At 38.0% G+C, this 144,179-nt stretch overlaps 3 protein-coding genes across 3 annotated transcripts; 2 read left to right on the forward strand and 1 right to left on the reverse strand.

The window, feature by feature from the left end:
• Positions 1 to 29,540: 29,540 nt before the first annotated feature.
• Positions 29,541 to 83,307, forward strand: LOC117328452 (protein PIF-like). Its single transcript, XM_033885984.1, has 11 exons — positions 29,541 to 29,700; positions 46,847 to 47,377; positions 47,772 to 47,909; positions 52,657 to 52,851; positions 57,605 to 57,793; positions 73,949 to 74,128; positions 77,657 to 77,849; positions 79,177 to 79,594; positions 80,315 to 80,405; positions 81,007 to 81,086; positions 81,835 to 83,307. Exons 1-11 carry the CDS (start codon positions 29,541 to 29,543, stop codon positions 83,272 to 83,274), a joined length of 3,615 nt encoding a protein of 1,204 aa, XP_033741875.1. The 3' UTR covers positions 83,275 to 83,307.
• Positions 83,308 to 114,292: 30,985 nt separating this feature from the next.
• LOC117328453 lies at positions 114,293 to 115,156 on the reverse strand. Its single transcript, XM_033885985.1, has one exon. It carries the CDS (start codon positions 115,154 to 115,156, stop codon positions 114,293 to 114,295), a length of 864 nt encoding a protein of 287 aa, XP_033741876.1.
• Positions 115,157 to 132,120: 16,964 nt separating this feature from the next.
• LOC117328565 (flocculation protein FLO11-like) lies at positions 132,121 to 135,335 on the forward strand. Its single transcript, XM_033886090.1, has 4 exons — positions 132,121 to 132,526; positions 132,930 to 133,007; positions 133,385 to 133,519; positions 134,108 to 135,335. Exons 1-4 carry the CDS (start codon positions 132,148 to 132,150, stop codon positions 135,088 to 135,090), a joined length of 1,575 nt encoding a protein of 524 aa, XP_033741981.1. The 5' UTR covers positions 132,121 to 132,147; the 3' UTR covers positions 135,091 to 135,335.
• Positions 135,336 to 144,179: the final 8,844 nt, after the last annotated feature.

A 144,179-nucleotide genomic window follows, 5' to 3' on the forward strand; every position in this document is an offset into this window, starting at 1 on the left:
ATGTGCTTGTGGTTTCAAGTAGTGTGAAAAGTTTTATCTGATTCCATCGGAGTTAACACTGGACTTTACTGTTCTGCACTATAAAGCTAAAAATAATCGATTTTCGTTGGTTACTTTTCACACAATAATCACCTTAGTTAAAATCTCATAACAATTTAAACTGGTATGCGTATCAACCAAATATTTCAGTATACAAAAGATCATCTCGAGCATGATTCACATATAATGACCTCGTCTCGAAAGTACTATTACAGTTAATGAGAGTAACTGAGAACCCGGAATGTATAAAACTATTCAGCAATGAATGCATGTGAGAAGACAGAAAGAACAGTCGTCCGCACAGTCATAAAACTAGTGTTGTTGTTTTGTTTCTAATGTAGATAACATAAAAATACTTTAAGTGTTTTGAGTTCGTTCTAGACTGTCAAATTCATCTTCCTGAGCAATAGCAAACATAAAAATTCTCTTTGTATGGTTACAACACTTTTGCTCTTTCTTTTTATCTTTTAACGGGGGAAATAAAACGTTTGACTTTATGTTTCTAGAGAACAAATTCAAACAGTACGACGCGATCGGATAATTTATCTCCCTTTGTGGACTCTCTTTGCCGTTTTTTATGTTTTATAACAGTAATTTCGTGTGGCGCTCTTTAATGGCTTACTCTTCATGTTATACGACTAGGATTGACTTGTATTATACGTGGTCACATATGCAATTGCAATTCTAAAATCGATCACTGACGGGATACAAACTTTACCAACAGAAAAATGATGAAGAACATTTCTGATAAATGATGTTTTTGATACATGATTTCCCTGACATTTCCCGTCCGTTCTTACGTAATTGATGATCCCGTAGATTTTTTTAAAACTCTATTTCTTTGTATTTTACTTGCTGGTGAACTTTGTCATTGTCAGATACCCGATGTAAACAAACCAAACCAGACAGCGTTTTACTAGTTCTCTATATATCTTCTGGAGATTTCCTTTTAACCTATTTCACGAGAGCCCATTTGAATGTCAGAAAGTATATACTGAAAAAGTGTGTACGTTTCCTTGTTGCTTGGTAGCAACTCATGCATGTTATTGCAGATAGTCATCTTATTTTTATCATATCCGAAATGTCTCGACAACTTACAAAATGTTCGAGAAAAACATTGATATACCTTCATGAAATATAGCCTTCTTTTGAAAAATGACATGGTTTATAATATACACATGTACTTGATTTTTTGTCTGAAATCCGATATGAAAATTGTGATTTATTGAATTATGGGGCTATTGCACTTTCGATAAAATTTATTCCCCTAAGTCGCCTCCTCGATATCAACTCTTTGAGTGTTTGGCATCACTGCCGCGTCTAGTGGTCCTGTCTTGTAGGACGCAACAGCTGTGCGATGTCTCTAGAATCACTAGCGAGTCCTAGAAGGACGCAATAGCTGTATGATGTCCCTATCACCACTGATGAGTCCTAGGATGAAACAGCTGTATGATGTCCCTAGAATCACTGGCGTGTCCTAGTAGGACGCAACAGCTATATGATACAGTTTGATTTATTTTTGGCTTTAGTGTAGTTAACTCTATTAAGAGGTTCATGTACTAATGTTTGTCGTACAATCCTTTTTCAAGAACTCGATTTCTGGTGTCGTCTTTTTACATAGTTTTCTAGCAACCCTCTGATAGGTTTGCAACAAGTCAATATGTTTAGTGAAAACGTACGATTTGTTGAATGGTGCCGACAATATATATAGAAGTCTGGCTTTTAGCTACATTATATGAACACGAGAATGATGGCTATTAGACTATGTCTAGTTAGCCCACTGTCTCATCTTTAGGCAGTTTGTGTGTACATGAAAATAATGAACTCTTCAATATATGTTTAATAGCTTCTTACCTTGTCCAACGGTCGTGTAACAGAAGACGGAGAGAATACGGGTATTTAACATTGTCTATGAGTAAGTAAATCGCTAAAGTCAATAGATGCCAGAAGCCTTAAACACAATGGCCCAACAATGATAAAAAATATGTGTGCGATTCTCCATTGAGGTTCATGGCTTCTTTCTGTAACATCGTCGGGTTTGACGTATTCATAACTAATGCCGTTTTCTTTGTCAAAGCTCAGCTGATGGAACTAGCATATGTAATAAAACAACTATTTAAATACTACTGCTGATGATAGGGCCTTCTTCGTGGGGGTATTATGATAAATGTTTTAGAAGAATGTCTTCTAATCGACACGCTTATTATTGGAAAAATGCATAATAGAAGAAGTGTATCACCAGATGAATAGTGGAGACAGTGGATTTATTGAATGTCGGGAGATGTTTGATGAATAAATGATATATTTAGACTAGAATATCCGTGATTCCGGATTTTTTATCACCGGTCGGGTTTAACTGTTATAACAGTAATTAATGTGTTCTCTATTTATATCCCCACGTAACTAACTGTCCACACGCGAGCAATTAATTGTTATACACACGATGTGGGTTAGGTAAACGTATCTACAATGTTTTTTCATATTCAAAAGAGTTAATTTTATCAATACTTTTGTTACATACAATAGAAATTGAGCCACATGCAAGGTATAGGAGAACTCTTACCCGGCCTTTATCTACAGACTTAACGTGAATACTAAGTGGTAAGCACGACGACTACTGTCTCGTTACAATAGAGTTGGGAATCAGTAATATGAATCACATTATCCAACCATTAAATGTTAAATTAGAATACAAACCATTAAAACGTATAATCACTATCCTCAAACAAGGATTTACAAAGGACAATCTGTATTAACAGTTTTCGATACAACGATACAAATTGAGTGTTAGAGGAAAACAATTTCGCCCTTACTCAATTTCCATACGGTCAATATAGTTCGCCCCTCCCCTCAAATCAAATTATCCCATTATCATGAAGATCCATCCCCTTATTAAAAATTTCTGATAATCTAGCAACTTTACAATTCTATCAAATAAATTGTTGACGAAAGTGACTGAATTACGAACGTAGCCCAAATTGCTTTGAAGAAAGTGGAGAAAAAAATTTAATTTAATGTCAGATCACGGCTCTGAATTTAAGAAACCTCGGAAAGTCCTAAGTGAACGTGATATTCTAATACATAATAAATAGAATATTTCCTGGAACTGAAAACACCGCATATCTGTGTTCAGTTTCCTAAGTGAGTGTTAAACCATCGATTTGATTCCATGTAGCGCCATTTGAGAATTAGTATACAACACCGATTACGACGGTGAGGCTATATTGTGTACCAGAGACATAAGGGTTTGTGAGAGGAATTTCGTGGCATGGAATCAATCCAGTGCCTAAAGCTGTGTTACATAGTCTTAATTGAGTTTATTCACACTAGACTATTGTTATCATCTACTTGGGTCCCTACCTTCCACCTATCCCGTTAAGGATGCCAAGTTCCGTTTCGAAAACCTACCATGAGTTAGGGGAGCAGGATAGTACAATAAAGCTAACAATCGAACCATTTCATTTTATCATTGTGTCTATGATAGTTTGGAAATGTGTTACTGTAGTGTTTGTACTCAAACTGAGAATATTTGTTTATGGAATGTACATTATAATCAGAAATTAGGCCAAATTGTTTTTATAGAAAATATTATGATAATGTTTAAGTTGATAGATCTCACGTCATTAGAGAATCGAACAATCATTTAAAATTTGGCTATGTATGTGTATAAATCAAATCATATAAGAACTAAAAAAAAATGTGTAAAACATCTTTCGCTTACTACTTACTGTACATGGAAAAATTGTTTTTTTGTAGATGTAACACTTGTATTTCTACTGAATTATAATATAATAATACAATAATATTATTATATCTAAAAGTACATTCCATGCTCTATGTCTGTATGTGATAGTTTGTAATTTACCTGTGTCTTGATAAAGGGACAGATTGCCTCAAAAATTCAACAATTTACTTGTCTGTACTGTCGTTATTACTACTTGACAAGTTACAAATACATTGTTATATATATATCTATCTAGACAATATTGTAGGACGCCGAATATACGGTTATACGTTTACACGAATTACCATATAGTGTAAAACAATGAGTTGAATTGTAATTAATGATTAAATCTTATTATTTAACATCATGTGAGAGTCGACCTTGACAATGTAGGGATATAAATCTTGTTGAAATCCTTCATCATGAACTGTTTTAAGGATGGGCAGTCTAACAGGAAAGAACCGACGCTGGAGTACATGATAGGTGGTATAATCATTGAACGAATGGCTGTCATAAAAGTTTAACATTCATTATGAATTATTTCATGGCATTGGGTGTACAAAGTAATGGGTGAGACTTGATTGGGAATAGAAGTTCTATTGAATCTCCACATACAGCTATTCTATCAAATCTCCACATACAGCTAAACCAAATTATATGATGTAGAGAATTGTCACAATCTCTGTTTCCGGTGCAGTTTCTCACTTCATTTAATTGAATGGAATGTAGCAATTGCGTCTGTTGTGGTGAATCATTGGTTTACCGTACTGGTATTTGACACTTACGACTTTGTTCCTGAGCAAAGTGGCGTAGCATCCTCCTCTCCAAGAAGACAATCAGTATGTTTTATATGTTAAAATGGTGAATCTTTTATTTTTCCTGTATTTACTCAAGAAGCATAGAAAGGCATCACTTGGATTGTTAATCATATCATGCAAGCGGTCTCCAAGGCGGGAAAAGTTCTCATTCGTTCGAAATCGATTTTAGTATTTAAGTAATAAAATTGTCACTCTCTGCGTTGCGTATGACCTTTCGACCTTTCCAGTCCTCAAATGAATTAGTTTTTAAAATGTAATAATAGCTCAAAATGCATGATGGGTGATACTGGATCATGTTCTCAAACAAAACCTAAATTGTTACCTAATAGATCGCCTCTTCGTAATGACACATACATCCCCTAGTAATTGAGAAATGATAATAATGGGACAGCTCGTCCCGAGGAGGAATTCAGATTAGCGGTTTTAAGTACGGATTTTGGGTTAACACGTACATGTGCACTTTTAAATACAGCGTTTTGTTCCATCTTCTTCACGTGAACTCTCGCGATATCTGTCCTGGTCGATACTGGTTTACGTATCCAGAATGGTGCCTGCTCGTGCACGCTTCTCTTGTCTGATCTGTGAAACTTGTATAAGGTGGAAATCACAAAACAGTTAGGCATATCGTGAGGTCTAGATTGAATATACAATATGTCCGCCTCTCCGTCTGTCTGCTGATATGTATTACGCACTAAGAGTGTAAATCAGTTTTGAAAAGTCTTTACGAATTTGCATATTTTAACACGCCGGTAAATAGAAGACGTTATGTATACACATAGCCGAGCAGTGTCATGATCACGATTCCGTGTACTCCATGGTGTGTTAATATTGGTGCTTTCAACATGCATGTCACAATGCACGAAAAGTACAGATAGAGATTATCCAAGTTATGTCCCTTTAAATCATGTCCAATGTGGCCAATTATCGCCCTCTAATATGAATTTTCATTGCTCAGATTGCCCATGCGGCTAAGTCGTGGAAATGTAACGTCATAGTTATGATATAGGAGAGTCTTACTGTACATTCGTAATGTTATTTCAGCTATACACGAGACAGTTCCACTTTGAATTATTTCAAATAGAGCACCTTTCGTCAGGAAGTTCGTTTCCATTTTAGGGAAAATCTAACTCTGGAAAAAAGATGAATGTAAACGTGCCAGGGTCAGCCATAATGTCTGAAGTAGTGCACTTGTTGGCGCAGGTTTGCATCCGTGTTCGAGGGCCATTCAGTAAATGTTGTCACTACACAGCTCCTGGTGAAACAGGCAATAAAATAGCACAGCGCCTTAGCACGCCGCAGAGGTATTCAAATAGTAATGCACATGCGAACTTTTAACACAACTCGGCAAGTAAGGCATCGCTGAATGGTATACACTCCCGACCACTGACATATTTCAAATGCTAAACCAAAATACATTAAAAGACTACAGACATAGCAACGAAACCATAATTCAAACTCAAAATCAATCAAATGAAGACAAAATATAAACAAAAAATAGATTTGCAGGGAGACAAGAGTACAAGGAGAATAAGACCAGGAGTTCCAGAAGAGTTAGCGTTTTCCGCTTCATAAACGACAACAACCATACGTACATATGTCCGATCCTGTTAACTCACCATCTCAAATGACAGTTAGGGAAGCGACAACGGAACTACTTGGCATACCAACAAGCATTAAAAACGTCTGACTTCATATCGCTGAAGGAAATAGAATATGTCTAAATGATATCATGGTATCATATAAAACTTTCCCATTGTCTTAATCATACCGCATCTCTTAAAACCTTGTGTTGTTACTTTGTCCGTAAGTATTCGACATCTGACACGGAAATTATAAACATAGTAGGTGAACCTAGCTGTGAGTTCATGAATGGTTAAATTGAAAAGAAAAGAAAAGAAAAACAAAAAAATGATTCGGGTAAAAACTTCCCTTTAAAATTGCAAATAGCTCGATTGTGCACATTTATGGTCATATAATAAAATATCCATTGCAGTTAACAAACGCATTTTCGCAAAATATGTTATAGATTTAAGGTGTGTGTTTAAACGGTGGTCGTAAGGTCAAAATAGGTCAATATGCGCCATAACAATAGCTTGGACTGCAGCAGGGATAATATTTGTAGCGGCATGATTGGATTTACAACAAATGTCATAACAATTGGCATCACACTCATCCACCGTCCGCGTTAGAATATAGTGCATGATATGTGTTATATTGTTGTCAATTGATTGTCTTTATCTACAAAGAAATGATTAATGTCTTGAAATCACTGATTATTTTTATGGCTTTCGTAAATCGTGTTAGTTACTATTTGATGGCGTTTTTAGACCCCAAAATCTAGCTTCCATTGACTTGTTATCGACTCTTAAACTCTCGATAGAGGGAAGGAAACGCAGTCCAAAACGATAAAAATACAGATAGTTTCTTTGTCGAAGATACAGTACATAAAAACTAAACCCATATCAATATCGATAATACTATCATTGAGCTATGGACGCATCTAGGAACAGCCTTGATTGTGTTGCTTTGTATTTTGTTAAAGTGTACCCTGAACGAAAAACGATAATCAAATATGTTATTCTTTGTAACCACCAAAGAAGAATGTCGCAAACCGCATCAAAATCGGTTGGCCGAGTGCCGAGATATCGCACATCGAAGTACGCGATTTGCACCTGTCGGTCGACTGCTAATCAGCGTATCGGTCAGTCACGCTGATTTGGAACTCTTCAGTCTATGACGTCACAGGTTGAATTGTAAGTGAATACAGGTCGGACTGGTTAGAGTGTAGACTCTCATAAATAACCAATTTAACAGAACTTGAAACATTGCCTTGTTAGTCAAGTGGTTTTAGTTTACGAAATGGTTCTCAGTTGTGTTTAGATCCTGAGGATGGGATACAATCTTTTCCATGTAATTTTGGAGGAGACCACGGTGTGGATATCATGCTCAGATTTAGGGCTAGTTTTAGTGAGCAAAGACTCGAACAGTGTGGTGTCATTTCTAGACGTCTTTATTGCTATACAAGCCAATAAAACGATGACCAAGCTCAACAAATCATATATTCACACGACGACGGTTGTAAAGGTATAAGGAGATTCATATTATGTGTTCCAGAAGGATAAACAATTCATCGACCGAATCTGTCGAATCCGAAAGATGACATGTTCTCAAATTGAGAATAGGGATGCTGACAACGAGGCCAATAGGGATATCAACGAGTAACCACACTGTCGACCTTCATATAGCGCAAGGAAATAGAATATTCCCAAAGATACTTCCATCAAGAAATACGATATGTGACAATGACACTATACCGAAGCAGGTGCGAGTTTAATTAGGTTAGAGACAGGACGAGAAACGACCTTTGTCTTTACTCTCCTAGCGTGCAATTAATCGCAACAAACATGTAAACGGTAGAAGGTATTGACGACACTGTCAGTCTTCCTCTCCACTGGTATACATCTCCATTCCATCTATCATTACACATCTTGAATTGAATATAGACACGATCTATTTGGCTGTGCTATATCAACAAGACATCATTATCCCTCTGGAATAATACCAGAAATTTCATGTCTACTTGTTTAAAAATCTGAAATATGAAATGAAAGTTATTTGTTAGAAAAAATGTCCAAAAAGAAAATTACATACAAGTATTCAAATGGGAATAGAAGATATTACATTCGGTGGTATCATCTCGCACGCATACATGTATATAGGAACGACGTGGATGTTCCTCGGAATGAACCGATATTCTGATGTTAAGGATATTGTATGTGTCTGGATATTGAGGTGACGGCCGCAAACACTTCGTAATCATCCTCTAATTGGCGAGAGGGCGTTGTATGCAGACTGATTGCACCTATCAAATTGCCTAGGTGCGCTTCTTTACTCACCTCGTCTGCCCTTACCACCACGTGTCCCGCCTAATACGTCTCAGAACATGACCCCGCCGTGTATATAACGGAAAATCACGAGGCCTTTGCCAGCCTTATGACTTTGAACAATTGATAGGGTAGATCCTTGCATTACATATATACTCATTGTTTAATTTATGGTATTACGAACACGTCCATTGGTCGGTGACTAACTTTAGGAACTGTCCTATTCAACTCAAAAGGATGACAAAGCAACGAATGGTTGGATGAGGAAACACGCGAGGAAAGGGAAGAGGACCTAACTACGACGTAACATTGATTGTACAACAGAGATTGGGAGGTCGTGACATGTCACCATACTAAACAGAGATGTCCTCTCATTATATAAAACATGATGGGATAGAGAAGATTAGGATTGATATTAGTTAGCAAGGGTTAAAATAAATTCTAGATGGGAATATCATGCTGCTAGATCACATTGCTGTAGTCTGTAGAAAAGTTTCAATTTCCACCAATCTACATTGATATTATATCAGTATCCAAATAACTGAATTTATTATAGGTTTAGGTAGAACATCACAAATGTTCGTTGGACGATAACTAAAATTAGCTAAAGATATGTATGAAGGGGGTGAGAGACAGAACTATTATAGGAGTTGGTACTAGAATAGAACGTCCGGTTATTCCTCGATTTAAAAGTCGTTATAACGCTTATCTCTGTCACCTGAGTATAACAGGCACTAGTTAAAGATTCCACAATGAAATGACCTTTCGTTTCCACTGTTTAACGTAGATGTACCACATGGTTTTACAGCAGACATCTCGTGCCTTGGTTAGACAAATCCCAAAAGACAATAACAATTATTGAAAAAAAGGACATATAAGAAACTTTACAATTTTACATTTATCAATAAAAAGGATTTTTAAGACAAGGTGTCTGATTGATGAACACCTACGAGTGTGGCCGATGATAAAGCCTATCGATCTATGTACCTATCACCGACTAAAGATGTGGTAAGAAGCATCTCTCGGCGACATGGATAATACAACTCCAACAAGAGATAAATGGACCGGATAATACAACTCCAACAGGAAATAAATGGACCGGATAATACAACTCAAACAGTAAGTAATTGGACCGGATAATACAACTCTAACAGGAGATAAATGGACCAGATAATACATCTCTAACAGGAGATAAATGGACCGGATAATATAACTCTAATAGGAGATAAATGGACCGGATAATACAACTCTAATAGGAGATAAATGGACCAGATAATACATCTCTAACAGGAGATAAATAGACCAGATAATACATCTCTAACAGGAGATAAATGGACCAGATAATACAACTCTAACAGGAGATAAATGGACCGGATAATATAACTCTAACAGGAGATAAATGGACCGGATAATATAACTCTAACAGGAGATAAATGGACCGGATAATATAACTCTAATAGGAGATAAATGGACCGGATAATACAACTCTAACTGTAAGTAAATGGACCGGATAATACAACTCTAATAGGAGATAAATGGACCGGATAATACAACTCTAACAGTAAGTAAATGGACCGAATAATACAACTCCAACAGGAGATAAATGGACCGGATAATACAACTCAAACACGAGATGAATGGACCGGATAATACAACTCTAACAGGAGATAAATGGACCGGATAAAACAACTCTAATAGGAGATAAATGGATCGGATAATACAACTCAAACAGTAAGTTAATGGACTGGATAATACAACTATAATAAGAGATAAATTGACTAATAATTATCTAACAGAAGATAAATGGACCGCGAACGTAAACAAATCAGTCTTCTACATAAAAAATGGGTTTTTCTAATGATTCTCGTTTTTTATGTATCGGAGATTTATGGGCAGCTCAAGCAACTCCTTATTTCATTATTTCCTAATCGAGCTTTTCACAAGTTCTGATCGGTTGGATATGAAAATCTATTTGTTCGCCATAATTGTATAAAATGTTAATGACAGACTGAAGATTAATGTAACATGAAATAGCTTTTCCTTTTAGAGTAAAAGTGAGGAAACTTTCCGAGATACCAACGCTTGATAAATAACGCACGAGAGATGATGAAAAATAGCTCAAGTTCGTGCGAGCTTAGTCTCAATTTTGCACGAGGGCGTCTAGGTTTACGTAAGTCATCAGCCCAGAAGTCCGTTAAATTACCGGGATAACAAGTTTTTCCCCAGAACACTTATGATTCCGAGCTCTGTCTGTATAGGCTTCTGCATTCGCTGACCCATTCAATCGAAGATCGATAGATTTTAATCGTAAATCGGACGGCCAGACGTAATGATTGTCCCTAATTATCACGCCCAACAGTTGATGTATGACGTGGCGTTTAAAAATATTCTAGCTCAATAGTAAACAATAGCAGCGAGATGTTGAAATTAGACGGCGTTCAGGGGTTAATATAACAGAATAGCTACCCAGATCTGATATATAGACTGGCAGGTCGACATGAAAGGTAACGCTGGTATTCCAGACGCTTTTCAATAAAATGAGCTCGGATACGGTTACCATGATAACGAATATTGCGAAGCATTTTCGTGAAGAATGTGATAGAGATTGTATAGTACCACATACGGTTGTAATTTAACAGATGTTTTATTGAAGGTTGTTCACTTATTTGAACTGTGAAAATGAACCATTCCGATATTGTTGTCGCCTTTTGGCGATAATTGTTTAACTTAATGTTCCAATAAAAACGGTTAAGTACTGCTGTATGTAATTTACTCCGCTGTTTCGTGGTAGCAATTAGCTCGTCATGCTGAGTGTCGTACTTTTGAGGACATGCAAGTGTAGCCAGACCCAGCACACAATACATTTTACCACGCTTGGTTATTTGTATAAGAAGAAGCAAGACTAACAATTGATGTGATTATTCTCTCCAGCAATTGCAAATGATGTGTTTGTTTTTTTTTTTTTTTTTTTTTATCTCACAAGGCAACGGCTGAACTATTGAATTAGATACTTGTGTAATGTGAACTACACTCCTCCATGTGCACATGACTATCAGATGAATATCAGACTCTCAATACCCAGCTTCTGTGTGTACAGACGTAAGAAAATTATTGTTTATTCTACAGATGATCTGATTTGCACTTAGCCTCACAGACCCAGCCTATCAGCTCAGCATGTCTGACCGCCGATAAGAGGTCACAGCGTGCTGACATTTTGAACGAGACAGACACAGCGAGTCTCTGTGAGTTATCACATGTTCTCATTCCCGCCATGTAACAAGGACATTTACAATCCTTCGTTGCTCTTTGGCAGGAACATCCTGACCAGTACCCATAATTCCTCGTTACTCTTACCGCCTTGACACAAAATGTATGGGTTACATCCTCCCAAGTCATATGTGGCATCTCGTTATGTCGAGAATATGTGAGATGTAGAAAAGATATAAATGTCAATCCTATAAAGGTAACATCCTGGTCTTCTATTTCGGCCTTGTTAGTAGATAAGATGAATGCCATTTGTACATATGATATATATCACACATCCCTTAAAGAACAAAGGCATGATACATGAATTCTTGTTTACTTGAATCAAACTGCCATGGCCGTCTGGTTTGGATGTACACAACAGATGACCCAATGTCGTGTAGACACTAACAACAATACCGAAGTTTCATTTAAGTCCTGTCAACTCTTAGATAGAAATAATGTTTATGTTATGTAACATGTAACGTGACTTGTATTAATTAATGTTGTTATAACATCATAGTAATGTATAACCAGGTCGCGTGCGTGCAAGAATCTCCTGGATGAAAACCTCAGCAACAAAATGCTCGTCGTTGCAATCTGTGGTTTATGACGTCATCATTGAATATCAGAATGCTTTGGGCGCTAGTCGTTATCGGGAAAATAGACATTTGATTAAGGATTTTACCTCATTTTGACTAGAATCCTTATATTTACATCAAACAAATCGTTTAATTACAGTAGGAAGAAAATAAAATTCAGGGTGTGTTGCGACGTTGGTAACTACGGCAGCCGTGGTTGCTAAGGTAACATAGTCCCAGTGAATCTACGTCAAGACACCAGTATTGTTAACAAACTTAAAAGAAACAACTCAACATATTTTCGTTTAATACCTTTTACGTTTTTAATTTATTGATATATTCACAATCCACAATTTCCGTCTTAGATTAACTAGAGTTATCAAGCACAGCGTGTATTGACACAGATTTAGTAGTGACGTGGTCAAATATTTTCTAAGAACTGTACGCTTCAGCCATTTGCTGTTAGCTTACCTCGTGGAGAAGTTAAATACAAAATGTATGCATCCATTTCCGCAATATACACTTGCCGTTAGCTTTTTGTGCAGAGATCAACGGGTAACAGGAGAAAACGCTAAAATTGCGTTGATCGGTCCTTTCAAAATGGCGCCGTCTAGTTGACGTTTCGATAACGTCACAAATAGACGACGTCATAATTATGTTACCGATTCCCGCGCTAATTAAATGCGTATATGTTAATTAATTCGCAATAAGAGTTCACTAAGCTAAAGAAGGGAGAGATGTAAATGTCATACTATAAATTGCTCAGATCAGGAAAAAGGTTTAGCTGGATTTCATAAGAAAAAAAATACGAAATAACAATATGCATTTATACTATTATTTCAATAATAAAACAACACGTAAAACAACGAGAAATAGACAAATTCCAGCACCCGTGGCAACATTGAATATATGGTAGTGATTATAAATAGATGCTAACTTCAGGGTTATTTCGCATTCGATTTCATTCAGCTCACTACAGTACAGTGTATGTTTATAACTCGAGAACACTGATTGGATTTCAGGGTAAACAATAAGCACAAACAATTCTCGTGGTCATGCATGAGTGACTATTAGAGAGATACATATCTTTAACATGCTCATCATACATTCACCTTATGTTCCATAACCGTCCTAACAACATTTAATCTTAGACTCAAAGTGGCCGTCTGTATCTCTGATAGGATAGGACATCGTTGGCTAATTATGCTTGTATACATTTAACTCCTCATCATAAAGATAGCGAAGATAAGGATTCTCGTGTTGGTGAAAATAAAATTCCTTTGTATTTAATACACAACTAGTAAGAAGGTCTTGAAAAAGGGTCAATGGATATTAAATCTGAATTGATTTTCATAACGGTATCATATCTATTATAATTCATATCTGAAGTAACAAAATACAACTTTGATCATTCATGTTTATCAATAATGATGATAAATGTTCAACGATAGCTTCGCTGTGATACAGAAATAGATATATCCCATAGCTATGCTTGTTTCACAACTGTTATGGCATGTGGTGGAATTTCGTAACAATGTGTTATTGTTTTTGTTTACACACCACGGTGTGGAACCACTTTCAAAGCATCAGACTGGCCAATTGTGACCTCCAACAATTCTGATCGGCTAACCTCTGGCCTTTGACCACGGACTACTTTTACTACACTCACTTATTATTTTTGTCGTCTGTAATTTAATAGATCAACATGGACATGTTTGTGGATTTCCCGGGGTCAACATTGGCATAACTAGGTGAGAGGGTGTCCTCATTGAAAGGTCGATTGATCTTGGAATTTGATGATGGTAAAATAGACTACGGAAGCGAGACATTGCATAGATCATGGCGAAACAAAACTGACCCCCGTAATTCTATATATATACAGTGGACCCCGATAGCCAAGATAAATCATCAAAATAAACAACAATTGTACAACAAAATGGGTAAATGAATGAAATGATCGGGGCATATATTTATTGTAGGCCTAAGCCTCGAGCTTCCTTTTTCCTGGAACAGTGCACGTGGTAACAGGTCTGCGTCATTCGGTACGAATATTTTACAAACAAAACAAAAACAAGAAATAAATATATATTCATATATATTAACCATTCCACTTACCTTTTGTATGTAAAAATCCATTTGGAATACTCGTTTCGTGTCCGTAAACTGATAATTACAAATTTCTTGTAAACACACTGAAATTTCATTTTATCAAAGTTATATGATTTACAAATATACATAGTACAAATGATATTAGTTGTGAAACTAAAATAGATAATAAACTTTCTTTCATCACGAACTATATTATGTCGCGAAATGCTACGTTGGGAGAATTTGAAATCAAAAAGTTTACATTTGTAAGTAAAGAAGCTATGGGATAAACATGATTCCCAACAAGTGAAGGTTGCTTATCATGTTTATCTAACTCAAGTTAGTCAAACAGACTTAGCAAAGACACTCACTAAATGAGCTACTGTCTGTTCTAAGTTTAACGATCAAATACCTCGGTTAATAATATTTATTCTTTGGCGAGAAGTTTGAAATTTGTTCAAAAATACGAAAGTCTCGTTCTGTTACTTTCCTATACAGTACTGACCTTATCGGTAGTTACATGGGTATAAGTCTAATGAAGAAAATGGAAGAGTACACTGTTAAACATGTATGTTCTAAAGTTTAAAGTAAATACTAGCTAAACAATATTCATTTCAACAGATGTTCAACATACTGTTTTTACAAACATATGCATTGTAACTGAATACCAATGTTGCTGTTGATGATGTATAACGTTTTACCTCAGTTAATTTATGTAAAGGTGTATATACTTTTAATACAGTTAATTGATATAAAGGTGTATATAATTTTAATACAGTTAATTGATATAAAGGTGTATATAATTTTAATACAGTTAATTGATATAAAGGTGTATATAATTTTAATACAGTTAATTGATATAAAGGTGTATATAATTTTAATACAGTTAATTTATGTAAAGGTGTATATAATTTTAATCCAGTTAATTGATATAAAGGTGTATATAATTTTAATACAGTTAATTGATATAAAGGTGTATATAATTTTAATACAGTTAATTGATATAAAGGTGTATATAATTTTAATCCAGTTAATCTATATGGAGATATATTTAATATTAATGTGAAGTTATAGACAGTTTCAAAACATGTTTGTGATATGGATGTGATTTCTGATTGGTCGAGACCTCCCCGACAGGTCATGACAAAATTCAATCTGGCAGGAGATGATAAATTCCTCAATATTTTTGACCAATTACACGAGAGTATTGCCGATCAACGGGCTTTAATAACTATTGCAACGGAACTACTGATGGACTTGATACGAAATGTTTTACTGTATTTTGGATACTGAGATATAGGAAAACACCGAAATCGGCATGGATATATATAGTTAAAGATATTCCGCGACGTTAACTATGGAGATGTAACAGGTGCCTCAGACATAACGTGTACTATTACAGTACAGTAGTCATTTCTGTAACGGTAAATGAGAAGCTTCAATGAAATGGCAATAATCCACACTATTATTTGTTGTTTTATTAGGCGAATGAAACGAATTTTGTTTTTTGTCACTTGATATTTTAAATAGAGAACATACACGGAACATTATCACCGATAAACGACCAATAATTTCGGATTTTTAAGACGAGAGAACGACGGACATATCAGGGAAAACGTGTCTATGCTTCCTAAACGCCCAACTGACATACTATCAGTCCCTGACTTAGATAGACTGTTGTCTACATTTTATGCCGAGGCTAAAAATGAAAGGAATGATTCACATCTAAAACGATCGTTTTTTACGACGACCAATCGGTCATTTACCATCCATTCTGACATGGATATTATTCACGGTCAGGATTCAATAGCTAAAAAATAAATAAAATAAAAAAAAAAAAAAAGCGACAGAGAGTCTTAAACGATAGTGCTTTACAGCGGCATATCTCAGAATGTATTTACATCTGAAAGCCTGTTGTTCATTATTTGCATATTCCTTTAGCTGAGTTTAAAAAAATCTTAAAATTACAAATTAATTTTGAATTTGTGACGTGAGTTTGACTCTCAACAACACCCACATTCTTTCTATCTATTCTATCCAATCAGAGACGTGTGTGATATACACGTCTCTGATCCAATCAAATGACGAGAACAGGTCATTTTAAAAAGCAAAAAATGCTGAGGTAAATATCATATAATAAAAACAGTTATCAATCTGTTTTCCGATGACCTATTATCGTATTAATCTGAAACAAGGTCGATAATTGTATAACATAAACCATTGTTATGTTATTGGAGAGGATGACCGTCACTATAAAGCCATTGTTCTGATATAAATCGACACACCAGTAAGACGCTCGCGTAGTAAACGCCGATTTTGAGAATTATTAATATGGCCTACTTATTTCTCACAAACAGTCTGGGACCGGGAGCCTGTCTGCTATACTCGCGCTGCCTTTTACACGCCAAATCCCAGTAGAAATGGTCCAAATACCAATATTGATGGAAGACGGATGTCGAGGTGGCTCCAATGTGGCCCTGATGCCCGGCAAGATTTACGCCTGAATTACCACAGGGCATTATCTCATCACACATGATGATAACATATATCCGTGCATCCAGGCAATATATACAGATTAACGAATTTACGAAAAATCATTGTTATGTATTATTTGATAGTTATTATCACCTATATATCATATATATATATATCCTACACGCAATATTTCTGCTGCCATAAAACCATAACTTTTTATTTAAAATGCTGTGTTTCAAATTGATTTTTTTTTTAGATCGATACCACAATCTTGTGATTACTATTTGATTTAAAAAATATATTTGTAATGCTGTAACTTAAATTCAGATCCTTGTGACGCATATTCAAAAGCATGTTATTAGTATTATATCAAGTGTAGTATGAAGCAATAATACTTGTTTTAACAAAGTTTCTCATTAATTACATAGAATTTAATGTAACATCCATTGCATGGTAGGACTCAGAACACACATTACAATTATTGACTGGGGCCGAGGGTAATAGCGATTTTGTTAGCACCCAAGATCCTGACTATTGTCCTCAGTCCCAGTTAATAATTGTTTTATTATATTAAACTTACTTTTATCAGCTGGAATGGAACGAAAAATGAGAGCTTCACATTCGTCGTTGTAAGATCGCATATCCTCCATTGATACAGTCGTTCGACTTGGCCAGGTGATAGACAGGAATCATTATTTTCCGTTAGCAGTGTTTTTGCCGTGTCTGTCGTTCAGTATTTTTTGTTAATAAGTCTTTATCGTAAGGAACAAATCGGGTTGAGCCATCCATGTTTGTTTAAATCGGAATCGGGAACCAGCTGGCAGATGTAAACAGTACGTGCAAGGTCGCGGAGACTCTTGAAAAATCCGGCAATCAAACTGCAAGTTTAACCCGGACCGCGCGAAATTCGAAATGCTACCTTGGCAATCACGCGAGGGCGAGCAGTAAACAATGATAAATCGGGCTGGGGAAGCTGATTTTCTTTACAACAACATATATTGCGAAAAAAGATTGCCTATTTTTTTACAATATTTTGCATAGGGAATTTTACCCACTAATATAGCAATATGTTTATTACATTTTTGTAGTAAGCACTTAAAGTATAGTTTAAGATAGATTGGTATGTTTAAGCTTGCGAATTAACGCTGAAAATGTATTTTCTCTCATACGCATATCTCTCTGATTTCATCGATTTCTGGCCATTACCAAACAACAGCGTCACCGCGCGTGCAATAGCAGAACAATGTCCAACAATCCTATAAGAACATTCGGTTCTCTCTGATTTTATCAATTACTTTCTCTCATAAATGGCACCTGTACGGATGACGACATCACAGACAGCAGGTAACCAATCACTATGTTTAGATAATGCCATCCATCTACAATCCATATACAATATGGCTTGTGTCCTAGCCTCGGTTATAACCGGAACAAGAACGTTAACCCCCATCGATCAATCAATTATACACTTATGAACCTACCACACAAGGAGGGTAGTAATAACACCATAACACGCCTGGCAAAATGTACAAAAACGATAGATAAGTTTAACCATTTCAAAGACATTTTCTTTGCAAATGCAATGTTTGACAAGGTTTTCCTTTCGGATAAGTCATGATCTCAAGGTAGATTTCATCGTCGAATTTTAAAGTTATTCTTTCCATTTAGAGATGCTTTAAGATGTAATCAACTGAATTCTAGTTCGGTTTCTGAAGCCACAATTCTAAACGTGTAGCAGATTCCAGGAATCTAGGAATGTACGGGGCGCGTCTATGTAGGTGTAATTTTGACGAAGTAATGACGAAGTTACTAATATGATTCAAACTGAGAAAAGCCTGTGTAAATCCGTGCTAATTTTTAATTGTTAGAGATGCTTTTTTTATTGACGAATACAGATTAAAAGAAAAAACAAAAACCAAAATACAAAAAAAATGTTTGGTGTCTGAATCATAGCACAGCGAAGTTTATAAAAAATTCACAGAAAAGTGTCGCCGTGCTACTGGGGAAATTAGCTATAATCTGTTTAGTAGCATTTCACACGGAGTTCAGAGACGCGGATGACGAGTTCGTCTGGTACATTTGAGTGGTCTCCCAGTGGTTCATGTAAAAACAACCTCTGGCGATGTAGCATATTTCTAAGGAAACAGAGAGATGCTTACTCAAAAGACCTTTGTTAACACACTGTGTTGTTCTGTGAGGATTTCCTAGAATTTTGCGTATACTATATATATGTACATGGGGAAACCATTTAATACATTCGTATACTACCATTTAAGGACCAACTTTGTTGATGTTTTATATTTGGTTTCTTCGAGTAAAACTGAAAATCAATCTCCTATTAACAAGGAAACACAGTGATGGATTTCTCTCTTTAAACAATTTTTCCTTGAATATTATGGAGTTTATTATTGTGTCATGATTACATCAACTACATATGGACTACAAACAACTTATTATATACAGCAATTCCACACTTTGTATCTTTGCAAATATTGTGTATAAAGCAACTGTATACTGACCGACTGCACATGTGTCTTCTTTGTTCTCTTTAAAAAGGAGATTATTAACTATAAATCACATAATGTCATCTACATCATAGCACGTGCGAGTAGACAAGTTACATCTTGTACATGTATAATAACTATAATAGAAGTTAATTAAGAATGGGTAGCCCTCGGACAATCCTAACCAACGGCTATATTTTGCGTCCATCTCACCTTATCCGGACAGCCTATGTTATAACCGGGGTCCATCACCACCATCTTGGCACACCCCAGGTGTACCATTGATCTGGTCTTTGGGGGAGAGGTCATTTGGACATTATCAAATACGAGTTTTCTTAGAATGGTTAATCTTAGGAATGGAGGATTGATAAAAAGTAACTGGAAGCTTGGTGTCGTCTGTTTTGTGCACTAACATCTCTGGGCCGACAACATGTGTCTGGTCCGTATCGAGGACCATTTCTCTGATCCGTATCGTGGACCATTTCTCTGGTCCGTATCGTGGACCATTTCCTGTGCCTTGGGTGTTGAGTCTGTTGACCATTCCGTGATTACATATGATATATACACTTTCCGTCAGCCGAGAGGTTAATACTGCTCGCTTTCGGTCTCCTTCTCGGCTTCCCTATAGAAACACCGTTCGGAACATACGTCTTTATTTTTACGGTTTCTAGTACATTCACACTGCTATCCCAGGCCACATCTTGGTCAGTAGGAAGGTTATGGGTGCCGATTTCCGGTCTTTGTGTCGGTCTTCCCTATATATACAGTTTGATGACGGGATTTGCTGATGTAAAGGTTTGTTGCTGTTTGTGCTTTAATAACCAAGCGGTGTTAGACCACCGATTATTTGTCTCTGCAGCATTTTCGACATTGGTACGACTAACTTTGTCTCTTATCTAGGATCGATTGAGATAAATATATTAACTATTATGTTGTAGCACTAGGGCGATCTACACTCGGAGGAGAAGCAATAGTGTAATGTCTGTATACTTGCTATCAGCTTGATTTAATGTAGTACTGATGTGGTTCCAGTTATCACGTATTGTCCTCCGGCCAGACGTATAAACAACATTACTGCTAATGTGCTGACTTACTCACAATTTAGTGTTATATACAATCCTAATCTTAATTGATCCTCGCGCCGGAGGTGACATCATAATTAAGATCCAAAGGGAGATCATCCTAATAGTCGTTATCTACATTTCTATAATTGGTACAGATAGCTGTATCCTATCTTGTCGGTAACTAATACTCTTCAAAACCTTCAAAAGTATGCGATAAGAAAACGAATGGTTGAGAGATAATCCTTTTAAGGATATAAAAGAGAGAAAAACGCGTCGGCGATGTGCTTTTTCAGTAATGTCTTCCGTCGCTTTCAGATAATTTGTTATATCGATGAGCTAAATGTGTCTGCTCAATTGAACAAACAGAAAACAGATTTTATGATGATTATTCTGAATAGTAAACGATAGTGTTTAGTAGAATGAAGAGTTTCTCAGACTCCCGCAATGGACCACGAGATAATGGCGTTAATTTATGGTCGACTATCATGCGATGCTGTCCTGTCATCTCTTAGGGGTTAAAACACTCACGGTTAAAGACAGATGGTCCTCACGTGGAGTCCGTGAAGTAACACTGATGATAAGTGTATTAAGCGTGACCTTATTACGTTTCCATGTGTCGTGTGAGGATTTCCAATGGTTAAAGAGCCTTTCCTCATACTGATCAAAGTTTAAACTATCACAATGAACATTATACAGCATCAGGTCCCATACTACACACTAATCCCGTCCAACATATTTGAACTTCTTTTTTTATTATTTTTTAGATGATAACGACTTGTCACATTTTGTTTCCGGTATTAGAAACGAGTAGCAGTTAGTCGAGTCTTTGTCGAGGTTTTTCACACTCATGTAACGTTTGATACGTGTGCCTATATATAGCGTCTATAAACTTGTATTGTAGCGCTGTGGGGGTCGTTCGTAACCAATGGAAACAGAGAGTTATGGTGCAGGGTTTTTTGTCAGCTTTAAAACTGAACCCGTGGGGACAGATTATGTCCTTCTGTTGAGACCTTGAAAGTCCTTTAATTTTACCTGCAGGTATGTCGATAATAAATGGTCTTCAAACATTAAAACCTTGATTGACAATGTCGACCTTCAAATCAAGGACACTACAGAATTTTAATATCAGCTACTTACATCGCTCTATACTCACAACGTATCCAACAAGGACAGTTTACAACTAAGATGTATAAAAAAAACTTGATGATTTCAATTTCCCAGTTGTTATTGTTAATTTCCCTTTTCTAGATATTAGAGGACGTGTTCACATTATCACGAATTCACGACAGATGTCGAATATATGATATCGTTCGGGAATACCATGTGTCCTTGTGAGACATGAAGTCAAACATGTTTGGTACCTGTTCAATCATACCTCTCAATTAAGATTTAGAATGGATTTGAACTATATTTGTATGACAGGTGTCGTCGATTTGACCTATATTTGTATGTCAGGTGTCGTCGATTTGACCTATATTTGTATGTCAGGTGTCGTCTATTTGACTTATATTTGTATGACAGGTGTCGTCGATTTGACTTATATTTGTATGACAGGTGTCGTCTATTTGACTTATATTTGTATGACAGGTGTCGTCGATTTGACTTATATTTGTATGACAGGTGTCGTCGATTTGACTTATATTTGTATGACAGGTGTCGTCGATTTGACCTATATTTGTATGACAGGTGTCGTCAATTTGACCTATATTTGTATGACAGGTGTCGTCGATGAATTAGGAGACGCTTGCTCTACCGGGGCATCTGGTCTTATTTTGTTTATACTTTTTTTTCATGGGTCTCCATGCGGATCTTTATTTGTATGTCCCCGTCATGAAATGGGGGGAGGGGGGCATCTAGTGTTATCCATGTCCGTCCCGTCCCTTCTGGTTATGTCCCGTACATATGCAATGTAACCAGCTTATCTCAGAACCTGCTGATGCGATCCTCACCAAACTGTGTTTTGAGGTGTCAAGTGGAAGCGGGAGCATTTATGTCTAACAGACATTTTCAAGTTGTTTATGAAGTCAAACATGTTTGGTACCTGTTCAATCATACCTCTCAATTAAGACATTCGTTCAATCGATTTTGAGTTTGAATTATGGTTTCGTTATTATATCGGTATTCTTTGTCGTTCTTTACTCAATTTAACAAGGATCAAGTCTGCTAAAATATCAAACTTTAAGACTTCATCAAACATTGCTATCTTGAACTATAACTCCAGGGTGTTGAAGAGTTGTGAATTTTTTTTTACCAAATATCAAGTCGGCAGAGGTCATTATGATGAGAAAACGTGCACTTTAAACCATTTGATTAAGAGAATTCTGAAGTATTAAGTATGCAATGAATACATGTGGTAGGAATTAAGTTATAAAATGATTGTGTTTAGTTTTTGGCATGCTGAGATCGAGTGCTGCTAGAGTTTGCTCAAATCAACTGCATTGACTCCCCTTGGTCATTCATAATAATAAATGATTCATTCACGGTTGTTTGATATTGTCTGTTTGGGCCACCTATTGGTATGTCATTTTTGTTCTTACCTTATGATTCATCCGAAACATTCTCATCAAATCATCAGAATGTTTACATGAGTTGTTGGAATTAGCGTGTCCGATTAATGAAACAGTAATAAGCTTTTGTTGTGTTTAGTTTCAAATATCATATTGTCCTTTAATTGTTAGGTCTATGTAAAAGTCTGCATAGTGTATCTGCGAACCCATAATGCTATTTTGGTGTTAATGCCTATTGGATGTGGGACCATCGCGAGTTAAAAAAACCTTTCCGGGCCCATCGCCTGCCGACATATTTCGGGTCAATCGTTTGCCGACATATTTCGGGCCCATTGTCTGCCGACATATTTCGGGCCCATCGCCTGCCGACATATTTCGGGCCAATCGTTTACCGACATATTCTGGGCCCATTGTCTGCCGACATATTCCGACCCATTTTCTGCCGACATACATATTGTCACGTAGTTAGTTTTTATTTATGTATGACATGTAATTATTAGCCTGTGTATGTATGTATAGATACGTGTGTTTATATTAGTGAGTGAACGAGTGCCTTTATTTATTGTCGTGTTCATGTGCACGTGCCGCTCTCCAGGTGAGACGAGCTATATTTAGCCGTCACACCTGGATAACCGGCTCGGGTACCTGTTCATTGTTAGCGTGTGTGTGGGTCGGAATGTCTTGTCACGAGAGAGAGATGTCAATCTATGTAGTCGAGATGTCTTGTGTTCTTTAACGTAATAGTGTGAAGTCAAGTCGTAACATGCGTAATAGTGTGAAGTCGAGTCGTAACATGCGTAATAGTGTGAGGTCAAGTCGTCACAGAGTTTTCTTTGTAAATCGTCTGCCTTTGTTCAGGCAGACTGAGCCTGTTTGTTGTGATGAATGGACGTGTCTTTGACACTCTGCTTTATCATTGCTCATGTCTTATCTTTTTGCGCCCATGCTTATGACATTGTATTCGTACATGTTTTACTGAATACACATTATTTTAAGTAACACACAGGCCTTTGAGTCGTTATTCCGATATACAACTATTCGTCCCGTGAAACATGGTCACTGGCCGAGTCCAATTCAATATGTTGACAACAGCATTTGTCACATTGGCGCCCAACGTGGGGCTTTGCTAGTGTTGCTATGTAATTGTTATATATCTGCTCATTTTATTGATTTGAATAATTCGCGATGGCTTCGAATTCGTTGTCTCAGTCTCCCAAACATTCGTCGGTTACATCTCAACGTTCGCCAGCTAACAGGTTGGCCCCTGAGATGATCATAGAGTTGTTTGAGAGACAAAATAACATCTTGTCATGTGCTGTCACAGACCTTCAAGGTGAAATGAGGTCCGTGTTTAATGATGTTTTGGAGACTACAACCTATCTATTAAATGAGTTGGTTAACACCAGAAAAGAGGTCCAGTTTTTAAATGAGCAAACGTTCGAACTAAAGAAAGAAATTGGTACAATCCATAGTAAGGCGAAGCAGCATGTCCGTTTGTCTGCCGAAAGTTCTTGTCAAACTGATCTAGGGTTATCTTTAGATAACGCACCAGCTGGTGTAGCTCCTACTCCGACGGACGGAATATTCACATTCAACTCTCGTGTTCCGTTGGCCTGCAGCACTCAAGTGGAGTATACTAGGCCCAGCAGTGGTCTAGGGGATACTGCTGTCCCAAATGATGCCCATGATGCGCATGTCGATCATGGTATCATGCAGACAGGGCATGTTGACCTTGCAAGGTCGGATTTCCGAGGTTCAAGCGTTCCACCGAGTATTGAACCTAACCCTAGCTCATCACAATTGTCAGGGGCTAGTAGTAGTAATCCGAAAAGAGTTTCAATGAAACCGGTTACCTACGATGGTAAGGAGGACTGGGAGGAGTATCTCTCTCAGTTCGAAATAGTTGCCGATATAAATAAGTGGGATATTAGGGAAAAGGGCCTGTACTTGGCGGGAAGTCTAGCTGGCTCTGCTAGGGCAGTCCTCAGCGACTTGAATGCGGAAAGCCGCCGCGATTTCTCTCAGCTGACCGATTCTCTACAGCGACGGTTCGGTAGCGAATGTAAATCCGAAATGTATCGTGCCAAGCTGCAGACAAAGGTTAAGGGAAAGGACGAGTCCTTGTCAGATCTGTCTAGGGCTATTCGCAAGCTTACCAGGCAGTCTTATCCTAAGGCAGCACAGGACGTTTTAGAGACGCTTTCTGTAGACTTCTTCATTGATGCCATAGTCGACCCTGACATTCGCCTGCGCTTGCGAGAAGCCCAATTAGATACCTTAACCCATGCTGAAGCTCTTGCTGTGCGGCTTGAGTCCCATAAATTGGCGGATAGGTTCCGAAATCGATCGGTTCGAGCCATCGAAGGGAGAAATGATGAAGACAACAAATCTTCTTCTAAATCTCCGAATGTTTCTCCCAATGATGAATTAATTCAGTCTTTGAGAAGCGAGATTGACAGTCTGAGAAAGAAAGTTGACTCCAAAGGCTCTGATAGAAAGACACAGGAACACTCTGGGCGAGGTTCTAATCCTCCGAATTCTAATTCAAAACGGTCAACTCACAATGGTAGTAACACAACTATTAACCAAGAAAAGCATTCCAGTGGCAAAGCTGACAAGAACTCGGAAAACTTCCAGAGGCCGGACTCGAGGGCCGTAGCCCGGCAATAAAACATATTCCGAGGCCCAACCTGTTAGTAGCCCATAACACATGGACCAATGAAGAGGGCGTGTTTGTTACGGCTAATGTGGAGGGCTTAAATGTCAGTTTCTTGGTCGATACTGGAGCTTCCATTACGTTACTGCGGACAGAACTTTTAAAAGTGTTGCCCGAATCTTTGGCTAAGGAAGTTGAAAGGGTGAATAAGTCGCTACTTACTGCAACCGGTGAGGTGGCACCGCTACATGGTCGGTTGAAAGTAAACATGAAACTGGGTGAAAGGAGCGTCACTCATACAGTTTGGTTTGCTGACATTCAAAACGATGGTATCCTTGGTGCCGACTTCCTCACCAGTAATGGATGCAGTATTCTCCTAGATTCCTTAACTCTTGAGATAGGGGGGCAAAGGGTTCCATTACATATGTCTCTCTCAGAAGAGAGTTCCGCGTGTTGTCGCGTAGCTATTGATGAGACGGTAGTAATTCCCCCTAGGAGTGAAGTTCTTGTCCGTGGTAAACCCGTAGACCAGTATAAACCAGGCCAAACCTGTGTTATAGAACCAACGGTGCGTTTTATCGAGCGTAGCCATGTTTTTTTAGCCAAGACTGTTGTGAAACCTAATAGTTCAGCGATACCTTTACGGTGTATGAATGTCACGGAACGACCACTTACAGTGCATAAGGGTACGGTTGCAGCTTTTTGTGAGCCGGTATGTGCTGTATCTCAGTGTAAAGATCATAGTGAACCTGTATCTGAGGTTGCTAATTCTGTTCCTGAGCATCTTTTAGATCTTTTTGATCGCTCGAAGGAAAACCTTACAGATAATCAGCAACAGCAGGTCGCAGATCTATTGGTAACTTACAGTGACATTTTCTCTAAGGGCCAGTCTGACATTGGCAATACAAATGTGGTCACGCATGAAATTGACACCGGTGGTTCAAAACCCATTCGCCAACCCCCTCGTAGAATTCCGTTGGCAAAGCAAAACGAGGCCGAGAAAGAAGTTGCAGATATGTTACAAATGGGTGTCATTGAGAAAGCTAGTGGTCCGTGGGCATCACCCATTGTTTTAGTGAAAAAGAAGGATGGTTCAACACGCTTTTGCATTGACTACCGCAAGTTGAATGACGTAACGGTAAAGGACAGTCATCCCCTCCCGAGGATAGATGATACACTGGACACGCTTTCCGGTGCTACGTGGTTTTCCACATTGGATCTGAAGAGTGGCTACTGGCAGGTGGATGTTGATGAGAAGGACCGACAGAAAACCGCTTTTGTAACTGGTTATGGTGGGTTTTGGCAATTTAAGGTCATGCCCTTTGGTCTCTGCAACGCCCCTGCCACGTTCGAGCGTCTTATGGAGCAAGTATTGACAGGCTTAACCTGGAAGCTTTGTCTTGTGTACTTGGACGATGTGGTGGTATTTGGATATACTTTTGAACAAGAGCTTGATCATCTTACACAAGTCCTAGATCGTGTGCGTTCTGCAGGCTTGAAGTTGAGTCCCAAAAAGTGTCATCTTTTTCGGCGCAAAGTTCATTTCCTGGGTCACCTAATTTCTGGTCAGGGTATTGAGACAGATCCGGAAAAGGTTTCCGCGGTCCGAGATTGGCCTTCGCCAAAATGTATCAAAGAAGTGAGAAGTTTTCTTGGTATGAGCTCTTACTATAGACGTTTCATCAAAAACTTCTCAACCATTGCTCGTCCCCTCCATCAGCTGATGGAATCCGGCCATGTTTTTGAGTGGACTGACGCTTGTGAATCTGCTTTCCAAGAACTTAAAGACAGGATGGTTGTTGCACCAATCTTGGCATATCCACAGAGGGAAACAATGTTTATCCTTGATACTGATGCCAGCGATACTGGTGTTGGAGCAGTTCTCTCTCAGGTCCAAGATAGCCATGAAAGAGTCATTGCTTATTTTAGCAAATCCATGAGCAAGCCTGAAAGATCTTACTGTGTGACGAGACGGGAATTGTTAGCTCTCGTAAAAGCCGTTAAGCAGTTTCATTGTTATCTTTATGGTCGTCATTTCAAAGTGCGCACAGATCACGGATCCCTTTGTTGGCTGAAGAATTTTAAGAACCCCGAAGGCCAGCTTGCTCGTTGGCTTGAGCTCTTGTCACAATATGACTTCTCGATCGAGCATCGGAGGGGGAAGAGTCATATGAATGCTGATGCTCTCTCCAGGAGGCCTTGTGCCCAGATGTCATGCTCATATTGTGATAAAGTGGATGCCAAATACGCTGTTCATGATAGTGTCGGTGGCGTTGCGGTATTGAGGAAGGCAACTCCCTTTAACAACTCGAGTCAGAACATATCTGTTCCTTCTGACAGCAATGATGATATGATCGATGGAGCCATTTCATTGGAGAGACTGAAAGATTTGCAAGGCAAAGACAAGGTATTGAGTGTAGTTGTAGGTTGGAAAGAAAGGGGGCAAAGACCTTTATGGGAAGACATTTCAGATCGGTCTCCAAGTGTAAAACATTATTGGTCTCGATGGGATGCTTTGTATCTCAGGTCTGGTGTTCTATACAGAAGATTTGAGAATGATGATGGTCTATCCACTGAATGGCAGATAGTGCTGCCAGAGGTATTACATAAAGTTGTTCTTAGAGAACTCCACAACTCGAAGACCGCAGGTCATCTAGGCGTTGCTAAGACGCTAGGAAAGGTGAGGACTAGATATTACTGGTGTGGGCTAAGGAAAGACGTTGAACATTGGTGCAGGGCTTGCGATGTTTGTGCCCGAAGGAAGCGTCCTCCCAAATCTCCAAAAGCTCCCTTGCAGCAGTATGTAGTCGGTGCCCCTCTGGAACGCATTGCTATTGATGTTATGGGTCCGCTTCCGGTAACACATCTTGGTAATCGCTACTTGTTGGTCATGGGAGATTACTTCACCAAATGGTGTGACGCCTACCCAATTCCTGACCAAGAGGCTGTAACTGTGGCGGAGGTGTTGGTAAATCGGTTTATTTCGCAGTTCGGTGTACCCAGGCAACTCCATTCTGACCAGGGTAGGAATTTTGAAAGTGCTGTGTTTAAAGAAATGTGTGTTCTCATGGGAATCGATAAGACAAGAACGACCCCTTTACATCCTCAAAGCGATGGCATGGTGGAGCGCATGAACCAAACCTTAGAGAGCATGCTATCCATGTTCGTTGAGGATAACCAGCGTGACTGGGATGTGCATGTTCCTCTGCTCATGATGGCATACAGGTCATCAGTCCATGACTCAACAGGGGTATCTCCGTGTAATATGATGTTCGGGAGAGAAATAACATTGCCAGTTGATCTGATGTTTGGAAGTCCCGAGTCCGACAGTCCTGTTTTCAAGAGCTCTTATGCGCATGACCTGGCGAACAAGTTGGAACACATTCATGATTTTGCTCGTGACAAGTTGGCATTCGCACACGGTGCAATGAAGAGAAATTATGACCATAATGCTAAGTCTGTCCACTATGAGGTTGGGGAAGCAGTTTGGCTGCACAATCTTGTCAGGAAGAAAGGGGTGTCCCCAAAACTGCAGTTGCCATGGATTGGACCTTTCATTGTAACTAAAAGGCTGACTGATGTTACATATCGCATTCAGCAGAGTCATCGGTCGAAGCCCCGAATCGTCCATTTTAATCGTCTGAAGCCATATAGAGGTGATCAGAAACCTGCCTGGTTCGACGATTCAATGACCAGATCCAATGAAAGCAGTATCGTCTCTCTTCCGGATAACTCTGCACAAGAATCCGTTCTCTCCACGTCTCCTTCTCCTGGGGCAAATGTTCTAGAGAGTGATGCTGAATCCGAGGATTCTAATCTTGGAGGTCTCGGTAATACTGCTGTTGATGCATCAAGTACAACTTCCTCTTCTGTCTCTGACAGCTATAGCATTGTCAGTAGACGAGGAAGGCGCATCGTAAAGCCTGCCTGGCATCGGGACTATGCAATGCAGAGTTGATGTTCCCACGTGACTTCGTGGATGATGGTTTCACTACCGTGGACCATGGATGTACGATGTTCCCACGTGACCTCGTGGATGATGGTTTCACTACCGTGGACCATGGATGTACGATGTCCTCACGTGACCTCGTGGATGATGGTTTACCGAGAACCATGGGTGAACGATGTTCCCACGTGACCTCGTGGAAGATGGCTTCACTCCCGTGAGCCATATTGGTGATTTGCCCGCGCTACCACGGATGAAGTCTCCGCTGCATTTTACCATGGTTCATTATTCGCGATTTCTTGGAAGCATTTCCATCACTTCGGATTGGTATCGTCATCGATTGTCAACTGGACGCAGCTGGAAAGGTAACAACGGATGTTTGGTGGACATTGACTTTATGACTAAGGTTGTTTTCGGAAGGACTCTGGAACGGACCACGGACTGGAACCGGAAGTGTATGGTAACATTATTTTCTTTTCAGGAATTTGTGATGATGTGACATTGTGACTCATTTAATTGATAATCTTTATGTAATTTTATGTAATTAATTTACCTGTAAGTAGTATGCAATTTGTCAAATGTGAGATAATTTCATGTACATGTATTGTAGTTAATTTGAGGACAAATTTCCATCTTAGCAGGGGGCAGTGTCACGTAGTTAGTTTTTATTTATGTATGACATGTAATTATTAGCCTGTGTATGTATGTATAGATACGTGTGTTTATATTAGTGAGTGAACGAGTGCCTTTATTTATTGTCGTGTTCATGTGCACGTGCCGCTCTCCAGGTGAGACGAGCTATATTTAGCCGTCACACCTGGATAACCGGCTCGGGTACCTGTTCATTGTTAGCGTGTGTGGGTCGGAATGTCTTGTCACGAGAGAGAGATGTCAATCTATGTAGTCGAGATGTCTTGTGTTCTTTAACGTAATAGTGTGAAGTCAAGTCGTAGCATGCGTAATAGTGTGAAGTCGAGTCGTAACATGCGTAATAGTGTGAGGTCAAGTCGTCACAGAGTTTTCTTTGTAAATCGTCTGCCTTTGTTCAGGCAGACTGAGCCTGTTTGTTGTGATGAATGGACGTGTCTTTGACACTCTGCTTTATCATTGCTCATGTCTTATCTTTTTGCGCCCATGCTTATGACATTGTATTCGTACATGTTTTACTGAATACACATTATTTTAAGTAACACACAGGCCTTTGAGTCGTTATTCCGATATACAACTATTCGTCCCGTGAAACATGGTCACTGGCCGAGTCCAATTCAATATGTTGACAACAGCATTTGTCACAATATGTATTGCGGACCAGTCGTCTGCCGACATCTTCCGTGCTTGTTTTATGTGGTGATACTTGCAGTTCGTTGATTAAATTATTGAGGATTGATTCCGTTTTTATTAGAAATAACGAGGCAAGGGTGTTACTTCATTTCGGCAATGACAAAAACAACCCTCTAATTGACATTGAAGTGTAATAACCTGTGGCGTATTAGGTTTCCATTAGGTATCCAAGTCCTCCTTTTTTCATCCCACCGAGAGGTCAAAGTTCGAACAACCATGCGACCTGCAGGCGCTGACTGTGAACATTTAGGATTACTGATAGGTATACGCACTTATAACCGTGACATGAATCGTAAAAGTAGACACATCAGGAATTTCGAGTCACCAATAAAGCTACAAAGTTTTATGTATCAGAATATTGATCTGTTTTGAAAAAAGCATTGGTATCAGATATAGTGTATATGTGATTACTAATATGTAGAATTCTGGTATATCGAACCAACAAATACTTTATCATTGCGTCTGGAACACAAGCCTCCGGTTACGTGTAAATCTATACGTGAATATTGGTTTTGTGTAGAGTTACCTCCCTTACTGATCATAAAATGACTGCAGTAAATCAGGTCTACATCACAAAATAACATACGTTTATATTGAAGGGTTCTAACTTGTAACTGAAATACGCCGCTAACTTCCGGTATTTCAACATTGTATAACATAATTGAAAATCCTTAATGTCTGTGACGAGAATTTTCAGGTGGAAACGGAAGTAAAACCCGTTTGATAGGGCGATGCCTGACAGTACGGCGCATTGATCACCAGTGACGTCATAAGATACTCTGCGGATAAACAAAGAGACATACAAGGGAGGAATCAAGTGGTATGGGTAGACTTCGAGACAAAATCTAAATGTTTGCCTATTTGTCTATCCTAAATAGATTTAGAAGGATGCGTAACGACTGTTTGATATCTCTGTACAACCCTAGACTACGTTACTACTATTGTCCGAGAAAAGAAATGTGACGTCATTAAATAAAAACCACAATTTATTCTACTTCCATTACATAACACGCAAAAACCTTCCCAGTAAGCTATGTTTAATCTTAAGTATAAGATTTAGAGCCGTCACCGGAACGCAGCCTTTCCGGACTCACGTCTGGTTTGGGATTAGTGAGGGGTGAGTAAAGATCACGATAGGACGGGATGACTACCAAACAAACGTACGTGTATAAATAGTTTACGTGTACATCTGTTACATCATCAACATGTTAAATAATTGGTCTGTTTCACCAAATCGATCGTAAATTTCTCAAGGCCAATGCTAAACGTGTCGTTTTATCGTCTAAACCTAAACAGTTTGAAAGGCGAAATTCCTAATACTCCCTGACACCACATTGCTTAGTAACAGAACATTATATGACGCCATCTTTTACTTCATAGTTCAATAGTTTATTGAACTTAACGTCTTATGGCTCATACGTATGTACATATACAATATGTAAGTTAGGAGATGCTGGACACAGCAATAGGTGTACCTTGAGATAAGTACATAGAAACATATACACATATGATATTGATCTATAACAAAGGTTTTAAACACATACAAATATGATATTGATATATACCAATGGTTGTGAATACCCAAGGTTGGAATCTCAACTGTATTATTGAGATTGCAAATATTTAATACGCATAGATAGCAGTTGGATAAGTTTGAATGAAGAAGGACGGTTCCAGTAACCTTTTTAATTAGCCTTTTACGAATAACAACATATAGTGGGCAAATAAGAACGAAATGGATCTCGTGCTCTAGTTGGGTTGAGTTGCAATAACGACATACCAGCCTATATAAAGCTTATGTCTGGAAAATGGCAACTTCGAAATAAGTTTACGATACACATCAGTGATAGACTTCATTGGGTATAGACTTGCAATATAAATCTGAATACAATGAATTTATATTACAAATAGATAAAAATTATATCTTTAGCGCTCGGGCACTAGTGACAGTAAACGCTGGTGTTGTTGTAATTAGAATGGCTTCCTACGTTTAATTGAATGTATGACCATTTGATGAAAAAAGTAATCCCATCACGAAAATATTATAAAAGCGAATTAAGTTTATTTTTCTGCTACAACATTGGACATGTTCTGCCTTACTTTTGTTTTGTGCGCGTTATCTTGGTCAGATTGGAACGGTACATGTGCGATAGGTATTGTGGTAGATATAAAATGAGGAATGCATTATCTATTTATTTAAACGTGTGGAACGATTGTAAAAGATATACAACGATTAACATTTTACGAGGCAGCTAATTACCATATTTTTGTTGAAATATATGCAATAATTATTAGGAATGAAACTAAATACTGATGTTTACTTAAATAAGTTATCTCATTGATTGATTGATGGGGCTTAACGTCCTTGTTGCGGTTAAACCGAGCCTAGGATACCGTCGAGGACACCTCTAGGCCTAGGAAAGTCGAAGACGACTTATTTTGAATAGAAACATACCTATCTTTTTTTGTTTAAAAATACATATTATATGTAATTAATTTATAAAGTATAATCGAAGTGGAGTCCGTCTACCATCCTATACATGTAGATGTATATACAGTACTAGTACACTATGTATCACCATGCAGGCCGTCGAAAACATCACGAATACTAGCGAGACAAAAGGACGGTCATACGTGTTCCATGAATGAAAACAATTGTTATGCAGCACGTATATATATTAGCAACCATCTTATATCATTATTTTAATTTTTTCGCATATGTTTTCGCATAACAAGTAATTTCGTAATAGTTCAAAAACATATCGTTAGCTGTGCGGTTTACATCGCACAGTTGTGCGGTTTGTATCGCACATGGCACATTTGTGCGCACGATGTCTGCACGATGTTTTTGGAACGTTGTGCGGTCACACAACTGTACATCTTACCACTAGGCAAAAGGGAAATTCCCTCTTGCTAACTAATTTACTTATACACAAGTAATAGCGACTTTGCAAAGCCATTCCATTCGCCTATATATTAGCGATGTCTAAAAACATATTATTATTGAGCATGTCGATGGAATACATCCAATTCTACCATGTTTGCTATGCAACGCCAGTTTTGATTGGTTTAAAACCATGTATTATTTTCCAATAACCCACGCTCGTGCCAATAATACACGGTACGGCTGTTACAATTTTATATATCTAATATTCACCCGTTTCATAAAAGGTTACTATAGCCGAGTGGGCTAATAGGTTAGTCTTTCAATACATTTTTATCACGACGCGAATTCGAATCCTACGGAGGCCCCGATTTTTTTTTTCTTTTCTTTTCTTTTCTTTTTTTTTTTCTTTTTCAAAATCAATGCCACATGATAGATGCTCTTGATCGTAGTACTGTATTGCCTCTATATTTCATCAGCAAATAATGCAATACTCAAGAAATAAATTACAAGGTTTTCTCGGGGTTTCTTTGCTGTTTTTCTATTAGAAAGAGATCGATCTCAGAACTAAACAGTACATGGTAGAATAGAAATAATCAACTTTGAATCGTGTATTGTTGCAGGATATGCAACTCGGACTCGGATATTTTGCAATTTTGATTAATAACTCAGGCCTGCGGCATTCGTTATTAATTTAATTGCAAAATATCCTCGTCCTCATTGTATATCCTGCAACAATATACGATTCATCGTTAATTATTTCTTAAATAATTTGAAATCAAGGATGAGGATCTGCGTTTCTGCCTGAATGTGCACACGAAAGCGACTGAAAAAATCATGCTGCTTCCATTGCATTAAGTGTTTATCGCCCGCCGAGGTAAAGTCGGCCGTCGAAACGGCCTCTAGACCGAGACAAAGTCTAACAATGTTGCTCTTTCCTGAACTCTCAACATCAAAATTGCCAGAAAGCCCTGGTTAGCTCCTTGTCGGTATAATGAACCCTGTTGTGGTGTCATACACTCGTGTGCACATTGATTACGATGAGACTGTAGACTATTTTGTCAGTGATCTCAATCTTCGTGGTCAATTGTATTTATGTCTCTTTTCTGTGACGAGGATGTAAGTCGTCTTACAAAATAAAACATTCGCAGAAATACAATGTATAGTTAAATAAGTAGTAAGAAATAAACAGTTGCAGTGGATTTGTTTTAGACAGCTAGAACGAAGCAGTCTTCTTGACATTGTGAAGTAAAAAGTAAAAAGAAAAGTGTGAATGTCCTACCCAAAATTTTCTGTTATACTGTATACATTTTTACTGTAACCAGAACATCTCGTTTTATAAAACCCTTTATTGACGACAGTTACATTTCCCATGATCCTCTTCCGGAACTGTCTGACGTCATGGCAACCTCTTTATGTTAAGGTTCTGAAGTCGTAATAAAATGTTCCATGGAGACGATTCCGAAAAACAGCAGTTAATCAAGACATGTCATCGTTGATGGCTGTCGTGCTGTCATACATTAAGTCGCTAGGGTTACCTAACAAAGTCAGAGAAGACATGTTAGGTGTCATGCATATATACTTTTTATCAGATAATATTTTACGCTGACAACCAAATGTTACCCATTTGAAAGTCACGTGTTTGCGACTGTCTACTAATAAACTGCTTTTCCAGAACTAGTGCGTGGCATTCTCAGGTTATGTCTTGTCTCAAAGAATCTGTTTATAACATCTACTATTCTTTACAATTCAAGATCAAAGTTCAACACAATAACTGAAGTTAATGAGCCAACGAAGAGCCATGCTAAAACGCAATTTCCTGTAATATCACGTGGTAGCCTCATTGACATATTTCATTGTATTGAGAACAGAATTGGCCAGGTCGGGGTAATGTACATGTACCGACATTGTTCTTGAGAGTGTCCTGAATACTAAAGTATAAAGACGCTCGTGTTAAGACAGAATGGCACGATACATGTGTTTTAGGTTAATTACCCTTACTGCCGGCTATAGGTTCTGGGTGTAAAGTCCGTGTGGTAATTAGAGATTGGGTTAAGGTGTTAATCCGTTCGGCATGATTCATTTCAACAGAAGTCAGCAGGAATGATTCATCTCCATACTAATGCTATTTGTACATGGTGTAAGTCTGATGGATGTGTGACATGTAACATTCGATGATTTTCCAAGTCTTTAGTTAGACCTGATGCGGTACATTTTGTCTGGATTAAAGATTAATGTCTTGGCCATAGACATGTCCGTTAAACACTAATGTTGGTTTCGTCAATATTAGAGCAGACTTATTGGAGACCTGAGATTACAGTCGGAACCTGTAACTCCTTCAATTTAGTTTCCTATCAATTAACTTAAAGATTTAGAATATTTTACCAATATTTACTTAATGTTATGTACCTTATGAAAATCTAATCGAACATTTTGTGATGGATTAGAACGCAAAATATTTCTTCTTTCTGAAACAATCAATGAACTTTTTAATCTTGAAAGGTGAAAACGGTCTATTTCGAATAATTTACAACATTTCCTGTTGAATTTTAACCAACCTTCAAATAACCTTATCGGCATGAATCAAAAGGGAACGTGGCCAAGTCTAATTTCGCGTAATGCAAGTGACGGCCGGGACCCGGTGATGTGATGTCATTCGATTATTGATGACGTTAATAACAATTGCAGTTCGGGTCAAAGTTCGAAGCATTAAACACGTTTATAAATGTTTTATGACGATTGTGCATTGATATTTGATTTTAAAGGTAGAAAATCTAATATTCTTGTATCAGCATAAGTTACAGTAATAAAGATAATTGTCACTAGTTTAAGTTGTTTTTCTGTGATTTCCTGCGGAGATTATCTCATATGTCGTATTTCTGAAATATTACAAAATGCTTTCTCTTTTTATTCTTCCGACCATATTGATAATTATCCTGCCATTGATATTCGGCTTAAAGGAAACGTAGGAAAAAAGAGAGATTATTTAATCTAATTTTGACTGGTTCATATTTAGATAACGATCACGTGAGTTTGTATTCCGAGACTCCGTGGCTCCTGGTAACTGTGAACGGTTTACATTAATTAGCATAAAACAGTGTCTCCTTAAAAACTGATTACGGTTTCTCATAATGATGCTGCGGAACGTGCTGCGTTATCCAAAGGTTTCACCTCGGCGTAATTTTACTAATTCCAGTTGTTCGTGAGAACAGGGGTATTGTTGGTTCTGTCACCTTGTATGTTATTACCAAACTCTTTTAAACAATCAATGTCATTTCAATTATTGGTTAATGCCTTGAAATTTGAAGATAATAGACAAATATTTCGAAATAATATCCAATAAATTCGAGTTAGCTTCTCTTGCTCGAATTAGAACAACTCTTGTCATTAAAGCGTCATTCCCGCAGATTAAATGGTTCAGGGAATCAAACATTTTGTCCTGTAGCGTTTAAAGTGAGTGAATTAAGGTTAGGCTATATATTTATTTTCTCACAATAATGAATTAAATTTGCTATAAATTAGTTGGCTCTTAAATTGCTTCAATTCGAATTGATTCGAAAGAAGAAGACAAAATTCTCAATAGAACACAAGAAAAACAAATATCCCTTGGAACACTGCCTCCGCCATCGCAAATTTCAGGCAAAGATGGATGGTATTAATTCTGATGCTATTAATCTTAAGGAAGAGGTCGATAAGTTAATATTTTTTCAGGAAAAATCTCGATCCGGATTACAGTTTTCACTTGAGATGTGACTGTTAAAGGGACTCTAATGATATCATGGATAGTTCATCTATTACCAACAAGCTGGGATGTTGTTCTGTGACTGGCGGCATTCTCCCTATCATGACACGTATTGGTTGATAATGAGTAGACTTTTTGGTTATAGTAAACGTTTGGAATAGCGTTTTCCAAATAGCACTGCGTAGATATAAAACAAAAACAAAAACTCGATGTAGGACATTGCTGTGACAGCGAGGTTTTGGACACGTGACAACGTTTGGTAGTTAAAAGAATGCCTTTCCCACTCATAGGACTACAATTCACAGGAAATCGAAAAGTCACAATAGAGACGGGTCATATTACACGTGTGTGATAAAGTAAATGTAGGTAATGGAAGTTATATGATAAACTGATATTAGTATGTAAACAAACGCATGAGTTTCGTATGTTGACTATGGAATTTGTTGTGAAACCAGAAGCTGTGATTGATTGCTGTTGTTGTCTCTGGTAGGCAAGACCATGGGACTATATTATCTTTGGAACACCTTTTCTGGTCTAATGTCCGTTTAAAACAAATGATGTAATATGATTCGTTTTGCACGTGTTTCATGCCCTTTGAAATGTGTTTTACTAGACATAGCATTAAGGCAACAGCTCGCGATTCTTAATGGCTAAATTCAATTTGCAATAAATTCTAAATGGACGAAACTGTAAGATTGAGTTCATTGGAATCCTTTTAAGAAATTCCAGACTTTTTTTATCCTGAGTATCTTCCAAAGAAATGAGACGTTCTCCGAAACATGTTTGTAATTGATATCCTCAGAATGTCTCCCACAAAGAAATGTGATACGTTTCCTCGCTCCTTGACAGAAGATGGAGTACTGCGATGCTGAGGAGATTTTTCTCACCACATGATAGAATGAATGGGACGTTTTGTGGGACTTTGTCGATTTGTCTTCAATCTATCACGTCGTTTAGCCGGATGTTGTATATAGATAGCCTTAACGACGGCTTTCCAAACCGGATATAGAGTTGGTGGGGTCTCGTACAATGACGTCATAGCCTAATAAGGACCTGTCATGATAGCGCTGGTTGGTGTTATAAACATGCTGCTTTTAGTAATCTGACAGTAGGAAACCTCGCCTCACGGCCCTTATCTATAAATACAGAACTAATCCCACAGGACTTTGTGTGTAGCGACAAAACCTGAAATTGAACGATTCTCTTGTTACGGAATTGAATAAAACCCACTGTGAAACACATTTACGTACCAACGGGATATATGTACTTGGAATGCTACAATTTGGGTTTCAATGGATTTTCAATCTGAGCAGACAACACACGCTGGGTATTGGGGAAATACTGTCTTTCTGCATATACATGTATTACTTTCAAATCAATGCGTATTCCTTAAAACCATTATCATTAATTCCATCTAAATAATTAGTAATCAATGTAAACACTGGGACACATGGAGTAATTGTCATGAGGATGTCTGGAAAGTACAGATGTCTGAAATCAATTCACTTCATCAACCCTGGAAACTCTTATTGCATTCCTTGTGTTAGTAAAATACATTACGGCTCAAGGTTTAAATCATATCACTTCTTTTCATCAATATAACAAACTAACCTCAACTGTTCATCTGTTTTATTTCATCAGAGGACATACACATATAAGTTATCATATAAACAATGTCTAGTAAGTTAAAGTGACAGTATACAGTACAATGATACAATATAGGTAAATGGTACAATATAGGTAAATATTAAATACTATATTGTGACGATATGTTCCAATATAGGTAAATATTAAATACTGTATAGTGACGATATGTTCCAATATAGGTAAATACCTAATACTACGGTATGTTGGTTTGGTTTAGTTTTATTTGTTTAACGTCCTATGAACAGCTAAGGTCATTTAAGGACGGCCTCCCGTGCGTGCGATATGCATGCGTGTGGTGGGTGCGTATGTGCATTTTGGGAGGCTGCGGTATGTTCGTGTTAAGTCTCCTTGTGATAGGCCGGAACTTTTGCCGATTTATAGTGCTACCTCACTGAAGCATACTGCCGAAGACACCCAGCAGCACACCCCACCCGGTCACATTATACTGACAACGGGCGAACCAGTCGTCCAACTCCTAATATGCTGAGCGCCAAGCAAGAGCAGCAACAACCATTTTTAAAGACTCTGGTATGTCTCTGCCAGGGGACAGAACCCAAAGCCTTCCTCACAGGGGCGAACACTCAACTAAATAAAAAAGTCAGGCATTGTCAAGGGAGACATTAGGAAGAAGAAAGTTGGTAAGAAAGAAGAGAAAAGATAAGATCCCAAAGTCGCCTCTTACGATCATGCTATGGGGGCAGCAGGTACAATTCTTAGGCCCTACCTGCAGGTCATACGGTATGTCCCAATATAGGTAAATATTAAATACTATATAGTGACGATATGTTCCAATACAGGTAAATACTAAATACTTTATAGTGACGGCATGTTCAAGTACAGGTAAATACAAAATTCTAAAGTGGCGGTATGTTCCAATACAGGTAAATATATATTAAAAACTATAATAACAGTATGTTCCAATACAAATAATGCACTTTACTATCAGTCAAAATCTATTTTTAGTTGGTGTTCAGATGAAAAACAAGATGATTTTGAATCTTGGCTCAATGTGTTAAACATAACATGATTACTGCCCGTACATTGATGTGTATGTGGTTATGGTGTTCTCCTGGGTTCGTACATTTCGACAGTCAGATCTCGGTCACAACTATTATCAATGTTTATATTACAGTAGTGTAGTGTGTGAACTATATTAAAACATTAATAGTTATAGTGAGATTGCCCCATCAACACAGAATCTGTCTAAAGCGCTATATATTGTAAAAGTTAGTTAAGTATAAGCCAACATACTTCATTCCATGTTGCTACTGCAAAACATATATTAATTAACGACAACAAAGACATTTCCTGCAGGTGAAAAATAAGTACTAGAGTTTGTATATATTGAAAAACCGTCTTGCTCACATGGAATTCCCGTGTAGTCACAAGAAAGATGGCTAATGCATTTGGGGTTGGTGTTCAATGTATTCTTCACCGCCAACGCTAACATAAATCATTTGTATTAGCGTTCGTTGCTGTTATAAAGGTCTGTCAACGCTTTATCACCCTCATACAATGACGTAAGCTTGCTGGTATGTGTTTTTTTTTTTTTATCTATTTCTATTATCTGGTTGAGAAACACATTTGGTGTTCTAAAAGGTATTTCTTTGCCATTAACGTTTTTTAATTTCCTGTTTCATTCTCTCCAGACTGTATGGAATCGACGGTTGCACTCGGCGACATTCGTCTTGTCTAATGCTGTGAAATTAAGCGTGAACATGTGCATCTGATTTGCAATTGAATAACAAAATGTTTCTTATGACAAATACGATATGTTGAATATTCTGACGGGGACATTCATCCAACGTGTTAAGATCAGGGAGGTGTCATAATGCTAGTCCGTGACTTGCGCATACGGGCGGATTACTGTCGGTGACTGGAGGTTGGTAATACATCAGCAACGTATTAAGTCTAGAAACCATTACTTACCCCTACCACAGCCATGCAAATACTCCTCTACACCTGATGCCATCGCTAACGTCTCTCGTTTCAAGTTACATTTGACATTTAAGAAGGAGGAAAAATTAATTCTGTGTGTTTCTTACTGACACAAAATGTTTGATCGATTTCTCAGAAAGTTCTGCTAACACAAGGCAATAATAAAAGAAAGCAAGACTAGCCATTTTTGCCACATTCTGACAATCTCTTAAACACGTTCCGGCAGTGTCAGGAAATCTCCTAAGCACGTTCCGGCAGTGTGTCGGGAAATCTCCTAAGCACGTTCCGGCAGTGTCAGGAAATCTCTGAAGCATGTTCCGGTAGTGTGTCGGGAAATCTCTTAAGCACGTATCGACAGTGTGTAGGGAAATCTCTTAAGCACGTCCCGGCAGTATGTCGGAAATATCTTTAGCACGTTCCGGCAGTGTTTCGGGAAATCTCCTAAGCACGTTCTGGCAGTGTCAGGAAATCACTTAAGCACGTCCCGGCAGTGTGTCGGGAAATCTCTTAAGCACGTCCCGGCAGTGTGTCGGGAAATATCTTAAGCACGTTCCGGCAGTATGTCGGAAATCTCTTATGCACGTTCTGGCAGTGTGTCGGGAAATCTCTTAAGCATGTCCCGGCAGTGTGTCGGGAAATCACTTAAGCACGTCCCGGCAGTGTGTCGGGAAATCTCTTAAGCACGTCCCGGCAGTGTGTCGGGAAATCTCTTAAGCACGTATTGACAGTGTGTCGGGAAATCTCTTGAGCACATTCCGGCAGCGTGTCGGGAAACGGAACAAAGATATCCAGCCATCATCACGTCACGTCCTTGGTGTTCTGTGTGTTTAGGTCGAGCCTCAGTTACGATACACCGTTTTATGATTTGGAGGAGAGTGCCAACCCTCATTTTAGATATAGCGATAACAATTATTCACTAAATGTGAACGTAGAGATACACATGTATGATTTTTTCCTTTATGTCCTCGCCATTCTGACAGTTTCGAAAGTAGGTATGCTGGTTCTGCCATTCTGTTTTGAAACTTAACAATAGAGGTAGCGTTTGTTAATGGTAGTGTTCATAAATATAAGCAATTTCTATTTCTATTGAAAAGTGCAGTACCTTTGTTAGACAGTAACACCTCTCCAGAACAAGTATGAACCACCCTGGCAATCCTCCAAATTGTATGCATTATTTATTTCCAAAAATAAAGTTTTAGCGTATCACATTTAATTTAGACATGAGAGACTAATCTGTTGTTTTTATATGGGCTTTACTGGAAACTTTTATGGATCTTTCCCTTGGTGATTTGTTTCTCGAGTCTAATGGGAGTCGTGTGATTAGTTGTTGAAAGAAGACCGTAAATATACCTTCACTACGGCAGAAATCACCTTGATACACATTTCCCCTGGTTTATCAAGTCTCGCGTTTTCCCGCGTGGCGTGGTTGGTGCAATCCGTCACCAGAAATAATCACTCTATGGCGATAGCGGGATTCCTGATTTAGAGTTTATTTCTATACAGGCGCGGCGTAACACATGAAGGTCATCGGAATCCAGGGAATCCAATCCGCACTTTTGTGGATGTTAAGACAAGTCTACAAAAGTCTTCGTATACGATGATGATTTATTAGTACATGCAACTACAAAACGTTGGATTTGTGTTATATTCAAGTAAACGTGTATTTATTTCTTAAACGAATATTACGAAAGCACTTTGAAAGATGGGTCTGTGTTGTTAATGAAAGTGTCTGGTTCAAGTTAGTAATAGTAGAAGCTAGTTCCAAAAGGCGGTTTTGCCCCAGACACAATCGCAGTTGAGTAAAAGGCACATGGATATTGTCACAACAGCAAGTATCGACTTGTTTAACGTAAAACGAAGTACTATGGCGTCTTGAAGTAGAACAAAGCCTGTGGTTGGGCACTAATTTGTGGGTGTTCCATAATAACTAACTATAGACTTCATGGTGTGCTTCAATGGCCATTCTACGCTGGTCGGAATGGCTTTCTAGACACTGCCACAAGGACTACAACATATAACATATGACTACAGTGCTTCACTCAGAGAGCCATATGTCCAGTCGTTAGCAATGATCTGTAATGCAGCGTGGAGGCAGAATAGAGATTTATCGGACTACTGTTTAATGTTAGTTTATTCAAACATGGACACGAGAAACATTTTTGCTGCAATTAAGTGGGACATTATGGCAGCCTTAGTTTTTTTCGCCTGGTAACAACTAAGAAGGGAGACGCCGGAACACGGTCTGGTAGTTTCGTGATATATATGTACGTTATATTGTAGGCATAGGTATGTGGGGTCAAACATAATAAAACAAATGACAACACTCATATTTATCAAATATTTTCTAGGAATTTATTACATTTATTTAAGGGTAACTGTGGCATAATTGATAAGAAAAGATATATTCGTGTTGACCACGTGATATAACCCCTCTCTAAACCCACCAGCCTCTGTCGATCAGTCGTTACGTGAGACACACTCGGCATTTATGACACCAAAGAGGCCACGCCACACATCACTGGCTAAAAAATCTAGCAATGAACTCAGGAGCCGTGATCAATATGGGCCTTGTCAATCAATTTGTCGGTTGCATTTTGTCATAGTCTCTGACCACAAGTGATGGCCGTCTAGCCAAAACAAGCCATAGGATGTGTCCAGTCGCGTCACACGGACAGTTAGCAGTGATCAGTGATTGGCATTATTCGCCACCTAGCGGATGGTTGCGGAGATTAATGATGGCAGCTGTATGTTACCGACATAATGGCCCAGCAGTTAACGGTATTTCTCGTGTGACGATTCTAGACAAAACTGCCAGTCCACCAAATGATAGGATATGGCCTCATGCTAAAAGCTGTCTCTCATATGTTGCAATGAATCATATGGTACATGTAGGCAGCTGGCCGTAGCCTGTAGTCTTGGCCTCTGATATTACCTACAGCGCCTGATATTTTGATTATAAGAAGATGACTTCAAAATGAAAATAAATTTTTTAAAAACATGATAGAGAGTTTGATTTTGGTATTTCCCCCTTGTTGCCTAGCAGTAACTGCTCGGATATTGTTCTTTAGTGACCCTTTCCTGGCTGAAGTATGAACCACGTGACCTATAGTAGGCACCCCCATTACCATTCAGCCCCGTTGGATTCCTACTCTAGTGTCACCAGGTCCTAATTCGATATCATTTCCGATATGTCACGGGTTCCCTTTTTGTAGCTCGACAATCTCAGCCATCTCTTTCCGTGACTTGTGATTCTGTGCCGAGACGTAATCATGCCGAACAGGACATGGGTATTATCTCAGGTTTAATTCTACCATTTTAAGAAAACTTCAAGCCGACAGAATCCAAAGGTAATAATCAGGGAAAGTAAAAGGAGAAAATTGCGACATATTAAGATTAATTCATCGTATAGGAACGTGGAAAGATTGTGGTGGTTCTAACATCACAAAATTCAATTTTGCCTCATAAAACCAAACACTGAAAGAATTTCGTTGGCGTCTGGGCTATTCATTCAAATTAGCCCTACCGTGATTTATTTCTTGGCTGATTTACATCCTATAGAATTTCCGCTAATTTTCAATGAAAAGATTATAAAAAAGACTTTAAAATGTTTGTTTGATATAACTTAAAACACGCTATGACGAGTCTGTCCTGATAAATTCAAAACCATTTTGATGATTTGGTCTGATTCAAGCCTTTGTCAGTCTCGTACAGGCGATTAAGCGTGTTGGACCAGTAAATATTGATATCTGCTCTCTCTGGTATAGTGACTAGACCTTCTACTGCCTTTCGAGTGGATTTTATCAGAGCCTAAGCGACATGAACCAATTGCTTTATCTAAGCCTATGTGACATGACAGCGTGTCACGAGTTCTAGATTTCATGCATCTCACTTCTTGTTAGCGTTTGATTTATTTAGTGTATGCAGACACCGTCTATGTATGCCCTACAGAGTTTCTGCTTGTCAACTCTACTTAACCTCTCCAAATTTCTCTGTCCATCCGTAGATGCAGATTAGCCGTCATGGTATTGATCTCGTATGTATTATATTGTCCCTGCGATGTAAAATACACTCAAATGGGATATATGACCAAGGTTTTGTTTTGTTTGTATGATAAGGAACTGCTTTGGAGTCAATAACGGGTGCTGGCGGTAAACAATCTTGGAAATTAAAGGGAAACATATAAGATATGGTCCGAACCCTCTCTCCTTCAATACACTCTGTAATGTTTCATTTTACTTTGATTGGTGACTTTCGTTGTTTTATCCCAGTTTACGTCCGAAACTATTTTGTAATGCTTCTATGATCGTTTGAACTTCAAACACAAGTACATGTTCATTAAAACTCCTTATAGTGGTGTGATGGACCAACGACTGGATGTTTGAAATAAATCTTATTTTGATTAAAGATATGGTATCAACTTGATAGGGTTGCAATAGATTATAATCAGATCAAATATAAAATGTAGACATGTTTATGTGACTTTGACAATAACGGTTCCTATATGGAGTTGAAGAGATAATGAAACTATATATAAGGATGGGGTTCTGTGTGGTAAATACACTGTAACGTTAGGTGGACTGGACTAACGCTTAGAAGACAAACAACGTTTATATTCTCTACCACGATCTGATAGGCTGTTACCCGCGCGCTGTCGACCAATCATAGTTCGTGTTACGGGTGCAAGTGTAACTACAGGAAGAAGCATGACAATGGCAAATAAGAACATCTGAACGTTTTATCTGTTCTTAGCGTTTTTGGATGATATTTTACAAAATATTTTTGATTAAAAATTACACTAACAATAACATTAAAAGCAAAATTCAGCATCATTTATAAGTAAAGTTAATCCGATGATAAGGTAGGACCAGAAGGCACAAAGCCGTTCTGATATACAAAATATAATACGAATACCAGAACCAATGTGATCAACGGGATGTTCCATGTGATGTTCCACGTGATGTCCCCACGTGATGTTCCCACGTGATTTTTTCTTCGTGTGATGTCCCCATATAATGTCAATAAAGTAGCATGCCACTGACAGCAGTATTTTTGGCGTTAAGATGGCGATTCTCAAAACAAGGTGATCATTAAAGACCTAGGCTTTTGTGAAAACATACAATATTAATACGGTGGAATGGGTTAGATGGAACGTAGGTAGAATGTTGTGAAAACTTCACTAGCTCATTCACTGACATCTTTTTATCGTTCAAACAGTGTATACTGTGTTTACCCAAATCACATCCTCAAGTCATGTTGTGAAATTTGGGTCAGACGTGACGTCACCCATGCCTCACTGCAGATCCCTGATGTGATTATTTTCAAGAGATCAAAGACATTGAACAATTGAGTAGCATTCCACGTGTGAACAAACAGGGTAATAAGTTGTATATACTCCTTAAATCTTACTACAATATCCACACTAGTGGCACTACAGACACCACAAATACATACAAACATGTAAGCAATATTGTCCTACGTACTCAAAATCTTTAAAACGAGGACAAAACACGTACAAAATAAACAAATAAACGCGGATAATTTTTTTTTCAAGCGAATAAGATCAATAAGATCTGTGTCATCAAAGATACTTAACATGCAAAATCCAGATCATGTCTGGTTAATTAGATTTGAAAGGATTTCGGAGTATACTTTTCTGCTTTATAGCATGTGAAGAAAGTAGCCACAGCTGTGGGTTGTGACTTTGTGATATCTTGTACATAATGTCTATATGTTCGTAATATCACAATTTTATCATTTTTTTTCAGATTGTGCTCTGAAACTCGACCTCGTATTCATCATAGACGGTACCAGTGCTGTTCCCCCTCATGACTTCTCTAAACTCAAACAAGCGGTACTTGCGCTCCTCAGGTGCATGCATGAGCGGGACCAGGTACACGCCGGAGTTATTGTGTACGGATCTACACTGGCTCGCCCCATACCCCTCTCTGGCGACAGGAACAAGCTCGTGGAGTTGGAGGGGGTCAATCCACCGATGGGACAACCTGAAACACATATCGCACTGTTAAACGGAAGAGCCCTGTTTCGGAAACGAGGCAGGCCACAAGTGAAGAAAGTTGCAGTTTTCTTAACTAGTGGGTTAGGAAAGTTTGCACAGGAGACAATTCAACAGGCAGAACATGCACGTAAAGAGGGATATAGACTGATTGTGGTCACCTTGGCGAGTGAAGTAGAGGGCGCTGACCAGTTACCATGGCGACCCGGAGATATCTTTAAACTGAAAAATGTCAACGAAATGGTGGAAGAACTTGGAAAAATAGCCAGGAAAATATGTTCTGGTAGGCATGTAATTGCACACTATTGACTGTAAATGACCTTTTCCCTTAAACAGTTGAAATAAGATTTATCCATGGCGAACGCCAAATAACATGGACGTTGACTTTCTCAATAGAATGGTACAAATAATACATTTCGGTATCTAACATTACATATCAAATGGCCGATTTGCTAAATTATGTTGAAAAACACACGCTCTTGCATATACAGCTTTATCAGATTTTGGTAAATGTAATTTATTTTCTTTATTAACTAAGAGTAAGTTTAACTCCATGGGTGTCAATTGCAAAATTATAAATTCTGCAAATAATAAAGCAATATTTGTTGTAGTTTTAAACGTATGTGTCACTCTTATCGATTCGAATAAAATTAACATGGACTTTAGTGCTGTTGCAGTTGCCCATGCGGATGTTGTCAAGCCCCTAGTAAACCAAAACAGAACATCCTCGTTTACAAGGCAACCAAGCAATGGTCACGAAGCCCTTGGGGATATTGCTGAGGCTCTCAGAGGGAAGACGGATGGCGACGCTTCAGGTTGGTTACTCAAGCTTTCGATCATGATCGTTGAATCAGTTTTTTTCTTTTCTTTTTTTCTTTTTCTTTAGAATTATATTCTTCTGCAATTATTACTTATCTGCATGTGCTCATGTATTCAAAGCCATGGATGTATATTTCTGACCGTAAAGAGAAATGCGTTTGGAAGAGTTTAAGGTATATTATGATTTTGGATACTAAAGTGATAAACGCTCATCTTGAGGATCATGTGACTCATGCTCTAATCCTATGTCGAAAAGCTTAATGTCACGGAATTTAACATTTCCAGTGAAATATATTTTGACTTAGTACAAAGATCGAAATTGAAAATTAAATTAACAATCAGCAGAAAGCTTCTCTACATACCTCAGTCAGCCAAACTCATATTTACTGGACGAGGGACGACTGTTGCGTAAAGAATATCATTCACAGTAATTATCTCCCTTGTCGTTCTTTCGACACTTCATCAATACTTTCCATCTATCGTAGTAAGAGGATATATTCCTGATGTACATACGTTTAAGGTGATATACTGGTCATGCTTACCAATGCATACCGATAAAGAACATTAACTTAACAGTATGTATATTAACAGGACTACGGTTATTAGGGTTAATAACGGTTATCAGGATTACCTTTATCAGGGTTACGGTTATCAGGACTACAGTTATTAGGACGACGGTTATCAGGACAACGGTTATCAGGTTTACGGCTACCAGGACTACAGTTATCAGGATTACGTTTATCAGGGCTACGGTTACCAGGACTACAGTTATTAGGACGACGGTTATCAGGACAACGGTTATCAGGACTACGGTTATCAGGACAACGGTTATCAGGACTACAGTTATCAGGACTACGGTTATCAGGACAACGGTTATCAGGACTACAGTTATCAGGACTACGGTTATCAGGACTACAGTTATCAGGACTACAGTTATCAGGACTACGATAATCAGGATTACGGTTATCAGGACAACGGTCATAAGGATTACGGTTGTCAGGATAACGGCTATCAGGACTACAGTTATTTGGACTATGATTTTCAGAACTACAGTCATACGGATTACGGTTATCAGGACAACGGTTATCAGGATTACGGTTATCAGGACAACGGTTATCAGGAGTGAAAACTCTCATTTTCAGAAAAATAACGAACCCTCTATTGAATCTGCCCCATTGGAATATACAGTAAATTGTGAAATTAATTCTGACGTTTACCGTCCGAAACCACTTGCCTAATTATTTTCTTTCACGTTCAGAAAAATATGGTGTTTTGTCTTGTTATAGCAAGATGATAACAGTACTATTTGACTGCTGTACAAAACTAAATAAATTAGTCCATCGATACATTGGTAGTAAACCGAGTCCTAACAGAAATGGCATCCCGAGTAAGTGGAAATTTAAAAGTATAAGAATATAAAAACAATAACTTACAACATATACCTTCAGCAACAGTCATAAAGATAACGCTGTACTCTACAATACAAACATCGGCTGTTTGACAAATCCTGATCGTTACTTAACTTTATCATATTATTGCTATGACTTCAAGTGTCTCATACTTAGTGATGTATGTGTCTAAGCTCCAAATCTTTTCCCCAATAGTTACGTTGGTAAAATGATTTTGATTATTACACATTTGTTTTAGGAAGGAATGAAGTTTGGTATATAGAGGATGAAGTGACTCTCCGATATCATTTTATTGAAAATATACATTTTTCGCTTCAATTTTTTTCCCCTTTATTGACTACTACTGTATTACTAAATATTTTCTTCTCTCCCTTCTTCAGCTTAGTAAACTCTGACTGCGAATAAATTAGCATGTACGCAGTGTAAAAAAAGGCTCAGGTGAATAATAAGCGCAGGAATCGGTAACATAATTATGACGTCGTCTATTTGTGACGTTACCAGAACGTCAACTAGACAGCCCCATTTTGAAAGGACTGATCTACGCAATTTTAGCGTGTTCTCCTGTTACCCGATGATCTCTACACAGAAAGCTAACGTCAAATGTGTATTTTGTCATAAATTAAACTGAATATTGCCAAAATGGATGCATATTTAACTTCTCCACTAAGTAAGTAAACAACAGATTGCTGAAGCGTACAGCTCCTATACACGCTTGAGTTGTTTCTTTTAAATTTATTAACAATATTGGTGTCTTTACGTAGTTCCCTACATCCTAGCAACCACGGCACGTCGCAATATACCATGGAATTTATTGTCTTCGTACTTTATTAAAACGATTTGTTTGATGTCAATATAAGGTTTGTACCTCATTTTGACTGCGTACACGGTAATATGCCCGCAGTTGGCAACGAACAACCATAGGAAGGGTTCGTTGCCAACTGCGGGCATACTACCGTATACGCAGTCAAAATGAGGTACAATCCTTAAATAATTGTTAAATCCCATGGCTAATTTTTCGCGGTTGTAAACATTTCTGCAGTTAAAACGCGAGACCCGCTTTGATTAATATTCATTTTTTTCGATATTCCCACCAAGTGTTGCTAAATAGATACCAGTCAGCTTATGTTTTAGTGTTAACTTTGTATAAATAACAAGAGCATTTTTTCTCAGAATCTTTCTGAATCACGGAAATTTGCCAAATGAGGCATTTATTAGATTTTCAACGACCACGAATATAGCGAAAATTAACCTCCCGCAAATACCACCAATGATACAGTGATATGATGCTATAATACCATATTATACAATACTTTACGTCTACAACACAAATTTGCTCCTTTCTGGCATTTTCGTTCTGTATTTGTACATTATATGAGAAACTAATTTGATATAAGGTAGGTATAATGATAAAGTAATTTTCTGGGAACTACCTTACACAGGACACAAGGGGGCATCACTATTGCTCACACCTAGTATTCAGCTGTCATCCCTTTCGTTTTTATAGCTCCTTAGGAACTATAAAAGAACGTCGACTGATTCCCATTTTACATTACCAGTCAGTTCCCACGGTTTTAATGTACAAAGTGTATGTAAACATCAGGTCATGTGATACCCATATTTAGTTTGACGACATTGTCTTGTAGGAATGTTCTTCTTGATTTAAAAAGAAAAGAAAAAAAAACTAAAATGGCAAAGTGGGGAAGAAAAAAGGTATGGTTAGGAAGATTGGATCTGTAAATCACATTGGATGAATTAATCTGGGGAAATAATATGGTCGCGAAAATTATGTAACTCTCGAAATGCCTTATGCTTGCCGAATTCCATTCGATGATGTTTTTTCTGTTTTTCTATCACAATGCCCATATTGTTCCATCGTAAACACTTATGGAGTCACCGGCTAAGTGTGTCTAATAACATTGTAACTCACCGTTGTTGCTGAAATTGATGTGCTGAACATCATGCTCTTTTTCTCAGATATCCTGATAGTTTGGTTCCTGTTACAAGATCTACACCGACAGCGCCCAAAGTGATACATATCTCTCGCTGATAACAACCCTGTCTAATGTATGTCTCAGGTTTTCAGGACTTTCCCGTAAGCAGTATTTTTCTGCGTTTATTTAATATTTCATCGCAATCTTTCAATAGTATAAATTGATGTTCTTGGTTTTAACACAACTCTGTTCCATGTGGGCCCTTACCCACAGCCTGCAGATTGCATCAAAACATCACTCTCTTCTCCTTTTAGAGGTATTAACTCGATTCCCGGAAGCGACTGCCATTTCCACAATTTTCGGTATGGGTACTAAATATCTGTTAAGACATTGCATTTTATGAGTCCACTTCCTACAGCTCCTTGTCGTGTTGTGTTTGCTAACCAACGAATCATTCCCAGCATCAGGAGTAAAATGACTGGTTTAAATTATGACTTTTTGATATAAGTACATCATAACAGATATATATGGAAGTCAGTGTTTCTCCCTAACAAACCACAATATATCCCCACGAAAGTCGTGACAATGTCTACTTGAAAGTGCAATAGTATATGTTTTGTTGCAAAGATAAGTAATTGTCTTTGTTAGAAATGGAGATTTATTTAAATTCCTCGACATTGACAAAGTATGGCACATTGAATATGTCACTGTGCCTTTCCTGGCTACAGACGCGGAAGGCTTTGTATATCAAAGACAGAAAAGTCAATAAAAACGGTTTTTGTGTCAAATTTAGTAACGTTCTTATACTTCCATGCATCACGGCAATTGTTTAAGCTAATATTTCTGATACATAGCAGACTTATACAAAAACAGTCTAAGCACGAACGGAACTTGTTTTGTAAATCATTTAATCAAATAATCACATAAAGCTATGCCATCCTAACGACAGATTTAGCGGTGTTTGTGTGATAAACAGTTGTCTATAATAAGATAAGCACTTATCGAGTGATTCGAATAGAGGCAAATCAGATCTGCTACACGACTCGATCATCGAATTTGTTTATTACATTTTCTTCTAGTATGTACGGGAATTCTAGACCTTCACAATAGCTGATAAACCATCGGTTTTAAAGTCTTTTTACAAAAAAAATATCTGGATTTCGTTAGTTATTAATTTGTTTTCTAGCGTTTACAATGGATATTTTCAATCGCAGGAAATGCGTGTCGAATTTCGATCATTTTATTCGTTTAAGTCGTTTATCATTCCATTCGTAACTAAATATAGAATGTAACTAAATATAGAATGTAACTAAATATAGAATGTAACTAAATATTGTTAAGAGGTCGGTTAAACAAGACACGTTGTTAGTAAAGGGTTTGTATTTCCCCTGATTTCCTTTCAGATATGTGTTCACAAAGTATCCTGATAGAAGGGGTTGGATACGCCCGTCATCCCAAGGAGTGTGACAAGTTAGTCCAATGTTTCCTAAAGGAAAGTGGAGCGTGGTACTACGTAGTCCAATCCTGTGGAGTGGGGGAATTCTGGGACCAGGAACTACTGGCATGCCGATTAGCTGAAGTTGTCGACTGCCCTAACGGTATGTACATCATAGATATTGACATACGTTCAAATGTAGTTGGATTTCATGCATGTACAGAAATATCCACTGCGGGGTTAAATATTAAAATAGCTGCTCTGAAAAGTAGCTCTGGGAAAACGTCAATACGGATCCCCGGAGAGGATACAAGGGGATACACAAACGGAACTTTAAAACATTCTTTGGTGAAATGATATCCTTATTTATTGAATCATTTGTTTGGTTTTATTTTGTTTAACGTCCTATTAACAGCCAGGGTCATTTAAGGACGTGCCAGGTTTTGGAGGTGGAGGAAAGCCGGAGTACCCGGAGAAAAACCACCGGCCTACAGTCAGTACCTTGCAACTGCCCCACGTAGGTTTCGAACTCGCAACCCAGAGGTGGAGGGCTAGTGATAAAGTGTCGGGACACCTTAACCACTCGGCCACCGCCGAATCAAAATCAAAACTTATCGAATTGAATGACAATTAAATAAAAATGTAAAGAGGCTATTCAGTCATACTAAATCAAATTATGGAATGTGGGTGAATCCTATATCAACATATACACTAAAGAGTAACAATATACACTAAGTATTAACAGTTTTAAGTCAAAATGTTCTCATATCGTCCACTTTAAGTGTATCTGTTGTACAGAATGTTTTCATATCGTCCACTTTAAGTGTGTCTGTTGTACAGAATGTTCTCATATCGTCAAAGTTTACGTAAAAAAAACAGCCAGATATCCGTATTCCAAACTCACAATCGACAAAACGATTGCGAAATATTACAACACAAAATTTGAAAAAAGCACAAATAGAACAAGACGATTATGTTTTCTAGAAAGGTATGTTTCTTGAGGACACCAAACGTTTGCGTTTAGGTCAAATCAATGTTAAATTACGTTCTTAAAATATGAATCTGTTATAATCATTGTAGTGATATAACTTAACTGTAATGATATAACTTAACTGTAATGATATAGCTTTAGTGTAATGATATAACTTCAATGTTTTGATAAAACTTAATTGTGATGAATTTTTTTTTTGTTACCAATGAGAACGATGCTTTCTATTCACCGCATTGCAATCCAATGGTTTTTGCTTGAGAACTAATTGAAGCGATAGAACAATACATGACTATTTTGCTCCACGTTTGCAATATACCTTGCATATCTTCATTAAAATACTCATGACACAACAGTTTTGTAAGAAAAAACTTAACAGGTAACAACAGAAATTGCGTTGAGTCGTCCCGCCATCTTGTTGTGGAGCGATCCCTACGCTTTTTCGACACATGATTTTTTTTATCTCTTTTGAAATAGATAGAAAATTGAATGGGTTTCCGTTATATACCACATATATTTCATATTCGGCTGTACGTTTTAGAACAAAGTTATGGCAAGACAGGTGAACAATAATATTCCGGACATAATGCGGTACATTATACAGAGTTGCTAATCATATGTTAAAGCAGATTCCATATCTGCTCCCCGTAAAGCTAAGCTACACGTCCGCTAACCTGTCAGTAATAAAATGACATAATCCACATGCTTGGCGTTTGCTGTCAAGTACATGTTAATATCCAAATATGATATTGCAATTAGCTTTTTAAGCAGAATGTTAAAATCAAACATCAATGGCGTAGATTCCAATCACAGCTTGTGGCACTTTATTACTTAAACTCGGGTTCTAAATATATCCAGCTCCGACATGGTTATGAAATTAGAATGTTGCAGTGAATTAAGAAAAATCTTAATGGGCACACTATTCATAGTTTTGAACAGTCGATAACAATCGCTCCTAAAATAACTAACAGAAGAGGCATATGAGTGGTGACATAACCCTCTGAGTAGTCAACGGCTGTTACTTCTAACTGTAGGCAATAACTTCCACTTCTGAGTGTAGCCAATAACTGTCATGTCTGAGTGTAACCAATAACTGTCATGTCTGAGAGTGTAACCAATAACAGTCACTTCTGAGTGTAGCCAATAACTGTCACTTCTGAGTGTAGCCAATAACTGTCATGTCTGAGTGTAACCAATAACTGTCATGTCTGAGTGTAGCCAATAACAGTCACTTCTGAGTGTAGCCAATAACAGTCACTTCTGAGTGTAGCCAATAACTGTCACTTCTGAGTGTAGCCAATAACTGTCATGTCTGAGTGTAACCAATAACTGTCATGTCTGAGTGTAGCCAATAACTGTCATGTCAGAGTGTAGCCAATAACAGTCACTTCTGAGTGTAGCCAATAACTGTCATGTCTGAGTGTAGCCAATAACGGTCACTTCTGAGTGTAGCCAATATCGCACCAATGTGACGCATATTACCATGAGTTTGGTACATTTCAGCATGAGTTTGGTACATTTCAGCATGAGTTTGGTACATATTACCATGCGTTTGGTACATATTACCATGAGTTTGGTACATATCACCATGAGTTTGGTACATATCACCATAAGTGTGGTACATATCACCATGAGATTGGTTCATATCACCATGAGATTGGTTCATATCACCATGAGATTGGTTCATATCACCACGAGATTGGTTCATATCACCATGAGATTGGTTCATATCACCACGAGATTGGTTCATATCACCATGAGATTGGTTCATATCACCATGAGATTGGTTCATATCACCATGAGATTGGTTCATATCACCATGAGATTGGTTCATATCACCATGAGATTAGTTCATATCACCATGAGATTGGTTCATATCACCATGAGATTGGTTCATATCACCATGAGATTGGTTCATATCACCATGAGATTGGTTCATATCACCATGAGATTGGTTCATATCACCATGAGATTGGTTCATATCACCATGAGATTGGTTCATATCACCATGAGATTGGTTCATATCACCATGAGTTTGGTACATTTCAGCATGAGTTTGGTACATTTCACCATGAGTTTGGTACATTTCACCATGAGTTTGGTGCATATTACCATGCGTTTGGTACATATTACCATGAGTTTGGTACATATCACCATGAGTTTGGTACATATCACTATGAGTTTGGTACATATTACCATGAGTTTGGTACATATCACCATAAGTTTGGTACATATCACCATGAGTTTGGTACATATCACCATGAGTTTGGTACATTTCAGCATGGGTTTGGTACATTTCAGCATGAGTTTGGTACATATTACCATGAGTTTGGTACATATTACCATGAGTTTGGTACATATCACCATGAGTTTGGTACATATCACCATAAGTTTGGTACATATCACCATGAGTTTGGTACATATCACCATGAGTTTGGTACATTTCAGCATGAGTTTGGTACATATTACCATGAGTTTGGTACATATCACCATAAGTTTGGTACATATCACCATGAGTTTGGTACATATTACCATGAGTTTGATACATATCACCATGAGTTTGGTACATATCACCATGAGTTTGGTACATATCACCATGAGTTTGGTACATATTACCATGAGTTTGATACATATCACCATGAGTTTGGTACATATTACCATGAGTTTGGTACATATCACCATAAGTTTGGTACATATCACCATGAGTTTGGTACATATCACCATGAGTTTGGTACATTTCAGCATGAGTTTGGTACATATCACCACGAGTTTGGTTTATATCACCACGAGATTGGTACATTTCAGCATGAGTTTGGTACATATCACCATGAGTTTGGTACATATCACCATGAGTTTGGTACATATCACCATGAGTTTGGTACATATTACCATGAGTTTGGTACATATCACCACGAGTTTGGTTCATATCACCACGAGATTGGTACATTTCAGCATGAGTTTGGTACATATCACCACGAGTTTGGTACATATTACAATAAGTTTGGTTCATATCACCATGAGTTTGGTACACATCACAGGTGTTGATATTCCATAAGAACATGACTAAATAAGGCTTTGATATATAAATGTAATTTTATATAAACATACTGTTACACTAAGTTCAGTGGACTTTTATCACAGCAGCCAATACAATGAAGAACTTGGACATGTATTCTTACACAACAAGGATGGCGGTTTAGTAACAAAGGAACATTATACCTGGCATTGACACGCAATCTATGAAGTTACACTCCTTTTTTCAATTAGGATATCAAACTTTTATTAATGAAGTTCTTTTCGGTATAATGTATAATTTCTTTGCATGTCAGAATTTCCAAACTGTAAATGTAATATCACATTACACATGTATATGTATTTATAATGCTTTTCCTCTTCTACAAACAATATTGAGATTTATCCTGGATAAAATATCAAAATGTCTTCCTTTTTGAACAGAACAGATTTACATTATTGATGCAAGGAACATTTAAAGCGGATAGAAATTATAAATTGTGTTTTTCTGTAAAGAATAAAGAATGGTTTTAATGAGTTTGAAGATTAAAATTACTGGAAACGGTGTAGATGACACAATCTCCGCTGAAAACGGTGACAGTCGGCATGTTTTACGACAATTCTGCTGTCAAAATTGTCTTTTAGGTTTGGTTATTAATTAAGAATACCGGTTACGGAATAACAAATAGTACGTCATAAAACAGGTTTTGACTATCAGGAGAGAGGAATGGCTGTTTACGGACAGGACTAGCAATCAACATCATGACACACGAGAATTGGTTCAAGTTGGAGTTGTGTCTCTTACATTTTGTTTTATATGTATTTTCTGATTCGTTTTCTTTTATTTTGAAATAGAGTGAGTTTCTAATTTCTACCAGTATTTTCTATCTAATTTATAAAGACACGTTCATTTCAGACAGGTGTAAGGATCCGTCTGTGACGTCAGTGCCCCACTCTGACAACTGTAAAGCATATTACCACTGCGAGAAGGGTCATTCCGTGGGTCAGTGCTGTCCGGGTGGATCAACGTTCGATTCAGAACGAGGCTGTGTAAACCATACCGCATGTCCTCAGGAATGTGTGCCGGAAACGAGTCCAAAACCAGGTATATATGATGGAGTTGTAGAGTATTCACAGAGAAATTTTTAAGCCATATCATTTCTTTCCACATTGGCTCGCCCCGACCAGATCGGCTGTCAGTTTTAAAGAATGGGTACTGACAGACCCCCTTATAGATCGTAATAGGGTCCACACATATCGTCTGATCAATCAGATCGCGCCTCACTCTGACATATGTCCCCTGGTGCAGGTGTCTTTAGACAAATCTGAGATATATTACACGCTCGATCAGCACGATTTCACGAAATGTCTCTCGCTGTGACAGTATCGAGGATCGGGTGTGGCCCAAGAGAAATGTGTCCGGCCATTCTCAGGGAGTCGGAGACGGTTTATGGCACCAGGTTGATCACAAATCAGGAGGCTGTATAAATGATGACATGGTGCCAACCCCACTTTATCGAAATAAATGTGTCGGTGTGACCTCAAGCGACAAAAACCGTCAACTCTATAATACGCATGTAAATTAGATTGCGACACCGCATCTTACATAGACATTTTTATGGCACAAGGCATCCGAACGCAAAGGCGATAAAGGATAAAAAAAATCTCCCGACAAGTAATAACTCATAACTATCACATACGACTAGGAAAACTGCCTTAATGCATATCTCTCGAATTCGGTTTTCTCCATTTTGATTCAAAAGAACTTACTTGGTCTCCACACAATAGTGGCAATAATTAATTCTACCACGTTTGCTATGCAACGCCAGTTTTGATTGGTTTAAAACCGTGTATTATTTGGCAGTAATACACTCTCGTGTCAATAATACACGCTCGTGAGTCACGGCTGTTACAATCTTCCCCTCCAAAATCGTGCATTTGTAAACAAGCATGGCGGCGCCAAAACGTTTGAACGTCGGAGACCGTGTATTTTACAACGGAGAAATTTGCCAGATTGTTAATTTCTATCCACCCAGAGCAGACTTTGCTAAACAACATGTTGTAAGGTCAATTTCCACAGGCAACCTTTGAAGAGCATTTCTACATGAATCGCTGGCCGACATCCCCGAAAGTTATCGTAACGTTGCCGTCAACTGGCTTGGAATTGACGTCAGCTTTTGAATATTCATTAGCACGCGCGCCTTATCGTTTCTTGTGAATTGTAACAGCCATGTAGCGACACATTTCCCGGGGTTTCGTTGCCACTTTTCTATTAGGAAGAGGTAGATCTCAGAACTAAACAGTACATGGTAGAATAGAAATAATCAACATTGACTCGTGTATTGTTGAAGGATATACAACTCGGACTCGGATATTTTGCAATTTTGATTAATAACTCAGGCCTGCGGCATTCGTTATCAATTTAATTGCAAAATATCCTCGTCCTCGTTGTATATCCTGCAACAATACACGAATCATCGTTAATCATTTCTTGAACAACAGCATGAGTCATTTCATGTATACATGTATTTAGTTTTATATCACCAAATAAAAACACCTAAAACGTTGTACAACTGGTGCCGCTCGGATTAGAAATTACATTCGGTATTTGTGTGTACGTTATTATAGAGAAGAGCTAACCTGGCGGCGATTAAAGATAGTTTAAGAATCCCTAACTACACATTTCGAAAATGGGTTGACTTTATGTATTATAAAGTGCCGAACTGTAATTTGGAATGAACATTCTGTGTCTAACTTGGGTCCTATCAAATAACATGACCTAGATAAAACAAGTGTTTAAACATTGGAATGAAAGATTTTTGGGGTGAGATTTTAACAAGCAAGTCTTGTACATCTGATATCATCTCTAATGCAACTGATACCAAATGCCCCTTGTCTTGTGTATCTGATGTCATATGTCCCATATGAGCTATTATCATGTACCTGATGTCATATGAACTATTATCCTGTAGCTGATACCATATCAACTAATTCCCCTGTACCTGATGTCATATGAACTATTCCCCTGTACCTGATGCCATATGAACTATTCCCCTGTACCTGATGCCATATGAACTATCCCCCTGTACCTGATGTCATATGAACTATTCCCCTGTACCTGATGTCATATGAACTATTCCCCTGTACCTGATGCCATATGAACTATTCCCCTGTACCTGATGCCATATGAACTATTCCCCTGTACCTGATGCCATATGAAGTATTCCCCTGTACCTGATGTGGTATGAACTATTCCCCTGTACCTGATGCCATATGAACTATTCCCTTGTACCTGATGCCATATGAACTATTCACCTGTACCTGATGCCATATGAACTATTCCCCTGTACCTGCTGCCATATGAACTATTCCCCTGTACCTGCTGCCATATGAACTATTCCCCTGTACCTGATGTCATATGAACTATTCCCCTGTACCTGATGCCATATGAACTATTCCCCTGTACCTGATGCCATATGAACTATTCCCCTGTACCTGATGTCATATGAACTATTCCCCTGTACCTGCTGCCATATGAACTATTCCCCTGTACCTGCTGCCATATGAACTATTCCCCTGTACCTGATGTCATATGAACTATTCCCCTGTACCTGCTGCCATATGAACTATTCCCCTGTACCTGCTGCCATATGAACTATTCCCCTGTACCTGATGCCATATGAACTATTCCCCTGTACCTGATGCCATATGAACTATCCCCCTGTACCTGATGTCATATGAACTATTCCCCTGTACCTGATGTCATATGAACTATTCCCCTGTACCTGATGCCATATGAACTATTCCCCTGTACCTGATGCCATATGAACTATTCCCCTGTACCTGATGCCATATGAAGTATTCCCCTGTACCTGATGTGGTATGAACTATTCCCCTGTACCTGATGCCATATGAACTATTCCCTTGTACCTGATGCCATATGAACTATTCACCTGTACCTGATGCCATATGAACTATTCCCCTGTACCTGCTGCCATATGAACTATTCCCCTGTACCTGCTGCCATATGAACTATTCCCCTGTACCTGATGTCATATGAACTATTCCCCTGTACCTGCTGCCATATGAACTATTCCCCTGTACCTGCTGCCATATGAACTATTCCCCTGTACCTGATGTCATATGAACTATTCCCCTGTACCTGCTGCCATATGAACTATTCCCCTGTACCTGCTGCCATATGAACTATTCCCCTGTACCTGATGTCATATGAACTATTCCCCTGTACCTGCTGCCATATGAACTATTCCCCTGTACCTGCTGCCATATGAACTATTCCCCTGTACCTGATGTCATATGAACTATTCCCCTGTACCTGCTGCCATATGAACTATTCCCCTGTACCTGATGTCATATGAACTATTCCTCTGTACCTGATGTCATATGAACTATTCCCCTGTACCTGATGCCATATGAACTATTCCCCTGTACCTGCTGCCATATGAACTATTCCCCTGTACCTGCTGCCATATGAACTATTCCCCTGTACCTGATGTCATATGAACTATTCCCCTGTACCTGCTGCCATATGAACTATTCCCCTGTACCTGCTGCCATATGAACTATTCCCCTGTACCTGATGTCATATGAACTATTCCCCTGTACCTGCTGCCATATGAACTATTCCCCTGTACCTGCTGCCATATGAACTATTCCCCTGTACCTGATGTCATATGAACTATTCCCCTGTACCTGCTGCCATATGAACTATTCCCCTGTACCTGCTGCCATATGAACTATTCCCCTGTACCTGATGTCATATGAACTATTCCTCTGTACCTGATGTCATTGCCTAGTTATCATACACCTTATGTCACAAAGCCTTTAGCACCTGATGCCGTAAGCCTTGTGCAGCCGATTTCATACATGTCTTCTATTCTCGTGCACCTGAATTATATTAAGTGGACGCTTTAGCCAGTGGTATTGATATATTCACGCTCGACAAGTCCCATGAGGATTGGTGTAAGATAATTACATGTACCTGTGGTGTTTTGGACAAGTATATCAACATACACACATAGAAACGTTACAAGGTGACGGAAAGGACAACCGCAGCTAGCTTTGGCGAATGTCTTTTGCAGCCCATGACGCCAGATAAAGCAAATGATAACGTTTTCTTCGTTTAAAAGAATCTGAGAGAAAATCAATATAAGTGTACAAAATGGAACAAAAGTAAGATATAGAACTATTTCCAAACAGAACATTGGGGACTATAGGTGGTACCAAATTCAAACGGCACTGTGCAGTAAGAATGAAAACCTCGGCATACATTTTCGAAATTTAAATTGATTTACATGAAATTCAATGCTACAATCAATACCTTGTATATATTAGCTACATGTATCAGATGCTCTAGAAACCCGAAATTAATACAGGAGCATTCAGTGAGATCAGGTTCTTAGAGATTTTTAATATTTTACATGGTTTGTTTAATCCCTGAGAATAACGTGTCCTCATTATCTAACGTTAGATCGTACGCACAACACATCACGTGATCTCTTACCCATCTCTTCTTAATACAAATACAGAACGTGTAATACCGATAACAGACGTACGACCAACACCAATCTCCAGGCTGATACCAAGATTTTATCTCCAGACTCATAACGAGATTTTATCTCCAGACTGATACCGAGATTTTATCTCCAGACTGATACCGAGATTTTATCTCCAGACTGATAACGAGATTTTATCTCCAGACTGATACCGAGATTTTATCTCCAGACTGATACCGAGATTTTATCTCCAGGCTGATACCGAGATTTTATCTCCAGACTGATACCAAGATTTTATCTCCAGACTGATAACGAGATTTTATCTCCAGACTGATACCGAGATTTTATCTCCAGACTGATACCGAGATTTTATCTCCAGGCTGATACCGAGATTTTATCTCCAGACTGATAACGAGATTTTATCTCCAGACTGATACCGAGATTTTATCTCCAGACTGATACCAAGATTTTATCTCCAGACTGATACCGATATTTTATCTCCAGACTGATACCAAGATTTTATCTCCAGACTGATACCGAGGTTTTATCTCCAGACTGATACCGAGGTTTTATCTCCAGTCTGATACCGAGATTTTATCTCCAGAAATACCGAGATTTTATCTCCAGGCTCATACCGAGATTTTATCTCCAGACTGATACCGAGATTGTATCTCCAGGCTGATACCGAGAGTTGATCTCCGGACTGATACCGAGATTTTATCTCCAGACTGATACCGAGATTTTATCTCCAGACTGATACCGAGATTTTATCTCCAGACTGATACCGAGATTTTATCTCCAGGCTCATACCGAAATTTTATCTCCAGACTGATCCGAGATTTTATCTCCAGACTGATACCAAGATTTTATCTCCAGACTGATACCGAGATTTTATCTTCAGGCTGATAACGAGATTTTATCTCCAGGTTGATACCGAGATTTTATCTCCAGACTGATACCGAGATTTTATCTCCAGACTGATACCGAGATTTTATCTCCAGGCTGATACCGATGTTTTATCTCCAGACTGATACCGAGATTTTATCTCCAGACTGATACCGAGATTGTATCTCCAGACTGATACCGGGATTTTATCTCCAGACTGATACCGAGATTTTATCTCCAGGCTGATACCGAGATTTTATCTCAAGACTGATACCGAGATTTTATCTCCAGACTGATACCGAGATTTTATCTCCAGGCTGATACCGAGATTTTATCTCCAGGCTGATACCGAGATTTTATCTCCAGACTGATACCGAGATTTTATCTCCAGACTGATACCGAGATTTTATCTCCAGGCTGATACCGAGATTTTATCTCCAGACTGATACCGAGATTTTATCTCCAGGCTCATACCGAAATTTTATCTCCAGACTGATACCGAGGTTTTATCTCCAGGCTGATACCGAGATTTTATCTCCAGGCTGATACCGAGGTTTTATCTCCAGGCTCATACCGAGATTTTATCTCCAGGCTGATACCGAGATTTTATCTTCAGACTGATACCGAGATTTTATCTCCAGGCTGATACCGAGATTTTATCTCTAGGCTGATACCGAGATTTTATCTCCAGACTGATACCGAGATTTTATCTCCAGGCTCATACCGAGATTTTATCTCCAGACTGATACCGAGATTTGATCTCCAGACTGATACCGAGATTTTATCTCCAGACTGATACCGAGATTTTATCTCCAGACTGATACCGAGATTTTATCTCCAGACTGATACCGAGATTTTATCTCCAGACTGATACCGAGATTTTATCTCCAGGCTCATACCGAGATTTTATCTCCAGACTGATACCGAGATTTTATCTCCAGGCTGATACCGAGATTTTATCTCCAGACTGATACCGAGATTTTATCTCCAGACTGATACCGAGATTTTATCTCCAGACTGATACCGAGATTTTATCTCCAGGCTGATACCGAGATTTTATCTCCAGACTGATAACGAGATTTTATCTCCAGACTGATACCGAGATTTTATCTCCAGACTGATACCAAGATTTTATCTCCAGACTGATACCGATATTTTATCTCCAGACTGATACCAAGATTTTATCTCCAGACTGATACCGAGGTTTTATCTCCAGACTGATACCGAGGTTTTATCTCCAGTCTGACACCGAGATTTTATCTCCAGAAATACCGAGATTTTATCTCCAGGCTCATACCGAGATTTTATCTCCAGACTGATACCGAGATTGTATCTCCAGGCTGATACCGAGAGTTGATCTCCGGACTGATACCGAGATTTTATCTCCAGACTGATACCGAGATTTTATCTCCAGACTGATACCAAGATTTTATCTCCAGACTGATACCGAGATTTTATCTCCAGGCTCATACCGAAATTTTATCTCCAGACTGATCCGAGATTTTATCTCCAGACTGATACCAAGATTTTATCTCCAGACTGATACCGAGATTTTATCTTCAGGCTGATAACGAGATTTTATCTCCAGGTTGATACCGAGATTTTATCTCCAGACTGATACCGAGATTTTATCTCCAGACTGATACCGAGATTTTATCTCCAGGCTGATACCGATGTTTTATCTCCAGACTGATACCGAGATTTTATCTCCAGACTGATACCGAGATTGTATCTCCAGACTGATACCGGGATTTTATTTCCAGACTGATACCGAGATTTTATCTCCAGGCTGATACCGAGATTTTATCTCAAGACTGATACCGAGATTTTATCTCCAGACTGATACCGAGATTTTATCTCCAGGCTGATACCGAGATTTTATCTCCAGGCTGATACCGAGATTTTATCTCCAGACTGATACCGAGATTTTATCTCCAGACTGATACCGAGATTTTATCTCCAGGCTGATACCGAGATTTTATCTCCAGACTGATACCGAGATTTTATCTCCAGGCTCATACCGAAATTTTATCTCCAGACTGATACCGAGGTTTTATCTCCAGGCTGATACCGAGATTTTATCTCCAGACTGATACCGAGATTTTATCTCCAGGCTGATACCGATGTTTTATCTCCAGACTGATACCGAGATTTTATCTCCAGACTGATACCGAGATTGTATCTCCAGACTGATACCGGGATTTTATCTCCAGACTGATACCGAGATTTTATCTCCAGGCTGATACCGAGATTTTATCTCAAGACTGATACCGAGATTTTATCTCCAGACTGATACCGAGATTTTATCTCCAGGCTGATACCGAGATTTTATCTCCAGGCTGATACCGAGATTTTATCTCCAGGCTGATACCGAGATTTTATCTCCAGGCTGATACCGAGATTTTATCTCCAGGCTGATACCGAGATTTTATCTCCAGACTGATACCGAGATTTTATCTCCAGGCTCATACCGAAATTTTATCTCCAGACTGATACCGAGGTTTTATCTCCAGGCTGATACCGAGATTTTATCTCCAGGCTGATACCGAGATTTTATCTCCAGGCTCATACCGAGATTTTATCTCCAGACTCATACCGAGATTTTATCTCCAGGCTGATACCGAGATTTTATCTCCAGGCTGATACTGAGGTTTTATCTCCAGGCTCATACCGAGATTTTATCTCCAGACTGATACCGAGATTTTATCTCCAGGCTGATACCGAGATTTTATCTCCAGACTGATACCGAGATTTTATCTCCAGACTGATACCGAGATTTTATCTCCAGACTGATACCGAGATTTTATCTGCTCAATAGGCTCTTGATAATAAAAAGGAAATAATTTTGTCAAAATCTGCTGTATTCTTTACATATTCGGTTTGTTTGTTTGTGGGTGTGTTTGTTTGTTTGTTTGTTTTTGGATTTTTGTTTTTTTTTACCTGGGTTACTCTAGATTTAAAAGTCGGGTTTAACAAAGCAAACACTACATCTTTAAATCGTGCAACATAGATGATACAATTTTATCCGGTTGATTATATTAAACAAGTGTTAAATTATGCAATTTTATATATTACGTAACTTAACAAGTTTTATTATATCATTTAATCTAATTTATCATCTTATACATTAAATATTTTCTATTCAGAATCACATTTCATCTCATTACGTAACTTAACATGTTTTATTATATCATAAAATCTAATTTATCATGTGCAATACAATTTAATGAATAATTTGTATTCAGAATCACATTGCCATTAAAGCACGTTATTTATTATAATATAAAGTATTTTGTGTTATCAAGGGAATCTGTGGTGATGTAATTTGCTGACAATTAATCTAATAATGTTAGACAAGTAGTTGATGTTATCTATTTTAGTGTGTTGTTTTCTTTAAAATATATTGTTTATATAAAATTGTCTCGATGGTTTGCCGAGATGTTACAGGAACTGTCGTATAACGGGACACAGACAAAAGTTCGAATACGTTTGTGATAACTTGTTATATTATTTCTTCGAATGGTTTCAAATCAAAATACCAGTATAAATGTAACAATAGCTTGGAAAATTATAATGAACCCATCCATCTATATTGGTATTCAAAAATGTATTAGATATACTATAAAAGTTCCAGTAAGTCCAGTGATAATAGTTCGGACCAGGCTCGATATTAGGTGTCCCTATATTATACTGGTTTGTAATCCAATTGACGGTAAAGTTTCTAGAATAGACATATGACATAGAACTGACCATCGTCTATATTGACACGTAGGAGAGTAGACAGCTGAGATTTAGTAAACAAGTAGTTATCACATGTAAATAAAGGGGGTCAGTAAGTATAGACGGCAGTATCACATGTAAATAAAGGGGGTCAGTAAATATAGACGACAGTATCACATGTAAATAAAGGGGGTCAGTAAATATAGACGGCAGTATCACGTGTAGATAAAGGGGGTCAGTAAATATAGACGACAGTATCACATGTAATAAAGGGGGTTAGTAAATATAGACGGCAGTATCACATGTAATAAAGGGGGTTAGTAAATATAGACGGCAGTATCACATGTAAATAAAGGGGGTCAGTAAATATAGACGGCAGTATCACATGTAAATAAAGGGGGTCAGTAAATATAGACGGCAGTATCACATGTAAATAAAGGGGGTCAGTAAATATAGACGGCAGTATCACATGTAAATAAAGGGGGTCAGTAAATATAGACGGCAGTATCACATGTAAATAAAGGGGGTCAGTAAATATAGACGGCAGTATCACATGTAAATAAAGGGGGTCAGTAAATATAGACGGCAGTATCACATGTAAATAAAGGGGGTCAGTAAATATAGACGACAGTATCACATGTAATAAAGGGGGTCAGTAAATATAGACGGCAGTATAACATGTAAATAAAGGGGGTCAGTAAATATAGACGGCAGTATCACATGTAAATAAAGGGGGTCAGTAAATATAGACGGCAGTATCACATGTAAATAAAGGGGGTCAGTAAATATAGACGGCAGTATCACATGTAAATAAAGGGGGTCAGTAAATATAGACGGCAGTATCACATGTAAATAAAGGGGGTCAGTAAATATAGACGGCAGTATCACGTGTAAATAAAGGGGGTCAGTAAATATAGACGGCAGTATCACATGTAAATAAAGGGGGTCAGTAAATATAGACGGCAGTATCACATGTAAATAAAGGGGGTCAGTAAATATAGACGGCAGTATCACATGTAAATAAAGGGGGTCAGTAAATATAGACGGCAGTATCACATGTAAATAAAGGGGGTCAGTAAATATAGACGGCAGTATCACATGTAAATAAAGGGGGTCAGTAAATATAGACGGCAGTATCACATGTAAATAAAGGGGGTCAGTAAATATAGACGGCAGTATCACGTGTAAATAAAGGGGGTTAGTAAATATAGACGGCAGTATCACATGTAAATAAAGGGGGTCAGTAAATATAGACGGCAGTATCACGTGTAAATAAAGGGGGTCAGTAAATATAGACGGCAGTATAACGTGTAGATAAAGGGGGTCAGTAAATATAGACGGCAGTATCACATGTAAATAAAGGGGGTCAGTAAATATAGACGGCAGTATCACATGTAAATAAAGGGGGTCAGTAAATATAGACGGCAGTATCACATGTAAATAAAGGGGGTCAGTAAATATAGACGGCAGTATCACGTGTAAATAAAGGGGGTCAGTAAATATAGACGGCAGTATAACGTGTAGATAAAGGGGGTCAGTAAATATAGACGGCAGTATCACATGTAAATAAAGGGGGTCAGTAAATATAGACGGCAGTATCACATGTAAATAAAGGGGGTCAGTAAATATAGACGGCAGTATCACGTGTAGATAAAGGGGGTCAGTAAATATAGACGGCAGTATCACATGTTAATAAAGGGGGTCAGTAAATATAGACGGCAGTATCACATGTAAATAAAGGGGGTCAGTAAATATAGACGGCAGTATCACGTGTAAATAAAGGGGGTCAGTAAATATAGACGGCAGTATCACGTGTAAATAAAGGGGGTCAGTAAATATAGACGGCAGTATCACATGTAAATAAAGGGGGTCAGTAAATATAGACGGCAGTATCACATGTAAATAAAGGGGGTCAGTAAGTATAGACGGCAGTATCACATGTAAATAAAGGGGGTCAGTAAATATAGACGGCAGTATCACATGTAAATAAAGGTGGTCAGTAAATATAGACGGCAGTATCACCTGTAAATAAAGGGGGTCAGTAAATATAGACGGCAGTATCACCTGTAAATAAAGGGGGTCAGTAAATATAGACGGCAGTATCACGTGTAAATAAAGGGGGTCAGTAAATATAGACGGCAGTATCACGTGTAAATAAAGGGGGTCAGTAAATATAGACGGCAGTATCACATGTAAATAAAGGGGGTCAGTAAATATAGACGGCAGTATCACATGTAAATAAAGGGGGTCAGTAAATATAGACGGCAGTATCACATGTAAATAAAGGGGGTCAGTAAATATAGACGGCAGTATCACGTGTAAATAAAGGGGGTTAGTAAATATAGACGGCAGTATCACATGTAAATAAAGGGGGTCAGTAAATATAGACGGCAGTATCACGTGTAAATAAAGGGGGTCAGTAAATATAGACGGCAGTATCACGTGTAAATAAAGGGGGTCAGTAAATATAGACGGCAGTATCACGTGTAGATAAAGGGGGTCAGTAAATATAGACGACAGTATCACATGTAAATAAAGGGGGTCAGTAAATATAGACGGCAGTATCACATGTAAATAAAGGGGGTCAGTAAATATAGACGGCAGTATCACATGTAAATAAAGAGGGTCAGTAAATATAGACGGCAGTATCACATGTAAATAAAGGTGGTCAGTAAATATAGACGGCAGTATCACATGTAAATAAAGGTGGTCAGTAAATATAGACGGCAGTATCACGTGTAAATAAAGGGGGTCAGTAAATATAGACGGCAGTATCACATGTTAATAAAGGTGGTCAGTAAATATAGACGGCAGTATCACATGTAAATAAAGGGGGTCAGTAAATATAGACGGCAGTATCACATGTAAATAAAGGGGGTCAGTAAATATAGACGGCAGTATCACATGTAAATAAAGGGGGTCAGTAAATATAGACGGCTGAGATTCATTACACAAAAGAGATGTTATTAAGTGTTAAATAACGAGGTCTGTGATTAAAGACGGCTGAGATCGCCACAAATGTCTTTAAATCAGTTGTTTGACTATTTCAAAAATCTTGCTAACAGTGCAGAAATAACAGACTCTACGCATATACATGAGAATGAGCCTGAAGTTGACGAGGCGGTCATGTTTGAAGAGCTAAGTCATGACATATTGGTATGAATGAAATAAACGATGCTATTAATAATCTCAAACGAGGTAAATCACATGGTTTAGATGGTTTGTTAAATGAATGTTTTATGGAAGGTAAATTTATTCTTTCACCAATTTTTCACACATTATTTAATAATATCTTAAGGTCTCGATGTTTCCCGTCTGAGTGGTCTATAGCAGTCGTGGTGCCTGTACATAAGAAAGGCGATCGTACAGATCCTAATAATTACCGTGGTATCAGTCTAATTAGCTGTTTATGTAAATTATTTACATCGATTCTTAACAAGAGACTATTAGATGTTTGCATCAAGTACAACATTTTAACGGACGCTCAATTTGGATTCAGACCTAATGTTAGTACAATTGACGCAATTTTCGCTCTACAAACATTAATTTCGAAAACTTTAGGTACGAAAAAACGCCTTTACTGCTGCTTTGTTGACTTTCGCAAAGTTTTTGATTACGTGGATAGAGCAGGTTTATGGTTTAAGCTGTCCAAGATCGGTGTTAGACGAAATTTTTTAGCAACGGTAAAATCTCTTTATACTTCTGTAAAAGCTTGTGTTTTAGGGAATGGGAAATGTTCAAACTTTTCCCCAAATAATGTTGGTTTATTACAAGGAGAAATATTGTCTCCCCTACCGTTTTCTCTGTTTATAAATGATTTTGAAAATAGTTTCATTGAAAACGGTGCCACTAGTTATGATTTTGGAGAGTTGAGTTTATTTCTATTACTATATACAGATGATTTAGTTTTGTTTTCTGAATCAATTGAGGGTTTGCAAAGTCTTTTGAACAGTTTAAATACAATTCAAATGGATGGAAATTGACTGTTAATATAGAAAAAACAAAGATAGTTGTTTTTCGAAACGGAGGTACTTATGTCGGCAGCATTGTTTTTTATGCCTGCGAAATTTGGGGAAGCCTTAAAGCAGTAGAAATAGAAAAAATCCATCTGGAATTTTGTAAACATCTACTTGGGGTTAAGAAATCTACTTGTAACGCGATGGTATACATTGAACTTGGTCGTCAACCTCTCTTAAATACCCAACTTTTTAGAATGATTAAATATTGGTTTAAATTATTAAAATCCGATAATTGTATCCTAAATGAGGCGTATGATTTCCTTTACAGTGAAACTTTAAAGGATCATCCAAAGCATAAATGGCTAGTTTATCTAAAACAGAAGTTATTTGAGCTTGGCTTTGGATATGTCTGGATTCGTCAGTCTCATATGGATGTCGATCTTTTACCTTTAATTAAACAGAGGATTATGGATCAGGCTAATCAATCCTTGTTCAATTCAATTAATATGTCAAACAAATGCGATCTTTATAAGCACATGGTTGACAATGTAACGTATTTAACTAAATCTCTTCCAAAACAGCGAAGAATTATGATAACCAAATTACGACTCACATCACACAATCTAGCAATCGAATCCGGAAGATACAGAAATATTGATAGACGTTTTAGATATTGTTTAAACTGTAATGTTTTAGATGTTGAAGATGAATATCATTTTCTTCTTGTATGCCAGTGATACGGTGATATCAGGAAAAATATATCAAAAAGTATTTCTGGGATAAACCTTCAGTTTTGAAGGTTATTAAATTATTAAAATCAAACAATCTAAAGGAGTTAAACTTGTTAGGTAAATTTATTATTGAAGCTTTCAAGCGTAGAATTGTTTATTTCACATAGACACGGATCTCTGACCGATCAGTAATATTTAGCGCCCCATTTAGAATATATTCTTAGAGGAATTGCTCCATAAAAGCATGGTTAACATAAAAGTGAAATCCAATCCCTATATTTACACTTACGGATGTTGTTTCTATAAGTCTTTGTGATTACAATATTTTTTCTTTATAAATAAAAAAAAATCATATAAAAGTCGGACACAGTGGGAGGAGTCAATTATTCGAACAGCCAATGGTGATGCTTCACAACAAATTGAGACTTTTTTTCCGCGGTAAAAAATAGTTCTGTTTTTTATTATGATATTAACATAAATAACAAAAACATTTTGATAGATTATCATATTTAATATTGTCAAACATGTTATTTTTATACATTTAACAATGGTAAACAAAGCGTGTTGTTTTATTTTAAGAAACATTTTATCACCCGTTTACCGAGAGTAACAGAAAACAGACCGCGACCGAAGCACTCGAAGTTCAAAGGTCAATGTTTCCATGCAAGAATGGTAAACAAATCGGTCTGGTATTGTTATATAGTGACAAAACTTTGCAAGTGTAAATATATTAGTATAGTTACTGCATGCCATATTTTGTATTATCTACTGATAGGCTGTATGGCCTAAAGTTAATAAAAAATTGAAATTGAAAAAATTGAGATGGATTAAACAAAAGAAGTGTTATCACATTTAACTAAAAGAGGTCTGTAAGTATAGACGGTCGAGATTAAGTACACAAAAGAAGTGTTATCCCATTTAACTAAATGGGGTCTGTAAGTATAGACGGTCGACACAAGAGGTAGTATCACATGTAAATAAAGCTAGAAGTGAACCTTTTCCGACATAAAGAAACATGTGATAGGGGATATTGTCATAAAGAAAATGTGAAAATATTATATTACCAACAGTCACTTCCGTAAGTACATGGGTCAGTCTCTCCGATGACGCAATACCGGGGGAAAGTCTGTACAATATGGAAACCGATATATATTGTACAACTATAGAGGTAATACCCAATGATATCTGTAACCATATACATATACTTGTATCTTTTAGTCTGGTAGAAGATTTCCATCCTGGACCAGAAATAAAGCTAATCTAACCTAATTTAATCATGTGCGTTAATCAACAGATGATGTAATGTGCTTGAGTAGGAGTGGAGAGTTCGAGTCATTTCCAAAATAATGTCGGTAGTAAATCACTTATTACCACCTTCCACTGCACACACTATTCCCTTTCATGGCCAATAATGATTACATGACTATGAATGCAGTAAGAAAGGGGAGATAATCAATAGTTAATCAATACAATGGAAAGGATAAATATCCTAAATCCGTGATGGACACATTTACATTTTAGAAAAAATAATCAATTAAGATTAAAAATGATGCCGTCGATACAGATGAAAGGATAAACTTAAATGACATTTGAAATTTTAAAACAAAAAAAAACCATAATAATAAGACATGCTAATTTCTTGACTTAAAAGACAGCATTTACTTGAAGAGTTAACATTTCCAGGAGCCTTTCCTTATGTAAAATTACACATCACGTTTTGACAGATACAGATGGGAAATACTGGCGTTCGTTAGGGATTGATTTTAATATCCTGTACAACCTTTGCCAAATTATACTGAAAATATATGTTTTGTATGCCTCTTTCTAGCTTCTGAACACGCTGTCCCGTATTTTCTTCTTAATGTTCAACAAATACTCCTTATCTGTCCCTGACACCGGATCTGGATAACAAACCGTACGTTTCATACAAAAGAATTACCCCAAACATGTCGTTATATGATACTGTAGCACTAGAGACCGACATTTACTCCATATGAATATATCCTTATGTCCATTAGAATGCATAATGGCAAACTGTGTTGTTAGTATTGAGCCAAAATTCCCTGGTACTGACAAATATTCATACAATACAAGTAAATTTTACAGAAAACAATGAGTGATTTTTCACTCACTCTTTGTGTTTGTTTGAGGTGAAAAGTCTGCAGTAAGTCAGTTATTGCACGATTTCTCGCCACTCTCCTATTACTCGAAAGCCAAGCAATAACCTTTCTCACCAGTTAACACAAAAATGTCAACATGCTGGAGAACAAAGGTAAATAGATATGTTCCTCCCCAATACAACCTATTTACACAGGTATCGACACGGCTAATATAGCTGGAAACCGGAAGGAAAGAAAAATAGCAGAAAGTGTTGTTATCAATCTACCAATAAAATATATATCAGAATGATGGACTTCAGCTACTGAATGTATATTTGCAATAATTACAGGTTTTTGTGACAGAGCGGCTGTGTTTGCCAGACCGGAAGTGTATAGTCAATACATCAGCACCGGATCGTACTGGGTAGAGATGCCCTGTGCAAACGGAAGTTGGTACAACGACCGGAAATGCAGATGTACCGAGGAGATAGTGAAACCTTGGGGCACTGATTCCAACAGCAGGACTTCAAGTAAGGACATACAAATGTCTAGTTATGTGAGATAATTCTACAAGTACGCACTAATTATCCTTACTTAACACTGAAACCCCATCATCTCCGTTTTATTGAGATTGAATCTTTTTGTTTGGCTTCTGTTTAATTCCGAGCAAATGTCAATATGAAGTGTTAAACCCTAGTTATCGTTAACAAATATCCAAGATTCATTAGACATACCTTAATCAGGTTTAAACCAGAAGCTGCTTGTAGAATTTTGATTTAATTGAATTTACACGAAGTTTTCGCTCGACATCAGATAGCAGAAGCTTCAGTGAAGGAATAGCCTTCAATTTTTAATTTCGTCATTTATTGTCAAATACAGAAAGGCCTTATTGATTTCCGCTGTATTCCGCCGTCTTCTCGGGTTATAAATTCGATTTTCCGTAGAAAATGTCTAATTGTAACGGTGCATCATCGACAATACTAATGGCAAAATCGAATATGTTTTACTTAAAAGAGAATCAGAATTTGTATTAGACCTATAAAGTACACAGTGATTTTAAAATAATGTGAACACTTTTAACGAAACCAAATTGCTCGAACGACAATTGGACTTGTAAATACTTGCCGTGGTAGGTTTTTGTGTGCAAATAACTCCTTTGTAATGTAAGCATGCTTCCGTCAACAATTGAAAATCGGAAGCTGAGGAATTAAATCCACGGGTTACATACGATAAAAGCAGTACTCGTGGTTTTTAGTAGTTTTGTTTATACAATCCCAGGACGTTAACACGCGTAACTAACCCTAGTAAATTGCCAGAATCGTGGAACCCTCGCTAAGAGGGATTCGGTAGTATGCAAACACAATGAGATAGCTTCAGAATTAACTTGATTTGAGGAATCGTATATCTATTTAATTCCGTGTTATGTGCTCTTATGTAAAGACCGATGTTCTCCGTAACGAGGGCCTCCCGATTATACCTAGTAACATTCTTTGTCCTGTAACTAACATCAGGAGCATAACTGGGATGCCGATATTAAGGTATTTTTACAATATATATCAATTATCTTAGCGTGTTTTACAGCTAGAATAGAGATAGTTTCGCAATAAAATGGTTTTCCTCTTTTAGAGTCGTTCCTCGAAATTATACACGGGCGTGCTTTAAATTTGATGTAATAGACATGTCATTGTATGTACCATCGGTTCTCTGCAATGGGAGAAGATACATATTCATCACCCCGCCTTATTGAAATATATACGTAATACACAATAGTGTTTTAGACTTATACGAATGCGATATATAGCAATTATATTAAAAGTATGATTGAAATTTTGTTCAGTGAGACAATAATATCGTTGATACGAAAGCCTATTGGGCTCAGGTTCGAAGAGCCAAGTTATTTTTTGTTGAAATGTGATAAAAACTGTTTCTTGCATACTTCAGCATACATATACTTCAAAGTTCAGTGGAGCACATAAACACACCTACCATGCATAGCAATATACCAAAGGTTCTATTCACGTGGCATCTGTAGACAGCCAGGTAATGTATCTTATAAAACAGTCTGGTACCAATACTTATAGAGACATAGACTGGGTATTTGGCATACGTGTTCCTTTTGCTAGGACCTTTCTATTGGTTCTACATTTACGAATCTGCTGACCTTGATCGTGACCTACTTTTAAAAATTAATTCTGAATTTCAACCGACTCGGCGAGCTATCATTCTATCTCCGGCGTCGGTGTCGTGTGTAGACAGCTAGGTTGAAGTTTTCATAAAACAGTGTTATGTCAATACTAATGAGGATACAGCTTAGGTATATAATATGTGTTTTCTTTCCTTGTCAAAAGACCTTTCCGTTGGTACTACGTTTGCGGACCTGCTGACCTTTAACCTACTTTTCAAAAGTTGTTTTTGAATTTCAGCCAATTAGAAGCTTTCAGAAGACAACTTAGTCTTCTGACAACTCCTGTTATGTAGTATAATACGGGTTAGTTTCGTGTCCTCACGTTTTGTTTGATGTTTCGCGTCATTACTCGAAAGCTTATAGTGTTCCTAAAATGAACCCAGGTTTCCGTACAATGTCGTGTCGCATCTGGAGAAATTACGCCGAACATGCTATTGGAAAGAGGTTAACATTGAATAGAAAAACAAAACACAAAACCAATGAGTTATTTATTAAGGGATGTTCGAAATAGACAAAATATGTAATATTTTTGGACCTGAAGAGATGTGTATAGTTATATGAACCTGAGAAAGAGACAATAACCAAACATAGGGTACACATACATGTGATTTATTATGACTTTTCAGATACACGTAACCAGATATTTACCCAAGTAAATGATTTCCAGAACAATCCAGGCCATCTAATTGAGTTACGATGATTTCGTATTACTTGATGTAAAACATAAAGAAATAAAATAAAAACTGATCGAGTTTCGGTCATAGTCCTAGACATAATTTAGGATAAATAGTTAGTATTATATTACATTAGGAATGATAGAAGTATGATATAAATAGTTAGTATTATATTACATTAGGAATGATAGAAGTATGATATAAATAGTTAGTATTATATTACATTAGGAATGGTAGAAGTATGATATAAATAGTTAGTAGTATATTACATTAGGAATGGTAGAAGTATGATATAAACAGTTAGTAGTATATTACATTAGGAATGGTAGAAGTATGATATAAATAGTTAGTATTATATTACATTAGGAATGGTAGAAGAATGATATAAACAGTTAGTAGTATATTACATTAGGAATGGTAGAAGTATGATATAAACAGTTAGTAGTATATTACATTAGGAATGATAGAAGTATGATATAAATAGTTAGTATTATATTACATTAGGAATGGTAGAAGTATGATATAAATAGTTAGTAGTATATTACATTAGGAATGGTAGAAGTATGATATAAACAGTTAGTAGTATATTACATTAGGAATGGTAGAAGTATGATATAAATAGTTAGTTGTATATTACATTAGGAATGGTAGAAGTATGATATAAACAGTTAGTAGTATATTACATTAGGAATGGTAGAAGTATGATATAAATAGTTAGTAGTATATTACATTAGGAATGGTAGAAGTATGATATAAATAGTTAGTAGTATATTACATTAGGAATGGTAGAAGTATGATATAAATAGTTAGTAGTATATTACATTAGGAATGGTAGAAGTATGATATAAATAGTTAGTATTATATTACATTAGGAATGGTAGAAGTATGATATAAATAGTTAGTATTATATTACATTAGGAATGGTAGAAGTATGATATAAATAGTTAGTAGTATATTACATTAGGAATGGTAGAAGTATGATATAAATAGTTAGTATTATATTACATTAGGAATGGTAGAAGTATGATATAAATAGTTAGTAGTATATTACATTAGGAATGGTAGAAGTATGATATATACATTGTAACTATTGGAACTGTGTTATAAACCATATTTAATAGATTGCGATTTGATATGTATAAACTATATTGCTAACATGATGTTTTAACCTAACCTATTTACGCCGACATCCATTGTAGTGTGTAAACCCGAAGTCTACCTACCTTTCTGTGGCGGACTAACGGATCACTCTGGACATGGCAACGTCATCGAGAACGAGGGTGACCGCGTCTTTGTGATTGACGGGAAGGCTTACTTTAATGGCCACTCAACTCTCTACCTTCCAAGTTTTTCGAACGCTCACTACGGCGATTCGGTCGTCATTAAGCTCAAGTGAGTATATTTTTAGAATGCATATCAATTGCTGGATTGTTTTTTGTACAATAGATATTTGAAAATATAACGGGAACGTCTGCTTCGTCAACGACACCACCGTGTAATTCTAGGTTAAATCCGGGTTAAGTCACATTCTCAACGGGATGATGACAACGGAATTTGATTAGAATCTTGATGCTTTCTTAGGAAAACACACCAGGTAGGAACAAGGAACAGGGCATATTTGGAGCCTTGGAAAGCGTGGGGAGGGGGGAGGGGGGGGGGGGGGGATATCTTTACCCTTGTTTTCAATCGTGGATATCGTAGACATCCTGGTCAAGTAAAAAAAAAACAGCATAACTTATGAGGTTTGATCTCAGCTGTCCATTTGGAGTCTCTGTTTTAAACTTTTAGTTTTATAGTTCATGTTCATCGTGTTCCTGTAGATTTAATGAAATATACCAGGACTTTTCGCCCAATATTACATGGGATTCAGTATCCACGGGTTCCTGTCATAAGTATTAATCCTTTGGAAGTTTGGTGTTGTTTCATGGGTGTTCAGACTCAACGTTTTACATTCACGCCCTTTATTATAGAATTATCTTATGGTTATGTTTCCATTGTGTGTCATGTGGTACGCCGTAGTTAATGGCTTTTACATTGCATTTTCATTTTTAAATTTCTTTTCAGCGAGAAGGAGTATCATCTTATAGCTTGAAGTGATATTGCAAATTTTCTATTTACCATCCTTTTTTTTAAACAAACTTGTTTATTCTAAAATCATGGCTGGCTACACACCAAATTCTAAAATTTAAGGCCTCTTGCTCTGACTATTGTCCTAATCCAATGAACCCTCTTTCCTTTTGAAAGTCATTTAACTTTCGGCCTCTTGTTGAGATGTTAATAGTGCCATCAACCTGGTGACTTTCTTCCCCAGACGTGCCTTGTCTATCTCATCAGAGTAGGTATATTTCTCCTGATCTTCAGTACCGAGTACGTTTATACTTCAACAATACGATTGTGTTGTCGATAGACAATCTTTCTCCTTCTGAGAGTAGTCTCCCTTATAAACATGGCCGCGTTATGCTTACAAAAGGTGATGTCAACGGAAACGAGTTTTTATCTAAATTTCGGAAATGTTTGTTTTTAAGCAGCTAGTTAAATTACATATTGGGTTAAACTTAAAGATAAAATCTATTTCATCTGAATTTTACGGGCACTCACTCACGAGATTAGAAAATGTTCATTAATTCATTGGTATCGCACGCTGTATGATTTGACATTGGTTAGGAATTGTACTGTCCATCGTGATATCCTACAGATTAGATGTGTTCCCAATCTTCAGGTATAAGATGGCAAAACGTAAACTAGATCATGGTGACTCCGATGAATACAGCGACTTTGACTATTACAACCCGGATGATGACAGCTACGATTTTAACGATGAATATGATGAAGACGAGGACAACAGATTATACAATACGATGGCACTTGTCTCCAATGGCGACTGTGATAACGATTACACCTGGTCCGGATCATGTTACGAGAACCCAACCATCACCATAGCGACGAACAGACGGACAACCATCTTTAACGTTTACACGTCCGAGGATGAACAGGAAACACAGATGGAGGTACACAAGAAACTACGTAAAAAAGAACACGATGAATTGGATGTGGATTATTATGACGATGAATACTACTCGTATCTGTTCGAGAATGGGTTTCATGACGATTCCAGCAACTGTACAAATGACACATGGGTACGTACATCTTTTCAGTACATGGAACATAATCCATAATTCGTAACAGGATTTTCAAACAGACTCGCACATCTTTGGGAACAATTGGGTCACTATCTAGTCGACATGTTTTTGTTTTTGCTAGGCAGTCGTAATACAAAAAAAACTCAATACTGGTAATAAAGACCTTGCTATTTCTGTCAATTAACTTATAAACATATCGATAATGGTATATGTCTTTAGCTGTTGATACATAGCGATAGGATAAACCGGCCCTTTTAGTCAAGTTGTAAGTAAATGCCAGGGTAAACGGTCGCTATATTGAAGAGTCGGTTATGCCTTTGATACTTATAAGTTACGGAAATGGCATTTGTTTCCTTTTTAAACCTTTCTAAAAGCTTCCTAAATTATATTGCTGAAATGGCATTTGTTTACTTTTTAACCTTTTCTAAAAGCTTCCTAAATTATATTGCCGTTTTATAATCTTTTGAAAATGTGAAAAAATGCCTGTCTGGCAAATCCAAGTCCTGAATAGGTAATATAACTATATCCCTGGCAATGTTCATCTATTACTCCTCTATATTGTATAAAACAAGTGCCGGTTTTTAGCGACCAATAACAATGTATTTTTATATGTAGTGTTCATTCTTTATTGATATATGTTTTCGTTCATGAAATTTCACTTTTTTTATTGAAACTTAGTGCTAACGTTATAATGAGCTTTAGTTGACTTCACCACAGGATGACGAATGGCGTACTGTGATGTTCCTGGTCCACAACAATTCATTCAGTGTTTACGACAACAGTCTTCATGACCAAAGTAGAGTTTCTGGTAATTATCTGGGACTCAGGCTACATGTATAGTCCCTTTATTGCATTTTGAAACTAAGCCATGAAATGGTAACCGTTGACGGCATCAAAACTTACTCTTCAACAGATAATTATGCTTCCAGCAACCATATTTTGTATACAACATTACTGTGCCTAAGGGATATGCTTGTATTTAAGGGTTAGCACAGAAAACGGGAAGTAGATTTTTAACTGAATCACGCGTAAAGGATCACATGGAGAAGGATGATTTGAATTGCACGGCTCGGAAAGCTGTTATTTTGGGTTGGTGACAGATTCATAAGTTTTGTTTTATTTGATTTGCTGGAGAACCCCAGAACCCAGGAGACAATGTGTTTAATTTCTAGGAGTAGCAGTAATATCTATTTTATTGCATTGATATAGACTAGTAAGGGAATATAGCTTATGAAATCCAAGGTATTGTGTAAAAGGAGGAGACTGAAGCTCGTAATATTAATATCAAAAGTAAACATGTGCGTGCCAATGTTAAAAAAACGAGTGTGTCACACGATTTAAGAGACATGATACGTGTACGTCTACTGACACTGTCCTCTTTAATTGCCGAACATACGTTTGATTGGCAGGTTATGTGAGAACTACGTCAGCAGGACTTCAGTTTGGCCAGGGTTCGGGATTCAGAAACTTCAAAGGATATATGGACGAGGTCAAGTATCAATTTTATAAAGCGGTGGAATGTCTGATTTGTACATTGATATACACGTTAGAATATCTTTTACGTAATCGTGAAATACAGTCTATTTTTAACTTCAAAATAATAACGTGTTGACTTGTACATGGAAAACGAAGGAAATCGATTTTGTAAGCAATTTAATCCTCACAAACACGAAAATCCAAAAATACCAGTCTCTCAATGTTACCTGTCGTAACAAGTCAAAAGTAACCCCGCGGGACGGGACCAGCATTACACCCCGCGGGACGGGACCAGCATTTGAATGCTTCTTCGATAAGCATCAAAGTGACTAGTTATGACCTTTGATATCAATTCACTGACAAGGAGACACTCCCGGAAAGTATCCCCTAGAGTCATTGGGAGTATCAGTAACAGTTGTATTCAACGTTGTATATCAAATGTATCACGGAATCCGTCCAAATATTTATTTATATAATTATTTATATATTTATATTTTTGTTCAACAGGCTTTTTCTTTTGTTTCTTTGTAAGTCGTTGTTATTCTAGACAAAACTAAGGTCAATCTCATTCTGCAACTGCGTTTACATGTTAATACTTAAATACAGAAACGATTATTTTAATGTATTTTATGGTAAACATAAAAACGTCTCTCTCTGCTTACATTTTTTTTCTGTTGAAATTATTGATTATGATGACTAAAGGATTGTATCAAAGTAGTTACACCTTTTATCCTTAAATATAATACCTGTTTGTTCTACAGATCTACGTGTACCTCTGTAGACCAAACGACAGCGACCTGTTTGATGAAGCCGACACCACCGGATCTGATTCTACGGTAACCGAGGTTAACATGGACGAAACCACCAGATACACACCTTCCGATGTCACGAAACATCTTTCCTCTCCATCAACTTCAATCGGAACGACGCAAGCTGAGACGTCTGGTGACGTCTTGGACTACAGCAGCGAAAGTTCATTGATGACGGAATCCACGGTGACGGAGTACGATGAAGTCTATCTTACACGTATCATTACGGAAGCGTTGGACTCGGAGTTTTCAACAACCATGGGAACAATTGATTTATCGGAAGTGACGTCACTCAGTGAGAGTACAACATCAGTTAGAGAATCATTTACAGCAGAATCTTTAACAACTGTATCTGATTCGGAAACAACTTTAAAAAATAGTTCATCATCTTTTAACTCTACATCATCATCATCATCACCCATCGAGAGTACTTCATTACCTGTTACAGAATCATCATCACCCATCGAGAGTACTCCATTACCTGTTACAGAATCATCATCACCCATCGAGAGTACTCCATTACCTGTTACAGAATCATCATCACTCATCGAGAGAACATCATCACATGTTACAGAAACATCATCAAATCCATTAAGTACTTCTTCATCAGTTTTCTTTGATTCATCACAACCGGTGATAGAAGATACAGAAAAAATCACCGAAACATCATCAATTTCTTCACCTACTAACTCTTCACATTCAAATTATCAAACGACTTTTGAACCAGGTGTAAAAGAATACATCACCGAAAGTGAACTTCCGCAAACAGACATTTACTTCAAAAATCGCTACAACGTCACTTCCGTTTCTGGTATTTTGGAAGAAAGTGATTCATATAATACCTCGAGCCAACATAACAGAACTACGCCCCTAGGTGGTGATGTTGACAGTTTGATCATACCTACTTCCAGTCTACGTGGTATCGTTCTTAACAATAACTCATTTTTATCATTACTTACAGGTAAAAATACATATTTAAAGTCAACAACAGCTGTTGCAAGTATACAACTTGGAAATGATACTCTACGGCTACATAATAATAGTGAAAATAATGGAAATTGTTGTATCGATTCTCAAATACATGGTGCTACAAAGGGGCACAATCACACTGCTCAAAGTATTCTCAAGACAAATGGTGCTATTATCCACAACGAAAATGGTGAATATATCGATAAAGAAAGACGAAGAGCCAAAAACAATAGTCTTACAACAGCTATACAATCTACAGACGACACCACCGCCGGGGCTGCTACATCCCAAGGGTCCTACGTTACACAATCAGTTAATTTTTCAAAGTGGCTATTTGCCAAATTTGATAGTGATTATCACAGCGAGAATAGACGATCCCATGATAGTGAAGCTAACGTGACTGGATGGCGACCAGAACATTGATTATACTTTAGTAAAGATATTTTTATGAATATATTGTTTAGTTTGACTTTTGTTTTGTTCATCATATGTATCAACAAATTTAACATGGGACACAAAGACGAGATAAAACAACGATATGATTGATGTGATCTATACGGCTCTTCAACTCCAGCTTACTCAGAAGGAAATAAGTGTTCTTTTCTCTTAAAGAAAGCATTATCCAAAACACGAGTAAAACTTAAAAAAAAGTTCTTATGTTTTATCTTTATTTTATTTATATCGATATCATTGCCACCCACTAATTTTTTACTCATATCAATATTTTTGCCACCCACTAAAATATCTTACTTATATTTCATTATTTTAATATTATTGCCACACACTAATGTTTTACTGATATCAATAGTATTGCCACCCACTAAAATATCTTACTTATATCAATAATATTGCCACACACTAACTATTTTAATATTAGTGCCACACACTAATGTTTTACTTATATCAATATTATTGCCACACACTAATGTCTTACTTATATCAATATTATTGCCACCCACTAACGTATTCAATAGTATTGCCACCCACTAACGTATTCAATATTATTGCCACACTCTAATATTTTACTTTTATCAATAGTATTGCCACTAACTGATATTTAGCTCATTTCTATAGCATTGCCACACACCAAATACCTTGATCGATAAATCAAAATACGTTTAAGCTCAGTAGGTATACCAATTATTTTGGTTGGGAACTTTGAATATTTTTTTCGATAAAACATTAATTTCAGGAGACACATTGCAGATTTTCTCAAATGAAAGTCTAGGCTCAGATCTGGGATTCAAATGACCTGAACACGGTTGTAACTCATGTCGCATGGATATATTGATGCTGGGGATTCTTATGTTATATAACTACATTGGGTTTACAGGAAGGAATGGCTGTTATAAACAATGTATGTTTAAAAGTGTTTAATGGCGGAAATATTGATGTAATATCTATGGAATCCTAAATGACGTAAAATCAATGACAGAAAAGATATGCATACTAATAGCAGCTTTTACAAGATCTCAAAATGCAAAGCAGAATTGAAAGATCGGATTTTTCCCCTATTTCTGTCCTCATCTCTCAAACCGAATTTCTTAGCAAGACGATCAAACGTAGACAAATGTTTGTAGATTAATAAATAAATGAAAATAAAACAAAACGGCGTCTTATCTGATTGAGTATTTCAAATGGCATATAGAGTTTGTCTTATTCTATGCGTGTTGATGTCTTGTCAAGGCCTGCGGCGCTCTCATTTTACTTAGATTCGACCTAGATTGACATGGAATGTGTAGTTGATGAAGAATGCGTATCCTTCCGAAACACTTGGTCGTAATTCTATTGGTTTTTCAAATAGCTTTTGTGTAACTCTTGTTCACTCCCACAAGTTTGAGTTAGAATTACATTTTTACTTACAGGTTGTAGCCACTGTGATTTAGTATAAGGACGCAGAATTATGTGATCTAAGAATCGCTAGTTCGAATACCGGTACGGAGCGCTGTGTTGTATTCTTGACACTCAACTCTGTTGTGTTCCAGTCGAATCAGTTGTTAATGGTACGTGGTAGGGCAATGCACGAAATGTCCTGTGTAAGCTGTTTGTGTTCCAGTCGAATCAGATGTTCGTGGTACGTGGTAGGGCAATACACGAAATGCCCTGCGTAAGTTGTTTGTGTTCCAGTCGAATCAGATGTTCGTGGTACGTGGTAGGGCAGTACACGAAATGCCCTGCGTAAGTTGTTTGTGTTCCAGTCGAATCAGATGTTAGTGGTACGTGGTAGGGCAGTACACGAAATGCCCTGCGTAAGTTGTTTGTGTTCCAGTCGAATCAGATGTTAGTGGTACGTGGTAGGGCAGTACACGAAATGCCCTGCGTAAGTTGTTTGTGTTCCAGTCGAATCAGATGTTAGTGGTACGTGGTAGGGCAGTACACGAAATGTCCTGTGTAAGCTGTTTGAGCCGAAATGGCTGCTCCGGCTGTAACCTCCCCGTGTTGTTGAGAAAAGACAATGTCTGATAGCTAAATGCCCTATACCACGGATGATAATTTGTGAACTGCTTTGAGATGGTCATGTTTCTGTAGTATAGCGATATATAGGACTCCCCCCCCCCCCCCCCCCCCCCCCTTTTTTTTTTTACCATTATCGTTATTTACTACTTGTACTAGAACCCTCCTGTCCAATGTTTTCTCCTTGTTATATTGGAATTCGCGTATTACAGTGACGTCATTTTCTTTATACGATATTGAAACAATGATGATACAATAAATGATTCAGTGTTCCTTCTGTCAGGACCTCAATTAGCCGTACAATTGTCCCAGTGATACAGGAGGACACCGACACAGGAAATCAGCAGCTTTGCACAGCATTAATTACACGTGATTGTAACTTGTTACTTTATCAACATAAGTCGTAAAATCCTCAATCAATATCGTATACATTTGAAGTCTTGGTTGAATCATTACCATTATATGTGGTGTGTTAAAGCTCTTCAACCGTTTGTTTACTCTGACCTTGATGGCATCGTTTTACATTTCTTTGTTTACCTGTACGATTACTTCCGTCTGTTTCGGTTAATCGGAAATATGTTGTCAACGTGAAGTTAAACAAATGTGTCCTCAGGCTTTGATAAAAAAAAAAAACGGAAACAAGTTCCCACAACTAAAACAAGCAATCTTAGCCGATACATTATTTAAATTACTCTGATTGAAGATTCTGATTCTGTGTGTCTCTGAATTTTAATGACGTAAGAGTAGTGTTTTAAACACTGATGTGTTCTATGGTGGAATTGATTGTGTTTGTGAGATGTATACATTTACTTACGAGGTCGCAATATGTGAGAAATATAAGATGTTTTACAAGATGCATATGTGGGAATATTGTTTGGAGCTTACTCCAAATAAAGCTGGAATGTCGAGTTATGTATAGATCACTGGTCAAGTATTCAGTGGTCGAATATTTTGTATGAAAATAGTTTAATAGCCTCTCGCCAAATCTCAAATAAATTGCAGTATTTACTCATAATATCACAACATTTAAAAACAGTAAAATACAGCTGCATAATCGTTTATTTCAAATAACACGCACAAACCTACTCAATAATCGCATTTCACAATACCAGAACTTAAAGTACGTGCGCAGCATGGAGTTGAAGAGTACTCCTCAGAAACAGTTTAACAGTGGTTTTACTGAAGATGACGAGAACTAAATCATTAATGCTGTAGTTGAGAAGCTGGATATAGGTTACGTAACACTCCGTACCCACGTGATACGTCAGCAGTCAGAAACACATCTTAATCCATTCTCACACAAATATCAAAGGTTTTTCCATTACACACTCCATATCTAAGAAATAATAGACACATCGTTGATTTGAAAAGAAAAAGAAATAGTTCTAAATTTCTGGCTGTTCGTCACAGCTTTGGGTCTGGGTCTCCTCTGTGATTTGTTTTGGTATAGTAATACAGCTGCTCCTCGTGTTTGATGAATTGGTATAGTCAAATATATCCTTTTATAACTAGATGCAGATGTTGTTTTGGTGTCTCCTGCTCCTGGTGTTTGATGAATTGGCTACAGCAAAACATCATTTCATAAACACCAAATGTGCATGTACAGATGTTATTTCGTTGTCTTTTCCTGTCTCTTGCTCCCGAAGATTAGCTGTTTATCAGATAGGTTTTTTTTTTAATTTTGCTGCTATAAAACAATAATTAGCACAAAATAGAGCAAATTCATCACTTCTTTTAAGAGATAGAGCAATCAGGATATACAATTTCTGTATATCCTGATCGCTCTATCTCGTTCTACGTTTTACAAACTGAAGGGTTAATCACCGTTACGTTACGGCAATCAACTCACATGGTCTCTTAATTAATGAAGTTTAGACTCACGTACACATTAAAGTGTTTGGTAGAGAGAACGTTTACAATGGTTTACATCATCGTATGCAGAACGTGGTAATGTTATACAAATGTCTGTGGTCCATGTCTACAATGAAGAAACGAAGAATTATATATAAGAAAAATAACATCAAATTACGTTATCGAAATTACACTTGCTTGTATCAGATTTTGCCGGTAACAATACATATTATATTTTTAAGATTTGCAATGTTGAATATCGTTAATATATATTGCTGTCGTTCTTCATAATATAATTATCAATTATGTACCTCTGATAAGGTTAATAATGTGTTATTCAGAGCTGGTAGAATAAAGTATTGACGGAGGGCGAAGATCGAGGATGATATTACAGGTTTCTTAGATTGTTTATTGATCTAAGACATTAGAAATATTTTTTTTATTTTATTTTCACATTTTACATGAAAGCTGCTTGCAAAAGGGTAGAATTGCATTTTATATATCTTATCAGAAAAATTACATTGGCACATAGTGTATGAATCATGATGCAATCTGATTAAAATTAGACTGGTAATTTCCATTTCTCTACGATACACTGCAATATAAGATCTAACAATTCCCCGTTGGAGGTCATCTCAGCATGACCTTTGAGCTTCAAATATAAACCAATGAAAACTGTTCAATAACGTCATCAATTAACCAATGACAAATAGTCTTAACGAGCCTTCGGCTGCATGTGTCTCCTTAGTATTTACGACTCAATTCAGCGCTTGATTCGAAATACGTAAAATTTCACAAACATTACTGGTAGACTATCTTGATGGCCATGGTAATAAAAAAAATGTTAATCCTCTTAACGTTGCATTTCAAAAAGAACAGAAAGCGATTATACGATATCTCGTCGACAGGACGGTTTGTGTTGCCAACTGGATTTCTAAAATCGTTACCGTACACGTTATTCCCTTTCAAACACTTTTTTTCATGTCGCTGTTGCCTTCAGTGTCTGTCTCTTGTACGATTAAGGAAAAACACACAGACAGCACACGTTTGTAAAACTAAATACGTTGAGGTGTTCTCGGTGAGCCGGAGTGGGCGAAGCCATATTGTTTGCCGTTGCTATCGACCATCGGGATACCTCGGGAACGTTAACGCTACGTAAGTATTTATACTTTCGAAGAATAAAATCACACCGAATATGTCATAGGCGACGCGTTGATTGGTTGAGTTCAAAGGTCATGCTGAGATGACCTCCTACAGGGTATTGTTAGATCTTTTATTGCAGTGTCTGTGAGGTTTTCAGAACAGGAGACGTTTAATATTAACAATTACTGTAATGTTTAGAGTGAAAAAAATCCATACAGCGGAATAGTAAACAGAACAGCTCATTCAACGGAAAACTTAACAGAACAGCCCATACATCGGAAAAGTAAACAGTACAACCTATTCAATGGGATAATAAATATAACAGCCTATAATACACCGGAATAGTAAAGAGAACAGCCCATGCATCGGGATAGTGAACAGAATAGCTAATACAACAGAAAGTTCACAAAACAGCTCATACAGCGGAATAGTAAACAGAACAGCTCATACATCGGGAAAGTAGACAGAACAGCCCATACATCGGAATACTAAACAGAACAGCTCACACATCGGAATAGAGAACAGAACAGCCCATACATCGGGATAATAAACAGGACACGATTCTGGAAAATGGTCAAAGTAATAAAATAGGGGATTGTTGGTTAATTAGGGAAAACAGAGACTGTAATCTTGTGAAGCCGATTGATTTCATGCTTGTTCCATAACAAATCATGGTGGCTTACCTTAATCGTGTTTAAAACGCAGTGAATCACAAACACATGGGGAAGCTAAAAGTGGAAATTATCCTAGTGTCATGAACTTTAAACCACTTTTTTTTTAATATGTGCGATGCACAGTTAATATCGTCTATGCAAACTATACCCACAAGAATTACGATCCAACTAATATCATAGTCTGGAAGATATCGTTATTTTTCTTATATTAAAATTTGGGTTATAAAGTGAAATATTGCATGGAGCAAATAATTGTATCAGTAGTTGAGAAATCAATATACCATGATATATAACTTCCGGTATACGTCAGTAACACTGAGGACGGTCATTTGTCTATTTCTCATCAATTTTTAACTCGAAATTAGATTTGAACGATTCAAACTATTAATAACTAACATATATACGATTCCTTTCTAAATGATTGCTTTGTTGATTTTTTAGGTTATCTTTTATATGTTCTGCCTTTCTTGACAAATTATATGTCTACATAGCGTTCTCATTTTAAGTCAGGATCTATCATAGATACTGGTATTAACAGATTTTAACAGATTATCACCCATCTGCACTTATTAGAATATGAATACAATGACATTTTGGCTGGGCTAGCATCCAATCAATCTCTATCAGAGTTATCGTTCCTTACACTCATTATGAATGTAGCAGACCCAAGGAACCCTGGGAGAGATTTACATCCAATACAGCCATAACGGATTAACTGATATTTATACCCATAAAACCTAGCATCTAATTAAAGTAACAAATGTTATATATAGAGGATATTGAATGGTTGCCCGTTTAATATAACCTATATTTCACGAGTATGACAGAATATCGATATTTTTACGAGTGCGAAGCACGAGTGAAAAATATCGAAATATTCTGTCATACGAGTGAAATATATGTTATATTTAACGGGAAACCATTCAATTTTCCTTTTATTGCATTTAATAAACTTCTGAACAAAATTAAAAACATCGAACAATTAATAGTGTCAAAAAGTGCGGGAATCAGTAATGACGTCCTCTCTTTGTGACGTTACTCCACGTCAACTTGACGGCGTCATTTTGAAAGGACTGATCAGCGCAATTTAAGCATTTTCTACTGTTATCGGAGAATATGTGCATGAATAGCTAACGTCAAGTGAGTATTTAGTCAAAAACTAGTCAGACTGTTTCAGAAATACAGCAAAATAACCAATTTATCTATCTCCGCTTCGATTGGAAAAATCGGCAAGTTTCAACGAGGTGAATACAAAGGTCCGCTCTGATTGGTCAAAAACGGAAAACTTATATTTTCACTGCAAAATCTTTTATTTTCACTGCTCATCGCTGCAGTGAAAAGATAAGTTTTATTAGTTTGATCAATCTCTATATTTCACTGGCAAAAATGCAATAAAAGTGAGTTATATAGTAAAAAGATATTATTAGTAACATAAAGTAAATTAAAATACAGTCGACATACTGTACATTTATCTCACATTGACGCGTTAATGACTGAAGTCTCTTACATTTATTTACTTATGACAAGGCAAGACAAATTTTGACAATAACGGCATGTTTGCAGCATTACGTTTCAACATTGTAGATTATGTAAGAAATGTGGTTCCAGTTAATGATTGAAGCTTGAATTATATTTTGTCGCTATCATGGGATGATGAAATGAGTTGATCTTCAGAAAAAATCAACATGACCTACTTTTTTGGCTAAAAACGGTCGCAAGTCTAAGGGAGTTCACTTAAAAAAAAAAAGAAACAAAAAGTGTTTGGTCTGTTCTATATATATCGCATAGGTTATAGTCATTGACAAAATGAAGTAATACATAGTTTGGCTTCAGAAATTTCTACAACCCGGATAAAATCGCCATGCAAAAAGGAGGCAAATCTTTAAACCAGCAGGGATAGTTTACAACTAATCTTTTTTTCCATTTCCAGATAGTACCATCCCTATGTTCACACGTACGGAGGCTACATGTCCCAGTTAATTCAATATTCAAGGAATCCTTCCTATCATCAAGATTCCCATTATAGATGACAACAACCGGAAAAATTAACAATACAAAGGTTTTCAAAGATATTATATTGTCGACTTAACCCGGATTTTACTGATATTGGTATGAAGGGTGTCGTTGATGAATCAGAAAACGCTCACTCTCCCGGAACACATGGGTTTAATCTCCTGGTATTCTACAACGCTCACTCTCCCTGAACACACGGGTTTAATCTCCTTGTATTCTACAACGCTCACTCTCACGGAACACATGGGTTTAATCTCCTGGTATTCTTCAACGCTCACTCTCCCGGAACACATGGGTTTAATTTCCTTGTATTCTACAACGCTCACTCTCCCTGAACACACGGGTTTAATTTCCTTGTATTCTACAACGCTCACTCTCCCGGAACACATGGGTTTAATTTCCTTGTATCCTACAACGCTCACTCTCCCGGAACACATGGGTTTGATTTTCTTGTATTCTACAACGCTCACTCTCCCAGAACACATGGGTTTAATCTCCTTGTATTCTACAGCGCTCGCTCTCCCGGAACACACGGGTTTAATCTCCTTGTATTCTACAACGATCCAATTATAAAATGTTGCCCTAGTTTTATCGATTTTAAATTAGGATCAAGATTTCGTTATTATCGCATTATTCTTTTTTGTTTTTAACATCCGTGAAGCTATTCCTTATTAATATCCATGAAGCTATTCCACATTAACATCCATGAGGTATTCCATTTTAACATCCATGAAGCTATTCCACATTGACATCCATGAGGTATTCCACATTAACATCCATGAAGTTATTCCACATTAACATCCATGAGGTATTCCACATTAACATCCATGAAGCTATTCTACATTAACATCCATGAGGTATTCCACATTAACATCCATGAAGCTATTCCACATTAACATCCATGAGGTATTCCACATTAACATCCATGAGGTATTCCATATTAACATCCATGAAGCTATTCCACATTAATATCCATGAGGTATTCCACATTAACATCCATGAGGTATTCCACATTAACATCCATGAGGTATTCCACATTAACATCCATGAGCTATTCCACATTAACATCCATGAGGTATTCCACATTAACATCCATGAGGTATTCCACATTAACATCCATGAAGCTATTCCACATTAACATCCATGAAGCTATTCCACATTAACATCCTTGAGGTATTCCACATTAACATCCATGAGGTATTCCACATTAACATCCATGAGGTATTCCATATTAACATCCATGAGGTATTCCACATTAACATCCATGAAGCTATCCCACATTAACATCCATGACTTATTCCACATTAACATCCATGAGGTATTCCACATTAACATCCATGAGGTATTCCATATTAACATCCATGAGGTATTCCATATTAACATCCATGAGGTATTCCACATTAACATCCATGAGGTATTCCACATTAACATCCATGAAGCTATTCCACATTAACATCCATGAGGTATTCCACATATGAGGGTATTCACATTACCATGAATATCCACATTAACATCAATGAGGTATTCCACATTAACATCCATGAGGTATTCCACATTAACATCCATGAGGTATCCACATTAACATCCATGAAGCTATTCCACATTAACATCCATGAGGTATTCCACATTAACATCCATGAGGTATTCCACATTAACATCCATGAGGTATTCCACATTAACATCCATGAAGGTATTCCACATTAACATCCATGAAGCTATTCCACATTAACATCCATGAAGCTATTCCATATTAACATCCATGAGATGAGATATTCCACATTAACATCCATGAAGCTATTCCACATTAACACCCATGAGGTATTCCACATTAACATCCATGAGGTATTCCACATTAACATCCATGAAGCTATTCCACATTAACATCCATGAGGTATTCCACATTAACATCCATGAGGTATTCCACATTAACATTCATGAAGATATTCCACATTAACATCCATGAAGCTATTCCACATTAACATCCATGAAGCTATTCCACATTAACATCCATGAGGTATTCCACATTAACATCCATGAAGCTATTCCACATTAACATCCTTGAGGTATTCCACATTAACATCCATGAAGTATTCCACATTAACATCCATGAAGCTATTCCACATTAACATCCTTGAGGTATTCCACATTAACATCCATGAAGCTATTCTACATTAATATCCATGAGGTATTCTACATTAATATCCATGAGGTATTCCACATTAACATCCATGAGGTATTCCACATTAACATCCATGAGGTATTCCACATTAACATTCATGAAGATATTCCATATTAACATCCATGAGGTATTCCACATTAACATCCATGAGGTATTCCACATTAACATCCATGAAGTTATTCTACATTAACATCCTTGAGCTATTCCACATTAACATCCATGAAGCTATTCCACATTAACATCCATGAAGCTATTCTACATTAATATCCATGAGGTATTCCACATTAACATCCATGAGGTATTCCACATTAACATCCATGAGGTATTCCACATTAACATCCATGAAGCTATTCCTCATTAACATCCATGAGGTATTCCACATTAACATCCATGAGGTATTCCACATTAACATCCATGAAGCTATTCCACATTAACATCCATGAGGTATTCCACATTAACATCCATGAGGTATTCCACATTAACATCCATGAAGCTATTCCACATTAACATCCATGAGGTATTCCACATTAACATCCATGAAGCTATTCCACATTAACATCCATGAAGCTATTCCACATTAACATCCATGAGGTATTCCACATTAACATCCATGAAGCTATTCTGTATTAACATCCATGAAGCTATTCCACATTAACATCCATGAAGTATTCCACATTAACATCCATGAGGTATTCCACATTAACATCCATGAAGCTATTCCACATTAACATCCATGAAGCTATTCCATATTAACATCCATGAGATGAGATATTCCACATTAACATCCATGAAGCTATTCCACATTAACACCCATGAGGTATTCCACATTAACATCCATGAGGTATTCCACATTAACATCCATGAAGCTATTCCACATTAACATCCATGAAAACACACATAAGGAAATCGGGTTGTCAAAGTCATCATTATTTATGTAAAGGAATGACATCACCAGAGTCTTAGAATCCACAAATACTATAAGGAATACTGAAGAGACTGGACAAAAAGTATACTGGATTCACTTAAACTGTAATCAACACAGCCACTATGGAGATATACAAAGATGGGTATTTGTATTTTGTTACTAGAGTCAACAGGATGGTAAAATGTCATTTAAGGAATAATTTATTTTATTTTTTTTATTATTATTATTATTTTTGTTTTGCAACATTCATGAGGTCATAACAACATTGTCTTCTGGATATAGTCCATGAATCACGTTCGCGTTAGCGATTCACATGATAAATATGTCCAGAAAGCCAATGTTGTTATGACCTCATAAATGTATAGAAAAAAATCCTTCCTTATAGTTACATTATGATTATTGTTTATTTTATCTGTAAAAGGCTAAAAAATATAATTATTTTTTTATTATTATTTCCTGACTCTCTTTGTAGGAACGTACGCACGCGCCCACACACCAAACTGATTACGATGAAGCTTCTGATGTGTAAACGGTATCTCTAGCAACGCTCTCCTAGATTCAAAGTCAGAAAGGTTCGAAGAAATCTCTAATCAGGGTTTGTTGTATCTAATTAAAAACAGAGATTCGATACCATATAAATTGTCATATAAGGTTCTTTATGAATTCTGGGACGTCAACTTTGGAGTTCGAAATTGCACCTGAGCCGAAATTAACAGTTTACTTTAAACACTTTCCTCAGCCTGATAAAATAGCCTATATGTGAAATCCTGTGGATTATTCAGGTAAAATAACAGTTATGTCATGCCTTATCAGTCAACAGTCAAAAACGTTTTACCTGAGGGTAACATTGGAGAGAGAACAGCTGTTTTCGCGGGAAAGTGTCGGACACGGTCTTATCGACCGTCATAATAACAAACAATATATAGTTCAATCTTCGACACTTATTCTGTGAGATTTTTGGAGTGATTTTACCACCCTTGGTAACGCGGTCCCAACATTACTACACACTGTGATGAGGCTAATGTTGTTATGGAAAATGAATACAATTTTCGCCAATGCTTTCAAGCAAACTGAATGTAAATATACCATGTTGAGTTAGGAGCTCTCTCTTCAGTATTTTTAATTCGTTCATAACAGTTTCTGTCACGAAATCTTCATTAGTTTTGAAGCTAGGTTCACAAGAACCGAGTTAAATGCTGTTTGATAAAAACTTTATAGGATCATCTTTGTTTCTTCATCATTCTCTCTCGTTTTAGTAGGTCATCGATCATGGGCACCATGTCAATATCAATTAAACATTGCTAAATGAAATGATGGCGTCACGAAATTCTTGTCACTTAAAGTGAAATTTGAAGTCAAAACCAATTTTAGCTGTTCACAATTTATAGCTGCAATCTGTGCAGTTTCTTAAAACCATCATTCAATCAAATGAGACTTGCGTGTAACACACTGGAGGACGTCCGTTCGGAACATCCTTCTATATCGGCGATGTCAGACTGTCCCGAAGAAAAATGAGGGACGATTTATTGAATTCTACCTATTAGTGAATGTTGTGTACTTTAAAATACATTAGGTTGTATGTTAGGCACAATCATGCTTAATGATTCGAATATCAAACACTTGACTCTGAAATGATTTATTAAATTAGCAGCAAAACGGTTTTGGTAGGAAGATGTGATTTCTCTACACAGTGCGAAATCTAAAAAAAAAACAAGTAAAATATCATACCGATAAACAAATAAAAAAAAATGAGTGAGAGAGTTTATTTTGAGTAAAAACACACCAATCAACAATGTGATGAGCTGTATATCTCAACTTAAACAAACGAATCAACGTTGCGATATATTTTGTTTTGGACTTAATTTCAAAATAATAACCATCATTTTGACGTTTTCTCGTCATCTGTGATTTCGTAAGAAGCAAACATGTAGTTGACGTTCGGTTCGTCTATGAATATTTTACTGTTGAAAACACCTACACTTCAATGATGACTGGAACTGGTTACTCGAAACAAGTTCATTCAAATGTCTAATACAGATACTTCACTCAATGCAAGCAGCATATTACTTTATCTAGATATGTTACACGATCATACTCTATAGTCCCACTCAGCATAAATATCAACAATAACTCATACCTCTAGTCTCACTCAACCTAAATATCAACAATAACTCACACCTATAGTCCCACTCGGCCTAAATATCAACAATAACTCATACGTCTAGTCCCACTCAACCTAAATATCAACAATAACTCATACCTCTAATCTCACTCAACCTAAATATCAACAATAACTCATACCTCTAGTCCCACTCAACCTAAATATCAACAATAACTCATACCTCTAGTCTCACTCAACCTAAATATCAACTAATAACTCATACCTCTAATATCACTCAACCTAAATACCAACAATAACTCATACCTCTAGTCTCACTCAACCTAAATATCAACTAATAACTCATACCTCTAATCTCACTCAACCTAAATATCAACAATAACTCATACCTCTAGTCTCACTCAACCTAAATATCAACAATAACTCATATCTCTAGTCTCACTCAACCTAAATATCAACAATAACTCACACCTCTAGTCTCACTCAACCTAAATATCAACAATAACTCATACCTCTAATCTCACTCAACCAAAATATCAACAATAACTCATACCTCTAATCTCACTCAACCTAAATATCAACAATAACTCATACCTCTAGTCTCACTCAGCCTTAATATCAACAATACCTCTAATCTCACTCAACCTAAATATCAACAATAACTCATACCTCTAATCTCACTCAACCTTGATATCAACAATAACTCATATCTCTAGTCTCACTCAACCTAAATATCAACAATAACTCATATCTCTAGTCTCACTCAACCTAAATATCAACAATAACTCATATCTCTAGTCACACTCAACCTAAATATCAACAATAACTCATACCTCTAGTCTCCCTCAAACTAAATATCAACAATAACTCATACCTCTAGTCTCACTCAACCTAAATATCAACTATAACTCATACCTCTAATCTCACTCAACCTAAATATCAACAATAACTCACACCTCTAGTCTCACTTAACCTAAATATCAACAATAACTCATACCTCTAGTCCCACTCAACCTAAATATCAACAATAACTCATACCTCTAGTCTCACTCAACCTAAATATCAACAATAACTCATACCTCTAGTCCCACTCAACCTAAATATCAACAATAACTCATATCTCTAGTCTCACTCGGCCTAAATATCAACAATAACTCACACCTCTAGTCTCACCAAACCTAAATATCAACAATAACTCACACCTCTAGTCTCACTTAACCTAAATATCAACAATAACTCATACCTCTAGTCTCACTCAACCTAAATATCAACAATAACTCATACCTCTAATCTCACTCAACCTAAATATCAACAATAACTCACACCTCTAGTCTCACTCAGCCTAAATATCAACAATAACTCATACCTCTAGTCTCACTCAACCTAAATATCGACAACAATGTACTCCTCTTGTCTAACTCAACCATACACGGCATCATTATTTTTCTTGATTTTTCGTGCTCACTGATTGGTTAGAACTGTGTCACGTGGACGTCACGGGGAATCCCCGTCGTATATCACTTTGAAGCTTGAATGATGTATCAAGTCCATCAGAGTCAGGCGCCCCGAAGACCTAGTAACGAAACGACACTCTTTGGCAAAATGGACGAAGCAGACGTAAGGCTAACAGACGGCAGGAAACATCACGATCCCCCTCGCACTGTGGCGAGGAAATCAAATCCAAATTGGATAACTCGGATTCAGCCAATATAAAATGGCCACGATGACAGCGGTGAAATTATTAAAGGAGTACACTGACGTCGAAAAATCGTCCAAACGAATTGGTGACACACCATGTGTGAACAGTTCAATAATTCAATGTTTACAATTCAGAGTCAAGAAAATAAATTTTGTTTTTATTTGAATATTTCCATTTTTAAAATTTTTAATCAAGAAAATTAAAAAAGATTAAATAAACAAAAAGAAATTGAGAAAAATAATAAAGCAATTGGAGGATTTTGTTTCGGTCGATTGACCTTATCAAAACGCTATAATTGTATAATATTTTCTATATATGTATACTTTATGGTTTGCATATTTTGCATGAAAAACCTGCAATGTCATTTCAGTCATTTACGCATCGCGAAGATATTTAACGAACTGTATCACACCACGTATGATAAATGGAGATTTTGTAACGATATTGCTGCAGAACTATGCAATATTGAATGTTGCCAAACCATACCCAAACAATCCGTTCTGTTTCCTTTAATTAAATTTGTCAGAAAGTGAAGTTTCCATTTTAATTAAAATCCAATTTCTCATTCAACTTGTTTTTTGTAGGTTTTTTTCCTTGTAACATGTATTACAGAAGAGAAATGAGAGATGTGAGTTTAATTCAATTGTGAAATTTATATACTAGCACTAGAACCGACTGGTTCAATGCGGAATCGAGAAAATATCATTATCTGATAAAACACAATCTCGATACGTGATATTCGCTATTTACAGCAATTTTTACATGATTTATATAATAAAGTGCTATATAAAACCTGTGTTGCCTTTTGAATCAGGTACCTGCTGAATAGCATGAATATTCAGTGGTAAATTGTTCCCTGGTATCGGGCTATTTAGATAATTTCTTGGTTTCGTGGAGACCCGATATTAACAGAGCCATAAAAGCTAAGCAAGTTAGGGGCTTTTATTTCCTTGGTCCCTTATCAATAACAAAAATACAAAGGTTTATACTCAACAGTACACGTTATACCGTACAGACACCGTCACTTACATGTAAATATACTCAACGAACAGTACACGTTATACCGTACAGACACCGTCACTTACATGTAAATATACTCAACGAACAGTACACGTTATACCGTACAGACACCGTCACTTACATGTAAATATACTCAACGAACAGTACACGTTATACCGTACAGACACCGTCACTTACATGTAAATATACTCAACGGATAGTATACAGTTATTGTATGGGTGTGAGGGAAATAGCACTTTTATTGTCCCCCGAGACATTAACTATTTCCTTAGGCGAAGCCGAGGGAAATAGTTTGTGTCAAGGGGGACAATAAAAGTGCTATTTCCAGAAATACCCATACAATAACTGTTTTATTATACCCATATTTGAATTATTTCATTTTGTTCAAGACTAGTTATAAAAGCAAAGTCTATTTCAATGATCAAATTTTAATGTAAATTCAAAATCAACAAAAAAGCAAAGAAAAAAAAGGCATGTTGTGTTAGCGTTGTCGTTGTCTTTCAGAAACAGTCCTCTAAAACTCTTCTTCATCCAGATTATATAATCTTGTAGATGGTGTTCCTGTAGCATTCACTCGAACTATTTTAGTAATCGCTTACGTTTTTGGAATGTATCCTTATACAAGAGATGATCCGAAGAGATATGACAAATGCATTGTCCAATCAGAATGAACAAAGCAAAAAAATCCGCGAAAATATGAATGCGCTCATTCCGGGTAAATAGCACTTTCGACTATTAACCTGGTAAATAGCATTTTCGGAGGATGTGTTTCAAATAGCATTTCTATTGTCTACCTTTTATAAAGTGTAAAATAAGGAAAGGTATAATAATTCACGTTATACTGTAACGTGCACCTGGTCCGTCCCAAGTGTATTCTGGGATACGCTGTGCTTTTAGCGCACTTGACTAATCTACTCTCAATCGGAATATAATCGGCAATATTTACAAATGATTAATCTATAGGTGACATATAAGAATAGATAAAACGGCCATGCTGCTTGCCACGGACCTTTAAAACTACCATACAAATATAACTATAGTAGGCACTGACGCCCACAAATGCCTAACGCATGTGCTCTCGCCATGCACTGGTACCAGCCGTGGCTGTCGTGCGCGCCGGCAATGACCAATCAAGCACGCCGGCTACCTCGGGAACCGGCAATGCCAGATCAAGCACGCCTATTACAAGTGCTCCCGGCACTTGCACAGCGCACCAGCTTATGAAGCGCAGTAGTAATGCAAGTGCTCCCAGTGTCTACCTTGCGCACTGGCTTATCCAGCCCTGCGCAACAGCAATGCAATTGCTCCCGGCACTGGAACCTCGCAGTGGCTTCCTTACGCACCAGCTTCCTTCAGCGCACCAACCACACAAATGCTCCCGACACTGGAACCTGGTAGTGGTTAAACTTGCGCACCAGCTTCCCATAGCAATACAAGTGCTCCTGGCACTGTAACCTTGTCATCTGCCTCGTACAGCGCAACAACACACTACCTCACGACTAATGGGCACTTATTCAGCGACCACCAATCGCTACATGAGAGACTTCTCAGTCTCTCCACAAAGACTTACTCAGCCTTTGTAGCTACCGGGGTTTGAAACTTGTCAGTTTCAATTAGAATCACGCCCACTTTTCAGCGGCATATTTTCCCCGATCTCAGTTTGTAGCTGGCTATTTATGTGCCAGGCTATTCGGCGAGCCAGTGGTACCATTCATTTGCATATTGCACATTTCGCTCTAAAACCTTGTATCATCTTTATATACAAACACATTTACATGGTATATTATCTTTCTTATCAATCAAGGTATATTTAGGAATCATTTTCAATCTATACAATCCAACCATTAATTAGAAATCATCCGATAATCAATGAGATAAAACAGCGCTTAACAATTGTATGTAAAAGGGAGATAACTCCAACAGAAAACCAATTTTCCTTACATCACCCCCTCCTTAAGGTCATGCGTCCCGCATGATATAATCTACTATTTCTATCTAACATAAGGCTTCTCAATCGCACCCTGTGTCCAGAGATGCGCCTTGTCGTTTTCTCCACAACTTTGCCTCTGTTTCAATGGCTTGTACTCTGCACATATGTTCTAGTTGTTTGTTGAGAACTACTTTTGGTATACTGAGACTTAAAATCACACTAGACAAGTGTTTCTCTGGCAGCGCATGTGCATTTGTCTACATAGTCTTTTATCCAGCGAGGTGGTCGTCGGTGGCGCTGACAACGGTTAGTCAGAGGCTCGATGTCTGAGGTGATGCTACTTCTGTTATCTAAATCGGAACCAGTTACTCTCAACTCGACAAGCTTGTCCATTCGTGGAAGCCTGGTACACTTATACATTTTTGATACCCTAGGTCTCATCTGCTGTTTCACCCGCTTTGCCCTAACCACATGGTATGGACGCATTGGTTTCCTAACCGTAGGCTTGTTACCGATGGGCTGGTCTGGTACCAATCCAACAGAATGTTTCTCTGTATCATCTCTGTCAATGCCTACATTGCCCCTTGGAACCGCTGGTTTACTCCTTTTGGTCAATGACCCCGTCTTCTCTGTGCTATGCTTCCTCTTGATATGGCGCTTCAGTTTACTGGTGGTGGTGGTAGCGAACTCGCATGATCCACAGACGTAGTGTCTCACCGGTGAATTGTTCACGGCATTTGTAACAGTAACCCGGTGGTAAAGTCCAAATCTCCCCTCAGCGAGTAGGTCTACTTTCTGCTCTCCAATGGTCAATGTCTGTCCCACAACATCTACAACACACTTTTCATTTCCCATGAAATCTAGTCCCAGGACCCCGTCGACGGACAGTCTGGCAACTACCATATTCTTGTTGTACATATGATTATCAATTACCATTGACAGATTGGTTTGCCCACTGACAACGAGTTGATCACCATTCGCCGATATTATATCAGGTGGCAAGTCTGTCAGATTCCTTTTGCATCCATCTTTGCTACATATTGCCCTAAACATTTGGTCAGATATCAGCGACACTGTCGTACCAGTGTCCACAAGAAACTTGCCCATAACCCCGTTGATCAGAACACTTACATAGACCCCTGGCTCTAAAGCCTGTCTATGTGCACCCATCTGATGCTTCCCTGGGTCAGAGTTTCTTTCTCCGCTGCTTGACCAATTACTGTTCCGCGTGATACACTCTCTCTGGTTATGTCCCTTCTCACCACAGTTGAAGCATTTACCACGTTTGCTGACAGTATGTTTCCACTTTCTCCGACCTGTCGCCAAACACATCTGTGGACGTTGCCGACAATTGATCAATCGATTTGCCGCTAGCCCATTCGCAGATGTTTGTCCCTTGGCATTTGCACTTTTCTGCGCTGGAGAGTTCCTTCCCATGTGTCCCTTTTCCTTACACTCGTAGCAGGTTATGGCACTAAGAGATCTGTCATTGACTCGCTGGTGGCGACTTTGACCTCTGCTCCCTTTCAAGCACTTCATGTCCTTTTGTAAGGCATCTAGTTGCTCTTGTATTGCCTTCATTGCTTTCACAATTTCGTCACTGGAACGTTCTTTGGCCTCCTGTTGATTGTCCGTCGCACTAGCTATTCTCAAGTGTCCAGGTGGTGACGGAAGATGTCTCCTTCTGCTCCTCCTCTGTGTGATATGTGCCATACCGCTGAATCCTGCAGGGGGATACTCCGGTTCGTTCATGCCCAGAAGGCCTTGCTCAGTATCCACAAACTGCACCTTGGGCCGCGCCCCTTCGCCGGGCAGTACCTGCCCCGTTGCACCTGCAAGCGGTTGGTTATCTTCATCCATCCCATAATGGCTCAATGGCAAGGTTATCTCAGGAACCCGCGCAGCCGCCTGCTGTGATTGCCCTGATGGTGGCGCACTGGCAACACCGGAATCTCTAGCCACACTTCGTCTTTGGGATGCCATGGGCGTTGGATGCCGGATTTGATCGAGTATATCATCTCGCTCTTGTCTCAAAACCGAGAGCTGGGTCTCAATAGCGCTAATGTCCTCATTAATAGTTTCAATTTTGCTTAAATGGTCCGATGGTAACACAACGAATCAAGTGCACAGCAGTATCCCACCGCTGCCGCCAAAATTATGTAACGTGCACCTGGTCCGTCCCAAGTGTCTTCTGGGATACGCTGTGCTTTTAGCGCACTTGACTAATCTACTCTCAATCGGAATATAATCGGCAATATTTACAAATGATTAATCTATAGGTGACATATAAGAATAGATAAAACGGTCATGCTGCTTGCCACGGACCTTTAAAACTACCATACAAATATAACTATAGTAGGCACTGACGCCCACAAATGCCTAACGCATGTGCTCTCGCCATGCACTGGTACCAGCCGTGGTGTCGTGCGCGCCGGCAATGACCAATCAAGCACGCCGGCTACCTCGGGAACCGGCAATGCCTGATCAAGCACGCCTATTACAAGTGCTCCCGGCACTTGCACAGCGCACCAGCTTATGAAGCGTAGTAGTAATGGAAGTGCTCCCAGTGTCTACCTTGCGCAACAGCAATGCAATTGCTCCCGGCACTGGAACCTCGCAGTGGCTTCCTTACGCACCAGCCACACAAATGCTCCCGACACTGGAACCTGGTAGTGGTTAAACTTGCGCACCAGCTTCCCACAGCAATACAAGTGCTCCCGGCACTGTAACCTTGTCATCTGCCTCGTACAGCGCAACAACACACTACCTCACCACTAATGGGCACTTATTCAGCGACCACCAATCGCTAAATGAGAGACTTCTCAGTCTGTAGCTACCGGGGTTTGAAACTTGTCAGTTTCAATTGGAATCACGCCCACTTTTCAGCGGCATATTTTCCCCGATCTCAGTTTGTAGCTGGCTATTTATGTGCCAGGCTATTCGGCGAGCCAGTGGTACCATTCATTTGCATATTGCACATTTCGCTCTAAAACCTTGTATTATCTTTATATACAAACACATTTACATGGTATATTATCTTTCTTATCAATCAAGGTATATTTAGGAATCATTTTCAATCTATACAATCCAACCATTAATTAGAAATCATCCGATAATCAATGAGATAAAACAGCGCTTAACAATTGTATGTAAAAGGGAGATAACTCCAACAGAAAACTGATTTTCCTTACAATACTGACAGACACCGTCACTTACATGTAAATATACTCAACGAACAGTTCATGTTATACCGTACAGACACCGTCACTTACATGTAAATATACTCAACGAACAGTTCATGTTATACCGTACAGACACCGTCACTTACATGTAAATATACTCAACGAACAGTTCATGTTATACCGTACAGACACCGTCACTTACATGTAACTAAAGTATAATTCAATCCCAAAATATATGTTTCACTTTTTTTGTTTCAAATCAATTTTCATTGGGATAGGGACAAGAATTTGTAACATACACCCACGTTAGATTGTGTTGTAAAAGCACACACACATTTAACAATTAGGCGCCTTGAAATAGACTCGTTTGTCACGCTACTGAGTATACAATGTATTTATCATGGTCAACATCTCACATGTATATCTTATTTACAGAATATTTCTTTTAACAGGAATTGTACAAAACAAATATCCTCGTGAACAGTACCTGTAAAGGTAGTAATATATCTACAACAACGCTTTACATCGTCCTGGTTGTTTGTTTGAATTAAATGTCAAATTTAAGTGAAGCACGATCTGTTTTTACCAATTAAATGGATATATGTTGCTAGTCTACGTGAGATAACTGACAAGAACAATCAATCGTGAGTTTGACGTCACCTTTAAAGGTAATTAACTTTGACGTCACCTATAAAGGTATTTAACTTTGACGTCACCTATAAAGGTAATTAACCTTGACGTCACCTATAAATGTAATTAACTTTGACGTCACCTATAAAGGTAATTAACTTTGACGTCACCTATCAAGGTAATTAACTTTGACGTCACTTATAAAGGTAATTAACCTTGTTTGACGTCACCTATAAAGGTAAGTAACTTTGACGTCACCTATAAAGGTAATTAACCTTGTTTGACGTCACCTATCAAGGTAAGTAACTTTGACGTCACCTATAAAGGTAATTAACTTTGACGTCACCTATAATGTAATTAACTTTGACGTCACCTATAAAGGTAATTAACTTTGACGTCACCTATCAAGGTAATTAACCTTGTTTGACGTCACCTATAAAGGTAATTAACCTTGTTTGACGTCACCTATAAGGTAATTAACTTTGACGTCACCTATAAAGGTAATTAACTTTGACGTCACCTATCAAGGTAATTAACCTTGTTTGACGTCACCTATCAAGGTAATTAACCTTGTTTGACGTCACCTATAATGTAATTAACTTTGACGTCACCTATCAAGGTAATTAACTTTGACGTCACCTATCAAGGTAATTAACCTTGTTTGACGTCACCTATAAAGGTAAGTAACCCTGTTTGACGACACCTATAAAGGTAATTAACTTTGACGTCACCTATAAAGGTAATTAACTTTGACGTCACCTATAAAGGTAATTAACTTTGACGTCACCTATAAGGTAAGTAACCTTGTTTGACGTCACCTATCAAGGTAATTAACTTTGACGTCACCTATAAAGGTTATTAACTTTGACGTCACCTATAAAGGTAATTAACTTTGACGTCACCTATAAAGGTTATTAACTTTGACGTCACCTATAAAGGTAATTAACTTTGACGTCACCTATAAAGGTAATCAACTTTGACGTCACCTATAAAGGTAATTAACTTTGACGTCACCTATCAAGGTAATTAACTTTGACGTCACCTATCAAGGTAATCAACTTTGACGTCACCTATAAAGGTAATTAACCTTGTTCGACGTCACCTATCAAGGTAATTAACTTTGACGTCACCTATAAAGGTAATCAACTTTGACGTCACCTATAAAGGTAATTAACCTTGTTTGACGTCACATATCAAGGTAATTAACTTTCACGTCACCTATAAAGGTAATTAACTTTGACGTCACCTATCAATGTAATTAACTTTGACGTCACCTATAAAGGTTATTAACTTTGACGTCACCTATAAAGGTAATTAACTTTGACGTCACTTATAAAGGTTATTAACTTTGACGTCACCTATAAAGGTTATTAACCTTGTTTGACGTTACCTATAAAGGTTGTTAACTTTGACGTCACCTATAAAGGTTATTAACTTTGACGTCACCTATAAAGGTTATTAACTTTGACGTCACCTATAAAGGTTATTAACTTTGACGTCACCTATAAAGGTTATTAACTTTGACGTCACCTATAAAGGTAATTAACTTTGACGTCACCTATAAGAGTACTCAACTTTGACGTCACCTATAAAGGTAATTAACTTTGACGTCACCTATAAAGGTAATTAACTTTGACGTCACCTATCAAGGTAATCAACTTTGACGTCACCTATAAAGGCAATTAACCTTGTTTGACGTCACCTATCAAGGTAATTAACTTTGACGTCACCTATAAAGGTAATCAACTTTGACGTCACCTATAAAGGTTATTAACTTTGACGTCACCTATAAAGGTAATAAACTTGTTTGACGTCACCTATAAAGGTAATTAACTTTGACGTCACCTATCAAGGTCATTAACCTTGTTTGACGTCACCTATCAAGGTAATTAACTTTGACGTCACCTATAAAGGTAATTAACCTTGTTTGACGTCACCTATCAAGGTAATTAACTTTGACGTCACCTATAAAGGTAATTAACTTTGACGTCACCTATAAAGGTAAGTAACTTTGTTTGACGTCACCTATAAAGGTTATTAACTTTGACGTCACCTATAAAGGTTATTAACTTTGACGTCACCTATAAAGGTTATTAACTTTGACGTCACCTATAAAGGTAATTAACTTTGACGTCACCTATAAGAGTAATCAACTTTGACGTCACCTATAAAGGTAATTAACTTTGACGTCACCTATAAAGGTAATTAACTTTGACGTCACCTATAAAGGTAATCAACTTTGACGTCACCTATAAAGGCAATTAACCTTGTTTGACGTCACCTATAAAGGTAATTAACTTTGACGTCACCTTTAAAGGTTATTAACTTTGACGTCACCTATAAAGGTAATTAACTTTGACGTTACCTATAAAGGTAATTAACTTTGACGTCACCTATAAAGGTAATTAACCTTGTTTGACGTCACCTATAAAGGTTATTAACTTTGACGTCACCTATAAAGGTAATTAACTTTGACGTCACCTATAAAGGTAATCAACTTTGACGTCACCTATAAAGGTAATTAACTTTGACGTCACCTATAAAGGTAATTAACTTTGACGTCACCTATAAAGGTAATTAACTTTGACGTCACCTATAAATGTAATTAACTTTGACGTCACCTATAAAGGTTATTAACTTTGACGTCACCTATAAAGGTTATTAACTTTGACGTCACCTATAAAGGTAATTAACTTTGACGTCACCTATAAAGGTAATTAACTTTGACGTCACCTATAAAGGTAATTAACTTTGACGTCACCTATAAAGGTAATTAACTTTGACGTCACCTATTAGGCTAATTAACCTTGTTTGACGTCACCTTTAAAGGTTATTAACTTTGACGTCACCTATAAAGGTAATTAACTTTGACGTCACCTATAAAGGTTATTAACTTTGACGTCACCTATAAAGGTTATTAACTTTGACGTCACCTACAAAGGTAATTAACTTTGACGTCACCTATAAAGGTAATTAACTTTGACGTCACCTATAAAGGTAATTAACCTTGTTTGACGTCACCTATAAAGGTAATTAACTTTGACGTCACCTATAAAGGTAATTAACTTTGTTGTCACCTATAAAGGTAATTAACTTTGACGTCACCTATAACGGTAATTAACTTTGACGTCACCTATAAAGGTAATTAACTTTGACGTCACCTATAAAGGTAATTAACTTTGTTTGACGTCACCTATAAAGGTAATTAACTATGACGTCACCTATAAAGGTAATTAACTTTGACGTCACCCATAAATGTAATTAACTGTGTTTGACGTCACCTATAAAGGTAATTAACTTTGACGTCACCTATAAAGGTAATTAACTTTGACGTCACCTATAAATGTAATTAACTTTGACGTCACCTATAAAGGTAATTAACTTTGACGTCACCTATAAAGGTAATTAACTTTGACGTCACCTATAAAGGTAATTAACTTTGACGTCACCTATAAAGGTAATTAACCTTGTTTGACGTCACCTATAAAGGTAATTAACTTTGACGTCATCTATAAAGGTTATTAACTTTGACGTCACCTATAAAGGTAATTAACTTTGACGTCACCTATAAAGGTAATTAACTTTGACGTCACCTATAAAGGTAATTAACCTTGTTTGACGTCACCTATAAAGGTAATTAACTTTGACGTCATCTATAAAGGTTATTAACTTTGACGTCACCTATAAAGGTAATTAACTTTGACGTCACCTATAAAGGTAATTAACCTTGTTTGACGTCACCTATAAAGGTAATTAACTTTGACGTCACCTATAAAGGTAATTAACTTTGACGGCACCTATAAAGGTAATTAACTTTGTTTGACGTCACCTATAAAGGTAATTAACTTTGACGTCACCTATAAAGGTTATTAACTTTGACGTCACCTATAAAGGTAATTAACTTTGACGTCACCTATAAAGGTAATTAACCTTGTTTGACGTCACCTATAAAGGTAATTAACTTTGACGTCACCTATAAAGGTAATTAACTTTGACGGCACCTATAAAGGTAATTAACTTTGACGTCACCTATAAAGGTTATTAACTTTGACGTCACCTATAAAGGTAATTAACCTTGTTTGACGTCACCTATAAAGGTAATTAACTTTGACGTCACCTATAAAGGTAATTAACTTTGACGTCACCTATAAATGTAATTAACTTTGACGTCACCTATAAAGGTAATTAACTTTGACGTCACCTATAAAGGTAATTAACTTTGACGTCACCTATAAAGGTAATTAACCTTGTTTGACGTCACCTATAAAGGTAATTAACTTTGACGTCACCTATAAAGGTAATTAACTTTGACGTCACCTATAAAGGTAATTAACTTTGACGTCACCTATAAAGGTAATTAACCTTGTTTGACGTCACCTATAAAGGTAATTAACTTTGACGTCACCTATAAAGGTAATTAACTTTGACGTCACCTATAAAGGTAATTAACTTTGACGGCACCTATAAAGGTAATTAACTTTGTTTGACGTCACCTATAAAGGTAATTAACTTTGACGTCACCTATAAAGGTAATTAACTTTGACGTCACCTATAAATGTAATTAACTTTGTTTGACGTCACCTGTAAAGGTAATCAACCTCGTTTAACGTACCATTCCCTGTCAGATTCAAAAACATATGTAAGAGGCTAAAGTTCAATTTCATTTCAGCAAATTTTATTGACATAGAAAAGGTCAATAGGATTAGACATCAGGCATATCCTATGTAAGTCATCTCCTTAGTAACAACAGGTGGTAAGAAATACAGACAAATATATATATGTTCACATTGATATGATAAATTGATTTAAGGGGAAGTAACTCCTTGAAGTAGTTCGACTTTAGTGTTGTTTAAGAGAGTTTGGCCAGGGATACTTAATTTAAATACTAGACTAATATGTTATCAGAGAGCAATACAAAGCAATAAACTATTAATATTCATATAAATAAACTACTGAACATAAATATTCGGTGATATTGAATTTATCCCCGAACAAGTACAGACCACACAGTCCATATGCATAACACACTGGCCATCCACTGATGAGTCTCACACATCTTAAAACATATAAAATACATCATAGAATATTCCTATCAAAAGTAAGTTATGTCCAGGCATTTATGACTTATTTAGACACTGTAATACATAAAACAAAATAAAGTGTAAGATATTGCATGTTAAAAGTTAATAAAGTAAGGTTATCTCAAGCAGTAAGTAGCCATGTTGTGTTACATGAAATAAAAATTACGAAAAGTTGCTTCTTCTTCTCCATACTTGGTCATCTTTCAATATTTCTGGTGGTGTTCGGCATTTAAACTGATATCAGTTTCTGACAATATTTTAAAAAGTAAATACATCGCATGTGTTAATATGCCTGAAGTGGCAGTACTTTGATCTAGGCATTGGTATGTCTGTAATTTATTATACTAATTATTGTAATTAGCCAAGGTCATCAGGTACGGCGTCACCAGGAGCCATAAAGCTGTCACGTAGAGATGTATTCAGAGACGTCATATCTTCTGTATCACGGTTATATTTAACGTCTCCGCCACATTCTCAACTCTGACAGGTACACACGTGACGGGCCTGGCTTAATATCCTCGGAAAACAACTTTAAATGTTTTATTGCGGGTTTTGCATGACCTGACGAAAATAGAATGCAAGTTTTTGCATTTAATTGCATGTAGCAATCAAAAAGAGACAATGTAGGTCATCTTGATATCAAATGGGAGATACGGATTTGTTGACAAATGGAAAATGTGAAAACACGGAGATGAATGATCACCGTGAAATTTCCGTGACATCATATGAAATACCAATGTTAATAGTAAACAATTGTTTTCCCACTTTTAAGCCATGTCGCTATGTTTACCAAGGGAATACATTACCAGCCTGGATAGAAGCTGACACTTTACCAAGCTCGCTGTCTGGAAACCATGTCTATTTGACTTGAAGTAAAAAAAAAAGATATACAAGGTAAGGTTTTCAGGCTGAAGTTCACAAGGCGGATTCCCGTGGATTTTAAGCTTCATAAATACCTTATAAGAGATAAGTATGGCGTGATACAACGCGTCTAGTGTGTACATAATTTCTGATATTAATTAAGGGCGTGTGTGGCCTTATTGCGTGCGTTCTTCTAGAAGACATTTAAACTTTGGTCTATTTAAACAAAAAAGGAAGGTTCCTCAAGTCATAGTCTATGCATCAGGTAAATTCTTAATTTACACAAATAAAAGTGTTCTACATGAAAGACTTTGATCGCCATTTAGGACATTTATAAGATAATAGTAAACTTTGTACGCAAGGTGTGTTATATCATCGCCGTCCTTGTCTTTAGATAACAACTTAGATGTGTCTTTATTAAAAAAAAACCGACCCGGTCATCCAGAGTACTAGATGCGTTATCTACATAGGTTATGACAGGTACCACATGTGGGCCAGGGAACCTTAATACCATCATAACAGACAGGATACCACATGTGGGCCAGTGAACCTTAATACAATCATAACAGACAGGGTACCATATGTGGACCAGGGAACCTTAATACCATTATAACAGACAGGGTACCACATGTGGGCCAGGGAACATTAATACCATCATAACAGACAGGGTACCATATGTGGACCAGGGAACATTAATACCATCATAACAGACAGGGTACCATATGTGGACCAGGGAACCTAAATACCATCATAACACACAGGGTACCATATGTGGGCCAGGGGACATTAATACCATCATAACAGACAGGGTACCATATGTGGCCCAGGGAACTTAAATACCATCATAACAGACAGGGTACCATACGTGGACCAGGGAACATTAATATCATCATAACACACAGGGTACCATATGTGGCCCAGGGAACTTAAATACCATCATAACACACAGGATACCATACGTGGACCAGGGAACATTAATACCATCATAACAGACAGGGTACCATATGTGGACCAGGGAACCTAAATACCATCATAACAGACAGGGTACCACATGTGGGCCAGGGGACATTAATACCATCATAACAGACAGGGTACCACATGTGGGCCAGGGGACATTAATACCATCATAACAGACAGGGTACCATATGTGGCCCAGGGAACTTAAATACCATCATAACACACAGGGTACCACATGTGGGCCAGGGAACATTAATACCATCATAACACACAGGGTACCATACGTGGGCCAGGGAACATTAATACCATCATAACAGACACGGTACCATGTGTAGGTCAGGGAACATTAATACCATCATAACAGACAGGGTACCATACGTGGACCAGGGAACATTAATACCATCATAACACACAGGGTACCATACGTGGGCCAGGGAACATTAATACCATCATAACAGACAGGGTACCACATGTGGGCCAGGGGACATTAATACCATCATAACACACAGGGTACCATATGTGGGCCAGGGAACCTAAATACCATCATAACAGACAGGGTACCATATGTAGGTCAGGGAACCTAAATACCATCATAACAGACAGGGTACCACATGTGGGCCAGGGAACATTAATACCATCATAACAGACAGGGTACCATATGTGGGTCAGGGAACCTTAATACCATCATAACAGACAGGACCATTTCTTGAGCTGTCGTGCTATATATCATGATAAGGTGTAGAAAACGGAAGGCCTCGGACTTTATCTAAGAATCTGGATTTCATTTTGCTAAGATACACATTCGCAGTTGTTCAGCTATTGTTCCTAGATTTATTTTTTTCCGCGTCCCGATTATGGCTCAGTTCTTTATCACGGTCTGCAGCCTCACATTGGCGATGCGGTATTGTGGGATATGGGGACTATGCATCAGGGTAAATTCTTAATTTACACAAATAAAAGTGTTCTACATGAAAGACTTGTGGGATATGGGGACTTGGCACCGAAGCGACAGTACGGCAAAGAAGGCAAGCAAAATTACTAATATTCTTTGCTTAATATATCTATTTTACTTAAATGATGTTCACGTGTTCAGGGAATGTTTCCGCGACATAACTGTCTAAAATAGTTAATGAAATTCCCTGCTGAATGTGTAAACTCTCGTGGACAGTAATAATACCAACGATGAATTCGCTATGCATGCGATAATTTTCTTCAAATATTCTAGAAACATGACAGACAGCAAATTCAGCATAGTTATTGACACTGTCCACGAGTGTTTGCAGTTACAGCACGGAATTGCACTAAATATTTAAGACGGTTAAGTCATTGAAACATTCCCTCAACCCGTGCACATCATTTTAAGTACAAAAGATATGTTTAGAAAAAGGTTTAAGTAATTTTGCTTGCCTTGCCGCTCACCCTGTCGTTTCGGTGCCTACTCCCCATATCCCACAATACCATATCCCCTATTGTGAGGTTGCACACGGTGTTTATGAACGCCATAAATAACAAGTGATTGTGGTTCGGTAGCGCTGTGTTACAACACAGACAGAACATAGAATAAAATATAAATGTAGATTCGAATTTTATAATGATATGTCGTCTTACCATTTCAATGTTATATACACTTCCCCTAATTTGTATTTAGCATATGCCCAAATGATGACATCAACCAAAGACAGGGTTTATTTCCTCCCGGGAATATTGATGTTAGCTGTAATGTACACCGGTTCTTCGTCTTCATGGGCGGCCATTATCACCGGGGCAACTCAAGGTAAAGTCTATGTAGATGAGCACAATCAACGATACAATCTGATATTCTCGTCATAATCCTGGACAATGTTGCTTCAGAGTACCTTAAATACTGTAATAATGACAATACTTTATGCACAATCTAGGACCATGTTGAACGGACCAGAGGATCATTGTCCTTTATTTCTTCTATCTAGATGAGCCTAAGGTGGTAGTTATCCGATAAATGTAAATCATAAAATAACTTTAAGGCATTTCTTATCCATAGAAGAGAATAAAGATATATAATATTAGCACACCTGTTTTTATAAAGACCAGGTGTTTCGTAATGGGAAATGTCAGCGTATGAACAGCGTATGAACAGCGTATGAACAGCGTACTCTGTGTATGGCTAGCGTATGAGTAGCGTATGAACTGCGTATGCCCAGCGTACCGCCTATCACGTGACAAAGTGCCTATATAAGGGCGGAAACATTGCTGCATTAATGCAGTAGACGGCGGACGATCAACATCTCTCTCGACATCTCTCTCCATCATGCCTCCTAAGAAGCAATCATCGTCTGCCCGGGCCCGGGGCCGAGGAAGAGGCAAGAAGACCCCAGCATCACTTCCATCATCATCCTCATCCAAACCTGCTGATCCACCTGCTGATCCACCTGCTGATCCACCTGCTAATATACCTGATGCTGATGATGAGTCAGATGTTCCTGATGAGCGAGCAAGGTCCCCAACTCCTCCTCCTGACCTCCTGCCTCAGATGTGTCAGTTGCTGCCTCCAACTCCACCTCCTCCCGCCTGGCTGATAACAAGGGGAAAAGAAGAAGAGGGCCAAGAAGAACCCCTGCAACATCAGCATCGCCGAGGAGGAGGAGCTGATGCTGGAGTTCATCATTGACAACAAAGGTCGAGCTGCTGGTTCTGGAGTCCAAGGTACCGTATCCTCATCAGATTGTGAAGGACAATGCTGGCTTTCACGATGACCTTGACAGTGGAGGGGTGATGCTGTCTCGGAGGGCGAAGGCATCGTCGCCGATGAAGAAGTAGGGGACATTCTGGTAGTCATTGGGTAGAGGATCGGGGGCAGGGAATCCGGTGGTACCGTCTTCAGCACATTCCTTGATTTCAGAGTCATTGTAGATCTGTGCGTCTGATGCAGATCCTGTACCTCCGAGGTCTGCCCAGATGAACTTGTACTCCGCGTCTACAAGGGCCATGAGTACATCAGAGTCGAATCCCTTGTAGTTGAAGTATTGGGAACCACTCTTTGGAGGAAACTTGCAGGAAATGTGCTTCCCATCTAGTGCACCACATGTATGGGGGAAGTTCCACTTCTGGAGGAACTTGTCAGATATGGCATGCCATCCCTCAGGAGTGGTTGGACAGCTCATCACCTCGGTCATGTACTCATCGATGATGGCTTGGCAGACCTCTCTGACGACGAGTGGCTGTGTGTTGTGGGGGACCCTCCATCCGTACTTCATGGTTGAATACTTGCTCCCAGAGGCAAGGTGACGCAAAGTCAGTGCGAGTTTCAGGCCAGGCTCCATGGGCTCCCTGTACCAGGTGTGTTGCTTGGTGATCCTGGGACCCGCTCTGGCTAGGAGCTCATTGAACATCTCGGGGGGCATCCGCATGAAGTTCTTGAAGGATCTTTGGTCCTCGTTTCGGAGCTCCACCAGAAGCTGGTCGTAGAGGCCAAACTGCCGTCGACTGCCAATCCATGGTCTCACCCAGACTTCACGTCTTCTTCTTCTTCTTCTTCTTCTGTTATCTTGGATCTGGTGAAGTGCCAAATTGATCAGATCATACTGGTGTTGGATAAGTGCTACATCCATCCTCTGTCGTCGGAGGTCCACGAAGAACTGAAGATGAGCTAAAAATGGGAGCCTATATATAGACTTTATCAAAACGCTGGCAATACGCTGAGAATACGCTGGCCATACGCCAATAATACGCTAGTTGTACGTTAAATACGTTACTCAATCGTCAGGCATACGCCAAGATGTCTATATACGTTGCAGATACGCTAGCTGTACGATACACCTTCCGCCAACGTATGGCATCGTCCAGCGTACTCGACCTATGAGTAACGTACCTATATCGTACCTCTAGCGTATTCAGCGTATGCCTAGCGTATGCTTAGCGTATTAACCATACGTCCGCATACGCACAAAATTTTTGAACATGCTCAAAAATGTATTTCTGCCTCAGCGTATGCCAGCGTATCCCAGCGTATGCCAGCGTGTTTGAAACGTATACAACCTATGCCTAACGTACCCCTAGCGTATATCAGCGTATACCAGCGTATGAATGATAATTTTTCATACGCTGGCATACGCCAGTACGATACGCAACAGTGTGACAGGACCATACCAAGGACGTTAGATAAGTCCTATGATACGTATGATGTCAGCCATACGTCTTCCCTAATTAATCCATCATCCCGTATTTATCGGACTCCTTTACTGCTTCCGTATTAAATGTCACTGATATCAAGGTTTTCTATGACAATGAGAGACATAAAAGTAAAAAATGATCATCATTCAAGGCAAAGTTTTAACTATAATTAACTCCGACAGGTTAACACAATAAGAGGGCGGTACATGGAAGTTGGGGTGTCATTAACAAAAAGGGAGTGGTCAACATTGAACATGGAAATCGTCAGAGTAGACATCCTCTTAACTGCTCGTGATATATCAAATTTACTAACTCGTTTGGTCATTAACATGCTATACTGACACTCCTGTCAGATACTCTATTCCCAGATTGATATAATGTAAAGCTGCGAAAATTCCTGTGTTTTTATCAACCACTAGCAGTTTTATAGACATCAACTTTAATTCATAATTTCTATAGAATTTAACATGATGTGTAATAACAAGTCTAAGTAGCTACAAGGACAATCAAGAAAAGAACCAACTTTAATTAAACACTGGCTATCGCATAATAATTAAGTCCAAACGTGTGTAAGCCTTTCGTTCTGATCACCCTGTCTCCCACAACATTTGAACTGTTTCCCGGTCGGCTCCATATACTAATACCTAAACAGTTTAATCTCAGTCTCACAGAATATTACATTATAGAAGCATAAATGCGTTTCCTAGAGTCAATACTTAATTTGAAACGTGGTAGGTGGATCCTTATCCATCAGTGAGGGACAACACTGTTTTACATAAGCTAAGGAGTTAGCCGAGAACCTTTGTGTCTCCCTCTACATAAGATAAGATAGCCGAGAACCTTTGTGTCTCCCTCTACATCAGATAGGGAAGTAAGCCGAGAACCCTTGTGTCTCCCTCTACATAAGATAAGGAGTTAGCCGAGAACCTTTGTGTCTCCCTCTACATAAGATAAGGAGATAGCCGAGAACCTTTGTGTCCCCCTATACATAAGATAAGGAGATAGCCGAGAACCTTTGTGTCTCCCTCTACATAAGATAAGATAGCCGAGAACCTTTGTGTCTCCCTCTACATAAGATAACCGATAACCTTTGTGTGTCTCTCTACATAAGATAAGATAGCCGAGAACCTTTGTGTCACCCTCTACATAAGATAAGGAATTAGCCGAGAACCTTTGTATCTCCCTCTACATAAGATAAGGAATTAGCCGAGAACCTTTGTGTCTCCCTCTACATAAGATAAGGAATTAGCCGAGAACCTTTGTGTCTCCCTCTACATATGATAAGGAGTTAGCCGAGAACCTTTGTGTCACCCTCTACATCAGATAAGGAATTAGCCGAGAACCTTTGTATCTCCCTCTACATAAGATAAGGAATTAGCCGAGAACCTTTGTGTCTCCCTCTACATATGATAAGGAGTTAGCCAAGAAACCTTTGTGTCACCCTCTACATAAGCTAAGGAAATAGCCGAGAACCTTTCTGTCTCCCTCTACATCAGATAAGATAGCCGAGAACCTTTGTGTCTCCCTCTACATAACATAAGGAATTAGCCGAGAACCTTTGTGTCTCCCTCTACATAAGATAAGATAGCCGAGAACCTTTGTGTCTCCCTCTACATAAGATAAAGAGATAGCCGAGAACCTTTGTGTCCCCCTATACATAAGATAAGTAGATAGCCGAGAACCTTTGTGTCTCCCTCTACATAAGATAAGATAGCCGAGAACCTTTGTGTCTCCCTCTACATAAGATAAGATAACCGATAACCTTTGTGTGTCTCTCTACATAAGATAAGATAGCCAAGAACATTTGTGTCACCCTCTACATCAGATAAGATAGCCAAGAACATTTGTGTCTCCCTCTACATAAGATAAGAAGATAGCCGAGAACCTTTTTGTCTTCCTTTACATAAGATAAGGAGATAGCCGAGAACCTTTGTGTCTCCCTCTACATAAGATAAGGAGATAGCCGAGAACCTTTGTGTCTCCCTCTACATAAGCTAAGGAATTAGCCGAGAACCTTTGTGTCTCCCTCTACATAAGATAAGGAATTAGCCGAGAACCTTTGTGTCTCCCTCTACATAAGATAAGGAGATAGCCGAGAACCTTTTGTCTCCCTCTACATAAGATAGGGGGTTAGCCGAGAACCTTTGTGTCACCCTCTACATAAGATAAGATAGCCGAGAACCCTTGTGTCTCCCTATACATAAGATAAGATAGCCGAGAACCTTTGTGTCTCCCTCTACATAAGATAAGGAGTTAGCCGAGAACCTTTGTGTCTCCCTCTACATAAGATAAGGAGATAGCCGAGAACATTTGTGTCACCCTCTACATAAGATAAGATAGCCGAGAACATTTGTGTCTCCCTCTACATAAGATAAGGAGTTAGCCGAGAACCTTTGTGTCTCCCTCTACATAAGATAAGGAAATAGCCGAGAACCTTTGTGTCTCCCTCTACATAAGATAAAGAGATAGCCGAGAACCTTTTTGTCTCCCTCTACATCAGATAGGGAATTAGCCGAGAACCTTTGTGTCACCCTCTACATAAGATAAGGAGATAGCCGAGAACCTTTGTGTCTCCCTCTACATAAGATAAGGAAATAGCCGAGAACCTTTGTGTCTCCCTCTACATAAGATAAGGAATTAGCCGAGAACCTTTGGTCTCCCTCTACATAAGATAAGGAAATAGCCGAGAACCTTTGTGTCACCCTATACATAAGATAAGGAAATAGCCGAGAACCTTTGTGTCTCCCTCTACATAAGATAAAGAGATAGCCGAGAACCTTTTCGTCTCCCTCTACATCAGATAGGGAATTAGCCGAGAACCTTTGTGTCTCCCTCTACATAAGATAAGGAGATAGCCGAGAACCTTTGTGTCACCCTCTACATAAGATAAGATAGCCGAGAACCTCTGTGTCTCCCTCTACATAAGATAAGATAGCCGAGAACCTTTGTGTCATCCTCTACATAAGATAAAGATATAGCCGAGAACATTTTTGTCACCCTCTACATAAGATAAGGAATTAGCCGAGAACCTTTGTGTCTCCCTCTACATATGATAAGGAGTTAGCCGAGAACCTTTGTGTCACCCTCTACATCAGATAAGGAATTAGCCGAGAACCTTTGTATCTCCCTCTACATAAGATAAGGAATTAGCCGAGAACCTTTGTGTCTCCCTCTACATATGATAAGGAGTTAGCCAAGAAACCTTTGTGTCACCCTCTACATAAGCTAAGGAAATAGCCGAGAACCTTTCTGTCTCCCTCTACATCAGATAAGATAGCCGAGAACCTTTGTGTCTCCCTCTACATAAGATAAGGAGATAGCCGAGAACCTTTGTGTCTCCCTCTACATAAGATAAGATAGCCGAGAACCTTTGTGTCTCCCTCTACATAAGATAAAGAGATAGCCGAGAACCTTTGTGTCCCCCTCTACATAAGATAAGATAGCCGAGAACCTTTGTGTCACCCTCTACATAAGATAAGATAGCCAAGAACATTTGTGTCTCCCTCTACATAAGATAAGATAGCCAAGAACATTTGTGTCTCCCTCTACATAAGATAAGAAGATAGCCGAGAACCTTTTTGTCTTCCTTTACATAAGATAAGGAGATAGCCGAGAACCTTTGTGTCTCCCTCTACATAAGATAAGGAGATAGCCGAGAACCTTTGTGTCTCCCTCTACATAAGCTAAGGAATTAGCCGAGAACCTTTGTGTCTCCCTCTACATAAGATAAGGAATTAGCCGAGAACCTTTGTGTCTCCCTCTACATAAGATAAGGAGATAGCCGAGAACCTTTTGTCTCCCTCTACATAAGATAGGGGGTTAGCCGAGAACCTTTGTGTCACCCTCTACATAAGATAAGATAGCCGAGAACATTTGTGTCACCCTCTACATAAGATAAGGAGTTAGCCGAGAACCTTTGTGTCTCCCTCTACATAAGATAAGGAGATAGCCGAGAACATTTGTGTCACCCTCTACATAAGATAGGGGGTTAGCCGAGAACATTTTTGTCACCCTCTACATAAGATAAGATAGCCGAGAACATTTGTGTCACCCTCTACATAAGATAAGATAGCCGAGAACATTTGTGTCTCACTCTACATCAGATAAGATAGCCGAGAACATTTGTGTCACCCTCTACATAAGATAAGATAGCCGAGAACATTTGTGTCACCCTCTACATAAGATAAGATAGCCGAGAACCATTGTGTCACCCTCTACATAAGATAAGACAGCCGAGAACATTTGTGTCTCCCTCTACATCAGATAAGATAGCCGAGAACATTTGTGTCACCCTCTACATAAGATAAGACAGCCGAGAGCCTTTCTGTCTCCCTCTACATAAGATAAGATAGCCGGGAACCATTGTGTCACCCTCTACATCAGATAAGGAGATAGCCCAGAACCTTTGTGTCTCCCTCTACATAAGATAAGACAGCCGAGAACATTTGTGTCTCCCTCTACATAAGATAAGATAGCCGAGAACATTTGTGTCTCCCTCTACATAAGATAAGATAGCCGAGAACCCTTGTGTCTCCCTCTACATAAGATAAGATAGCCGAGAACCTTTGTGTCTCCCTCTACATAAGATAAGGAGTTAGCCGAGAACCTTTGTGTCTCCCTCTACATAAGATAAGGAGATAGCCGAGAACATTTGTGTCACCCTCTACATAAGATAAGATAGCCGAGAACCTTTGTGTCTCCCTCTACATAAGATAAGGAGTTAGCCGAGAACCTTTGTGTCTCCCTCTACATAAGATAAGGAAATAGCCGAGAACCTTTGTGTCTCCCTCTACATAAGATAAAGAGATAGCCGAGAACCTTTTTGTCTCCCTCTACATCAGATAGGGAATTAGCCGAGAACCTTTGTGTCACCCTCTACATAAGATAAGGAGATAGCCGAGAACCTTTGTGTCTCCCTCTACATAAGATAAGGAAATAGCCGAGAACCTTTGTGTCTCCCTCTACATAAGATAAGGAAATAGCCGAGAACCTTTGGTCTCCCTCTATATAAGATAAGGAAATAGCCGAGAACCTTTGTGTCACCCTCTACATAAGATAAGGAAATAGCCGAGAACCTTTGTGTCTCCCTCTACATAAGATAAAGAGATAGCCGAGAACCTTTTCGTCTCCCTCTACATCAGATAGGGAATTAGCCGAGAACCTTTGTGTCTCCCTCTACATAAGATAAGGAGATAGCCGAGAACCTTTGTGTCACCCTCTACATAAGATAAGATAGCCGAGAACCTTTGTGTCATCCTCTACATAAGATAAAGATATAGCCGAGAACATTTTTGTCACCCTCTACATAAGATAAGATAGCCGAGAACATTTGTGTCACCCTCTACATAAGATAAGATAGCCGAGAACATTTGTGTCTCACTCTACATCAGATAAGACAGCCGAGAACCTTTCTGTCTCCCTCTACATAAGATAAGATAGCCGGGAACCATTGTGTTACCCTCTACATAAGATAAGATAGCCGAGAACATTTGTGTCTCCCTCTACATAAGATAAGATAGCCGAGAACATTTGTGTCACCCTCTACATAAGATAAGACAGCCGAGAACATTTGTGTCTCCCTCTACATAAGATAAGATAGCCGAGAACATTTGTGTCTCCCTCTACATAAGATAAGATAGCCGAGAACATTTGTGTCACCCTCTACATAAGATAAGATAGCCGAGAACATTTGTGTCACCCTCTACATAAGATAAGACAGCCGAGAACATTTGTGTCTCCCTCTACATAAGATAAGGAGATAGCTGAGAACCTTTGTGTCACCCTCTACATAAGATAAGATAGCCGAGAACATTTGTGTCTCCCTCTACATAAGATAAGGAGATAGCTGAGAACCTTTGTGTCACCCTCTACATAAGATAAGATAGCCGAGAACCTTTGTGTCTCCCTCTACATCAGATAAGGAAATAGCCGAGAACATTTGTGTCACCCTCTACATAAGATAAGGAGATAGCCGAGAACCTTTGTGTCTCCCTCTACATAAGATAAGAAGTTAGCCGAGAACCTTTGTATATCCCTCCACATAAGATAAGGAGATAGCCGAGAACCCTTGTGTCTCCCTCTACATAAGATAAGGAAATAGCCGAGAACCTTTGTGTCACCCTCTACATAAGATAAGGAGTTAGCCGAGAACATTTGTGTCTCCCTCTACATAAGATAAGAAGTTAGCCGAGAACCTTTGTATATCCCTCCACTTAAGATAAGGAGATAGCCGAGAACCCTTGTGTCTCCCTCTACATAAGATAAGGAGATAGCCGAGAACCCTTGTGTCTCCCTCTACATAAGATAAGGAGTTAGCCGAGAACCTTTGTGTCTCCCTCTACATACGATAAGGAATTAGCCGAGAACCTTTGTGTCAACCTCTACATAAGAAAAGGAATTAGCCGAGAACCTTTGGTCTCCCTCTACATAAGATAAGGAGATAGCCGAGAACCTTTGTGTCACCCTCTACATAAGATAAGACAGCCGAGAACCTTTCTGTCTCCCTCTACATAAGATAAGGAGATAGCCGAGAAGCTTTTTGTCTTCCTTTACATAAGATAAGGAGATAGCCGAGAACCTTTGTGTCTCCCTCTACATAAGATAAGGAGATAGCCGAGAACCTTTGTGTCTCCCTCTACATAAGCTAAGGAATTAGCCGAGAACCTTTGTGTCTCCCTCTACATAAGATAAGGAGATAGCCGAGAAGCTTTTTGTCTTCCTTTACATAAGATAAGGAGATAGCCGAGAACCTTTGTGTCACCCTCTACATAAGATAAGATAGCCGAGAACCTTTGGTCTCCCTCTACATAAGATAAGGAGTTAGCCGAGAACCTTTGTGACTCCCTCTACATAAGATAAGGAATTAGCCGAGAACCTTTGTGACTCCCTCTACATAAGATAAGGAATTAGCCGAGAACCTTTGTGACTCCCTCTACATAAGATCAGGAGATAGCCGAGAACCTCTGTGTATCCCTCTACATAAGATAAGGAGATAGCCGAGAACGTTTGTGTCTCCCTCTACATAAGATAAGGAATTAGCCGAGAACCTTTGTGTCACCCTCTACATAAGATAAGGAGATAGCCGAGAACCTTTGTGTCACCCTCTACATCAGATAAGATAGCCGAGAACCTTTGTGTCACCCTCTACATAAGATAAGATAGCCGAGAACCTTTGTGTCTCCCTCTACATAAGATAAGGAATTAGCCGAGAACATTTGTGTCTCCCTCTACATAAGATAAGGAGTTAGCCGAGAACCCTTGTGTCTCCCTCTACATAAGATAAGGAGATAGCCGAGAACCTTTGGTCTCCCTCTACATAAGATAAGGAGATAGCCGAGAACCTTTGGTCTCCCTCTACATAAGATAAGGAGATAGCCGAGAACCTTTGGTCTCCCTCTACATAAGATAAGGAGATAGCCGAGAACCTTTAGTCCCCCTTTACATAAGATAAGGAGATAGCCGAGAACCTTTGTGTCACCCTCTACATAAGATAAGGAGATAGCCGAGAACCTTTGTGTCTCCCTCTACATAAGATAAGGAATTAGCCGAGAACCTTTGTGTCCCCCTCTACATAAGATAAAATAGCCGAGAACCTTTTTGTCTCCCTCTACATAAGATAAGGAATTAGCCGAAAACCTTTGTGTCTCCCTCTACATAAGATAAGGAGTTAGCCGAGAACCTTTGTGTCTCCCTCTACATAAGATAAGGAATTAGCCGAGAACCATTGTGTCTCCCTCTACATAAGATAGGGAGTTAGCCGAGAACCTTTGTGTCTCCCTCTACATAAGATAAGGAGATAGCCGAGAACATTTGTGTCTCCCTCTACATAAGATAAGGAGATAACCGAGAACCTTTGTGTCTCCCTCTACATCAGAAAAGGAGTTAGCCGAGAACCTTTGTGTCACCCTCTACATAAGATCAGGAATTAGCCGAGAACCTTTGTGTCACCCTCTACATAAGATAAGATAGCCGAGAACCTTTGTGTCACCCTCTACATAAGATAGGGAGTTAGCCGAGAACCTTTGTGTCTCCCTCTACATAAGATAAGGAATTAGCCGAGAACCATTGTGTCTCCCTCTACATAAGATAGGGAGTTAGCCGAGAACCTTTGTGTCTCCCTCTACATAAGATAAGGAGATAGCCGAGAACATTTGTGTCTCCCTCTACATAAGATAAGGAGATAACCGAGAACCTTTGTGTCTCCCTCTACATCAGAAAAGGAGTTAGCCGAGAACCTTTGTGTCACCCTCTACATAAGATCAGGAATTAGCCGAGAACCTTTGGTCTCCCTCTATATAAGATAAGATAGCCGAGAACCTTTGTGTCACCTTTACATAAGATAAGGAGATAGCCGAGAACATTTGTGTCACCCTCTACATAAGATAAGATAGCCGAGAACATTTGTGTCTCCCTCTACATAAGATAAGGAATTAGCCGAGAACATTTGTGTCTCCCTCTACATAAGATAAGGAGTTAGCCGAGAACCCTTGTGTCTCCCTCTACATAAGATAAAGAGATAGCCGAGAACCTTTTTGTCTCCCTCTACATCAGATAGGGAATTAGCCGAGAACCTTTGTGTCACCCTCTACATAAGATAAGGAGATAGCCGAGAACCTTTGTGTCTCCCTCTACATAAGATAAGGAAATAGCCGAGAACCTTTGTGTCTCCCTCTACATAAGATAAGGAATTAGCCGAGAACCTTTGGTCTCCCTCTATATAAGATAAGGAAATAGCCGAGAACCTTTGTGTCACCCTATACATAAGATAAGGAAATAGCCGAGAACCTTTGTGTCTCCCTCTACATAAGATAAAGAGATAGCCGAGAACCTTTTCGTCTCCCTCTACATCAGATAGGGAATTAGCCGAGAACCTTTGTGTCTCCCTCTACATAAGATAAGGAGATAGCCGAGAACCTTTGTGTCACCCTCTACATAAGATAAGATAGCCGAGAACCTCTGTGTCTCCCTCTACATAAGATAAGATAGCCGAGAACCTTTGTGTCATCCTCTACATAAGATAAAGATATAGCCGAGAACATTTTTGTCACCCTCTACATAAGATAAGGAATTAGCCGAGAACCTTTGTGTCTCCCTCTACATATGATAAGGAGTTAGCCGAGAACCTTTGTGTCACCCTCTACATCAGATAAGGAATTAGCCGAGAACCTTTGTATCTCCCTCTACATAAGATAAGGAATTAGCCGAGAACCTTTGTGTCTCCCTCTACATATGATAAGGAGTTAGCCAAGAAACCTTTGTGTCACCCTCTACATAAGCTAAGGAAATAGCCGAGAACCTTTCTGTCTCCCTCTACATCAGATAAGATAGCCGAGAACCTTTGTGTCTCCCTCTACATAAGATAAGGAGATAGCCGAGAACCTTTGTGTCTCCCTCTACATAAGATAAGATAGCCGAGAACCTTTGTGTCTCCCTCTACATAAGATAAAGAGATAGCCGAGAACCTTTGTGTCCCCCTCTACATAAGATAAGATAGCCGAGAACCTTTGTGTCACCCTCTACATAAGATAAGATAGCCAAGAACATTTGTGTCTCCCTCTACATAAGATAAGATAGCCAAGAACATTTGTGTCTCCCTCTACATAAGATAAGAAGATAGCCGAGAACCTTTTTGTCTTCCTTTACATAAGATAAGGAGATAGCCGAGAACCTTTGTGTCTCCCTCTACATAAGATAAGGAGATAGCCGAGAACCTTTGTGTCTCCCTCTACATAAGCTAAGGAATTAGCCGAGAACCTTTGTGTCTCCCTCTACATAAGATAAGGAATTAGCCGAGAACCTTTGTGTCTCCCTCTACATAAGATAAGGAGATAGCCGAGAACCTTTTGTCTCCCTCTACATAAGATAGGGGGTTAGCCGAGAACCTTTGTGTCACCCTCTACATAAGATAAGATAGCCGAGAACATTTGTGTCACCCTCTACATAAGATAAGGAGTTAGCCGAGAACCTTTGTGTCTCCCTCTACATAAGATAAGGAGATAGCCGAGAACATTTGTGTCACCCTCTACATAAGATAGGGGGTTAGCCGAGAACATTTTTGTCACCCTCTACATAAGATAAGATAGCCGAGAACATTTGTGTCACCCTCTACATAAGATAAGATAGCCGAGAACATTTGTGTCTCACTCTACATCAGATAAGATAGCCGAGAACATTTGTGTCACCCTCTACATAAGATAAGATAGCCGAGAACATTTGTGTCACCCTCTACATAAGATAAGATAGCCGAGAACCATTGTGTCACCCTCTACATAAGATAAGACAGCCGAGAACATTTGTGTCTCCCTCTACATCAGATAAGATAGCCGAGAACATTTGTGTCACCCTCTACATAAGATAAGACAGCCGAGAGCCTTTCTGTCTCCCTCTACATAAGATAAGATAGCCGGGAACCATTGTGTCACCCTCTACATCAGATAAGGAGATAGCCCAGAACCTTTGTGTCTCCCTCTACATAAGATAAGACAGCCGAGAACATTTGTGTCTCCCTCTACATAAGATAAGATAGCCGAGAACATTTGTGTCTCCCTCTACATAAGATAAGATAGCCGAGAACCCTTGTGTCTCCCTATACATAAGATAAGATAGCCGAGAACCTTTGTGTCTCCCTCTACATAAGATAAGGAGTTAGCCGAGAACCTTTGTGTCTCCCTCTACATAAGATAAGGAGATAGCCGAGAACATTTGTGTCACCCTCTACATAAGATAAGATAGCCGAGAACCTTTGTGTCTCCCTCTACATAAGATAAGGAGTTAGCCGAGAACCTTTGTGTCTCCCTCTACATAAGATAAGGAAATAGCCGAGAACCTTTGTGTCTCCCTCTACATAAGATAAAGAGATAGCCGAGAACCTTTTTGTCTCCCTCTACATCAGATAGGGAATTAGCCGAGAACCTTTGTGTCACCCTCTACATAAGATAAGGAGATAGCCGAGAACCTTTGTGTCTCCCTCTACATAAGATAAGGAAATAGCCGAGAACCTTTGTGTCTCCCTCTACATAAGATAAGGAAATAGCCGAGAACCTTTGTGTCTCCCTCTACATAAGATAAGGAAATAGCCGAGAACCTTTGTGTCACCCTCTACATAAGATAAGGAAATAGCCGAGAACCTTTGTGTCTCCCTCTACATAAGATAAAGAGATAGCCGAGAACCTTTTCGTCTCCCTCTACATCAGATAGGGAATTAGCCGAGAACCTTTGTGTCTCCCTCTACATAAGATAAGGAGATAGCCGAGAACCTTTGTGTCACCCTCTACATAAGATAAGATAGCCGAGAACCTTTGTGTCATCCTCTACATAAGATAAAGATATAGCCGAGAACATTTTTGTCACCCTCTACATAAGATAAGATAGCCGAGAACATTTGTGTCACCCTCTACATAAGATAAGATAGCCGAGAACATTTGTGTCTCACTCTACATCAGATAAGACAGCCGAGAACCTTTCTGTCTCCCTCTACATAAGATAAGATAGCCGGGAACCATTGTGTCACCCTCTACATAAGATAAGATAGCCGAGAACATTTGTGTCTCCCTCTACATAAGATAAGATAGCCGAGAACATTTGTGTCACCCTCTACATAAGATAAGACAGCCGAGAACATTTGTGTCTCCCTCTACATAAGATAAGATAGCCGAGAACATTTGTGTCTCCCTCTACATAAGATAAGATAGCCGAGAACATTTGTGTCACCCTCTACATAAGATAAGATAGCCGAGAACATTTGTGTCACCCTCTACATAAGATAAGACAGCCGAGAACATTTGTGTCTCCCTCTACATAAGATAAGGAGATAGCTGAGAACCTTTGTGTCACCCTCTACATAAGATAAGATAGCCGAGAACATTTGTGTCTCCCTCTACATAAGATAAGGAGATAGCTGAGAACCTTTGTGTCACCCTCTACATAAGATAAGATAGCCGAGAACCTTTGTGTCTCCCTCTACATCAGATAAGGAAATAGCCGAGAACATTTGTGTCACCCTCTACATAAGATAAGGAGATAGCCGAGAACCTTTGTGTCTCCCTCTACATAAGATAAGAAGTTAGCCGAGAACCTTTGTATATCCCTCCACATAAGATAAGGAGATAGCCGAGAACCCTTGTGTCTCCCTCTACATAAGATAAGGAAATAGCCGAGAACCTTTGTGTCACCCTCTACATAAGATAAGGAGTTAGCCGAGAACATTTGTGTCTCCCTCTACATAAGATAAGAAGTTAGCCGAGAACCTTTGTATATCCCTCCACATAAGATAAGGAGATAGCCGAGAACCCTTGTGTCTCCCTCTACATAAGATAAGGAGATAGCCGAGAACCCTTGTGTCTCCCTCTACATAAGATAAGGAGTTAGCCGAGAACCTTTGTGTCTCCCTCTACATACGATAAGGAATTAGCCGAGAACCTTTGTGTCAACCTCTACATAAGAAAAGGAATTAGCCGAGAACCTTTGGTCTCCCTCTACATAAGATAAGGAGATAGCCGAGAACCTTTGTGTCACCCTCTACATAAGATAAGACAGCCGAGAACCTTTCTGTCTCCCTCTACATAAGATAAGGAGATAGCCGAGAAGCTTTTTGTCTTCCTTTACATAAGATAAGGAGATAGCCGAGAACCTTTGTGTCTCCCTCTACATAAGATAAGGAGATAGCCGAGAACCTTTGTGTCTCCCTCTACATAAGATAAGGAATTAGCCGAGAACCTTTGTGTCTCCCTCTACATAAGATAAGGAGATAGCCGAGAAGCTTTTTGTCTTCCTTTACATAAGATAAGGAGATAGCCGAGAACCTTTGTGTCACCCTCTACATAAGATAAGATAGCCGAGAACCTTTGGTCTCCCTCTACATAAGATAAGGAGTTAGCCGAGAACCTTTGTGACTCCCTCTACATAAGATAAGGAATTAGCCGAGAACCTTTGTGACTCCCTCTACATAAGATAAGGAATTAGCCGAGAACCTTTGTGACTCCCTCTACATAAGATCAGGAGATAGCCGAGAACCTCTGTGTATCCCTCTACATAAGATAAGGAGATAGCCGAGAACGTTTGTGTCTCCCTCTACATAAGATAAGGAATTAGCCGAGAACCTTTGTGTCACCCTCTACATAAGATAAGGAGATAGCCGAGAACCTTTGTGTCACCCTCTACATCAGATAAGATAGCCGAGAACCTTTGTGTCACCCTCTACATAAGATAAGATAGCCGAGAACCTTTGTGTCTCCCTCTACATAAGATAAGGAATTAGCCGAGAACATTTGTGTCTCCCTCTACATAAGATAAGGAGTTAGCCGAGAACCCTTGTGTCTCCCTCTACATAAGATAAGGAGATAGCCGAGAACCTTTGGTCTCCCTCTACATAAGATAAGGAGATAGCCGAGAACCTTTGGTCTCCCTCTACATAAGATAAGGAGATAGCCGAGAACCTTTGGTCTCCCTCTACATAAGATAAGGAGATAGCCGAGAACCTTTAGTCCCCCTTTACATAAGATAAGGAGATAGCCGAGAACCTTTGTGTCACCCTCTACATAAGATAAGGAGATAGCCGAGAACCTTTGTGTCTCCCTCTACATAAGATAAGGAATTAGCCGAGAACCTTTGTGTCCCCCTCTACATAAGATAAAATAGCCGAGAACCTTTTTGTCTCCCTCTACATAAGATAAGGAATTAGCCGAAAACCTTTGTGTCTCCCTCTACATAAGATAAGGAGTTAGCCGAGAACCTTTGTGTCTCCCTCTACATAAGATAAGGAATTAGCCGAGAACCATTGTGTCTCCCTCTACATAAGATAGGGAGTTAGCCGAGAACCTTTGTGTCTCCCTCTACATAAGATAAGGAGATAGCCGAGAACATTTGTGTCTCCCTCTACATAAGATAAGGAGATAACCGAGAACCTTTGTGTCTCCCTCTACATCAGAAAAGGAGTTAGCCGAGAACCTTTGTGTCACCCTCTACATAAGATCAGGAATTAGCCGAGAACCTTTGTGTCACCCTCTACATAAGATAAGATAGCCGAGAACCTTTGTGTCACCCTCTACATAAGATAGGGAGTTAGCCGAGAACCTTTGTGTCTCCCTCTACATAAGATAAGGAATTAGCCGAGAACCATTGTGTCTCCCTCTACATAAGATAGGGAGTTAGCCGAGAACCTTTGTGTCTCCCTCTACATAAGATAAGGAGATAGCCGAGAACATTTGTGTCTCCCTCTACATAAGATAAGGAGATAACCGAGAACCTTTGTGTCTCCCTCTACATCAGAAAAGGAGTTAGCCGAGAACCTTTGTGTCACCCTCTACATAAGATCAGGAATTAGCCGAGAACCTTTGGTCTCCCTCTATATAAGATAAGATAGCCGAGAACCTTTGTGTCACCTTTACATAAGATAAGGAGATAGCCGAGAACATTTGTGTCACCCTCTACATAAGATAAGATAGCCGAGAACATTTGTGTCTCCCTCTACATAAGATAAGGAATTAGCCGAGAACATTTGTGTCTCCCTCTACATAAGATAAGGAGTTAGCCGAGAACCCTTGTGTCTCCCTCTACATAAGATAAGGAGATAACCGAGAACCTTTGGTCTCCCTCTACATAAGATAAGGAGATAGCCGAGAACCTTTGGTCTCCCTCTACATAAGATAAGGAGATAGTCGAGAACCTTTGGTCTCCCTCTACATAAGATAAGGAGATAGCCGAGAACCTTTAGTCCCCCCTCTACATAAGATAAGGAGATAGCCGAGAACATTTGTGTCTCCCTCTACATGAGATAAGAAGATATCCGAGAGCATTTGTATCTTCCTCTACAATAGGATACGACTGTTGTTGTCTAAAGGCTAAGTTTGAATTTTTCGATTTTTCATTAACAAAACCTGCATTGGCACTTCTATAGACAAAGAGGGAAGCTCATTTTTCACAGCCTCGAGCGACCTTGGTCTTCTGTTGTAAACAACCCCGCCATAGAATTACACGACTCTACCAACAATGCATCGTCAATACTTGTTCCAGTTCAGAGGTTTTTTAAGCTAATCCGATTGAACCATGAGGCAAGTAGACTTTTTTTATAATTTTTGTCGAGTCGTGTGCCTCATTTAAAGTTGAATTTGAGATGTTCTTTAATGCGGCGAATTTGAAGGAACAAGTCTAAGAATTTGCATCATGGGGGAACAAACGTAAAAAAAGCCTTAAAAATCTATAAAATTGTACATGCTGAAATGTATATCTGAAAAGTGCTTGGGGTTCCTAATAAGTTTATTTATCAATTTTTATAGTATATATTGATATTCTATTCGCTCTGATATATTGCTATAGAACATGCAATGTATTGGCCCTACCTCTGGTGTGTTTCTCCTCTTATGATTACAAACACGCGGGACTCACCGCATGACACAGCACTGTGCTAATCACCAATACTCCATGGTACTCCGGGTCACAATTATCGTTACTTTCATTGCTGAAATATTACACATTGTTTTTTAAAGGGATTTGAGATGTGCCGATTCTAGTTCCATCACAAGGGCTCTACCGACCTGTCAGGCTCAATCCGCGTCCGTGTTAGTTACACATAAATCTCACGGGCTTTGATACACAATACTTCCGTGATCCATCACGTGGCGCTGTCGGAACAGTAAAAACTCTCTCTGGCACTTCAGTAGGAGAACCCAATAATTTGTATTCTAAGTTTTTGGTTTGCACTTGGATTTCTCTTTTAATTCTTTGAATTGATTGCTTTTCAAGACTACTCCGTGTTTTTTCTTCTACATATTAAACCCTTAATTAGCTGTTGGTCCAATTCTTTTGTTAATTTAATGTGACCGATTTCGTTAACAGCGGATTTCGTTTTATTTAAGGAACATGTAATCCCAAAGCTGACATGGTGTTTGTTCTCAACGGAAATACGTCCATTTCAAATGAGAACTTCCAAAAACAGAAGGAGTTTGTCCGGGATGTGATTACCAATCATAGTTCGCCTCAAGGAGCTGTCCATGTAAGCCATCACTTCGCAGTCCTAAAGATTCTTATAAAACCCTTCTCTCTAGAGCATACTTGTGTTATCACTTTGACTTAAAGCTCTAATCCATAGTGGGACACCCCTTTTGCTGGTTCCCTTTGCTACTTGCAATCCAAATGATGCGTAGCAATACACATTTAGAATTGAATGGATTGCATATTGCCTCAACCTTGATATATGTAAAATACATATTATGAAATACTGTTTATTCAAATAGCTATAGAAAATTAGATTACATTCCATTTTTCATGTTTTTTTTTATAAGTGTTCAAGCTAATGCAAGATGGCGGATTTACATGCTGACAGGTTTGCAGATTGTCAAACGCAGACAACGGCGATCCTAATTCAACTCTATCTATTTTTGAACAGGTTGGAATCCTTGTTTGCAGCGATGGAAATATCACGGAAATTGATTTCATGATTTCCAAAAAAGAAATCCTAACTTCTCTAAAACGTATACACAAACCGATACCCAATCACAGAAAAAACAGGAAAAGTGATTGTATTGCGAGTCTGCGAGGGTTCTATTCCACCAGAGGGCGCCGTAATACCGCCCGAACAGCACTGTTCGTTATTGGTGAGGAGGATCACTGGAGCAAAGATGACACCCGATTATTGAAAGTGGAAACGGAAATGGAACGTATATCGCTTCTTATAGTTGGCGTAGGAATACAAAGCTTTTCCGTCCTGAATGCCATCCAGATGATCGTCTCAGATAACCGGAAGTTCTATGTTTTGCCGTCGTATTCCGGTCTAAAGCGGCTCTCTGAAGAGCTCACCACAGGCCCGTGTCTACGTAAGTATGCCTAAAATCACGTGGTATGGGTATGTCCCTATAAAGAAAGAGCGAGAGTTCATCGCTGGACAGTGTTACATAATTTGTAGATTACTTCTAATGAGGGAAAAAGTTTAAACAGTTTTGTATATTTATATTAAGCTTACCATGATAATAACACGCGTTTAATACAGATGCCGTAACAAGGTCATTTTGAAACACACGTTTACGAATTTGACCGTTTGTTACAAAAAGACATCATTCGAATTTTTTCGACTTATTTACTTCAAATGGAAAACATGGTATAACGTTTAGAATTGAAGGTACCGTGAAATATATACGTTTTTACGATTTTTATGTGTTTATCTTTATTTATTATTTATTTATTATATTTATTATATTTTAATTTTGATTTGAACTGCAGCCATGTCGTTGGAGACATCCGGATCTGTGACTCCACAGCCGGTCACACCTGTACCCCTCCCGACCCTCAGCTTCTACAGTAAGGTTCCGTCTTGTAAATCATGTCTTCATTTCAACTGCATGTAGTAGGAATTAAATATCATAATTTACTGAACACAATAGTATAATATTATCTTGATTCTTTGAGTAAGGGCTGCCAAGAAGTCCATGATAACATGTTATTTTCACAATTGCCACCAACCAGGTTGGTCCTTGTATACGCCCAGTCACGTATTTGTAATTAATGTGTCTGATACTAATTACTAATTACTCTGGTAATAAACAAATCTCGGATGCTTCGATTATAATTATAGAATAGTATTATAAAAAATTATAGATTATATTAGATATTTCAATTGCCCACATACAAAAACAAAAAAAAAAAGGAATGTACTTTGTAATGATTTGTCCCTGCAGAGAGATGTCGTGAGTTGGCGGACGGGCAGAATTATATCAGGGAAATCCCCTTTCTGGGATGGCAGCATCTGACGTGTCCGAAAGGTACCCGGATTGACACTAGAGACTGCAAATGTCGGATACCGACTGGCGATAGTAAGTAAATCTACTGATCCATGACTACTGTATTACTCCGAACTGGAATCATGGTTTAACCATCCTACCCATTCTTATATTGCCTCTTCAACAATGTATATATACGAAAGGTAAAACATAACTGTATTGTAAAGTATACTTTTTTCGCCAATTTATAGCATTTGATTACAGCCGTCTTCATTATATTATATATATATATTCAGTTTAATCCAGAAATATCTGTAAGTCGTTAATGTAAACGTTGTTATCGCCATTTATACAATATGTACACGTGTTTACTGTCTTGTCTGTATCTTTGCTGTATCTTAAGACTGTTACCACCACGTCATTGTCCCCGCCAACCTGTTCATTGTTCGTAATGGATGATCCCTCATTCAACCATATAGTTCTATCCTTCTTAGAGGTTTCTTAAGTGATAAAGCCTCGCCTCAAATCATACCCAGAACCCCATTAGCGGTACCAGAAATAAAGATAATCAACGGTTTTCGGATGGTATAAGGGACACATGTTTTGTTTGGTTCCTTTCTTTTCCGTTGGTGTAGAAAGTATCTGCAATCAGATTTTAATGACGCTTATTTACATTTAAAGGGATACCGGAAGTGACATCGATCGTAACAACTCAAGTGTTGGCTGAATCATTAAAAACCCAGGTTTCGGTACCGACTTCACCCATGCTGACAACACGAACAGCAAACCTCTTCGTAACTACAGTGGAGACAACCACTCTAAAGTCACCTCCAGTTCAGACAACAACACCAAAGTCACTTCCAGTTCAAATAACCACTCCAAAGTCACCTCCAGTTCAAATAACCACACAAAAGTCACCTCCAGTTCAGACAACCACTCAAAAGTCACCTCCAGTTCATACAACCACTCAAAAGTCAACTCCAGGGCTGACAACCACTCAAAAGTCACCTCCAGTTCAGACAACCACTCCAAAGTCACCTCCAGTTCAGACCACTCCAAAGTCACCTCCAGTTCAGACAACCACTCCAAAGTCACCTCCAGTTCAGACAACCACTCCAAAGTCACCTCCAGCTCCGACAACCACTCCAAAGTCAACTCCAGTTCAGACAACCACTCCAAAGTCACCTCCAGTTCAGACAACCACTCCAAAGTCACCTCCAGTTCAGACAACTATCCCAGCATCAATTGTCAAAGAAGTAACGAAAGCACATCTTCTTTTAACAAAACTAGAAAACATTGTCACGGTTGACAGGAATAGTCGGCAAAAAGCACCACAAGCAATAACGACTGTTAACATCCAGCCAATTCTTCACGCAACAACCAAAGCTAAAACCTCGGAAAGGACAACAAAGGTGACGGGACTTCCGGAACCGTCGACATTTAATCTAGCTATCGCTGCGACATCTACTTCCGATAAGGTCATAGACTTAATAGATTTAAGCAAATATCTTACTAAAGAACCATCGATAATAACAACAAAATCGCCATCAATAGACAGTTCACATATTCGAAATCAACCAGCTAAAACGTTAAATTTCCACAGCGAGATACATAAACTGTCCGCAAGTAGTAAATGGACGCGAGGAGGGGGGCACAAAACATGACTAGTGTCCAGCCAAAGTCAACTCCTAAACAAAATCTGACGCGGAGCAGTCGCAAGAAAGACAACTCTCACCAAAACACGAAATCTTCGACAAATGTGCTACCTCAGAAATGAAATTTTCTCGGGTATTATAATATTACAGTGTTGATTTGTGAAAACATGCTGTCTTATTATGAGACACTGGTGTTGTATTTTCATATCTGTATCCTTTGTGTTGTCAGCGTCTAATAAACCTAATACTGTGGACTGGCGGCTATTGTGTATTACTTGTGTTAACTGTTACGCAATTTCTATCTTAGTAACATGGACTAATATAACTTCTCATAGTATTATCGTATCTACGAAATTAACAAGACGTCTAATTGACAAAGCAGAAATGATATAAGACTACTCCTGTAATGAACGCCCGTAATATCGTGTATCTTAAGTTAATACTACCTACCTGGGGTTTTTTCACGATACATTTTACGAGTACACGTCTTTGTTATTTAAACCGGGACATTTTCTGCAATATCATCGTTGACAGCGATTCATTTCCTGTGTAGACTTTTTTCCTGGTGTCTGCAATTAGTCATCAATAAGTCACCTCGCCGGACAGACGACAAAAACAAAAATCAAAGCAAGGTTTCTATTCCTATCTTATGTCTGTGTAATAAAAACACCAAAAAAATCGTTGAGGCGTGACCTGGGAAAATAGAAAATTGACTGGAGTCATTCCATTTAACCAATGTACTACATGTATGCCTTATGATGCACGATGACGACAAAAAACTAGCAACAAATGCCAGGTGTTACATTGTTTTAGACATAAAGACATAAATAATGCATTTATATGTATTTTTTCCTCTATGTAATGATTATTTTACACTCCGAGTTGACAAGGTGTGTATTCGGTCAGTATTCTATACTCGGTCAGTATCCTATACTCGGTCAGTATTGTATACTCGATCAATATTGTATATTCGGTTAATCTTGTATACTCGGTTAATATTGTATACTCGGTTAATATTGTATTCTCAGTCAATATTGTATTCTCAGTCAATATTGTATACTCGGTCAATATTGTATACTCGGTCAATATTGTATACTCGGTCAATATTGTATACTTGGTCAATATTGTATACTCGGTCAATATTGTATACTCGGTCAGTATTCTATACTTGGTCAATATTGTATACTTGGTCAATATTGTATACTCGGTCAATATTGTATACCCGGTCAATATTGTATTCTCAGTCAATATTGTATACCCGGTCAATATTGTATTCTCAGTCAATATTGTATACTTGGTCAATATTGTATTTGGAAGTATCAATTAACAATGAACGAGACAGTGATTCCTTCCATAACCTCATTTGATTACGTCTAATGGATACATTATCCCTGATAAGTGAATCTATACATATTTTATTACTCGCGGTAGTTAAAAGGGAAATAAATGACGAGAAGACCGTAACTAAACTGACAAAGTTTCCGTAAACGGAGGGAATTAAGGAGGGATGGCAATGGTGGCCATCATACTGTCTATATTTTGTATATAGTATGCTACTCAAAACATCACACCTCCGTGGGCTCATAGAGTGGATGGATTCAAATGGAAATGATAGTGTTTGAGTAAAATGATAGTTATTTTTCATTTGCGACAACATAAGTATCGGATTTAAAAAAAAAAATAGAAACGAAAAATGTAGGTCACATGATCTTGATTGAGCCTTGTCTTATTTATATCAAATTATTTAAAAACAGCCAAAATCTCCGTAAACCAAACTCATCATAATTTGACAAAAAGACGGAGATTCCTCTAATATCTCTTTTTGCGACCTTCCATCTGTTCGGAAAATGCGTTCAACATGATTAACAGTACTTAAGATTATAAATTATCACAGCATCTACATGTACATTTAAAATTAATCTAAATAGATCAATACGTGAGAGGACTAACATGTGGATATCAGGAGGTAGTTGGCCAATAAAAAACAGCATTATATTTTAATATTACATGACGACTTTGATATATACTATAATCCATTATCACGTGGATATGGCGATTAAAAAGGGCGGCATAGATTTAATAGATTTTGGGTACACAACTATATTTGTTAACAAAACCATATTTTGAACTCAAAGTCGATTAATTAAGGATGAAATATTAACTAGATACAACTCAATGAGATCACCACCAGATGATCCCCAAGTGTCATTCGTACCTTCTTACCAGCCATGCGAACCTAGGAGACAAGTGTGGTGCCACGCCCTTAAAACAGCGTGGAAACGTCAACGGAACCACGTGATTAATGAGCCTTACATCGCATTATGTGGTTTAAAATATACCTGCTGGGGATGCAGATATGTAGCAAATTCTCGTTATGTTAATTCCTGGTCGTCATAAAATGAAACAAATTAGTTAAACACGTTTACGTCGCAGTGTTAAATAATGTCGAAAAACACATTGTCTAAAATCTATTATCAGTTACTAATTATTGTTTTCACTAACCTATATTGTCGGTATTTCCATATCGTCAGTTGGTACGACGCAATATCGAAAAAAATACTTACACGAGAAATCAGACACTCTACCAGATCTACCAGTTCATATTGGATTTAGAGTTATCCCTCTTTTAACATTTCATCTGAAACCCAGACTCCGCAACGTTACGACAAAATAGTAAATAACTATGGAACAGATTGTCTTGTCGTTATATGCGACACTCCCCACACAGTATATATAGTTACAACGCTTAGTATCATTATACAGCTAATTATCTATCAGAACGCAAGTGTTTCATGTTTTAGATAGATTTGGGAGTGCAACACTTGTTACTAAAAAAATACCACATAAATTGTCAATTAGGTTATGAAACATCAGTATTTCCTATGGGAGCAACAAAGCTGGATCTAATAATATCGGATATCTAATGCATGGTCGTGTCGAGTTTTACTGGACATGTCGGCTGTCATATTTGACTGATAAACACCAGCTCACTTACGATGGTCGTGTTATATCCTCGTACAACAGTTCACATGGAATACCGCTTGTAGACTGGTCAGTTACTCCCAAATAATGAACCCAAGCATTAGGTGATAGTCACAGCTAGACAGGGACTTTTTCTACCATTACAGGACAGAGTTCTGAAACTGTAGCTTAATACAGATACTAAAACATATCCGTGTGATTATAGCATTAAAGTATTAAAGTGTAAACCTTTGTTTTTCGTTTTTTGCTTGTTTGGGGGTTTCTTTGGTTTTTTTGGTTTTTGTTTTTTTGTTTTTTTGTTTTTTTTTTTAAATTTGTACAAGACTAGTCAGCCCAGAGAGACAGTCCGATATAGATCGAAGTAATTACGTATCCTTTCTCTACCCTCATGGATCTTGGTGAACTGTCTGTAGATGTATCCGATACGGAATCCCCTTTGACTCTGATAGGAAATATAATAAAACTTTGATGATATATAGTTCTTACTATTCCCATAGCCCTAGGTCCACTGTTATTCCGCTGTTCATGTAAGATATCAATACCACAGACTTATATATGTAGATGGAACAACAAATCAAAAAGGTTGGGTTTCCAGTAATGTTAATTTCCCATAGGGGTCGGCATAAAGATTTGTTTACACTTAGAGACCACTCACTGACACATTTCTTTGTGCCATCAAAGTTGGTTCCCTTTTCTATACATTTAACCCAAAGTGACTGATGATGAACTTGTCTAATTAACTGATCACGTAACTAAATTACAAAACTAAGCACGCAGGTTGCCACAAAATAGATAATAAATGAACATTTTATTTTGAACAATAAACTAAATACCAAAATACTAAAACAGTAACTTCTTTTTTTAGGCATTTTGTGAAAAATCATTTTTTGTAAACAAATGACATTTTGATTGTTTTCTACATTTAGTATATTCAAAATTACTTAGTGTATAGAGAGCAGTATCATTTACCCTAATTCTGTCCAAAGATGTAAACTTTACCATCTGTGCGGTGTTGATTTTTGGCTTTGATGTGTGTCACCCCGACGACATAACAGACCACCATGTAACACTCCTAACCTTAATGCACTCATGTGCTTTTCCTAATATGTAACAACCCATAGCACACATACAAGTGATGCCATTGTTATAATTAGGGCGTTAAATACGATATACTACATAGCCAATGGTGACTAAACAAAGCTTGCAACAATGTAACCCAAAACCCCCAATCTCATTGTTCTTTCGACGTTACTTTTTTTCTTTTTTTTTTTTTTACATTTTCTGAAAGTAGATTGCTTCTATGTCCTTGATTTGAACTATTGTATTAAAACGCTTCTATCATATATACAAATGCGCATCCGGCGGAGACTACAAATACCTAATACAGAACCATTCTCACAGTAAGAGATATGTGTGTAGGTGCGGGCTGTGAAGTTGTCTTTAAGAGATACATTAAAACCAAGAAATCTGCTAGAAACATAAGACTTCCCCAAAACAATTGATGGCTTGATGTTTTAAAAGAAGATGGCAATAACTTTACTGATGATCAAGACGTTGACAAGTGTGCGAGGTGAGTGACATTTAGGAAAAGGAATGCGTTCTGTTAGGTATTAATTCTAATGTACGCAAACAATTTTAAAAATATTATGTCTAAAGGGGAGTCATTTTTTGGAAAAAAATACTAAGTAATCAAACAAAGAGGTGTAATTCAGTAAAATGGAATTAATTCTAATGTACTCAATTAAAAAAAAAAGTGTTGATGACGATACGTGGCGGAACATCCCATTATTATCGATAGAAGATCTATGTTATGGTAAGCCTTCCCACGCAAAATACACACTATGGATGAATAGTTTCAATCATAAACTCTACCATTTTGCCCAAGCACACTAAACACCATCTTTCATCAAAATCGTTGGTGTCCTTGGTCATCAGGTATTTGTTCACATCATCTCATAAGGAAAAATCCTAACACTAACGTTGAAATTCGAAGTGATGAAAGAGAAATGTTGACTTTTCGGCTTACCTTCCAGACAAAAGGAAGTCATCAATGATCTTTTGGAGATATCACATATGCTATTTATGTGGGAGTCTTCATTTACTCTAGTCTATGTGTTTCCTCTCTGGATGATGCGGATTGTAGAACCTGGCAGACTGGACACACTGGACAAGAACACAGTTTCTATAAATTCTTTCACACTGTTCGCCCTCTATTGATACTAGTATTTACACACCAGACCACGAGGATACACTGCTGTTGTTCTGTGTTAACGTGAAGACGGATATATCCTGGAACCAGCGTTCAACTCTTTTTAACATGTCAGTTTCCAGTATATCGAAAACATTACATGTCTTCCTTCGACGTGAACATCTTACCCGAAGAACAACACAGTGTTCTCCAAAGCATTTCTTTACAAGCGGGCGACTGTCATACATGATGGTACATATATCTTTATTACTGAGTTCTGATCACAAGCTCAATAGAAAATCACCTACTGTGGCCAAATGCTTAATAATTTGAAGTTCATGATCACAGCCGTGCTTAATGGTTACATTCTGGACACAGTAGGACCTTTCCTGAAAGCGACAATGCTGCAAAGATTAAAAAAGCCATCATTGATAGTCTCTCATAGCTAAAGAAAGATAAGGCAGATCTGATCAGAAGGGCCAAATCACTATTTGTCAAACTAGAAGCAATTGCAGATAATTGTGACTTTCCAAAGTTAGACATTGAATACCTTAGACAATATTATGTGACACACACCAAATATCCCTGACAGCTTGCTTCATTAGTGAGCACCTCAGCGATGATGGTGACAACGAGATCTGGACCTATCGGGACTCATGGGACACTGTACGATGTAAGATCCACTCGAGACATATGAACAGTGTGAAGTACAATGTTTGGATACAGCATGACAGTTCCGATACCATTAATCCCATAAAGGATTAGTATTGGCAGTGTCCTACTAGGCAGAGAATCATTGGAGTATTGCCCACGTAGCCAGTATCATATACTATTTAGGATACCCACTGCATTTGGAAACTAGTAAGCCTTTGCATCTAAAAGACAAAAGGTTTCAGACAACCTCAAGTAATGTAGATATTGCTACCAACTATCATTTTCTTATTATTAGCTATGGTCGACTCGGGCAATTAGAACTACGATGTAGACCAACACTGACATGACCAATCAGATTCTAGGACGAGGATATGGAGGGTTAAAAGGGACATAATTATATGTTTAACTTTTCTTGTTTGTTTAACCATTTAACTTATTGTTTTGATTATTGTTCCTTTATCTTTTATTTTTTCATTTCTTTATTTTTACATCGTGATAAGTGTTGATATTAAATTTCTTTTATTCAGCGGTAGATAGTTTGTGTTTCTTTGTTTCATATTCCTATTGCTGAAGACTGATGCTATAAACTAAGTAAAATTGTGTTTAACAATTTTAGATATTAGTCGGCTATTTCTATTTTGTGACCAAAAACTTTGATTTAATATGTCATTTTTTCAGTTTCTGCTTGATAGTTTTATGGTTTTCAAATTTAGTGGTTTAATATCGCATTTTCTTCTTTTCCTATTTGGTTATTTAAGTATATTTTGTTTCACAACAACAATGTAAGTGTTTCAGAATTATGTCCCAAAAAACCCTTGATGCATTTTTTCCAACTATTCTAACACCAGGGGGCAGTAAAATCTAAACATAAATATATAATCACGGGGCGCTCCCCAACAACCACCGACTGGTAACTTCATATTATGATTATATCAAAACGGTTAAATCCTAGTCATTGTGCTTATTAGATATGTAATTATTAGTATTGAGACACCGTTTGTGTACCCATAAAATGTTTCTTTTTGACGATTTTTCCGTGTCGTTTTACGACATCGCTCAACTTTTGTGACGGAAGTGGGTCAATCAGCTAGACCAACGTTCATCTTTTCGATAGGCTAACAAATCTAATCTCTTATGGAGTCGTAGGTTTCCAGTAGGTTTCCTAGGTCTAGTGTAAATGTTACGTGTTCATTCACGTTTTAGAGACAGGCGACGTTTAAATATGTAATATTTTGAAAATGTCTTTATTATTTGTTTGTTTAATGAAATTGCTGTGTCGTTAGTTTATGCTTTGATCTCTTGATCAGCTGATATTTGTTTATGTTGTGGAGCAACGACATTTCGAGAATCATATCTCGTACACATTAGCTAAGTACGATGACACGAACTTTCAAGGAACTACGTATACTGTACATGTACTTCAGTACACACTAGCAGTATATTAAATAATTCTTTTTCAGTAATAGAAGTTTTTTTCTCAAATTCTTAATGAAATATAGATATGTTCTAACAGGGACGTATAAGATATGTCCCTGGTTCTAATTAATGCTTTAAATTTTGACAGTGTCAAATTATATCATCTGTTGCATTGATTAATAAATGAAATAAGTTTTCAAATATATTTAAACCCTTCACTTTTATGCACCAAAGAAAGCAATATGCAAGAAAGCTGCTCTGACAAATTTTAAGCTAAAATATTGTCAATTATTATGTTGCATTAGGAAAAATTCTGTTGCTTTGGGTGTATAGAAAGATGTCATGCATTTTTTTTATCTTTTAAAATTAAATCAATTTCAATTTATTACAAAAAATTATCAGATAGAAAATTATTTGACAAAATCAAAGAGTTACCAGGTTTTAGCTATCACAATTTTACAAAATAGTTTACTATGAAATTTCATGAATTAGTAAATTTTCAAATATCTATATTAAAGTTGCTTTATTATCAATTCCATATCAACATATTTCAACCCTTTGCTTACATGTGCCAAAGAAAACCATGTGCGAGAAACCTGTTCTGAGAAAATTTTACTAAAATTATGTTGATTCTTATATCACATTAAGTTAATTAACTAATTTAGGGTGTGGAACCATGTTGTAGTTTTGTCTTTTGAATTTGTAATCAGTTTCAACTTATCACAAAAGGTATAATAGAAAACTACTTGTCAAAATTAAAGAATTGCTAATATTTTGTTATCACTATTTTACAAAATAGTTTTTCTCCAAAATTTCATCTGCACATAGGTAGCAAGTGGTAAATTTTGAAATATCTTTGCTTTAAATATCATTCTGACATATTTCAACCTTTCGCTTACATATACCAAAGAAAACAATGTGCAAGACACCAATTCTGACAAATTTATACTTAAGTTTTTGGAACTATTATGTATTTACTGTGTTGCACTATGTTAAATTCAATGTTGGGGAACAAAGTAGTTGTTTTTTTTATCTTTTGAATTTAAACTTTACTTATATAAAGGTATTATAGAAAATTATTTGACAAATTCAAACAATGACCAGGATTTAATGATAACCATTCTACAAGATAGTCTTCTTCATAATGTCATCTCCACACAGGTGAAATATCACTTTAAAAAGTTCTTAAGTGATATCACCTATTCGAATAGGTGATATCACCAATTCATTTTTCAAATACGTGATATCACCTATTCGTTTCATAAGTGATATCACCCATTCGAATAGGTGATATCACTTAATGAAACGAATAGGTGATATCACTCATTCGAATAGGTGATATCACTCATTCGAATAGGTGATATCACCTAATGAAACGAATAGGTGATATCCTTATTCGAATAGGTGATATCACCAATTCGAATAGGTGATATCACTTATAAAATTTCATAAGTGATATCACCTATTCGAATAGGTGATATCACTCATTCGAATAGGTGATATCACTTAATGAAACGAATAGGTGATATCACCAATTCGAATAGGTGATATTACTGAAGAATATCTTTAAGTGATATCACCTATTCGAATGAGTGATGTCACCTATTCGAATTGGTGATATCACCTATTCGTTTCATTAAGTGATATCACCTATTCGAATGGGTGATATCACCTATTCGAATTGGTGATATCACCTATTCGAATAGGTGATATCACGTATTTGAAAAATGAATTGGTGATATCACCTATTCGAATAGGTGATATCACTTAAGAACTTTTTAAAGTGATATCACCTATTCGAATATAAATGGGAATAAATAGTAAAACGGCGCCCCATAATTATCCTCTATGTTCTACT

This window comes from Pecten maximus, chromosome 5 (assembly GCF_902652985.1).
Source record: "Pecten maximus chromosome 5, xPecMax1.1, whole genome shotgun sequence".
NCBI lineage: Eukaryota > Metazoa > Mollusca > Bivalvia > Pectinida > Pectinidae > Pecten > Pecten maximus.

Coding starts and splice junctions, on each gene's coding strand:
- LOC117328453 (XM_033885985.1), bottom strand. CDS start 115,156: ATGGATGTAGCACTTATCCAACACCAGTATGATCTGATCAATTTGGCA.
- LOC117328565 (XM_033886090.1), top strand. CDS start 132,148: ATGATTTCCAAAAAAGAAATCCTAACTTCTCTAAAACGTATACACAAA. Junction 132,527..132,929: donor CACCACAGGCCCGTGTCTAC/GTAAGTATGCCT, acceptor TTTGAACTGCAG/CCATGTCGTTGGAGACATCC. Junction 133,008..133,384: donor CCCGACCCTCAGCTTCTACA/GTAAGGTTCCGT, acceptor TTGTCCCTGCAG/AGAGATGTCGTGAGTTGGCG.
- LOC117328452 (XM_033885984.1), top strand. CDS start 29,541: ATGTTCCCACGTGACTTCGTGGATGATGGTTTCACTACCGTGGACCAT. Junction 47,910..52,656: donor GACGGATGGCGACGCTTCAG/GTTGGTTACTCA, acceptor ATTTCCTTTCAG/ATATGTGTTCACAAAGTATC. Junction 79,595..80,314: donor ACTGTACAAATGACACATGG/GTACGTACATCT, acceptor ACTTCACCACAG/GATGACGAATGGCGTACTGT.